The sequence below is a fragment of the Amblyraja radiata genome, chromosome 14, assembly GCF_010909765.2.
Source record: "Amblyraja radiata isolate CabotCenter1 chromosome 14, sAmbRad1.1.pri, whole genome shotgun sequence".
Taxonomy (NCBI): Eukaryota; Metazoa; Chordata; class Chondrichthyes; order Rajiformes; family Rajidae; genus Amblyraja; species Amblyraja radiata.
In genome coordinates, this window is record NC_045969.1 from 54,876,280 (window position 1) to 55,011,650 (window position 135,371).

A 135,371-nucleotide genomic window follows, 5' to 3' on the forward strand; every position below is an offset into this window, starting at 1 on the left:
CGGGGGCTGCTGCTCCGGACCCGCGAGGAGGGAGAGGAGACAGACATCCGGGGCAAGGACTAGGCCGCAGCCGCAGCCGCAGCCTCAGCCTCTTCATCCCCCTCCCGTGGCTCCATACCGATGTGTCGGCCTCTCCCTCCTCCTCCCATGGCTCCAGACCGCTCAGCCCCTCCCCCCGAAAGCCCCCGTCTCAACTAGAACTTAATCGCCGACGTGGTGGAGAAAATGGGGCCGGTGGTGGTTTACATCGAAATCCTGGGTAGGTGAGGAGGGAGTTGGAGGGTTGAGGGAGAGGAGGGTGTAGGGACGGAGATGGATGGGAAAGTGGGGGAGGTGAGGAGGGAGAGTAGGTGGGTGGGATAGGAGGGAGGTGAGGAGTGAGGAAGGATCGGGTTACCAGGAGAGGAGGGGGGTAGGGAGGGGATCGGAGGTTATGGGGGGAGGGAGTGACTGAGGGTAAGAGGAGAGGGGAAAAACGAGGGATATGGGGAAATGGAGGATAGGGGTAGGAAGAGGGATGGCGACGTATTGGAGGAGGGGAGGGGGAAGAGAAAGAAGGGGAGGGAGGGGGTGAGGGGAAGAAGCAGAGGAGGGTGGGGAGAGGGAGGATAATGGAGGAGGGGAAGAGGGGACTGAAGAGGGAGAGTGAGATGCGCTCACATTGATCTTATATTTTACAAGTTATTGCAATTTGAATCTTTGAAAACGTCAGCCGCGCCTGCGCAGTTAGGGGCAATGGGTGAGTGGTGGAATATTGCATTCGGTGACCAGCCCTCCCATGGGACAGGGACCCAATGGATCCTACTTGGTCTAGTCTAAACATAGCTAAAGCTTTGATCTTGTTATCTTCCAGTTGCGCGGTCATTCTATTAGCGCAAAAACCTTACGCGATAGCTTAAGCGAAAGTTTCATGCCAATTGGTGGTCTAATGTAAACTTTAGCGAGGTTTAAAAATCTTAAAAACCTCATGTGCACAGATCCATCTCCTCTCTTGTCGTTCAGCGCCGTGTGGATTGGTCTTTTCTCCTGTCACTTCCTGTCCTGTCCGTCCCTTCCTGCACCATCGCGTCTTTATTGGAACGGTGGATGGCCGGCGGAGGTTTCCAACCGGACACAATTTTTGGAGGGACTGGAAACGGCATGGCCCGGCATGGGAAACGTTGCCAAACGGAAAGTGGAGAATCTGATCATGGGGCAGTGGGGGGAGAAAATTGCCGTAAGGGGGGCTGGGAGAAAATGACCGTGGGCGGGTGGGAGAAAATGGCCGTAGGGGGGTGGGAGAAAACGGCGCTGTATCTCTGAACACAAATGAATTCAAGATATGTAAAAAAGTATCAATGATAAAGGAAACAGGCCATTGTTAGCTGTTTGCTAGATGAGAATGAAAAACTAGGGCATTCTTTCGGGAACAGGGGTTCCTCTCTTCCATCATAGATGAGGCCCTCACATGTGTCTACCTACCACCCCATCAGCCGTCGTCTCATACTACACATAATCCTCCGAAAATTCGGCCACCTCTAACGGGATCCAACCATTAGTCACGTCTTCCCATATATACCCCTTTCCACCTTCCGCAAAGACCGTTCCCTCCGCAACTCCCTGTTTAACTCATCCCTTCCCACCCAAACCACCGCCTCCCCAGGTACCTTGCTCTGCAACCGCAGGAGATGCAACATCTGTCCTTATACCTTCTCCCTCGACTCTGTCCAGGGACCCCAACAGTCTTTTCAGGTTAGAGGTTCTCTTACACCTCCTCCAACTACATCTGCTGTATCAATTGTTCAAGATATCATCTCATATACATCTGCCAATGGTAGACTGGGCAATCATTTCACTGAACAACTTCGCTCAGTCTGCTTGGACCTACCTGATCTGCTGGTTGCTATACACATTCCCATTCCCACACTGACCTTCTGTCCTTGGCATTCTCTATTAGAAGAGTAAATGCAAATTGGAGGAACAGCATCTCATATTTCGCTTGGGCAACTTACAACCCAGGGGTATATTGATTTCTCTAACTTCAAGTAACCCCAGCATTCCCTCTCTCTCCATCCCTCCCAGACCCAAGTCACACCTGTTTTTCTTTCATACCTAGCAAACAGCTAACAATCAGCCATGATCATATTGAATGGTGGTGCTGGTTGGAAGGGCCGGATGGCCTACTACTGCACCCGTTTTCAATTTTCTTATGACCTGTTTCCGTTATCATTGTTACTTTTTTGCATATCTTTAATTCATTTGTTCTTTTTCTCTCTACATCATCGTCTATATCTCTTGTTTACCAATCCCGTGACTTTCAGTTTGAAGAATGGTCTCGACCCGAAACATCATCCATCACCCTACTCTCCAGTCTGTCCTGCTGAGTTACTCCAGCATTTTGTGTCTATCTTTGATGTGGATAATTATTTTAAAACGGGGATTTCTAATTTACAATAGTGAATATCAGGGAATAAATTATATTGATAAGTAACCTCTCCAGCAGACAATCACACATAATTGCAGAAATGTACTCAGTGGTAGTATTATACTGGTTTAGTAAGCACATTGCATTGGCATGTCAGTGTTCGTATGCAGATTCCAGTTCTGAGCAGCATCCAGTTCTGAGCAGAAATGTTTGTTTTGCAGCCAGGCAACGTAAATAGGAACTTCTTTACTACCAAGCTTAAACTGAGCAGGAATTCTTTTGGTTTCAGATGCAGCGTATTTTCGTAATTGAACACACAATTTATGATCTTGCCTGAGATGGTTTCTCAGGTACAACAGTGCTGTTATTTGGCCCATTTGAAGCTTGAGTATTTTCCTTTTATAGAAATTGATCAGCATTGTTCTCATGGTAAAATATAACCATATATTTGACTATATGGTTAGTATAGTAACCTATATTTTGGGCCAGTGTTGCAGTGCTGATTTTTTAGCTGCCAGAGCTGTCAGAGGCGTCATTTCAGGTTTTGTTTGGGGGGGAGAGGGGGGAGGGGGCAAGCTAGTCTCCCAAACAAGATTATAGCCTATCACTACATCCCAGTGTGTAACTAGTACAATTAAACATATACTTAATTTAATAATGACAAAATATTGCATGGTTGTACTCACTAATTATCATTAAATATAATTGTCAGGCAAGTTAAGGAAAAGCCGGTAATCATGGATTTTTACAGAGGTGCTGGCCCGGCACCAACTTGCCCTGACTCTCCAGCAGCTCTGGGTCTTCACACACACACACGTCACACACCCTCACTCATACTCACTCACCCACCCCCACTTACTCATACTCACTCTCACACCCACTCACTCACTCACCCACTTCTTCTTTTTCTTCTTGCGAATGGCGTGCATAGCCTAAAGTTGTAGGTCAACTTGTTCTATTTGATCTTGTTTGTGCACGTCGGGTTGATTGCATTACTCGAAACGGGGTGGACCATGTGAAGGTTGCAATCTCCCACCCCACTCACCCACTCACTCACCCACTCACTGGCAGCTCTGGCAGCACTGCACCCCTGTTTAAGGGATTTGATGGCGGTATCCTTTCATGAGGCGAACTGGATGCTTCATTTTATGAAGGGTTTCTTCAAGTCTAGTGGAAGACAATCCCAACCCAGATTAGATAAGATGGTAGTGTTAAATTGCTTTATTCCACTATAAACTTCAACCAATGGAAAGGTAATCATGATCAGACTCCGTTAATTAAATCTGTAACATTTAATCTTTGCATAATAATCCAAAAACACCATGTTACCCCCAGATTATATTTGACATATAAAATAATTTCATAATGTCATTCAGCATTTCTATTCACTGAGTTTCAACTAAATATTTTACAGATTCCTCCTTAAAACATAATTGGCTGATTTTGATCCCTTTTATTTCTTAACTGACTACCTCTCTCCTAATCTCTGTACAAAGTGGACAAAAGATTAAGAGAATATCAGACTTGCCAGCATTATCCATGTGAAGTGTTTTACGGAACACTAAGACAAAATAATTAACTACTTATTAACTGTCCAAAGGTAAGCAACATTTGAGCCAGCTCATGAGCATTATATTTTCATGTCGCTTTGATGCTTTTATTTAAACTAGTGTAAATTCACATAAAATATAATGTTTAAGTCAGATTCTTTACTTCCCTAACGATTGTGGGATAAATGGTCATAACCTTTCCTCAGGCTATCAACTCAATCATTTAAATGTACACATTTTTAAAAGTACACCATATTTACAGTATGCCACCAGGCCTTTAATATGCAACTTAAAACAATTTTGAGGAACTTTCAGTGCAAAATTTGTTATGGATAGGGAGCATTGAGCTAAATATCCATTGTCTTACCACCGTACCATGAAAGCCAAACTGCACAAACACTACAGGACTCTCATCTTGTCCAGTTCATTATGACAATGATGGCGACCTGCCGCTTCTTCGTATGCCTGAATGGTTAGAACACCCGTTGGAGACGCCAAAAGAATGGTCTACCACCGGGCAATGTCCTTGCCCCAACGTTGTTCAATATATACACCAATGACCAACCCATCACCCGAAAAGTAGGTTGTTTCTGTATGCCGATGACTTATGCATCGCAACACAATCCTCAGACTTCAGCCAGATTGAGACTGTACTAGAGGCTGCTCGGCAGAATATCACAACATACTACCAACAGAACTCCTTGCACCCAAACCCAACCAAAACGCAAAGCGCAGCTTTCCACCTCCGGAACCTGGATGCGAAACATCAACTGCAGGTGTGACGGAATGATGGCCTGTTGGAACACTGTAAAGCCCCAAAGTACCTAGGTATAGTCCTCGATCACAGGTTATCATATCGCCAACATGTTGAGAAAACCCAGGCAAAGGTCAACACCCGGAACAATGTTATCGATAAATTGGGAAACAGCTCATTTGGATGTGAGCCAACAATCCGCACTGCAGCCCTGGCACTCTGTTTCTCATTGGCAGTATATTCAAACCCCTTCTGGAGCTGCTCTAAACATGCACACAAGGTGGACTCTGCATTGAACACTGCCACACAAAACCACAGGAGCCTGAAGCTGACAAAAATTGAACTGTACGAGCTGGCTGACATTGACAAACCATCTTGAAGACATGATAGGGTGGCTCCAGTAGAACGCTTCAATGCGAACACAGACCCCCGCCACCCCTTGCACAATCACCAACATGCCAAGAAACGCCTGAAGAGTTGGAACAGCTTCATGGAACTAGAGCCAACCATGCCTTGGATCGCTTCCGGAAGTGGCGGTGCTGTTGACAGCTGCGGCTCGCCTGCAGTCCGTCTGTTTTTACTTTTTTTGTTGTTTCCCTTTGTCCTGTTTTAGTTAAATTTTAGTTTATTAGGTTGTGTATATGTGTGGGGGGGGGTTAAATGTTTTTTGTCTCTTCCTTCGGGGGAATGTGACTCTTCTTGTTGTATCCCCCTTCTCTGCCTCCGTCTGCGCTGAGGCCTAATGGCGGAGCTGGCTGCCTCCAACTGCAACCGACCTCGAGGCTCCAGAGGCAGAGCCAGACAGGACTTACAAACGCGAGGCTGGCCGACTTCGGGCTGGGGCGGCGTTCCGGGTTCCCGGTGGCGGTGGCCCGGCTTCGGGACTTCGGGGCTGCGGCAGCGTTCCGGCGTTCCAGCGGCGGCGACCTGAATTCGGGGCTTGGCCGCGGGCCCAGTGGACGACATTGTCGGGAGCTCGCAGGTCACAGGTTGGTGACCTATTTTTCCGGAGCGCCCGCAACTACAGCTGCGTCCGTTGGACTGGAGGGCGGCAGCTTCGGCAGCTTCGACCACCCTGGGCCACGGAGCTTGAACTGACCCGTTCGCGGAGCACGATTGAGCCGCGGGACTGACTTACTTACCAACATCTGGCGGGGTCACAACAACGGAAGCCTGGATCGCCTCAGCGCAGAGGGAGAACAAGGAGGGAAGAGACAGAGAGCTTAAGTCTGTTGCCTCCATCACAGTGAGGTGGTGCCTGGTGAACTCACTGTGGTGGATATTAATTTGGTGTTTATTGTATGTTTTGTTATTTATTATTATATGTATGACTGCAGGCAACGAAATTTTGTTTAGGTCTGAATGACAATAAAGGAATCTAATCTATCTAATCTAAAAATGCCTGGCACCAAAACCAAACAACAGATGGCACCAGGACACCACCTGCCTTATACTACCTGGAATGCCCTAAACTGTCTCCGCACTGCAGTGGGGCATTGCGGACTTAACCTGAAGAAGTGGAGTGTCTCGGTCTCTGACAAGTGCAACTGTGGAGAGGTACAGACAATGGCCCACCTACTGACTTGCGGCTGATAGGCATGCACTGCGGACGATCTCCTCTGAGGCACAGATGTGGCACTGGCTGTGGCAAAACAATGGCAGAACGTCGGCTGACACACGAGCGGACTAGCATGACATTGGTGCAGGTTCAATTCAATCTCTAACATCAAAGATTTTAGAGAAATTTAATTTTAATTTATTTCAAATACAATTCTTACCCAAACTCTGTTAACTTTAATTCCCCTTGCAATCTTTAAGTGTTTTTAAATAATTCCCTCTGATTTAGCAGGGCCATCTTGACTTGCCTTGAATGTTTGAATCAATTAGCAATGTCACTTGCCTTATTTTTGGTTTTATATCTGACCCATTAACAAGCACCACTACTTATTAGATAAAATCAAATGAGAGCCTCTCAAACAACAGTGTTCCCAGATAACGTGTGCTTACCTTGTGATCAAACAGTTATATGCTGAGATGGACTGCCACCACGATAGCATTGGAGATGAATAAATGACTTTATCTGTATGTATTGGACTCCATCTAGTATTTTCTGACATCAGCATAAACTGAGGATTGATTTGTTCACCATTATTGTATCACTGTTCCGTTACTATCTGTAAGAACTCAGACATGATATATTGGAGCAATACCAATACCATTAGATGAAATTATGATATATATTTTGGGAAAATATTGTAAATGATGAAAAACAACTTTTGTTCCTTTTCACTTCAAAAGCTGTCTGATAATTACCCAGCTTATATTGCTAATACGTGACTAGGAAAGGTTCAGAGGGATATGGACCAAATGCAAGCAAATGGAACTTGTTTAGATTGGATATCCTGGTCAAGTTGGGCCCAAGGGCCTGATCCTGTGTTGTGTGACTCGATACAAACATACATAGAATATGAGTAGTTACATTTTCCAACCACATTGTGAATTGTTTAACTTTTTGATTGTTCTATATTTACCTAGACTCTTCACTTCTTTTGGTTTATATCTTATCACTGGTTTATATATGATCACTTTTACGATAATTGTTCCAAAAGAAAAGCATTCCCCATTTTAGAAATTATTGAGCACAAGATAAAATTTGAAGGGTATCCAAACTGTATTGTAAAGGTAAAAGGTTAAAAAAAAAGTTAACTGGGCATATAAGGGGAATTAGTGTAAAGTTATAATTAGTTGTATATTTGAGAATTAAGTTAGAGCATTGCTGCATAAATTCAACGATGCTCTAAAACTTAGCAGAGGGTTGCAAAGAAGTGTTAAAGAATAGTAAAGGCATGATTATGTTGGTGGGCTAAGCTACCTTTCTATCCATGTATGTATGTGTGCGAAAATGGTATATACGATTTAGTACAAGCAAGGTGACCCTGAGCAAGCAGAATATGCAATAAACGTATAAAACGAATAATACTTGAACCAGGAGATAAACAGAAAAGGGATATCATCTATATTTCTTCAAGACCAACAGCTTAACGTATGACAGAAATAATGAAAAATCTTTGAATTAATGGCCTTATCCAGTAGGATAAAATAAAGCCCGAAAGACATTAAACTCATATCAAAATTGGTGCAACCCATCTTGACACAATATTCTAAGAAACAAGGATATCTTAACATTGTGGTATATACAGAGGAAAGCAACCACCAAACTCAAGTTTTCCTTTATGCCCAATAAACTCACATCTGTTTTAAATTCTGATCATAACATTGTAATGGGCGTATAAAGCTACAGCAAGGAAACATTGTTTCATGTTGGTACATCTGACAATTAAATACTTGATTTGATTCTTAAATTCTATTTCAAATTATAGCCAATAAACTCTGTCCATTTCAAACTCTTTAGATGCTGTGCCAAAACTCAAGGAACGTAAATCCATTTTTGCTACTAACTCTAAATGGCTACAAGAATATCAGAGATTGGTGAACACAGCCAGTTCATCACAGGCTTGTCACTTCCTCCCATCTATCCATCTTCACAGCACATTGCGTCAGGAAGTATTGTCAAAGATGCCTGGCACGCTGGCTATTCCCATTTCTCTCTTTTACATTCTGGGAAAACGTACAGGAGTCTGAAAGCTCAGATATCCATATTTAAGAATAGCTTCTTCCCCACTTCTATCCAACTCCTGAACCAATCAACTCTTTCACATCCCATTCTGGGAGGTGGTGCCATGCACTCGACTCTTAACTCTACTAATTTATTAGCTTATTCCTTTATTGTAATTTATTATTTTTCATCACTCATTTTTACACTCTGGCAAAAAAAAAAGGATTTGCTGCTTCTTGCAGTCTCTATTGTGTTTATATGAACCCTTATGCATAATCCTGAACTAAACGTGCTGTTTCAAGTATGGCAGAATTAGGATAAATGCTTTTATATCTGTGAGGTTAAGAAGGAACTGCAGATGCTGGAAAATCGAAGGTACACAAAAATGCTGGAGAAACTCAGCGGATGCAGCAGCATCTATGGAGCGAAGGAAATTTATTTCCTTCGCTCCATAGATGCTGCTGCACCCGCTGAGTTTATCCAGCATTTTTGTAGAGTCTTAAGAAGGGTTTCGGCCCGAAACATTGCCTATTTCCTTCGCTCCATAGATGCTGCTGCACCCGCTGAGTTTCTCCAGCATTTTTGTCTACCTTTGTATCTGTGAGGTTGGAAGTTTAATTGCTTATATCAGGTGCGGAATAAATGGATCAGCCATTTACTAATGAGCATTCAGCGGACACTCTCCATCCCAGAGGGCTCTGTAATATCCAGTCGATAAAACTTTCAAACATTGAAAGGATCAGGTGATGGGGTTGGAAAGTGGTCAAGAGACACAGGATCAGCCAATACATTAACTGGTGAAAAAGATTAATCGGGTATTCTGGCCTCCACTTGTTACTATTTGCAAGTTTGTTCTGTTTGTTTTCCTCTGCAGTTCATCGCCAAAATCCATGTCGCCTAATAGAATGATTACTCTTTCATTATCAAGAACTGTGGAAGAACATAAGAGAAATGCAACACAATGAAACAAATTATGTGCAGTGTTTTTCAGTTTGTAGAAAGGTCTACTTTGATACTGAGTTCAAAAGAAATATTGGTGGTGTGGGTCATATAAACACAAAGGAATACTTTTGTCAAAGCTTACAAGTTTCTAATAGTTACAAATAACTATGATATTCAATGTATATTCACAAATACTGAAGAAAGGGCATGTGTCTTCAATCTCAGAAGATGAGCAAAGAGTTTGGATTTAAATACTGAACAGAGAAAACAAAAAAATGTGAAAAACAATGGTATGGCAGGAAGGACAGTTTGTGTCAGCAATTCCAAGAGGACATGAGGCAGAATTGTAGAGAAAGGAACTATTCAGAGTTGGATCCATATTGTGTCTTTTCCTTTCAGCATGTCCCAAGGCAGTTCACAGCCAATGAATTGTTTTGGAAAAGTGGGCACTATTGCTATCCAGCCATATGAAACAGCATGCTTTACAAACGGCAAGATAAAAGACCGGTTCTTTGGTTGAGTTTTTTGATCTTTAGGGCCAGTTGGATTGAGCACAATGGTCTGTCCACTAAACAGACTATTTAGTCTGTTTAGTCCACTAGGCAGAATAGTTATAGATGTATTAGTCTCTCGTTAGGTTATGCTTGCAGAGGCAAGGCCAGGGGTAGTAAAGAGGTTCAGAAGTTAAGGATATAAATCTGCCAAGACAGAGAGAAGCGCTGAGACAGGAGAAAAGAAGGGAAGGCAAAGCATGGGGAAGCAATAAGAGAAGATGGTGGGTTAAGAATAAGGACAGAGACTGTGGCGTTGGGAGAGGCAAGAAATGGAAAATAGAGGAAACAGTTGAGGGAAGAGGACGAAGCGGATGGGAAGTCGCTGTTCAGTGGCCGAGTTTCACTTGCTCCTCAATGGGGATGGGGTGGGTTAGGGAGATGGTGAGACAGGAGTGCTTAGAAAAGCTCAAAGTAGTCGCTGCAGAGAAAATTCGATAATGCTCAGCAGGATAAGAGACTGTCAAAGATGAACTGTTTTAGAGGGGTTATGTGTGTGTTGTGGAAAGAAGAATGCTTGGTATCAAAGCTGTTTCGAAGAGTGCGGAAGAAATACGGATACTGTATCACAGAAGTACAAGTTATGTTCAGTTCTGTAAATTGAATAAGTGGCAATAATGCTCAAGAACAGTTCAGTGATGAGTTCGGCGTGAAGATGGGCTGTGTCTAGTTAAAGACAAGCCAAAAAAACTGTGTGGAAGTGTGGAATGGATGGGCATCCGGCAATATCCAATCACAATGTAGTGCTGGATGAGGTAAGGGGAAGCTGGTGTTGCAGGGAGTGGGGTTTTAGTGTGTGCTCCATTCCTGTTTTCATAGGCAACTCTTTATTGATCGTCTTACACTAAAAATGCGTTTAATATTGTTTCTTTTTTCCCTGTGCTCAAATAACAGCTGCTACAGCGGGCTGTTCTATGGTGTGACTCAGTCACCAGGTTATGAAACTGAAAAGAAACGGAATCAGTGTGGTATTATTTCTTAATGTGTTTTCCCAGATGGCTCCGAAGCAAGGCGACTCTCTGTGTGCTGGCTGGACCCAGGAGCGGATCTGCATTCAATTGAACATTACGCCCCATTCTTTTAAACTTCTACTCCAACAGCTGCATTTCTGTCTCATTAAACATTATGTCTTTTATGCTGTATCTATACACTGTGGAAGGCTTGATTGTAATCATGTATAGTCTTTCTGCTGACTGGATAGCACGCAACAAAAAACAGCTTTTTATTGTACCTTGGTACACGTGACAACAAATTGAACCGAAGTAGATTTTCTTTGAATAGCTAATGTGAAATGTAACATCCAGCATCGTACACCTATAGTAAGTAGTGCTGGTAAACGTCAAAACCATTATGATTGGTTGTTGATTTGAAGAAGTATGGCTTATAACTTTAAATGCATTTTGTGGAGGAATACATCATTTTAATATCCATTCAGAATATTCGGTAGATATTTTGCTACAAGCAGTGTTAAAAGCAATTTGGACATCCTGCTGGCACAAACTAAAATATTAAATAAGGCCCAAGGTGTTGTCTTTGGCCATTTGGTACATTATTCAATACAGAATATGTAGGCAGAACTGATGTCCTTCCTAATGTGGAAATACAGAAAATCCATAATAACCTAAGTTACTGTCCCAAGCAAATATATTACATAATTCATTCATTCATTGTTTTTCTTAAAAATGACAACAATGTGATTATGGCAAGACTTTAGTTACCAACATCATAAGGTACAATAACAAGAGGTATTCATAGAGAAGTACTTATGTAAAATAGAAATCTTATTTTCTTATCAGTATACCAGTCAAAGGTTCAGAATGACTATCAATACAACATGTTCTAGCAATTACACTCTTTATCACTAGTTTTCAGAAAATGATTAAAGTGAAATACAGCAGATTGCAAAATATTTAATATTTGACTACATATTCAGTACCTGATAGAACCAGATATTCACTAATATTGAGAGATGGATAAAGTCACTGGTCATAACTGTACTTTCAGATAACCACAGGAAATCACATCCATTTAAAAATAACATCACTTATAACAGAAAACAAATTCATATCAGATGCTCTAATAGATCCATCATTGAATGTGTTAGTCTATATATATATATATATATATACATTCACTCCCAGATTACATGGCTTTTGACAAGGGTGTGCATGGATTGTGATGCACAAGGCATTAGAGTCATGTGGAATTGACTGCTTGGATGCCTGTCAGTTATTTTTTGTATGCATTACATGTAGTCTTGAGAAAAGGATTGGCAAGTATGAACATGGACAAGACATGTTTCATAGTCCATATTGCAATGTGTTCCATTTTTTTTGCTTCTCTAAGATTGTCTATAAGTTTAGCCCCTTTTATTTTTATTAGAGTGCGGTTGTCATACCTCCAACTGTCTACTTTGAATAAATATTAATGAATAGCACAGAAGAAAAGCTGCCATAGAGTGCAAGATGCCATTTAGAATGTCATTTAGAATATCAATAGTGGCCCATGTTGTGTTCTTTGCATTTTGCTCTTCACCTGGTTTGCCAACCAGATTGAAGGTACACATTAGACCAACAGAATGAGAAAAATATATCAATTGTAGCAAAACAGGCAGTTTTAGATTTTATGAAACCACGAGAGTGCATTAATAATGCTAACAATGGAATCTGAGTTTTTGATCAGTTAAAAATAATCTTGAGATGGGAGAAATATTATTTGCGCCTAGGTTAAATGACAGCTCCTTTTGTTGGCGTTTTAGTTGATTATAAAAACTCGAGACACAAGAGACTGGAATCTGGAGCAACAAACAATCTGCTGGAGGAACTCAGTAGGTCAAGCAGCATCTGGAAGCAAAAGGATGGTCACGTTTTGGGTCGAGACAGTTTATGCTCAAGTTGCATACAGCATGCATAACTTAATGTTTCAATGAGCTCCCACGTGAGCACCAATCTCACGGCATGGCGAAAACGGAATACTTCGGAGCAGTTGTCTGAATGGGGGAGGGGGCAACTACAAAAGCAAGACAAGGAATTGAGGGATGTTTAGTGACACTCCTACACATCACTAGGCAATTAAGCAGCCAATTCTGACTTCCAGGCTGCAGGATAACCTTGGAGGTCAGGGGAAATCAGTCAAACTTCTGGCACATCAGTGATGAAATAAAGTCAAATAATTAACTAGTCAATTAAGAGTATTTGAGATCACAGTTTTATTTTTATAAAGCAAAGGAATATTAGGGAGGTTTCGGAAGTGAGATTTAATGCAGTATGATTTGTAGCAAAACATTAGTGCAGTTTGGTTTTAGAACAATATTTGAGGGGACGGTTTTGAAAAGGTGTTCTAACGCAGATACTCGTTTTTACCAATACACTGCTTCTTGATTACTTCTTTAATCGAGCTAAGAAAACACACCCATGAATGAAAGATAACATGGACAAATGATCACACTTAGCTTGTAAGTCAATAAATAGGAGGGAACTAATTACATTGACAATGTGTGTATATTAACTGAATAAGGTGTCATTGGACTCAGCAGGAAAGGTCAGTCTCTAATAAACCCAAGAATAGGAATTGACAAGAAATATTACAGAGACAATGGGAAATCCAAAAATGATTTACAGGTAACAGATTCTGTGAATGATTGTAAAATAATGTTGACCTAATGAATTTATACTTCTGCAAGCTTTTATACTAACCCACAAGAGTAGAAGAAAGAAAGTAGTTTTATGAGTGAAAGTGATATAGAGGTAGGTGTGATGGATGCAGTTGGTGTTAAGGAGGTGAGATTAACATTGAAATCGCTAAATTGATTTGGGTTGAGATAATGCTGAATGGGGCTAATAAGGTCAAGGCCAGAGGTAGAAGTATGCATTGGAGAGGGTGGTGGGTATATGGAACGAGCTGTCAGAAGTCGCAGGTGAGATAGGTGCAATAACAACATTTAAAAGACATTTGGACAGGTACAATGGCAGGAAAGGTTTAGAGGGATAAGGGCCAAACGTGGGCAAATGATACAAGCTTGGATGGTGCATCATGGCCAGCATAGACACATTGGGCCAAAATTAAATTATTTAATTTTAATAATTTAAAATTATTACTATTTTTAATAAGTAATAATTTATACCATGAATAACTACAATGTTTTGAGGATATCTCAAGTCATGGCATATCAATCCCTTTGGAGCTTCCACAAAAACTGCAAAATATGTACTTTGATGTAAATTGATCACAAATGTTACAATCTGGCTATTTCACTCACTCCACTGAATGAGAGTTAAAAAAATTGATTAAAACAAAATCTAAACCGAATATGAATGTAACCATACCAAGTGGACTAAAGTTAAAAGAAAAACAAAATGTTCCAGCATAGTGCTTAGGCCAGCATTCCTCATACCTAGTAAAACAAAGTGCTGGAATAACAGCGGGCCAGGCAGCATGTTGGAGGACAGGGATAGGCGATGTTTCGGGTCGGGACCCTTCTACTGACTCTTATGTCTAGTTGTACATTTGTTAAAATATCAATCCTGGCTTATTGGGTGAAGTAGTTATGGGGATGTGGATTTTGCAATGCATTTAGAACAATGCAACCATTTCCTGAAATTGGAAAGCTGTGACAACTATATTATTTGGTGGGACAAATAACAAAAATCTATTTCTTGAAGGAATGCAATGTAAGTGTGCATGAAAAGCATAGTTAGTGCTCTAATAGCATGAAAATTCACCCAATTGTAACAGCAGTAACATATCCAACTGATAGTTCCTAAATTTGTAGCAAAACATAATCTTGGTCTGCCATGTATGAAGGGCATCTCAAAGTGGAATGTGACATAGTTTTTTCTCCACCCTGTATCTGTGAAAAGGCTCTTTACAAGGAAGCAGCTAACTAACTTAACAACGGAGGAGGTTGGAGTAAACAAAAGAGGTGATTGAGTCACGGCGTATTGTGTATGTTGTAAATGGAACTATGGCAATACTTTTAGAAGTATTTCCCTGTCAAATATGTTTCTGACGTGGTGGATTATCTCTGCAATCCCCTTAAAGATCGCACCCAATTCAAAGTGATGCTGAAAGAGAAGAAATCCAGGCTCAAGAGCCCACTGAAGTTGTGTGGGGTTATTTTATTTTCCAAGTCATCAGAGAGCACAGACACTTTGTCAATGATTGTAAATCTGGGTTGCTAATTTAGTTTCTGCCCACACAAATACTGGCTGACCTGCTGAGCCAGCATTTTCTAAAAACTCTGGCTCCAGCTGGGTTTTAGGCCCTTGTGTCATCACTTCAAAAAACAGATACGGTGCATCTGAAAAATGGCAAATCATATACAGCTGTCACATTACACCTAAAATTAGTTATGTGGAGTGATTTTTATTGAAAAAGAACTACTAAATGGAAAATATTTAAACCTTAAGAAGCTGCATATTGGATTAGCTGGTTTGGTTTTGCATGGCTCTTGTTAAAAGTTTTATAATTGACTCAATGTGTAGGAAGGAACTCCAGATGCTGGTTTCAACTGAAGATAGACACAAAAAGATGGAGTAACTCAGCGGGACAAGCAGCATCTCTGGTGAGAAGGAATGGGTGACGTTTCGGGTCGAGGCCCTTCGTCAGACTCAAATTCTGCAATGTTGAACAAGATAAATAATTTATTATCAGCAGCCAGAGGTATACATTGCTTTTAACAATGGCATTCTTTATTTGTTTACTGACTAATCTTTCATTCCCCATGTTGAACAAACCTCCAATCCTGATTTTGTATAAGAGTTCCTTAAGCATTCTCTTGGGAATGAAAGAGAGGTTTGAGATTAAATGGCCAACATTTCTTGTTTGAGGTGTAAAGAAAGAGGGTGTTGCTGAACAAGAAAAACTCTTACCATCAGAAAATGGGAATGATCAGAGACTTGAAACCTATAGCGTGACTAGCAGGTATCAGGGGAAACTTATAAACACTTCGACAATTTTCATTAAAATAATGTTAAGAGATCTACAATAAATGTTTAATTTAACATACATTGATAAAGTGAATGGAGAGAACTGACCCATGAAAGAATAGAACAAGAATTTAATTTTAATCACCAAAGGAATTGATAGAGCAGCTGGAATTTATTTTCTCTTGGCAGGGCCGGCCTTAAGCCAATTGGACCAATTGCTCCCAATTGGGCCCCGCGCCTAAGGGGGCTCCGCGCTCCGTGCTAGTGCCGCTAATCTTCGCCTGGAGAAGACTATATTGCGGTCTGCAGTTGCTTGGACTGTTGCTGAATGAGCGGGAGTGTTGAATCCCTTCTGCATTGCTTTTAGTAACGGCATCCTTTATACGATGCAACGCAGGCTCACCAATTGTTCCCAATTGGTCCCCGCACTTCCTAAGGCCGGCCCTGTCTCTTGGGTAGTATAGTGTTGGAATTGGAATTCCACGTCAAAAATGTTGTGGAAGTGGAATCTATAACGGATTTAATTATAGCCTGGGACTGGATGTCAAGTTTCCCGAAAGGCTTTGGGAGGATGCTACAAGCTAGAGACAGACAGAGCGAAATGCCGGGAGAACAAAGGAGCGCAGTGAAAATAGTCACGTCATTGACATGTGGTGAGAGCAGAGCTGAAGGTAACTTCACGGCTAAGGCAGTGCGGCCTGGAGAAGATAGGGTGCCTGGAACGGACAAATTGTAAAATAACTATAATGGGAAGGAGATATGAACAGGCGACATAATTAAGAACTCCCTCGCCTGATAAGGAATGAAGATGTGTTTTGTTTATTCAGCCCTTGGAGGAGTGACAGGTTGAAATGATTGACTGTAAAGCCATGAGAGCCTTGGGTTGGAACAAAGGCGTACTTTTGAAGATGGAAGGAAAATGAGTATAAAAGAAGGGCGGTCCGAGGCATTGGCAGCGACAAGCCGGGAACAACCATCACAAGAAGGAGGGACCTGAGATTACCCCCTACCAACAGAGTGGATCTGGCCATTCATTCATATCTGACTCCAAGTCATGAGCTTTGTGATTTAGTTTAAGAAGTGATGTTGAAATAGTAAAGTAAATGAGAAATTATTTGCATGCATGTTTAAAGTTACCCAAGTTTTAATACAGATTAAGTTGTACTGAACTAAACTAAACCTTGGTTTAGAGCCTTTTGTTCGACACGTCACTTGATACCCTATAGAGGTAATAGGGTCAACATAATAAAACAGTAAATATTAGAACTATGAAAGAAAAGCAAATATAGAAGTGACAAATTGGCTCGTCCCTTCAGAAAGCCAGCATGATCTTTAGTTGTGTCCTATCATTCTTTGATTCTCAGGCTTGTATTTGATACATGGTAAATTGTATGCTAATGGCCACACTCAGCTGAACTGAATCAGTCACTAGATACAAAGAGATGATTCCTAAATTCCAGAGTAATACCATAGAAGCTGGCATAAAGGATGTCATATTAATGTAGTGTTCTGTACATGTAAACCAATCTGACAAATCTGCCAGAGACTCACACTACTGGACATATGGAACTGGGGCAGAGCTCCCCAGGGTTGTGCAACATGTTTAAGCAAGCGTTGATGAGGCCCATGTTGAACACAAAACATGTCGTCAGCATTCTGAAGTCCATGGCATTTCCCCTTTGTCAAACAGCATAAGCTTAGAGGCAGAAACTTCCCATCCTCCTTTTTGCTTTTACACCACAAGAGCATCTCTGGCTGGGAAAAGATTCTGCAAGACAAAAACACAATCACCAATTACAAAAGGGATTTAACAATATGTTCCTTAAAAATATCTGTCACAAAGTTCTAGAGAGATACAGGTAACCCCCACATTATGGCCGATTGTGTAATGGGGATTTGCGCTTCACAATCTCTGGCCAAATATTTATGATAAGGAATAACATTTCCTTTCACTGGTATATACGTGGAGGGGTAGGGGAGGTGAAAACGAAGTAAATACGAAATGCGAGAAAACTAATAAATGGCATTTTTTATTTTGAGTTACTCAATAGTGTGGGGACAATGTGTTTTGGATATGATAACACCGAGTTGATGTTGGCAGTCACAGCCTAGCCCCACCTTTGCCATGCCCTCCCCAGTCCGAGGACTTATCAACAGACATATCGGAGTACCACTCTCTTAATCTGCAAGGCATGTTCTCTGATGCACTGTATTGTGGGGTTGCAGTTGGCATGGCCAGCTTGTTAAAGTAGCCCCTCAGCCACACATAAACCCACTACCCTCCTGAACGTCTACATCTACTTTCTCCCACAATCTCTGATCCTGGAAACCTTTCCTCTTCTCCCACATCCCCTCCCTTCCTAAACTCTTGTGTAGGAAAGAAGTGCAGATGCTGGTTTATACCGAAGATACACACAAAAAGGTGGAATAACTCAACGGGTCAGAGCATCTCTGGAGAAAAGGAATAAGTGACATTTCTGGTCGAGACCCTTCTGAGGAAAGATCTCGACCCGAAATGTCACATATTTCCTTTCTCCAGAGATGCTGTCTGACCCTCTAAGCCACCCCAGCCTTTTGCGTCTACCACAACTCTTTCCTAATCCACAAATGTTAGTGCCCCTCGTTACTGAGTGACTGAAAATTAAAATTGACAAAATTTGTTTACGTGAGCCTTGTCCATCCCCAGAGTCATATGCCTAAGCTGATAGATAATGTCAGTGGATCATTTTGTCATTTTGATCATTTTGAGAATAAAATGGCTTAATAAAGGAGGAATGTATCTCCACATAACATGGAAATTAATTGGGAAAAGGGAGTTCAAGTTACAGAAAACCACGGACATAGGGGTTATCTGTATTGGAGACAAGTCCTTAACCCACTGAGTCCACTCGGACCATCAACCATCCATTAGGATGAATGAGATCGTGGATATTTATTGTAGGAAGGAACTGCAGAAGCTGGTTTAAACTGAAGATAGACACAAAATGCTGGAGTAACTCAGCGGGACAGGCAGCATCTCTGGAGAGAAGGAAAGGGTGACGTTTCGGGTCGAGCCCCATCTTCAGACTGAGTCGAGGGAGATTGAGAGACAAGGAAGTGTAAGGTGTGAAAATGAAACAAAGGGGATACAGTTCAAGGTAAATATGGAATAGATCATTGTTAGCTAGGAGAAGTATATGTAAACGCGGACAATCAGACTAGTCATAGAGCTGGGAAGGGGAGAAGGATGGAGAGAGAGAAGGCAAGGGTTACCTGATGTTAGAGAAGTCAATATTGCTACTGCTGGGGTGTAAGCTGCCCAAGCGAAATATGAGGTGCTGTTCCTCCAATTTGCGCTGGGTCTCACTCTGACAATGGAGGAGGCCCAGGACAGAAAGGTCAGTGTGGGAATGGGAGGGGGAGTTAGAGTGTTAAGCAACCGGGAGATCAGGTAGGTTTAGGCTAACTGAGCGGAGATGTTCAGCCAAACGATCGGCGAGCCTATGCTTGGTCTCACCGATATATAGGAGTCCACGCCTGGAACAGCGGATACAGTAGATGAGGTTGGAGGAGGTGCAAGTGAACCTCTGCCTCAACTGAAAAGACTGTTTGGGTCTTTGGACGTAGTCGAGGGGGGATGTATAGGGACAGGTGCTGCATCTCCTGCGGTTGCAGGGGAAAGTACCTGGGGAGGGGGTGGTTTGGGTGGGAATGGATGTTAACCAGGGAGTTGCGGAGGGAACAGTCTCTGCGGAAAGCAGTGGAGATGGGAAGATATGGCTAGTGGTGGGATCCCGTTGGAGGTGGTGAAAATGGCGGAGGATTACGTGCGGTATGCGATGGATGATGGGGTGAAAGGTGAGGACTAGGGGGTCTCTGTCCCTGTTATGACCAGAGGGAGGGGGAGCAAGAGCGGAGCTGTGGGATATCGAGGAGACCCTAGTGAGGACCTCATCTATGATGGAAGAGGGAAATCCCCGTTCCCTAAAGAATGAGGACATCCCAGATATCCTGGTATGGAACACCTCATCTTGGGCGCAGATGCAGTGTAGACGGGGGAATTGGGAGTAGAGGATAGAGTCTCTACAGGAAGCAGGGTGGGAAGAAGTGTAGTCTAGATAGTTGTGGGAGTCAGTGGGTTCACAGTAAATGTCAGTCGATAGTCTCTCTACTGTGATGGAGACTGTGAGATCAAGAGACAGTAGGGAGATGTCGGAGATGGTCCAAGTATATTTGAGTGCAAGATGGAAATTAGTTGTAAAGTTAATGAAGTGAGTGAGTTCTGTATGGGTGCAGGAGGCAGCACCGATGCAGTCGTCTATGTAGCGGAGATAGAGATTGGGGATAGGGCCAGTGTACGTCTGGAACAGGGATTATTCGACATACCCTACTAAGATGTCGACATAGCTGGGGCCCATATGGGTGCTCATGGATACGCCTTGGATTTGTAGGAAGTGGGAGGAGTCGAAGGAGAATTTGTTAAGAGTAAGGACCAGCTCCACTAGGCGGCGGAGAGTGTTGGAAGAGGGAAATTGGCTGGTTCTGCGGTCGAGGAAGAAACGGAGGGCTTTAAAACAGAGGGGCATGGAGATGTAGAGTGACTGAACATCCACAGTAAAGATGAGGGAGTGGGGGCCTGGAAAACGGAAGTCATTGAAGAAACGAAGGGTGTGTGAGGTGTCTTGGACATGGGTATGGAGGGATTGGATCAGGGGGGATAGGATGGAGACAAGGTATGTGGAAATTAATTCAGTGGGGCAGAAGCAAGCAGAAACGTTGGGTCTGCCAGGGCAGTTCTGTTTATGAATTTCGCTGAAGAGATAAAACCGAGCCGTGCGGGGCTGGGGAACGGTAAGGATGGAGGCTTTGGAGGGCAGACAGCCGGAAGTGATAAAAATCAGACATGGTCTGTGAGATTGTGGCCTGGTGCTCATCTGTGGGATCACGACTGTCCTCGTTTACATTTTATCTCTGTTTGCTTTGTTGTTACCTTCTCCTAGCTAACAATGATCTACTCTACATTTGCCCTGATCTCCATCCCCTTTGTCTGGTTTTCACACCTTACACTTCCGTATCTCTGTGTCTCCCTCTCCCCTGACTCAGTCTGAAGAAGGGTCTTGACCCAAAGCATCACCCATTCCTTCGATCCAGAGTTGCTGCCTGTCCTGCTGAGTTACCATTGGAAACTTATATTGGCTCCTCTGTTGCCATAATGCATTGCGTGGGACATGGTTGTCTACCATCAAATATTGAACCTACGAGGCCGGATCTGTTGTGTAGGAAGGAACTGTAGATGTTGGTTTAAACCGAAGATAGACACAAAAAGCTGGAGTAACTCAGTGGGACAGGCAGCATCTATGGAGAGAAGGAATGGGTGTTGTTTCGGGTTGAGACCCTTCTTCAGACTGGTCAATCGTCTGAAGAAAGGTCTCGAGCCAAAATGTCACCCATTCCTTCTCTCCAGAGATGCTGCCTGTCCCGCTGAATTACATAGAAACATAGAAAATAGGTGCAGGAGGAGGCCATTCGGCACTTCGAGCCAGCACTGCCATTCACTGTGATCATGGCTGATCGTCCCCAATCAATAACCCGTGCCTGCCTTCTCCCCATATCCCTTGATTCCACTACCCCCTGGAGCCCCATCTAACTCTCTCTTAAATCCATCCAGTGACTTGGCCTCCACTGCCCTCTGTGGCAGGGAATTCCACAAATTCACAACTCTCTGGGTGAAAAAGTTTTTTCTCACCGCAGTCTTAAATGGCCTCCCCTTTATTCTAAGACTGTGGCCCCTGGTTCTGGACTTGCCCAACATTGGGCTCCAGCTTTTTGTGTCCATCTTCATCTTTAATTTATTCTAAAGTATATAAAAATCACAACTACAAAATTGTTATGATAACTACAAACCAAAAATAAATCAATACCTCATTTGACTATTTTGGAAACAAACAGGTCATCTTTCACGAGGTGGCTCGAGAAAAAACTCAATGAGGGATAGTCACCGTTAAACATGCTCATTTTTTTCAATCTGTTGATTTTAATTACAATTCAAGAATGAAGATTAGTCTTACCAAGCTTTGGTTTCCTCCCACATCCCAAACACGTAAGGGGTTTGTAGGTTAATTGGCCTCTGTAAATTGCCCCTAGTGTATAGGGAGCGCATGAGAATGTGGGATAACATGGAACTGGTGTGAAGCGGTAACCGATGGTCGGCATGGACTCGGTGGGCCGAAGGGCCTGTTTCCATGACGTATCGCTACACTAAACTAAACACGCATTCATTCATGTGCAAAAGTTAATCATTCCATTTGTCTTAGAGTGATGAATATCATGAATGATTTTTTACTATGCATTCATCTTCTGATCGCAAGAATAGGATTTCCTAAATTGCTACACATTTTTCTTTCAATTTCTCTCATGCTAATGATAATGATGAAAAGTTTCACAATTCACCATGGAATGATTCCCTTGCAATGATAATTTCAAACCAGCTTCACCCTGGTCCCTGTGCCATCAATTCCTGAGAATAAATGTGCAAGCAGATATCTTTTGTATCTTTCCAGAGAATGGAGCAAGGTAAAAGGCAGAAACTCTGCATCAGCTACACTGAGAGACCAGGAATCAGATATTTGGCAGACCTTAGCAAAATTTAAAAATATTGTTTTCTAGAACTGACAAACTCCATCAGCATAAAATGTATTAACACAAAATAATACTCAAATTTTAATTAAATATATTGCAAAGAAGCTGTGCAAGTTCCAAAAAGATATCGATTTTATTTTACTTTTTATTGAAAGAAACCAAAGAACTTACAGTTTTCTTCTGTCTTGTTTGCTCTTTGCGCTCATGAGCATTCTCCATTTTATGATAGTAGACCCTTGTTGGCACTTCCTCTGCCCTAATCTTCTGTAAATGCATCTCAGTATAAGGAGGCAGTGTCTCTTCTTCTTCTGTCCTGTAACTGGAGGATTTCCCATTGTAATGGTCATTGGCCCGCTTAATACTAGCTTTGGAAGGAGTTTCACTGCTGTAGCTTTCATTGTAAGATCTGCCTTTGGCCTTTTTCTCCAGTACACTGTTCATGAAAGCATCATCATAGGTTCTGCCGCCATCATTTGTACATCTTAATGGATATTCTTCCTGCTTATCTCTCTTCCTTTGACTGTTATAAATATGTCCTTGGTCAGCTTCATAGAGTTCATGCCTGCTCTGAATCCTTTTGTTGTAATAATCATCCAAGGAACTTCCTTGATTGTGGTATCGATCTCTGAGTGCCTTGTAATACTGCCCTCTGTCAGCCTCTTTCCTTTCTCGTCGTTCTGGCTCCAGGGAGTTGCCTCTCCTTCCCCGATAATGATAGGATTCTGCAAATTCTTCCAGTTCATCGAGTGACTTTGCTTGTTCGTTGTCGTGCAGTTCAATTCGTTGTCTTTCACAAGATCGAGACCGCGACCTAGTTAATAAACAATAAATATTCTTACCAGCTTTTTACACAACTTTAGAATGAACTACATTTTTATTTAAAGTGTAATTACCACCATTTAATTTTGTGAAATATATACATAGTAAAAACTTTAAAAGATTAAGGGCCTGTCCCACTTGCATGTGATTGCATGCGTTTGGCACGACCGGCCGGAAGCGGAGGCATCGTGTGGCCACGCGGGGGCCGGTCACACTGAGAAGCGCGGAGGAGTATGTAGTTGTGCACGACATTTTTTTAGTGAAAAAAATCTTCGCGCGCCAACGGCCTGTTGCGGAACTGACGGCCAAAGTGGGACAGGCCCAAGACCCTGGCGTGACGCAACGTCTCACCTCCAACAGCAGCAGAAGCAGGCAAACGATCGCCGAACTCGGCCTGGGGCTCACGGCCGTTGCGGTCCGGATCCGCCCCCACTTCTACTCCCAGAGCGGGGCCACGAAAATTGAAGATAGACACAAAATGCAGGAGTAACTCAGCGGGACCGGCAGCATATCTGGAGAGAAGCAATGGGTGACGTTTCGGGTCAAGACCCTTCTTTTCAGACTGAAGAAGGGTCTCGACACGAAACGTCACCCATTGCTTCTCTCCAGAGATGCTACCGGTCCTGCTGAGTTACTCCAGCTTTGTGTCCATCTTCAAATGATGTCACGTGTCCAGATGGTTGTGCGTACGCATGTAATCGTGCCCGACCTTCGCAGGACCATCGCGGCTCAACGCGACCTCGAGGTTGCGTAATTTGCTTGCCAAGGACACGCGAGTGTGACAGGCCCTTAAGTCTTTTTTAAGACTTCATTCAACAATATATACACCATCTCTGGTGGTTCTCATTTCATTTTAACGTTGGGTTAGGAGTGTGAAAGTTATTAATCTACTCAAATTCTAAAATTACAGAATATAAATTAAATACTGGTTGTTCTTAGAACTGAAACAACTTGAAATGTTATAGAGAAGCTTCATCTGTATTTAGAAGTGCATGCAAGGACCATTACACTTCTGACTAGAACTGCATTGGTACCACTGAAGACATTTATGCTTGGGGTCAGAGAATGTAGGTCAGGCAATAAACTAGTACTTTGGATTGGTGTTCACCAAGGGAAGGACATGGCGGATAGTAAACCAGTATGGAGTATACTAATATGCTGGAGGTGGTTTTTGGACATTTGGGAACATTAAGGTGGATAAATCCCCAGGGCCTGATGGGATTTATCCCAGGTTAATGAAAGAGGCAAGATAGATTGCTGGGGCCTTTGCAAGATATTTGTATCCTCTCTAGCCTCATACAGGTCCTGGAGGTTTGGAGAGAAATCAATATTGTTCCTTCTCTTAAGATGAGAAAGAGGGATAATTCAGGAAATGATAGCCTTTGAGCCACACGTCAATGGTAGGGAAGCTACTGCAGAGGATTCTTGGGGATCGGGAATTACTTGCTTTTGGCAGAGAATTGGGTTAATTATAATGGTGGAAACAAATATGGCGTTGTGTGTAAGAGGCGCACGTGAATATGCAGGGAACGAAGGGATAAGGATCATTTGCAGACAGAGGAAATGAGTTTAATTTGACATCATTGTCGACACTGACATCATCGACTGAAGTACCTGTTCCTGAGCTGTACTATTCAACGTTCTAATTGTGCATCTTGTTCGGCAGCAATGCTTTTCCATCAGTCACAATTCAGACATGTGTCAATTTTCATTTTTAGAGATAGAGATGACAGGAATAATATGTCCAAAAACAAAATAGCTCCAAAGGTTATTACGAAGATCAACTTTAATACTATACGTTGTTTTTCAGATTGAACATTGCTTTGGCTGTACCTGCTATTGCAGCATTCACTGTCTCTCTTTGCTTTGCTCTTGAAATGTCCCGATCCTCTCACCAGCTGAGCCCTGAATGCCAAGTCAATATCCTGGTCAGTAACTGGAGGTTGCATTTGTTTTCGAGCCTGGCAGAAGTTCTGGCAGAAATCGGTGTTCTGATCATGCAGTGAACTTAACTCTGACATGTTGCTCGCTGTATATAATACAAGTAGTTTAGATCATTCATTTATATCTTTATCTAATGTTTTCACGATGGGTTAATGTTACAAAAGAAAACAACAGAATTCTTCGAAAACCATTCAAAATGCAAAACACATTTACTGATTTGCGTATGAAAAGGGAAAGAAACGCTGAACTCAATTGAAAAGAGTCAAAGCTGGGATTTCCCACAGAAATGTTCTTTGAGTAAACATGTGTTGGCATCAGATCAGTAAATCATTCTGCTCTTTGTGGAACAGCTACTATGTGCCCGATTGTTGTTCACGTGCTAGATCTTGACATTATGAAGGACCTTAAAGAAAACAATTTTTGGTGCAAATGGATGATCACCATAAAATATTTCTGCAAGTGGACGGATTTACCCTGCACAAGAAACACATCACAATAGTCTTATGTTGGAGCACGTGGAGATTCCAACAACAAGATTGGTGAATGTGGAACCAGATCTTTAAAGACAAGATTTTTATACATTTTCCAATAAACTGGTACTAATTCCAGTCCAAAGTTTCTCTGAAAGCAATACTGAATGTGGAAAGGACTAAAGTATTCCTGATCAGATATAGTCCCCCTTAGTTTGATGAGCACAGCACAGAACCAGGCTAATCATCCCATGGTGATCTGTCAAGGACCACTCCTGCTGGTCCTAGGCAGGATTTCCTTCGCTCCATAGATGCTGCTGCACCCGCTGAGTTTCTCCACCACTTTTGTCTACCTTCGATTTTCCAGCATCTGCAGTTCCTTCTTAAACACTCCTGCTGGTCCTACTCCCTATCTCTGTCACACAGCTCTGAAAAAAATCCTTCCTCAATTAATTTTCCATTTCCCTTTTAAAAACTACTGTTCAATCTATTTCCACCAAAATATATAGCAAAGTGTTACAATCTCTAATCATTAGTTGTGTAAAGAGCAATTTCTTCTGTTGGGTTCTACTAAGTTTTCACAGCATTCCTAAAGTGTTTTGTAAAAAGTTTTGCATAATTCTCAGCTTTTGTATAGGCATGGATCCCCTTTCCTATATTAATTGCTTTATTAACCTGCCATCTTCAAGGTTTATGTGCAAATATCCCAGGTTACCCCCCCCCCCCCCAACCCCCATTTAAAATGACACCAATGAATATGAAGTATTCATTTTTCCTATCAAAATGTTTCACCTCCTACTTTCCTGAATTGAACTTATGACCTTTGTGCTGTCTGTCTTCCTGACCTCACCAATCATAATATTGCCACGTTTCATTCCATCGGAAAGCTTTGAAGTTGACCCTAGTAACTAGAAGATAGACACAAATTGCTGGGGTAACTCAGCGAGACAGGCAGCGTTTCTGGAGAAAAGGAATGGATGACGTTTCGGGTCAAGACCCTTCGTCAGCTAGAATATCGCTATTGTAATCTGCAGCTGGTTTTATAGTCCGAGAGATGGCTGAGTTTAGTACTTCCATCTTATGTGTAATCGCAGGGACATTGATGAACAATTCACATATTTGCACCCATGTTTTGGGGACCTCACACCAGTTAGTAGTTGAACTAAAGATTGCCTGGATCTCTGCACTTGAAATTAAATACTTCAAAATCTAGCGGATTCAATGGAAGATCTCAAATTCAGGGAAACCATACGGCAATCTATTTATAAATCATATGCAGAAATGAAACTAATTAATTATGACAGTGAAAACTGAAGTAAAACAAGTGGCTGAAAGGTCCTGTGAAATTGGTATTTTGCTGAAGCAGCAGACTTATTAAAGAAATCAGCACTGATTATCAGTTATCTCTTAATACCTACAAGCCATACACTGCTCATATTTTCTCCGAGTGGGATCAAACTGTGCCAGCTCCTTTTCCACATAGTAAAGGACTTTCATTGAGTCTCGCTCTTTGTTAGCTTGAATCCTGTATCCACTGCATACTGAGGAGGAAATAGAAATATTACAACCCAAGCCTCAAATCCATTGAGATACAATAGCTATGTGACCATCTCTACCCTTCTCTTCCCCAACAGACACATCTGCCATTCAACCACTCCTTACCTCGATCCACTCATCACCAGCCACCTCTTGCCTCACCCCTTCCCCCACCTCTTTCTTACCCCTTTTCCAGTCTTGAAGAAGAGTCCCAACCCAAAATGTTGTATGTCTACTTCCCTCCACAGATGTCTGCCTGAGAGGTGCATTAAATCATGAGAAGAATAGATACAGTGAATGTACAGTCTTTTACCCAGAGTGGGGGAATCCAGAACTAGAGGACATAGGTTTACGGTGAAAACCCGAGGGGCAGCTTTTTCCACATAGGATGTGGTGGATATATGGATCAAGCTGCCAGAGGAGGCAGTTGAGGCAAGTACGAATAGCAAATAATGTTCAAAAAGATACTTGGACAGGTATATGGATAGCAAAAGTTTCGAGCAAAATGGGCAAAATGCGGGAAAATGGGACTGGTTTAAATGGGGCATCTTGGTCAGCATGAATGAGTTAGGCCGAAGGGCCCCTTTCCCTGGCAATGACTTAATAGACAATAGACCATAGGTGCAGGAGTAGGCTATTCCGCCCTTCGAGCCAGCACCGCCATTCAATGTGATCATGGCTGATCATCCACAATCAGTACCCTGTTCCTGCCTTCTCCCCATATCCCCTGACTCCGCTATCTTTAAGAGCCATATCTAGCTCTCTCTTGAAATTATCCAGAGAACTGGCCTCCACCGCCCTCTGGGGCAGAGAATTCCACAGACTCGCAACTCTCTGTGTGAAAAAGTGTTTCCTCATCTCCGTTCTAAATGGCTTACCCCTTATTCTTAAACCGTGGCCCCTGATTCTGGACTCCCCCAACATCGGTAATATATTTCTTGCCTCTAGCGTGTCCAAACCCTTAACAATCTTACATGTTTCAATAAAATACCCTCTCATCCTTCTAAATTCCAGAGTATACAAGCCCAGCCGCTCCATTCTCTCAGCACATGACAGTCCCGGCATCCCGGGGATAACCTTGTGAATCTACGCTGCACTCCCTCAATAGCAAGAATGTCCTTCCTCAAATTAGGGGACCAAAAAATTAAGAGTTCCTCCGCAATTTGTTTTTTGCTCAAGATTCTATCACCTGCATTCGCTTGTATCTCCACTGTGAGCATTCGGCTAGTCATACCTATTGGGAATGCACTAGGTGGAGCGCATGATCTCATACCATGGTCTAAGGAAGCCTGGGACAGTTACACAAATTGCATGGAACCATTTGTGTTGAAATTTTAATTTTTGTTGTTCAATTCGTTTGATTTGTTTTCTTTTGGATTATAAATTGGTGAATTCTTTACGATGAACGGTGAGATTATAGTGGGATTGAATCTAGTCTGTTCCTGAGCTTCCATGATTAGCAAGGACAGTCAAATCATTTCATGCAAGCACGCAAATATACCAGGGATAATTTTAAATGAGTAAACCATTGACATTGATGTTTGGTAACAACCTGAACAGAGAGAAGGCTACTAGTTGGATTTAGAGCTCTCCTGCTCTGCCCTGATCCTTTCCTTTGTTCCTTTCCCAGTTGCTGGATGGAATCACCGGATTCACATTGAAACTACTCAGGCACGAAAATCGTTGTCAAAACATGGGGGGGGACACACAATACCTTGGCGGACGCGCATGCGCACACAAGCGAAGTTTCGGCCCTGGGCCCTATGGCCGGTAACATCCGACTCCAAACTCTGGCAACAGCAGCTACGTCCGCCCCGAATGGTGGGACTTCAATCGGCCCGTTCAGGAGGGGCTTCAACATCGGGAGCCTCCACGCAGCAATTTGACCGCGGGGCGGTGGAAGATCCCGAGGTGGGTTTTAAGCCGCGTCGGGCCGGGCGATGAAAAGCCCCGCGAACGGGCCGATTCAAGCTCCGCTCTATGATCTTTGCTCCACCAGGACGTCTCCCTCCTCCAATCACCACGCTCTATCCTCAGTCCCACCGCCCTATTTCCCGCCTCTGACCGACACCTCCCTCCTCCAATCATCGTGCTGAATCATCATGCCCCCCCCCCTACTGCCTGCTGACCGACATCTCTCTCGTCCAATCCACTCCCTCGATCATCAGTCCCACCCCCACTGTATCGCGGAAAGCAGAGATTTTTAACAGCTTTTAAAAAAAATAGAGTTTTAAAATCCGGATTACAAAAAATGGGGGGGGAGGTCCCCCACCTCTCAAAACATGGTGGGGTGGGGGCGTGTCCCCCGTCCCCCCCTGGGATTTCCGCCCCCCTGAAAGCACTGTTGCTCCAGGTCTCAGCCACATTCCCCCTCCCTCCTTTACTTAGATCCATTCCAGTGTCTGGATGGGATCATTGAGGCTTGTAGAAGGGAAGGTGATGACTCCTCTAAAACCTGAGGGAGCATTTGGCAAGTTAGACCAACAAGGCAACAGCCACATGGAAGGAATTGGAAGAATAAAAGCAAATTGCATGGACTTATACTGTTGCAGTAATTTAATATTATACACCTGTATTAGGAGCTTTGTGTGGGAAAGGTTTACAGCCTTTGCACTCTTTCACACAAATATGCCAGTAATGATGATGTCTATGTCTTTGAGTTGACATTCGTTTCAAGAGAAATTCTTCTTACCAGATTCCCCCATATCAGTGTCGACACGTACTGGTGGAGGCAGAGACTTGGTGTCCATTACACTTGATGAGATTGGTATCCTAGAGACACTGGGGATGTAGTATGGCGGATAGGCTGCTACGTTGGGATGGTGTCCCGCTTTCACTGCTTTTCCAGCTGCATATACTGAGAAACAGGCAAACATAGTATTAAAACTCAGATAAATCATTCTGCCTACATGCAGTCATACAGTGTGGAACTAGGCCCTACAGCCCAACTTGCCCACACCAACCTACATATCCCATCTACATTTGACCCACCTGCCTGCATTTGGCCCATATATCTCTAAAAATATCCTATCCATGTACCTGTCTAAATGTTTCTTAAGCATTGCGATAGTACCTGCCTCAACTACCTCTTCCGGCAGCTCGTTCCATACACTCACTGTCCTTTGTGTAAAAACATCACCCCTCTGGGTCCTATTAAATCTCTCCCCCCCCTTTCATCTTAAACCTATGTCCTTTAGTTCTCAATTCCCCCACACTGGGCAAGAGACTCCATGCATTTACCCGATCTATTCCTCTCATGATTTTGTACACCTCGATAGGGTCACCCCTCATCCTCCTGCGCTCCAAGGAATAGAGTCCTGCAGACCTCCATATTTGCCTGTTGTTTCTCAGCCTCAAGCAACTGAAGTCAATTATTTTCTGGAGTGAAGTGTAGCAACACATTTTACCATTCAAGAGATTAATCTTGTCATTTCCAGATATAAGTCACCACAAGTTATTTGTATGACTTCCACATCAGGGACACTCAGTGTGACATTGTTTCCCTTGTAATATTCCTTTTGGAATATGCGGAGCAACTTAGGCCACATTCTCCTGGGAGCTGCAATTATTGGACACTCCAAGAACATTGTGATCTTCCTAGTATGGAGCCAGACTGGAATGGAAAATTCAATACCTCACCCGCCATTGTCCTCCCAGTGCATTTGCCCATGATGTGTTTCCACCAATTATCCCCGACTCGGAGTATAAGAATCCTCTCCTCCCAATTTGAATATTCTTCACTGACTACTATCATTCGAGCCAAATATCCCAGTACTGCCATCCTCATCTCCATATAGCGTCACACAGCACGGAAACAGGCTGTTCAACCCAACATGTCCATACTGACAAAGATGCCCCATCTATGCTAATCCCTTTTTCTCACACCTGGCCCATATCCCCCTAAACCTTTCCTATCCATGTACATGTTAACATGCCTTCTAAACTGTAAGTTGTAACTGTACCTGTCGCAACTATCACCTCTGGCAGCTCGCTCCATGTATCCACCACACTCAATGAAAAACAATGCCTCTCAGATTTATTTTAAATCTTTCCCTAGTAAGTCCCACATGATTTTATAACCACAGTAAGATCACATCTCAGCCCCCGTGCTCTCCAGGGAACAAAGACTCAGCCTATCAGCTTCTGCTTATAACTCAAATCCTCCAGTTCAGGTTATATTCTCAAATATATTTTGCACCATTTTTGTCAACCTTTTTATTTCAGTAATCTTTTAGTTAAGTGATAAAGCATTTGGGAATATAAAAATGTATGTAAAAAAAGTGCTGGAGAAACTCGGTGGATCAGGCAGCATCTGTGGGTAGAAATGGAAAATGATGTTTCAGGTCAGGATCCTTCATCTTAACTTAATCTGATTTATACAGTGTTTTACAACTTGGCTTCCATTTTATAATAATAATAATAATAATATATCTTTTATTGTCATTGCACGTCAGTGCAACGAGATTTAGTGTGCAGCTCCACTGATGTACAAGAAAGGTAAATAAATACAATACATAAATAAACAAGCTGAATTGATTGACGTGACCATCTGAGGGAGACTGTCCAAAGGGGGTGGGTGGGGGGGCACTCATTTGGGCCGGTTCAGAGCCGCTATAGCTTGTTCATTGTTCCAGGAGCAGAACGGCCAGGATTTGCAGCAGCTTCTTCCCCCGAGCCATCAGACTCTTGAATTCCATATAATGTGCCCCCACTATTATCTATTGGTTCTAGTATATGGTTCTAGATGCTCCAATACGGTTTTATTTTAGCTTGTAACATAGCAAAAGATGACATTTGTAAGATGAAGGTAGACTAAAGTGCTGGAGCGAAGGAAATAGGCAACGTTTCGGGTCGAGACCCTTCTTCAGACTGGAGTTCTTCAACTCAAATTTCCAGCATTGCAGTTCCTTCTTAAACATTTGTATGATGAAATCATTTTCGGCTATATTCAGTTTTATTTCCATATTCAATCAACACAATTCCAACTCAGTGCATATTTTATGCAACTTTTGCATGGAGAATCGCTGATACTGTCGCATCCCATGGCAAGCATAGCTGTGGAAGGACGTGAGCAACTACGTGCCCCTGTTTACACTGCATCCCTGAACTACCAGCATACACGGATGCAAGGGGAAAATAAAGTAACATACAATAATCCTTCTAAAAGGTGTAAAGATGTACTTACAGGCTTGAGGGCAGCAGCAGGATTCCGGACAACAAGGGCAACGGATGTAACAACAGCAGGTGTGAGGACAGCATTGACACCAACATATAGCGAGGAGGAGGAGGAGCAGGAAGGATCCGGAGAGCACTAAACCAACAAATGCCCATTCTGCAATACAGAAATATTTCACATGCATTATGCAGCTTGAAAAATGATATTGACATGCTATGGCTAAATAACAGCTACACTATTTGACATGTGTAGATGCTGGTAAAATCGAAGGTAGACACAAAATGCTGGAGTAACTCAGCGGGTCAGGCAGCATCTCCGGAGAGAAGGAACGGATGACGTTGCGGATCGAGACCCAAAACATCACCCATTATTTGATGATCAGAAAGTTATATGAAAATTGATAAAAACAGGCATTAATAATAAATCCCCCAAATTTCCGCCACCTCCAACAGGATCCCACCACTAGCCACATTTCCCCATCTCCACCCCTTTCTGCCTTTGGCAGAGACCGCTCCCTCCGCAACTCCCTGGTTAACTCATCCCTTCCCACCCAAACCACCCCCTCCCCAGGTACATTACCCTGCAACCGCAGAAGATGCAACACCTGTCACTATACCTCCTCCCTCGACTCTGTCCAGGGATCCCGACAGTCCTTTCAGGTTAGGCAGTGGTTCACTTGCACCTCCTCCAACCTCATCTACTGCATCCATTGTTCAAGATGTGGACTCTTATACATCGGCGAGACCAAACGCAGACTGGACGATCGTTTCACGGAACACCTTCGCTCAGCCCGCCTGAACCAACCTGATCTCCCGGTTGCTGGACACTTTAATTCTCCTTCCCATTCCTACACAGACCTTTCTGTCCTCGGTCTCCTCCATTGTCAGAGTGAGGCTAAACGCAAATTGGAGGAACCGCATCTCATATTTTGCTTGGGCAGCTTACAGCCCAGTGGTATGAATATTGATTTCTCTCACTTCAGGTAGCCCCGGCATTCCCTCTCTCCATCCCTCCCCCTCCCAAGTCGCACTAACGTCTCATTTTCACCCCACAAACAGCTAACAATGGCCTGTTTCCTTTATCATTGTTATTTTTTGCATATCTTTCATTCATTGTTCTTTATCTCTCCACATCATCGTCTATATCTCTCATTTCCCTTTTCCCTAACCAGTCTGAAGAAGGGTCTCGACCCGAAACATCACCCATTCCTTCTCTCCAGAGATGCTGCCTGTCTCGCTGAGTTACTCCAGCATTTTTGTCTATCCTCGGTTTAAACCAGCATCTGCAGTTCCTTCTTACACAATAATAAAACAAATATTGATTTTGTTTTACTTCTATATTACACTGAAACCGGAGGATTCTGCAACCCAACAATGCATTTCTGTAGAGTAGTACTCTCAAAGAGTAGTTGAAAGGCTCGCTGTGTCTCTCTCAGCATGCTCCTCGAATTCAGCTGCCCGCATTCAAGCCTCAATATTAATAAATGTATCCACAACAGAAGTATTCTTAGCGAAGGCTTGTGTTAAACAAGGATGTGACAATACCCCAAAAAATGTCTCATTCTTTCTGGCCCCAATGTTGTATTTACACTCGGATAAATCTACTGCAAGAGTGAAGCTAATCTTATGAATTAATGCTGTTCAACCTAAAGGAACTACACATAAAAACCAAGGCTAGCAGACCTCGGTCAACAAGATGCAAAAGGCAGTTGACATGATGTGCATGTTTAGAGGCTTAATTCCAGGCTCAAGGCATTTTTAATGCTCAAGGTGAAGTTTGGAAGCTACCAGGTCTTGCATTCAATTTCTGCCACTGAAGGCCTCCATCGACCTGCTGCTGTTGCAATATGTTGCCCTCCATTAATAAAGGTTCACAGCAAAACCTGACAAAATATGAATTACTTCCCATATTCATGAGCCACCTCTTGAAGGCAGGTATTAAAAACATTATCGAGCACAGCCATTGACTGATAGGGGAAAAAGGATTGAAAGTTTAAAACTTCAGGCTTGACACATGACAGGTATCTCAAGGCACATTTAAAGACTAGACCAAGTGGGACCCGTTGTTTGCGGGTGAGGGGGCTGCGGCATCACACACACACACTAACCATCCCCCACACACACACAGGGGGGGGGGGGAGGGGGGGTTGAGTGGGGAGGGAGGGGGAGTGGGGAGGGGGGGGGAGGGGGGGAGGGGGGGGGGGAGAGAGGGGGGGGAAGTGGCGAGAGAGAGGAGGGGGAGGAGAGAGGGAGGAGTGGGGCAGAGTGGGGGGGAGAGGGGGAGGGGAGAGGGGTAGGGTGGAGGGAGGGGGAGAGTAGGGGGGAAGGGCGGGGGAGGGAGGTGGATGTGGAGGGGGCAGGGCTGCCAACTCTCACGCTTTGAGCGTGAGACTCACGCCCTCAAGCAAACTCTCACGCCCTCACGCTGATCAGAAATTTCTCACGCTCAGTGGTGATCAACGAAAATGTCAAAACTCGGATAAACTGCATGGTCCGCGGGTGTTGGAGAGCCGGGGCTGCGGGAGGGATGGGAGCAGAACCTGCAGCGGGAACAGATGTGGGGAGCAGGGACTGTCGAGTGTTTGCGGCGCTGACGAGTCGCTCGCTGCAGCTCTGGCCATGGAGCACTCCGGACAGTGCGAGTGTCCCGGGCCGTCGGAAGCATCGGAAGCGCCGCTGCCGCGAGAGTCTCTGGGACAGACACTCAAAGGGAGGTGGAGAGAGAGAGGGGGTAATGAGACAGGGAGAAAGGGGGGGGGAGAGAGAGGGGGGTGAGAGGAGAGCGAGGGGAGAGACAGAGGGGGCGTGAATGGTGAGAGAGAAGAGGGAGAGGGAGGGGAGAGAGAGGTAGGGGAGAGAGAGGGGGGAGGTGGGAGAGGGGGGGGGAAGGGGGGAGAGAGAGAGGGGTGAGGGAAGAAAGAGGGAAGAGAGAGGGGGTGGAGAGGAAGGGGAGGGTAGGAGAGAATGGGAGAGAGAGGGGGAAGAGAGGGTGGTAAAAGAGAGAGGGAGAGAGGGAGAAAGAGAGAGAGATGGGGGGCAAAGAGAAAGAGGAGATAGACAGAGGAGAAAGAGAGAAGGGAGAGAGAGCCATGGGGAGAGTGAGGTGGGAGGCAGAAATGGGGGAGAGAGAGAGAGGGAGAGAGAGAGAGAAATGAGAGAGAGAGAGGGGGGAAGAGAGAGAGGGGGAAGAGAGAGAGGTGAGAGGAGTGACAGAGAGGGGAGAGTGTGTAGAGAGGGAGAGAGACGGAGAGATAGAGGGAGAAAGAGAGAGTGGGGGGGGAGAGAGGGGGGAAGAGAGGGAGAGAGAGAGAAGAGGGGGAGAGAGAAGAAAGAGGGGGGGAGAGAGTTAGGGGAAAGAGAGGGGAGAGAGGGAGAGAGGGGAGAGGGAGGAGAGAGAGGAGAGAGGGGATGAGAGAGAGGGGGAGAGGTGGGATGGAGAGAGGGGGAGGAGAGAGAGGGGAGAGAGAGAGGGATGAGAGAGAGGGATGAGAGTGAGGTGGGAGAGGGAGAGGGAGATAGAGAGGCAGGGCTGCCAACTCCCATGCATTGAGCGTGAGAATCACGCATTTCACCAAATTCTCACGCTGATCACAAATTTCTCTCGCTCTGTTGTGAGAAATTCTGTGATCAACGAAAATTTCAAAACTCATATCAACTGCATGGGCCGCGGGTGTTGGAAGCATAAGCAGCGGCGGGGACAGATGCGGACGGGGAGCGGGGCTGGAGAGTGTTTGCCGGGCTGGCGAGTCGCTCACTGCAGCTCCGGCCATGGAGCAGCCTCAGTGCAAGAGTCCCGGGCCGTCGGAGGCGTCGAAGCCTTGCGCCGCTGCCGTGAGAGTCTCTGTGCCGATTCAGCCCAGGTGACCGGCATGGATCAGGCTGTGGCTCGGTGCATCCTGGAGGACAACCAGTGGCTGCTGGAAGTAAGTACCAAGCACTGGGTAGATACGGTGGAAGATAGTGGACTTCAAATGGGGGTGGTTGGTGAAAGCATCCTGCTTGCCTGCTAGATTTTCACTTACTGTAACTGCAGGAAAAATGTTCCCGATGTTGGGGGTGTTCAGAACCATGGGTCACAGTTTAAGAATAAAGAGGGGGCCAGTTAGGACTGAGATGAGAACAAACTTTCTTCACGCAGAGAGTTGTGAATCTGTGGAATTCTCTGCCACAAGGCAGTGCAGGCCAATTGACACGTGTGGACCCTTTGTGTGGATAAAGTTACCCCTTAAAAAGTTACCTCTTAAAAATACTTCATACAAAAAACATTGAAATCATACTTCTACAGTGCACTAAAACATGATTTTAATACATCAAATTTCAACGGTTCCTACCCTGGGAGGGGGGACACACCCTTCTTCCACACCCTCTCCCCACTCGGTTGCTCCACTCCCGGGTGCCCCCAAGGCCAGTGATCAGTGATTGCACAGCCTCCCCCCTTTTCAAAAACGCTCCAATCCAATTTAAAGCATATATATTGCATTCAAGTTTAAGTTAAAAGACTCGCTACAGTATGCACCATATTGCACAATTTCAAGCTGAAAAATGCAAATGTTCCATACCAATGGGAGGGTGACACCCTCCTCCTCCTCCCCCCCCCCCCCCCCCCCGGTCGCTATGCTCCGTCAGGCTTGGTCTCTCGCAATTTCTCACTCCCAACTCTCACCCAATGTTGGTAGCCCTGAGGGGGGGAGGGGAGGGGTGAGGTGGAGAGAGGGAGGGGGGCAGAGTGGGAGGGAGGGCAGAGAGGATGGGGGGGCAGAGAGGAAGGGCCCTCTCCATCCCCCCCTCCACTCCTCCCTCTCCACATCCCCTCTCCCTCCAACCCCCCCTCTCTCCCTTTCTCTGCCCCGGGGACGGGGTAGAGAGGGAGGGTGAGGTGGTAGTGGCAGCACCTACCCAAGTTGTAGAGCACAAGCCTCCCCATCAGGCGCCGGGCCCGAGTTAGGCTGTGGCCATCGTGGACCAGAACGATGCCCGGAGCGATTTGAGGACGGTGAAAAACAGTGAAGGGCTGGCCGATCGTGGCTTCCGCGAAGGTAAGCACACCTACCAGCGTGACAGACGATCGAGCGGGGGAGACGGAGAGGAGGTCGTCCCTTGTGACGGGCACAAAGGCCACTTTTCAACTGCGCTTGTCCGTGGTCGCGCTGCAATAACGACCGCCGCCGCCATGTTGTTGAACTTCAAGAAGCCCAGCGGAGTGCGCAGCACTACATGATCATGTGTTCAATGGCTTAAATCCAGAGCCGGGGGGGGGGGAGGAGGACGGCTGGGCCACGTAACTCGCAGCTCGATAATGAATCAAATTTACAGATGAGGGGATTTTTGAAATCATGAGGTAAATCTCTACTGGAATATGTAAAAATGTCTCCGTTAACACGTCGGGTTTTCGAGGAGATGTGAATCACATACAAAATGACACACACACACACACAGAGTTTTATATTATACTAGATTAAGTGGGACTCGTTGGGTCCCATGTTCACACGGGAGGGCTGGTCCCCCAACGCAATATTTCACCTCTCCACCAATTACAATATTGGTGGGAAGTGGGGCGGGAAGGGGGGCTTTCTGGAGCACTAGTATGGGTGCTGTGGGCCGAAGGGACTGGTTTGCAGAGGGCTAGTATGGACATTGTGGGCCGAATGGATTCTTGGGTTGGCAGCTCAGTCACTCAGGCCTGGTGGGCTGGCAGCTCAGTCACTCAGGCCTGGTGGGCTGGCGGCTCAGAAACCACCAGAAATTCTGCCCAAAACAGGTAGACTCTGAGAGAGAAGGGGGAGAGGGTGGAGAATCAATTTTAGACATTTTTCATCTTTTACTGCAGATCACAGTCTATCCTGGCCTGGATCTCACAGGAAGCCAATGAAGGGAGGGAGAAAAATACAAGGATGAGGTTTAATACTTGAAGGGGGAATACTTACTGATGGGCCAAAATGCTCCTCCTGGGCTATTACGGGCATTTTTGGCAAAAGGGACTGGTTTTGTCGGCTAATAGGGGCCTTGAGGGCCGAAATTTGTGGTTTCAGGCAGGCCAAACAACTCATTTCATTTCATTTCCATTTCAATTTCAAGCACAGGGCAAGCCAAACAGCTCATTGCAGTTTCAATTCATTTCCATTTCCATTGCAGTTTCAAGCATAGGACAGACCGAACAGCTCATTGCATTTTCATTTCATTTCCATTGCAGTTTCAAGCACAGGGCAGGCCAAGCCAACAGCTCATTGCATTTTCATTTCACTTTCATTGCCATTGCAGTTTCAAGCACACTGGAGGCCAAGCCAAACAGTTCTAACATTTTCATTTCATTTCCATTGCATTGCAGTTTCAAGCAACAGGGCAGGCCAAGCCAAACAGCTCATTGCATTTTCATTTCACTTTCATTGCCATTGCCGTTTCAAGCAGAGTGGAGGCCAAGCCAACAGCTCAGAGCATTTTCATTTCACTTCCATTGCCATTGCAGTTTCAAGCACAGGGCAGGCCGAACAGCTGATTGCATTTTCATTTCATTTCCATTGCCATTGCAGTTTCAAGCACAGGGCAGGCCAAACAACTCATTTCATTTTCATTAAGGGCTAACAAATCATTTATTGCAAGTACATTGCAGACTCACAGTTCAGTTGATTCACAGCTTAGAATGAGTCGTGGCCTCTCCCTCGCGATCTTGCAGAGTGACTGAGTCATGTCTAGGCATCCGTGTTTTATAGTCTCCCCCCCCCCCCCCTAGAAGGGGCGTTACCTTCATCACGGTGATTGACAGACGCGAGGATCTTAAAGTTTTTTAAACACTCATAATTTTTTTATTTTTCATCGATGGGGCCTGCTCAGTAGAGGAGGACTGTGAGTAAGATGGCCAAAAATCATAGAGATATATGGTAGCGTTTTTTCTAAAATCAATATACAGTGCAGACAGGAAGTGGTCAAGATGAGACTTTTAATTATATAGATATGATGTGCGGGCAGCTTTTTTTTTTTACACAGAGCGGTAGGTGCCTGAAACGTGCAGCCAGATGTGGTGTCGGAGGCAGATACGATTGTGGTGTTTAAGAGGTTTTAGAAAGGCACATGAAAATGGAGGGAATTGGCTCATGTGCAGGCAGAAGGGATTGATTTTAATAGGCTTCATGTCTCTATGCTGTACTATTCTATGACAAAAATCCTCTGGTGTTAAGCCCTATTCCTAATCTTGCAGGAGATATCAGAGCAAAGACTTTAGCAGGATACTGACCAGGTTAGCAGTGGAAACAACTAGGCTTGTAACTACTAATTGCTCACGAGGACTATTTAAAATTAATTTGTATTCATAAATGAGTAGATTGTTAATTATAAACAGAATGTTATTATGGAAACTGATAACATTCATGTAAAGTTCAACAATTATCTTATCCCATTTCATTTGTTAATTACAGCATCATGTAATTGCATATTTTTCGTTATTGGTGACACTGAAGGGCCACAAGCAGCAAACAGCTGTATTACACCACCCACCAGTCTTATAAAATATTAATTTTATCCGGTGTTAAAGGTGCTTCTGAAAGATCTGGTAAATGCAAAGAATATTTTCTGAAATTCAACAGTGAAATATTTAAGATAAGATAAAACTCTCCGTGGAGCGGTGTAAAAATATATGTTGTAACTGTGTGTTTGATCAGATTATTCTGATATAAATGACCACAATCTGGATGAACAGCATTTAAATCAAAACACAAAATGCTGGAAATACACAGCCGGTCAGGCCGCATCTGTGAGAAAAGAAACAATGTTAACATTTCAGGTCGATGACTCCTTTCCAGAACCTATTCAAGCTTCTTCAGTCCCAGTTCTGATGAAAGCTCTTCAACGTGGTATAAATATTGTTTATTTTTCCCACAGATGGCTTAAAAAATTATTTTTCATGTACTTGTCCCAAAAATTACACTTTTACCACTTTGAGTATCAAGGAGAACCAGAGGCCTATATTATTTTTTCCCAGTTATTATTATTGCTTTTGCTCTTTCCTGGTCATTTTCGAATGCACGATGTTTTATTTTTTCTACAATCTTCAGTTGCCCTTGGAATGATCTTAGAAGGAACTGCCAATACTCAAATGTGTGCCTCGGTGGGCGGCGCGACTCTCGTCAGCAGCGGCCTCTGCAGTCCGCCTGTGTTTTTATTATTTTTTGTCTCGTTTTTATGTAGTTTTTGGTTTTTTTTTTGTTGGGGTATGTGTGTGGGGGGGTGGGGGGGAGGGGGTAACTTTAAAATCTTTCCCCTGCACGGGAGACCCGACCTTTTCTTTGTCGGGTCTCCGTTGTCGTTGGGGCTGCAACGTGGAGCGGCCTCCAACAGGAACGACCTGGGGTTACAGCTGCGGAGCTGCCGACTACTCACCGTCACGGGGCTGGCCGAGTCCAGAGCGGGTGGAGCTGTGGTGGACGCTGCTGCGACCCGACCCCCGGAGATTCGGAGGCTGCAACTGCGGGTTTGGCGGACGGCGGCACCGGGAGCCCACGGGTCCCTGCTGGGAGACCGCTTTTCGGGGCTTCCGCAACGGCGACTTCTCCCGCCCGAGTTGCGGGGTTGAAGAGCACCTGAGCGGGGCCTTGGAATGGCCGGGGGACTTTGCGAGCGCACGCCGGGGGCTCTAACAACTAGACCCGGTGCGCGACCTTACATCACCCGGCGTGGCTTTAATGGCCGCGGGACAATCGCCATCGCCAGCCGGGGGCTTTGACTTTGACTCTGACTCTGACATCGGGGGGGAGAGTGCAGTGGAGAGATAAGTTTTTTTGCCTTCCATCACAGCGATGTGATGGATGTTAGTGTAAACTGTGTTGTGTCTCGGGTCTTTTTGTTTTGTAATGTATGGCTACAGAAACGACATTTCGTTTGGACCTCAAGGGGTCCAAATGACAAATAAATTGAATTGTATTGTATTGTATAAATCTTGAATAAAACACTAAGTGCTGGAGCAACTCAGTGGGTCAGGTAGTGTTTGTGGAGGGAATTGACAGGCGATGTTTCAGTGGGGATGCTTCCACCCCAAATGATGCCTATCTATGTTCTCCATAGATGCTGTCTGACCTGCTGATTTAAGGGGCTGTCCTACTTGAGCGACCTGATCCGCGAGTTAAGAAGAGTGTCTTCGACCTTCAAGCTCGAGGGCACTCGCCTGGAAAGTCTCGAGCTCGATCTACCATCCGCTTTGAAGCCGGCATCTGGATGGATCGACCGACCACACACACAGCAAAGGCGGGGGGCAGGGAAAGCGGGGAAGCGCTGTCTGAAATTCACACTCGCGATGAAGAGGAAGGTAAAATGGCTGCACAGTCACGGTAAGTCCTTTAGAGAGTGCGGGAGACACTTTTAAGAAGTATAATAAAGTTTAGCGGGCATTTGACCTACCGGTCGGTTTTCCTTGGTCATGAAAACTCCAATGAGCCAATCAAAATGCCCGGTCAGCGAAGGAGATTGCCTACGACTGCCTGTAACTAAATAACAACCCCACTCCACTGCACTACGAGTTAAAAAGAACCACGCCGACCAATTTTCACACGCGGAAATTTTTTCAACATGCTGAAACATTTTCCGCGACCTAGCTGAGGCCACGAGTATTCGGGAACTTCCCTCGAGCATGAAGGAGAGTTCCAGTGACCTCCTAGGACCACGTGTCGACCCTGCTGCGAGTTTGAAGGTCGAAGACACTCTTCTAAACTCGCAGATTAGGTCACCCAAGTGGGACAGCCCCTTAACTCCAGCACTTTGTGTTTTAGTTCAGGTGATAGTGTTCTTATCGTGGGATTCAAGTTATATTTGAGGGTTGGGGTTGGGGGGGCAGCAGCATCTGGTGCACTGGGATTGTCCTCAGTAGATAAGATTCTGTGAAGCAGGTTCTGCTGTCTGTTGCCACAATGCTGAGGATTCATGATACTATGTGGCCAAGAGCTTTACACCCACAAAACCAGATTTCAACTGAATCACTTCATTGTCGTCAGGGACCTTGTGTACAAATCAACTGCCCATGTTTACATGCATAATAACATTTACCACACTGCCAAGAAGCTATTTTAATGTAAAGTGTTTTGGGATGTGTCTGAAGGATATGGTAAGTAACTACATAAATGCAAATATTTAATCAGCTTTGATTTACTACTGCTGGTAGTCAGAAGTAATTATCTTTAGTGAAGGAGGCTTCTAAATAAGAACATGTAAAATAATAGTTCTCCAACCGAGGGTGGAAAATGTAATTAAGTAAAGGAAAGTTGATCCTTCCTTGGAGCACAATAAATTATCATTTCATTTTCATTATTTTCCAGCAAGTTGATCTCATTTGGGCAATCAAATAACTTTTTTTTCCAGGATAGGGGAATCAAGAAGTGGAGGGCAGAGGATTAAGGTGCGGGGGGGGAAAGATTTAATAGGAACTTCAGGGGCAATTTTTTTCCACATGGAGAGTGGTGGTGTATGGAACGAGCTGAATATGGAGCAGAGTAAGTGGATGATACAATAACAAGTGCAATAACAACATTTAAAAGACATTTGGGCAGGTACATGGATAGGAAAGGTTTTGAGGGATATGGGCCAAAGGCGGGCAGATTGAACCAGCGTAGATGTTGGCACGGCCAAGTTGGGCCAAAGGGCCTGTTTGCATGCTATATGACGATGATCCGAACTGATTGGTCCTTTGCTCGAATTATTGTGAATTCCAGATTGACTCATGGTACTTTTGACAGCAAATTGTTCTCAGAATATCACATACTCATTTAAAATGTTGCTACTCACCCAAGCAGATGAGCTTTTGATCCTATGAAACGAACAACCCACGGGCCAATACAAATCAGTGGAATTTAAAGTAACTGATAACTTGAACTGGAATCACATTTGCCACCAGTGCAGATGAACAGGGAATGCTCTGGCAGAGGAGCAACATTTCTCCAGGAATCTGACTCATTGTTTCTCAACCTATGTGGCCCACAACCATGGAGAAATGAACAGCGTGCACTATTTTCAGCAACAATTATATAAAAGGATTCCATGAAGCGTAAAGTTACAAGTGTTGGAAGGGGAAATATTTATTATTTCACAATGGACCAACGGAAGTGGAAACTAGGTGAAAGCTAAGGGCTGCTACTTTAAGTGAAGTCAGCAGTTCAGGCAGTCTGGCATCAGCTGAGATCTCTGGCACAATAAGCAAGTTCCATGTTACCATTACCAAATAAACCGGTGGAGAGGCTCCAACGGCAAAAACAGGATATTGACAAGATCGCTGGTCAGTCCCGGAAAGATTACAATTAATATGACAGTTATTAATTAAATTAAATTAAAAAAAGAGACCTTCAATTAATCTCTATACACTCGGGCAAACTCAACAAGTGAAACCTTTGTGTAGCAAGGAACTGCAGATGCTGGTTTAAACCAAAGCTGGACACAAAAAGCTGGAGTTAAGCCCCTTACCACTGTACGAGGTAACTCTCCCGAGTTTCCCCGGATTCGAACTCGGAGAATTACGGTAATGGCCGTTTGTAGGTTCTCGGGGACTCTCGTGGACACTCTGTTGAAAAAACTTCACGAGCTTACTGCTTTTACCGAGTACCTGCCGTTTGCGTTACGAGCCACTAAGAGACGTCCCGAGCTTCGACGTACCCGCTACGTACATTCTATGTACTTACCACGAGTTTGATTTTTTTTAAACTCGGGAGAGCTCTTGGGTAAACTCGTATAGTGGGACAGGGGCTTAACAGCGGGACCGACAGCATCACTGGAGAAAAACAGATCTCGAAGGGTCGAGACCCTTCTTCAGACACAGAGTCACGGAAAAGGGAAATGAGGGATAGAAACGGTGATATAGAGAGAGATATAGAATAAATGATGAAATATATGCAAAAAAGTAGGTGAAAACAAGTATAGAATGAGACTCAACAAGACAACTTTGAGGCTGGTACGACGGGTGGGGTGGAGGGGTGGAGAGAGAGGAGATGTAAGGGTTACTTGAAGTTAGAGAATCAATATTCATACCGCTGGGCTGTAAGCCGCCCAAACAGAATATGAGATGCTGTTCCTCCAATTTGCATTTGGCCTCACTCTGACAATGGAGGAGGACAGAAAGGTCAGTGTGGGAATGGCTTTGATTCAAGATTCAAGAGAGTTTATTGTCATGTGTCCCAGATAGGACAATGACATTCTTGCTTTGCTTTAGCACAACAGAACATAGTAGGCATAAATACAGATCAGTGTGTCCATATACCATTAAATAAATATATACACACATAAATAAATAAATAGATAAAATGCAATGGGCTATTAATGTTCAGATGTTTGTACGAGTTGAGTTTAATAGTCTGATGGCTGTGGGGAAGTAGCTGTTCCTGAACCTGGATGTTGCAGATTTCAGGCTCATGTACCTTTTACGTGATGATAGCGGGGAGATGAGTGTGTGGCCAGGATGGTGTGGGTCATTGATGATGCTGCCAGCCTTTTTGAGGCAGCGGCTGTGATAAATCCCCTTGATGGTAGGGAGGTCAGATCCGATGATGGACTGGGCAGTGTGTACAACTTTTTGTAGTCTTTTCCTCTCCAGGGCGCTCGTTGCCGAACCAAGCCACGATGCAACCGGTCAGCATGCTCTCTACTGTGCACCTGTAGAAGTTCGAGAGAGTCCTCCTTGACAAACCGACTCTCCGTAATCTTCTCAGGAAATAGAGGCGCTGATGTGCTTTCTTTATAATTGCATCCGTGTTCTCGGACCAGGAGAGATCTTCAGAGATATGCACGCCCAGGAATTTGAAGCTCTTGACCCTCTCCACCATCGACCCGTTGATATAAACGGGACTGTGGGTCCCCATACTACCCCTTCCAAAGTTCACAATCAGTTCCTTGGTTTTGCTGGTGTTGAGGGCCAGGTTATTGCGCTGGCACCATATGGACAGTTGCTCGATCTCACTTCTATACTCTGACTCATATCCATCAGTGATACGTCCCACAACAATGGTGTCATCAGCGAACTTGATAATGGAGTTCGCACTATGACCGGCTACGCAGTCATGAGATTGTCTTAGATTTGCTTGACTGTACTGCCTATAGCATTCTCAATATTGTTGGAGGCACCAGAATCCTGGCAACCAACAGTTTTTCCTGTGTTCTCTGGAAACTGGCCGAATTCGGAGCTGAGGCGGCGTTCCGGCATTCCGGTGGCGGTGGCCCGGCTTCGGGGCTTCGGAGCTGTGGCGGCCTTCCGGTGGCCCGGATTCGGGGCTGAGGCGGCGTTCCGATGGCGATGGCCCGGCTTCGGGGTTTCTGAGCTGTGGCGGCGTTCCGGCAGCGGCGACCTGAATTTGGGGCTCGGCCGCGGGCCCAGTGGACGGCATCGTCGGGAGCTCGCAGGTCGCAGGTTGGTGACCTGTTTTTCCGGAGCTCCCGCAACTACAGCTGCGTCCGCTGGACTGGAAGGCGGCAGTTTCGGCAGCTTCGACTACCCCGGGCCACGGAGCTTGAACCGGCCTGTTCGCGGAGCTCGGTTGAGCCGCGGGACTTATTCACCATCACCCGGTGGGGTCACAACATCTGAAGCCTGGATCGCCTCAGCGCAGAGGGAGAACAAGGAGGGAAGAGACAGAGACTAAGACTTTTGCCTCCATCACAGTGAGGAGGTGCCTGGTGAACTCACTGTGTTGGATGTTAATTTGTGTTTATTGTATGTTTTGTTATTTATCATTATATGTAGGCAACAAAATTTTGTTCAGACCGAAAGGTCTGAATGACAATAAAGGAATCCAATCCAAAGAGAACAAGGTTGAGGGCTCAGCCTATTTGATCAGGTCTAGACACAGTTTCCCAACATATAGCCTGGTTTTCACCTATTAATGGGAAGATTTCACAGTCAAAGATTTAGATCATAAATACTTATCAAGTATATTTGTTTGAAACAAATCTGCTGCTTGAGAAAACAGTATTGCAGTGTACAGTATTTGCAGGTAGACGCAAGTGTTAGCTGTGGCCTAGGTGTTTGTGGCTGTGGCGTACAGTATTTGCATTCTTGTGCTGTACCTGGTGATTTACACAACCCACTCTGCTAAGTAATAATAAGATTTTTAAAAATATTTTCTGTGTAGCTGAACCAGGTAAAACTACTCTACCAGCTTCAAAGAAACAGTTGCACTAAAAAGCTCAAAAGAGCCTCAAACCAACATCTGCCTATAGAAATCCAGTTCATTGGCTATATTTAAGAGGGAGTTAGATGTGGCCCTTGTGGCTAAGGGGATCAGAGGGTATGGAGAGAAGGCAGGTACGGGATACTGAGTTGGATGATCAGCCATGATCATATTGAATGGCGGTGCAGGCTCGAAGGGCCGAATGGCCTACTCCTGCACCTAATTTCTATGTTTCTATGAAATTCATGTTTTCTTATTTCACTCTTTGTACACTTAGTGAGAATACTTTTGAGAGCCGACTAAAGTGTGAATGCAATCTTGTTTGTGTAAATGTTATTACGTGTGCAGTTTTATATTGGAAATTGTCATAAAATGTACATTCATTTCATCACCTGGAGGAAGTTAAGTAGACGCTAGTTTGCAACATAATTTAATATATGGCATTTGTTGGTTTAAAATGATTTTTTAAAAGTAAAACAGAAGCAGTCCTCAAATCATCTAATCCAAAGCATCTGATTCTTACATTTCTAAAATGTGCAAAATAGTTTAGGCCTGAAATGCTGCAAAAACCCATCCTTTCTAAACACTTCTTTCTTGTTTGAGCTAGTGACTCATTCCACATATCACATTTTTAGTTCAAAACCAGTTCGTCCTGCACTTCCTGGTTATTTTCTTATCTTAAATTTGTCCAACCATTCCATAATTTTAAACTCTTTTTCAAGGGGGTAAAGCTGCAACCTTTATGAATCAGTCCTAACAGTTCAGGAATCAATGCTAGGATTTAATGTCCTCTCAATAACTGCACCACACAGTAGCAACAGGCAATGTGCGCCCAACATTCACTTTGTTGGCTTCAATGGAATGAATTTTGAAAGAGCACAATATCTCTGTCCCTACAATAATTGAAAATGTGTTTTGTACTAACAAGAAAATTGCACACCTAACTCCAGATATGATCTCACAACGGCTAAATACAGATTGAAAGTGATCTTTGTCAATCTATACAACCCAATATTCTGTTACCGCTTCAACAAACTGGTAACGTTGTGGTGTTTTGTCATGTCTATGAAAACTGGAAACCTCTCTTCTCGCTCAATACTTCTAGTATTATCCAGTTGGGTATCTAAACCCCAGCAGCTAGTTCTCAAACTTTCCTTTGGTAATGTATCTGCTGTTTCTCAACCAATCTATGCTGGCACATCCATTTGATATATAAATCTAGATGCAGTTACAAAAGCATTAAGATAACAATTAGCTTGAAATGTCAACCTTTGAGATACAGATAAAACAACATAATCATGAGCACAGCTTATGGGGAAGGGGTGGGGAGTGAATGGTCTTCATGAGAAATACCAGTACCTGGCATAATCTCTACATCAAAATTGGGTAACAGATCTGCAACCACTTCACTCCTACCTAGGAAACCAGAGAGAGAGAGAGAGAGAGAGAGAGGGCGAGAGAGAGAGAGAGAGAGAGAGGGAGAGATAGAAAGAGAAAGAAAAGAGATATGATTACAATGCATTAAAAGAGTACAACTTAATCTGCATCTGTGCATGCGCAGACTTTCTAATAGCCCTGTCCCACTATACGAGTTTACCCAAGAGCTCTCCCAAGTTTAAAAAAAATCAAACTCGTGGTAAGTACGTAGAATGTACGTAGCCGGTACGTCGGATCTCGGGACGTCTCTTAGCGGCTTGTAACGCTAACGGCAGGTACTCGGGAAACGCGGTAAGCTCGTGAAGTTTTTTCAACATGTTGAAAAATGTCCACGAGAGCCCCAAGTACCTACGAGCGGCTATTACCGTAATTCTCCGAGTTTGAATCAGGGGAAACTCGGGAGAACTCTTGAATTACTTTGTACAGTGGGACAGGCCCTTAACTACTGCATGCTGGATGTGAAAAACATGTACTAATGATTGCATTCATTCAAACCAATGTCATTCTTCCCATTTGCTGCTTTCTATACACCCATCATCATTCTGACAGATCAGCAGAGAGGAAAATACCCAACAGGCATTTGAAAAAATCTAGAGACCTGGAATTTTTAATAAACTGTAATTAACCTTCCATCTGCTTTAGTGCAAAGACCACCAACAATTATTCCAAATTAGTCAGAAGTTTAGATTAAATTACTTACTTTTATTATTTTGTATCTCCGCCGCATTTAATGTTTGTTTGAGAAGATGAAGAATGGTTGGGTGAAGATATGAAATACCCTCTCCTTTTTCTTTAACCTGCGCTCAGACTATTTACTCTACTTAAAATGATTTGAGACGATTAGAATGCAATAACCTATCCCTACACCAAAAGCACTGTTTGTCTAAATCTCTCCATTTAGCGCACAAATTCATTGGCCAAAATGAGACCTCAGTGTTTCTCATCAGGAACTGTAGACAAGTCTTGCAGCTACCACATCAATAATACATTACGTCAGAGCAGAGGTGGGGAACCTTGTCATTTTGGAATGCCTCATTAAGTTAGCTGTAATCTAATAAGGCCGCATCCAAGAAACTTCAATTACGTATACTTCAAAATGTACATTATTTTGTTAAAATACCCCTCATGACTTACTAATGTTTTAATTGTGGCCGTCAGTTGGGAAGGATTATTTCGTTGAATCTTCTTTTACTCTTTGGTATTTTAAATACGTTCATTTTAAGATTAAAATAAAAATAACAAAAGAAAAACAAAAACATATTAATAAAAATAAAAGGATTTGCTCTACAAAATTTGGATTCATTCAAAAGGCCGCACTTGATGGCCTAGAAGGCCGCAGGTTGCCCACCCCTGCGTTAGAGTATACCTTCCATAAGCTAGGTTGTAGTTTTGATCTTCCAACGTCCCCACTATAGACACAGAGCAGCACAAGAACAGACCCTTCAGTTCACAATGTCTGTGCCAAACATGATGCCAAGACCAACACTTATTTATCCGCACATAACCCATATCTCTCCTTTCCTTGCATATCCATATGCCATCCAAAAGTATCTTAAATGCCACTATCATTGCCTCAACTACCACCCATGGCAGCACATTCCAGGTACTCTGTATAAAATGAACTTGCCCCGCACATCTCCTTTAAACTTTGCCTCTCTCACCTAAAAATATGTCCTCGTATTTGACTTTTCCACCCTGGGAAACAAGGTTTTGACCATGTCTTTCATGCTTTTACATACTTCTATTACATCTCCCCACAATCTCTGGCGGATCCAATGAAAACAATCTAAGTCAACAATACTCTTTAAGTCAGGTAAACCTGCTCTGCACCCTTTACAGAGCCTCCGCATCCTTCCTGTAATGGGGCGATTGGAACTGCATGCAATATTCAAAACGTGGCCTGACCAAAATCCTATAGAGCTGCAAAATGACTTCCTGACTCCTGCACTCAATGCCCTGACGTCTGAAGGCAAGCACACTGTACATCTTATTTACCTCATAATGGAAATTGCACTTTTACTCTGTAACTGCAATGCTACAATGCTGTAAAACTATTCAGCATTCTGGTATTTTTCTCTTTGCACTGCCTGTTGTACATGTGTATGATTGTACTCATAGTATGATTTGATTAACCGTGATAGAATGCAAACAAAAGCTACTCACTGAATCTCGTTGCATATGACAATAATAAATCAATACTATGACTGCTTAGAAATAAGTTAGCGCCGAAAGAACTCTCATGGCAGCCACAATACTACAGGAAGAAAGGATTGCCAATCAGACAAGTGCTGGGAGAGAGACACTGCATCCTCCTTTGAGTCTGCAAGCCTTCAGTACCACAGTATGACTTGTCGTGGTGGGCTACTGTAGCCCAAGCCACTGTCAGCAATGGGTGATTAATGACCAGTATTCACTGCAGGCAGGACACAAGTGATCGCCAAAACAAAGGCAAGGATCAGGGAAGGGAATTTAGTGAATTATTCATCAATATCTACAGCATTGAAGATTAGTCTGGGAGATGTTACACACAGAATATCACTGCGATAGTGCAGAGCCTTTAATCAAAGTCAAATATTCCCAGCCCCTACACAGTGTTCCTGGATTTATTATGAGATACTAATGAAAAAGATTTCTCCAGAAGCTCCAGTTCTGCTGACAGTGGATGAAACGTGCACAGCATGGCTTATGACACAAGGAACTGCAGGTGCTGGTTTACAAAAATAGACACAAAGTTCTGAAGAAGGGTCCTCACCCGAAACGTCACGTAACCATGTTCTCCACAGATGCTGCTTGACCAGCTGAGTTACTCCAGCACCATCTTTTTTCCCCAAACATTAATGGCACTTTTCCATCGTCTAGAGGCACTAGATGGCACTGTTTCTTAAAATAAACTCACACCCTAACCTCTACTTCAGTCTTCTTCATGAGAAATAAATGTTTGAGGTTTTCTTTCGTCTATTTGCAGTTACGTTGATATCTCGTGATTCTTTAAGATAATTTCTGATGAAAATGGTCAATTCATTTTAATTGTCTACTGTTGTAAGTGTTCCTAAACTAATTTGAATGTAGTTTATTGTCATGTATACCATGGTACAGTGAAAAGCTTTTGTTGCTTGCTAACCATTCAGGGAAAGACAATACATGTTTACAATCGAGCCATCCACAGCGTACAGATACATGATAAAGGATATAATGTGAATAACGTTTAGTGCGAGATAAAGTCTAGTAAAGTCCAATCAAAGATAGTCCAAGGGTCTCCAATGAGGTAGATAGTAGTTCAGGACTGCTCTCCAGTTGTTGGTGGAATGGTTCAGTTGCCTGAAAATAGCTGGGAATTATGACTCATCCTTGATTATGCCTAGACAGGGTGAGACGTAAATTGAGTCAATCGAAGGAAAGCTAGTTTGTGTGTTGGTCGAGGCTGCATCCACAATTCTCTGCAATTTCTTGCAGTCTTGGATGGAGCTGGTCCCAAACCATGCTGTGATGCATCCTGACAAAATGCTTTCTACAGCGCATCTGCAGAAGTTGGTGAGTGTTGTGGGGGATATGCCGAATCTCCTAAAGCTTCGAAGGAAGTAGAGGCATTGGTGTGCTTTCTTGGTCGTTGCTTCAATATGGATAGTCCAGGAGAAGTTGTTGGTGATATTTACTACTAAGAATTTGAAGCTTTCAACTATCTCTACTTCAACACTGTCAATGCAAATTGGGGTGCGTGTACCACTTCGCTTCCTGAAGTCGATCACTATCTCCTTTGTCTTGCTGACATTGAGAGAAAGATTTAGGTTCCCCTCTTCCATCATAGATGATGCCCGCAGTATCCCGCAGCTCCGCTCTTGCTCCCAGTCGCAACAGGGACAAGAGTCCCCCTAGTCCTCACCTTTCATCCCCTCAGTCGTTTCGCTGAACCCCTCTGCTCAGTCTGCCTAAACCTACCCGATCTCCTGGTTGCCAAACACTTTAATACTCCTTCCCATTCCCACACAGACCTTTTGGCCTGGGCCTCCTCCATTGTCAGAGTGAGCTAAATGCAAATAGGAGGAACAACATCTCATATTTTGCTTGGGCAGCTTACACTCCAGTAGTATGAATATTGATTTCTCGAACTTCAAGTAACCCCGGCATTCCCTCTCTCTCCATCCCTCCTCCACCTGTCGTACCACCTTCAAAGACATCTTGTTGAGTCTCCCCTGCACTCATTCTCACCTCGCAGACAGCTAACAATGGCCCGTTTCCTTTATCGTCGTTACTTTTTTAATATATCGTTCATTCATTTGTTCTTTCTCTATCCACATCACCAAAATCGCTCATTTCCGTTTCCCTTGATTCTCAGCCTGACGAAGGGTGTTGGCCCGAAACTTTTATTCCAGCTCTTTGTGTCTGTCTTTGAGAGAAAGGTTGTTGTCTCGTCACCAGGACATGAGGATCTCAATCTTCTTCCTGTACTCCATCTCATCATTATTTCATATCTGGCCCACAATGGTGATGTCGTCTGCGAATTTGAACATTGAATTATATTTGTACATGGCTGTACAGTGGTGGGTGTACAAGGAGTAAAGAAGGGGCTGAGAACACATCCTTGTGGAGCACCAGTGGTGAGGATTATCGTAGAGGATGATTTGTCCCCTATCCTCACTGATTGGGGTCTGTTGGTCAGGAAGTCAAGGATCCAGTTGCAGAGATGAGTGCTGACACCAAGTCCTGTGAGTGGTGATGAGCTTGGATGGGATAATGGTGTTGAAGGCAGAGCTGTAGTCTATGAATAGGAATCTGACGTAGGTGTCTCTCTTCTCCAGGAGTTCCAGGGATGAGTGTAGGGCCAGAGTGATGGCATCGTCCCTGGACCTGTTGTGGTGGTAGGTGAACTGCAATGGGTCAAGGCCGCTTGGTAGACTGGATTTAATGTGTTCCATAACTAGCCTCTCAACGCACTCCAATGAAGCAAAAGATGATAATATATAAATGTTGGAAATGGATTTAAATGAACGACTCATTAAAGGAGGCTTTCCTCTTGTATGAATACAAAAATATGAAACCATCAATACGTAGGTGGAAAATGATGTGTAGTATATAAACATCAAACGTGAAGACTCCCAGAAGATTGACCTGCTTCTACGTTTTCTGCAAAGTGCAGGAGGAATTCAGTGGGTCAGGCAGCATCTGTAGACGGAATGGACAGATGACGATCAGGATCCTTCTTCATAGCGATCAGTCTAAAGCAGGCTCCTGTCCTGACACATCGCCTGACCATGCCCATCACAAATGCTGCCTGGCAAAGTTCCTCCAGCACTTTGCCTTTTGCTCAAGGATCTAACATTTGCAGGTTCTTACGATCTAAAGATCTTGCTGTCTTTAATGCTAATGTGGCAACAATTTAAAATAAAGTGCCATAACGCTCCAGATTTGGATGGGTTTAGTGGGATATGGGACGAGCTTAGACAGGCAGTATTGGTTGGCATGGATGGCATGAGCTGAAGGGCCTATTTCCTTGCTGTATGATTCTATGACCCACCAATATCAGAATCTTCAATTGATTTCAATTGAATTTACGACAGCTGGTACCTGGACTTGAGGACCTTAGCTACAGGGAGAGGTTGTGCAGGCTAGGACTTTATTCCTTGGAGCGCAGGAGGACGAGGGGAAATCTTCAAAAAGTGTATAAAATCATGAGGAAAATAGGTAAAGTAAATCCACAGAGTCTTTTTCCCCTGGAATCAAGAACTAGAAGACACAGATTTAAAGTGAAAGGGGAAAGATTGAATGGGAGTAGACAAATTGAATGGGAACCTGAGAGGCAACTTTTTCCACACAAAAGGTGGTGGGTGTATGGAACGAGCTGCCTGAGGAGGTAGTTGAGGCAGGTTCAATAACAACATTTAAAAGAGATTTGGACAGGTACATGTACAGGAAATGTTTAGAGGGATATGAGCCAAATAGGGACATCTTGATCAGCATGGGCAAGTTGGGCTGAAGGGCCTGTTTCCCTGTTGTCAGACAATGACTTTACGGCACACATCAGGCCCACTGATCCACCCATTCTTACTGATGAAGCATCGAGTCAATGACTCAATGGGATATAAAGGCTTCACAAACAACAACAGAGAGTGGGAGTCCTCTTGAATATGCGTCACTGAATATAATGGGGTTGCGTCATGTTTTAAATATAGTTAGCGGAAGATCAAAAACATGCCTTGCTCGTCAGAAGTGAAGTATACTAAAGCAATATACATGTACTTCAAAAAGGACACAAAGTGCTGGCGTAACTCAGTGGGTCAGGCAGCTGTCTGTGTGGTGTTTGTACTCAGATTGTTGGTGTGGACTCGTTGGGCTATATATGGTTCTGCGAGTCTTCTTGTGCTCCTACTCTTGATTGTTCTTCTACTTTAAGCCACACAATAGTCAGTTGAAATGACCCTTCTGAACCCGGCAGACAAACTGAGCTGATGTTTCTGTGCAGCAGTCTGAGCAAGCACTGGAGACATCAAGCAACAATGCAGGTTTTAGGTGAGAAGGAAAAGATCACAAAGGAAACGGAGGGGCAACCTTTCCCACACGGAGGGTGGTGGGTATATGGAATGAGCAGCCACAGGAGGTAGTTAAGGCAGGTTCTATCACGACATTTGTTCAGGTACATGGATAGGAAAGGTTTAAAAGGATATGGGGCAAACGCAGGCAGGTGGGACTAGTGCCGGTGGGGCATCTTGGTTGGCGTGGGAAGTTGGGCAGAAGGGCCTGTTTCCCTGCTGTAACCTCCAACGGGATCCTACTACTTGTCACATCTTCCCATCTCCTCCCCTTTCTGCTTTCCGCAGAGACCGTTCCGTAACTCCTTGGTCCATTCGTCCCTTCCCATCCAAACCACCCCCTCCCCGGGTACTTTCCCCTGCGACCACAGGAAATGCAAACTTGTTGCTTTACATCCCCTCTCGACTCCATCCAAGGACCCAAGCAGTCTTTCCAGGTGAGGCAGAGGTTCACCTGCATCTCCTCCAACCTCATCTACTGCATCCGCTGTTCCAGGTGTCAACTTCTCTACATCGGCGAGACCCAGCACAGGCTCGGCGACCGCTTCGCTGAACACCTCCGCTCAGTCCGCCTTGACCTACCTGATCTCCTGGTGGCTCAGCACTTCAACTTCCCCTCCCAATCTGATCTTTCTGTCCTGGGCCTCCTCCATTGCCAGAGTGATTGGAGGAACAGCACCTCATATTTTGCTTGGGTAGTTTACACCCCAGCGGTATCAACATTGACTTCTCTAATTTTAGACAGCCCTTGCTTTTTCTCCCCTTCCCCTCCCCAGTTCTCCCACTAGTCCTACTGTCTCCGCCTCTTCCTTTCCCCCCCCCCCGACATCAGTCTGAAGATGGGTCTCGACCCAAAACGTCACCTATTCCTTCTCTCCATAGATGCTGCCTCACCCGCTGAGTTTCTCCAGCAGTTTTTGTCTCCCTGCTGTAAAACTCTATGACTCCAAGTGAATGTTGGGGATAGAATGAAACAATTTGTTGAAGGTCAAGAGATGACTACCATTCTTATTCCAACCACAACCGTGAATGAATAGCACCAGTGATAAACTGACTGGTCATTAATCCCGCTGGTTTTTTATTGCGTGCTCTGAAACCAGAGCTCCATTTGTCCTCATCACAACTGTGGCACTTCAGAGTACTTTGTTATCAGTGGGTTACTTCAGAAAAAACATTCCCAATGGCTATCCAAGAGAGCAAGATAAACATACAAAATGCTCCAAGTTAGCCTAATGCAATGGAAAAATAGGAACTGCAATTAGATCCACTATACTTTGCTTTTGGTTGGGTCATTCTGTCTATATGAAACTTATGCTTTCCTCCAGATTTTAAATTATAATGAAAATTCCATTGATGCAAAGTAATTGAACTGAAATGTTGACTGGTTTTCTCTTCAGAGATGCTGCCTAACCTTCTGGGTATTTCCAGCAACTTCTGTTTATGTTTTAGATTACTACCGCATCTGTGGTATCTAGTATTTGGAACTTAAATCCTTACCTCATTAATTATTATACTTCTCACAAGTGACACTTCATCAGAAGCCGTTTTGAAATATATTTGACAAATGTATATTTATTAAAATAATTTCAGATATATTGTCCACTCCAATTCTCAGACATGAAAATCTGACAGGAGCTATTCTTAAAACTGTTGGCTCACTGATACTACTTGTAAATACATCCACAAATACATTTAATAAAAATAAAATCAATGCATTACATTTCATGCAGTGCTCTTTAGTGTGTGCCCAAGGAAAGATTCGGAGAGGTAGGAGACTGCAGTGCTGGAATCTTAACCAGAAAACAAAGTGCTGGAGGAACTCAGCATTCACCAGAATAAAAGCAGCGTTAGCATTCTTGTCAGCAACGCACTGATTGTGAAAACACAAATAATGTTGGTGGGTCAGAACAGCTGGAGTCTATCACCACAGAAAATAAACGCTCTCACTCAGGGACACCAAGGAGTGTGAAAGCAATTTGATGGACAGTTAATTAAAAAGGTCCTGTGGTAAAAGATCCACACGGGGTGGCTAAAGCTGGGAGGGGTCGCTCCATTTCCACACTCCACCTCTCCACCCTTCTCCCACACAACGTACGTGCTGCTGAAGGATCTGTGCTGCTAATTTAACAAGTAACAGAGGCTGACGTGCGCACTCTTTGGATTTTGTCACAAACGACTTCTTTGATCATTCCCCATCGCCACACATCTGCTTTTAAGATCTTATCCAATAATCTGTCAGACATGCCAGAGTGGATGTATTCTTATTCTGAGTTATCGTGTACAATGTGTGTTGAGCATTCAGGCACCTGTTACCATTCGCACTGTGTTCACGCCTCTGTAAAAATCTGTACAAAGCATCCAATTACCTGTATTCCTCCACCTCCCAATCAAAGTGTCCCATGACCTTTAAAAACCTATTTTCCCTTCAAAGTCCGTGCAGGCAAAAAATATTGTTAAAGCTAGGTTTGTGTGCACGGGTTTCATTTATCTGCATTATTTATTATTCCAAGAGGCCATAGAATTGCAATTAAAAAAAACATTCTTATCACACTAACAGCAGTAAGCTGGTGTGGGGCAGCGATGGAGCAGTGGAATCGACACAACACAGAGACTGCAGGAGAGGCTGATGGAATTCAACAGCCCATGACAGCTCCTCTGCACTTCTGAGCATATTCCGATAATGGAGACAGTGTTGATCAAGAAAAAATACTTGAATATAGTGTAGATCACTATTAGAGAATTGGTAAAGTGTTGCATGTTTTTCTTAACCTAAAAAAATGGTTTCAGCAGCAACAAGTAAAACCAATTAAGTTTCGTGAAAAGTGATATATTAACTATTGGCCGTTGTTTGACTAGCTATTGCTAAAGTGTGTACCAACACTGTAGTTAATACTGATCACCAGAAGTCACCAGAAATGTAAGATTACTGCAATTACCTCATGACGTAATGGTCTCAGTAATAAAGAGCCCTTCGATTCCATACCGACTATCGATCAATTTACAGAGGCCAATTAACCTACAAACCCACACATCTTTAGGATGTGGGAGAAAACTGGAGCACCCCGAGGAACCCCATGTGGTCACAGAGAGAACTTGTAAACGCCACATCTGCACAATTGTACACCTTCCCTTATTATAGCACCTATTTATATTAATTCATTTAAAAAAGCAATATTAATATCTTTAACACACCTCTGTACCTTCCAGAGTATATAAAACAATATGAAGTGCATATACAATGCTTACTGAATGATACTAGCAACATTATTTTAAAACCATCTGGGGAATGTGGAATGCATGTTATTCCAAAATGTATTTTCGACATAATCGGTTTTCTTATTTTACCACGGCAATCTGTACACAGGAGTAAAATTCCTATTTGACCCGTGGCTCTACCCTTCACTTAGCCCAACTGTCGTCATAGCAACAGCAGATATACTGAGAGACTCCAGCCAGTGAAAGCTCCCTGATTGCAAGTTGGTTTTCGTTCAACTCCTGGGGACAACAGGTCATCGGAGACACTAGCTTGTTTGTTTATTTAGGAAAACATTCTCCTCTGCGAGATAAATGGTGTGCACAGATTTATTGCCAGATGTATGTTCAATTAATTTGTTTATTTCTAGTTTCCCAATTTTGATTCTCTGCGAGCGGTTACAGCCTTCCACAAACCAGCAGAGGGAGGCACCCACACAAAAGAAATACTTCTGAAAAGATCAAAGGCCTAACAAGCAACAAGAGCTTTGCAAATGTGGTTGCCATGGAAACACTGGAAGCAGAGGCCTTGATCGACAAAACACTCACTCCTTACAGCTTATTATTTGTAGCCTTAAGAATAAATCTGATGCCACTGTGTGCTGGGATGACTACATTTGTTCCCATATTACACAGAGAGTGTCCAAAACACTGGCTTGAATTGCTGTGGTGGGGAAGTCTGTACAATTGGTTCATTCATGAAAATAATTTATCTCCTTTAAAACTGCCTCTATATTGGACCTTCAGTTTTAAATCACATTCGACAGTGGGTTACCTCGTTCTTATCTTGGTTGGAAAATTATTTCCAGGCACCCTTAAATGAGGCTTCGCACAGAAATAAGATTTTAAGAAATTTAGGAAAGAATGTGGAAGGGCTGAAAGGAAAATTGTACGGAGACCACCTCTCCTCAGCCCAGTCACAGTTCCAGACAGAGCCCCGGCAGCTCTGGTGAACAATGCTTCATTGCTGGGCCCTGTCGCCTCTCAGCTTGACAACAGCCTAGAGAGGTAACTGAAAGAAAATGGTGGAGAACAATAAACGGATAAGCTTACTGACCCACCAAGTCTGGTCAACGGCCAGCAGATTGTTATGAATTATCCCACTCGCACATTTTGTACCCCCAATTCTGCATTCCAAGAACTGGTAGCTTTTTATTGCCGTCACCATTCATTCTGCATATATTTTGATGGATAAATTGGTACACTGCTGTACAAAGTACACTCAGATTATATCCCTCACAAACCTGTTACAGGCCAAAATAATTGATGAACATTACATGGACTAAACATACTTTCAACCAAGAATTAGAAAATACCAATTTAAAGGCATCTCATAGAAAACAAACAAGAACATTCTCAGCATTGATCCCTGCTCTTACTCCACTTCCAGTCAGAAGCTCACCTATCCACCACTACCCTCAGCCTCCTAACACTTAGCCAATGCAGTACACACCTTCGGTCTCTTGTGCATTAACCTTGTGGATCAGCTTAATATGCTAAAGTCCATGTAAACCACATGTACTGCTCTGCCCATATCAATTTTCATCTGCAGTTCCTTCCTACACTTAATCCTTTTCTCTAGAAATGTTACCTGTGTGCTGAGTTACTCCAGCATTTTGTGACTATCTTCAATTTTCTTAGTTCCCTTCTCAGAATAAAAGCAGTTAGATTTATGAGACATGATCTCTCCTGCACAAAACTGTGCTGATTCCCATGTTTTTGTCAGGGTAGGGGAATCTAGGACATAGGACATGGGTTAAGGTGGAAATGGAAAGTTTAATAGGAACCAGAGGGGGAACTTTTTCCACACAGAGGGTGGTGGGCAGAAAGAATGAGCTGCCAGAGGAGGTAATTGAGACAGTTACAATAACAATATTTAACAGACTTTCGGACAGGTACCTCTATAGGGTTTAGGAAAGAACTGCAGATGCTGATTTAAATCGAAGGAAAGCACAAAATGCTGGAGTAACTCAGCGTGCCAGGCAGCATCTCTGGAGAGAAGGAATGGGTGACGTTTCGGGTCGAGGCCATTCTTCAGTCTGCTGGAATTGGTGTCTTCTTCAGTCTGAAGAAGGGTCTTGACCGGAAACGTCACCCATTCCTTCTCTCCGGAGATGCTGCCTGACCCGCTGAGTTACTCCAGCATTTTGTGTCTACCTAGATAGGTTTAGAGGGATATATGGGAAACACACACAGGTGGGACTAGCTTAGATGGGGCATCTTGGTGGGCACGGACGAGTTGGGCCTGTTTCCGTGCTCTATGACTACGATTCCTAATGGTTATGCTGAAGATGTGTGGGGATTTGAGGCAGTTTAAATGTGCGAAACAGTGTTATTATTTATTTCTGGGGACCCTCTCGGCAGTCTGCACACGGCAGGTTGTTAGCCATAGCTTTAGAGAAACAAGGAACTGCAGATGCTGGTTACAGAAAAAGTGCTGGAGTCACTCAATAGGCCAGGCAGTATCTCTGGAAAACACGGATAGGTGACTTTTCAGGTTGACACCCTTCTTCAGAGTTTGGTTTAAAGAAATTCCAACAGAATGCGGAGTTCCCTACCGACTAAAATCACAAAAGCACCTTCAAAGCCAGGCGTGATGTGGAAAGCTGTGCTTTTGAAGGAGTGTGAACCAAATGATTTTTATCGTGAATTCAAATCCGTATAGAACAGTGTGGGATGTTTATAAAATAAAAACCCACAACCTAAATACGTTTTTATTCATTGTAATCTCTATTCAGAACTGACTGGACATCCACAGGCACGCTTATTCTTTATTTTTAATAATATTGGATAATCAGTTTCTCATTTTGCAGTGAGTGACTGCTGTATTTTCTGGAGATTTTCTGAATGTTGTCATGACAGCATTAAACATATTTCCACTGCTTGACAGTCTCAGTTAGTAACTGCCTTTGTCAGAATCACTCTTGAGCTTCTTTTAAAGGGCATTTAAAGGAAATGTGGAAACTGCGGGGCAGTGATGAGATTAAAAGGAGCAGGGTCCCAGCGAGCAGAGAGAGTAGGCTGGGATTCGTGTCTTAATGGAAACACAGGAACTGCTTCCCTGTCTTGAGTAAAGATGAGAACCACGGCTCCAATGTATCGAAAGCAGCGCACAAACTGGGGCTGCCTCGAGTGATGATGGGAGTGTGAGAGAATGGGACCCTTATGTGCTAAATGGAGTGCAGGAACCAGGGCCCCTGTGTGTGGAAAAGTTCAGCAGCTGGTAAGCCAGATAGCAAATCTTTGGGATTTCTGAGCAATTGTTTAGCGGATTTCTGGAGTTTTACAACAGTCGGTATTAAAAGACGCAGTCAATGTCAAGCCACGAAAAAGTTGTGCTTCAATCAGGCAGCAGCATGGCAGACTTCACTGATATTTTATTTGTTGTGCCTCCTAAAGTATGATGTGCACTAAATTATTTTATATATTTTTAAAGTATTTAATATATTCGCCTGAATCATACTCGGCATTTTAATGGCATATATATCGACAATTTATAACGAGTCCAGATCACATTATTTAAAAATGAATTCTATAATAAAGAAATGATATGCCAAATTTAACATGACCACAACCTGTCTTCATTGCTTGAGATATCACAAGACTCAGCGCAATGTACATCCTGAAGATAAAGTGCGTAAGGTGTGATGATACACAAGTCAATGTTCAAACTAGAATACCGCAGAGATATCGTTTTACACTTGGGTTTAAATTGGTGGTAATAATGCACTTAGCAGCATGTAAAATATCAAATATTCAACAATAATTATCCCTACTTATTTAGCAAGATAATTCTGACCAAAGTACTGAGAAAATATATTTGTGTAGTCTTCTGAGGAAGGCATGTTTAAACATACCTGGTTTGGTTTCAGCTTGGAGGCAGCTGTAATTCTGGCACAAATTGCAACCAGAATTTGTGCTCATTTCTCAAATGTTTAAATTCACCCACATTTTTGTCCAACCCTAGTTTTGTTTTTAGTAAATAAATCTTATAATATTAGTGCAAGGTAGTTTTTTTTTAAAACTGGCTACTTAAGCAATTTCGCTTACAAATACTCTTTAATACACTTTAAAATTATTAAAGAGGTTTCATCAACATTGTTGGAATCTCATTGTTTTAAATGAGTATCAACTTAAGCAGATGAGAAGAATCCAGTCATAAAACTTTGAAATGCAAAGAAATGCAGATGCTAGAAATCTAAATGAAACATTTAGCCTCCTGAGTGCTAGACTACTGTTATCATTACTTTGAAGCTACTGAAAGAAAAAAAAGAACAGAACTATTTTTAGTTAAATAGGAGAGAAGTAAGGAGGTCCTTCATAAATTTTAAAAGTTCATCCAAATGTTTTCAAAACATATTCATTAGTATCTTTGACCCAAAACCAGCTGCTTAATTGTGAGTCTTGCCAAAGGCCTTCAAAAGAGCGCAATTAGCAAAAACTGCTGATGGTGATTCATTCAGCAAGGGTGTGGTCAGTTTTGGACCGGAGAGTTGGCAGGTTTAGCATTGTCGTTTCAAAACAAGCACAAAAAATATGCCCATTTTTGCATTTGCCAATTGCACCTGATATGCCAATTATCACTAAATGGTGAACAACAAGTAGAATCAAATGGAAACTTCCAGTGAATTTGAAAGTAGTGTTAATATTGCGAATACAAATGTCATAAATATGATTATCTGAAGATAACAGCTTTAAATTTGGTGTTCATATTTAGATCAATTATGTTTGTCAGTCTTAATGCTTTATATTACCACAGTTCACTGGGATGTTTCATTCCTACCCTACTTAATGCTAGACAACAGAAGAAAGTGCATGATAAATCCAAAGCAAATGATGTGAATATGATTGTACATGACCTTGGCTACACCCACATTCACAGCCAGCTATTTAAATGCACCAGCTGTGTCTACTCACCCAAGACAAGAAGCTCCATTCTTTCCTCACTGTTACCCACAATATCATCTGAAGTGATAACTGAACAGTAGTAAGCTCCACTATCTCCCCAGTGCAACCGTCCAATCTGGAGATCAGCATCTGCAAGAGACCAAAGCATTGCATGTAATTCAAATAGACAGCAAGAAAAACAGAGCTTCAAACAACTGCACAATACATTCTCATTAATGTTCTTTCATCATCCACATTTTTGTTGGTGGAGACTTTCTGTGTAATATTCAATGCATAGTTATATTACAGTAGGCAGAGCACGCAGCTTAGTAACATCACCGACAGTTTGGTCCAACTCATCCATGCTGACCTAGCCTCTCATGTACAGCAATTTAATGACATTGAAATATCTTATGTAAACAATAATTTTGCAAAACAAGCAACACCAAACATTTGTCTCCTATTCACCTCTAGCCTTTTTCATTTGTTCCACCCATCCATCCATCAATCAATGCCTCCCTCGCCTGTATCTACCTATCACTTGTCAGGCTTTGACCTTCCCTTTACCAGCATTCTTCCCCCTACTCCATCAGAAGGATCCCAATGCAAACGTCACCTGCCCATTCCTGCACAGATGTTGCAGGGTTCCTACCGCACGTTGTCCAAAGCATTTCTCATCGCATGAAAGACACGAGCAAGTTACTGGAACCATAAATGCTTACTGTTGATTATGGTGATCTCCCGCCCCTTGTAGTAGTCACCCAAGGTGACAGCAGAACCTTGGCGGGAAGCCACAACTCGGACCGTGCGGCTGTTGTCTGCGCAGTCCAGGTACGGGTCCCAGGTGGGAAGCTGATCTTTCTGGCTGACGGTGTACGTGGCTGTGCTGTGGATACTGAAGGCATCCCTGGTCCGGTCCTTGCAGTACGACTTAAATCGCCACTGCACAACAGGCTGCTGGACAGATGTGGTGGAGTACTGGCACTGCAGAACCACAGGCTGGAACAACATGGCTATCTTTTTATACTCAGAGATGGTCACTTGAACACCAAGGGATACACCTGTAAATATAATGAAACATTATTTAACATTAAAAAGACTAAGATTACCTAACATGTTTTATCAATGGGGCTTCCAAACTTTTCAACTCGGATCACTGTGATACAACTTCAACATGCCCGCATATTCCCATTATCAATATCAAGTCAAGTCAAGTCAACTTTATTTGTCACATACACATACAAGATGTGCAGTGAAATGAAAGTGGCAATGCTCGCGGATTGTGCAAAAACTACAGAACAAGTATTTACATATTAGAAAAAAAACAATTTTAAAAACACAACAGTAAATTAGTCCCAGGTGAGGTAAGAGTTTACAGTCCTGATGACCTGTGGGAAGAAACTCCATCTCATCCTCTCTGTTTTCACAGCATGACAGCGGAGGCGTTTGCCAGACCGTAGCAGCTGGAACAGTCCGTTGCTGGGGTGGTAGGGGTCCCCCATAATGTTGCTGGCTCTGGATCTGCACCTCCTGGTGTATAGGTCCTGCAGGAGGGCGAGTGTAGTTCCCATAGTGCATTCGGCCAAACACACTACTCTCTGCAGAGCTTTCCTGTCCTGGGCAGAGCAGTTCCCAAATCAGATTGTGATGTTGCCAGACAAGATACTTTCTACAGCCCCAGAGTAGAAACACTGAAGGATCCTCAGAGAGACTCTGAATTTCCTCAGCTGCCTGAGATGGTAAAGGCGCTGCCTTGTCTTACTTACCAGTGCGGCAGCGTGTGTTGTCCATGTCAGATTCTCTGTGATGTGGACTCCCAGGTATTTAAAGCAGCTCACCCTATCCACAGTAGTCCCATTTATCCCCAGTGGCGTGTACGTCCTCGGATGTTGTGCCCTTCTAAAGTCCACAATCAGCTCCTTAGTTTTTATGACATTCAAGAGGAGGCTGTTGTCCTGACCCCAGAGTGCCAGATCAGCCACCTCCTCCCGGTAGGCCTTCTCATCGTTGTCTGAGATCAGGCCCACCACCACAGTGTCAGCAACAAACTTGATTATGGAATTGGAGCTGAATCTGGCCACACAGTCATGTGTGTACAGGGAGCACAGTAGGGGGCTGAGGATGCAACCCTGGGGGGATCCTGTGTTCAATATTCAAACAATATTGGCTTATTGTTGTCACGTCTATCAGTAAACAGTGAGAAGCTATGTAGGAATGTTATCCAGTCAATATATAAGAGTACAATCAAGCCATACACAAGAACAACATGTAAGGCAAAGAGAAAAATACCAGAGTGTAGAGTATAGTGAACAGCAATGTAGTATAACAGCGTTAGAGTACAAGGTCTGCAATGAGGTAGGTTGGAAGATAGGGATTACACCCTAGGTAATGGGAGGACCATTCATTAGTCTGATAACAAAGGGGAAGAAACTGTTCCTGAATCTTGTGGAATTTGCTTTCAAACTTTTGTATCATCTGTCCTCCAGAAAGTGGTTAAAAAAAGTCCTTGATTTTGTCAGCTGCTTTCCGGAGGTAGAGTGAAGCGTAGATGGAGTCCACGGTGGGGAGGCTGGTCTGTGAGATGAACAGCGCAACATCCACAACTATGCATTTTCTTGCAGTCTTGGACAGAGCTATTTCCAAACCAAGTCCTGGGTCTCCTGGTGTGACAAATGCTACCGAAGAATAATTCTAAAGACAACTCCTCGCAGATTCTTCCATGAAAAGGAATTGTATGTAGGCTGCACTATGTTTATGTAAAATGGCAAAGTATCATCTATGACTCCTCTCATCCTGGCCACAAACTCTTTGAATCACTTCCCTCTGGAAGGCGACTCCGGACTGTCAAAGCTGCCACAGCTAGACATAAAAACAGCTTTTATCCACGAGTAGTTGCTCTACTCAACAGCCAAAAATCTGTAGCCTCCCTTTGATCTGGTATTTTGTTGGCTCACATTCTTGATCAATGGTGTTTTATCATTAATGTTTTATTATTATTAATGTTTAGTGTTTTGTCATTCGTAACTGTCACTGTATGTCATGTTGTTACTTGTGGGCGGAGCACCAAGACAAATTCCTTGTATGTGAATACTTGGCCAATAAACTTACTTACTTACTTATTTTTGCTGGTATAAATCTGGGTATTGCAGTTCAGTTGACCTCAGGACGCGTGTATTTTTAAAAGTGTTTTTTTAAGGAACTTGACTCACTGTGACCTGTATTTGTACAGTCGGCACAGTAACCCACTTGAAACCCTGATGATCACATTGGACTGCGAGGGAAAAACCAAACCATAGCTTCATCACTGAGAACTTCCAGCATATCCCTCCACTCCTTGCATATCCCTGAGCCTATCTACAAGCCTCCTAAAGTGGAGATCAAATGTGCCAAATTGGACTTTTTAGAAACAGCAGACATGGATAATTTTGCACAATGTCATATAAATACCAGAGAATTGCACAAGAACAGATTGGCTCAAGGCATAGCTCCTTCAATACAACTGGGATGTGGCCTTCATTGTATCCAGTCACCGACCCTGGATTAGGGACCATTGGCCATTAGGAGAGGTTGAACAAAGGTGGATTGTTTTCTCCAGTATAGTCACAGGAAATAATGAATGCCACATCCCAGTTGTATTGAAGGATCTATGCCTCGAGCCAATCTGTTCTCGCGGAGGCTTGGGGAGACCTCATCAGTATATAAAATTATGACCGGCATAGATAGGGTAGACAGTCGGAACCTTTCTCCCCAGGGTGGAAATGTCAAAGACCAGAAGGCATAGCTTTACGTTCAGTGGGAAAGTTTAATAGAGATGTGTGGGGTGCCTGGAATGCACTACAAGGGGTGGCGGTAAAGGCAGATAGGATAGGCATTTAACAGGATTTTAGATGGGCACATGGATTTGCAGGGAATGGAGAGATATGGATCACATGCAGGCAGAGGAGCTTAGTTTAACTTGGCATCATGTTTGGGTATGGACATTGTGGGATGAAGGGCCTGTTCCTGTGCTGTACTGTTCTATGATCTATGTCTATGAGATGGCGGATGTGCGGGAGTGGGCGCCGTCTGTGTATGGCAGCCTGCCCGCAGTCCGTCTCTTCACCTTTTTTTTATTTTAAATCCTGTCCAAAATGTTAGTGGAGGTCTTTTATGTGGTGGGTGGGGGGGGGGGGGGGAAACTTTAATTCTTAGTCCCCTACCTGGTCGGAGAGGCAGCATCCCTCCGAGCTGCTTCTTCACCCCGTCCTCGCGGCCTACCATCGAGACTGGAGCGGCGTTTCCTGTCGGGACTGGCCGGGACTACAGCTTCGGCGGCGGCGCAGCGCAAGGACACCATCACGGAGCGGAACCACGGAGCGGGCGATGCCTTACCGGGTCGCCGTGCGGTAAGCTCCGGAGCGCTGTGGCCGTCGATCCAAACATCGCGGAGTTGTGGCTGCGGGCATCCGGCCGCGGGCGGCGCTGGATTTGGAGCGCCGCGGAGCCAGGGATCGAGTTCGCCGGGGTCGGAGCTCCAACCGGCGCGGCCTGAAGTCTACGAGTGCCCCGGTCTCCGGGGAGGAGGCAGCCGCTCCAGACTTTCCAAGCCGCTGAGGAATTGTTTCACCCGACGCCAGTGTTCCATCTTCACGGCAAGAGGGCCCTGAAAACATCGGACTGGCTGCAAGGCCACAAATGGGCCCCGACCTCGGGTGTTTCAGAGGAAGAGGACTTAACTTTCTGCTGCCTTTCCCCACAGTGGAAAATTTTGATTCTGCTGTGGGGGGACGTTTGTGTTGAACTCTATAATGTGTTGTGTCCATTTTCTTTCTTTATTTAATTTTAACCTTTTTCTATGGTTTGTATGTAAATTTATTATTTAATTTATGTAAAGCACTTTGGTGTCAATGCAAATTGACTTAAAATGTGCTATATAAATAAAGCTATTATTATTATTATTATTATGATTAGCTCTCTGTCTTTGTGCGATATCATGCATGATTTACCATGATTTTATAACATTTCCTCCAGACGTTTTAATGCATTAAAGATCTCACTGCCAGCCATGCTGAGCACAGCTTGAAGTTCCTGTAGGCTATAGATGCCCTGACCTGCTGCCCACGGTGGCTGGGAGCCAAACAAAAGGACAGTGTGCAGTCAGTCCTCTCCACAACTTATGGGGTTCTCCATCTGCCAGTATCCCCCGATTTTGCACAAATGCCATGTAGTTCTTTGACAGTACTGACCCACTTCCCACGGTAAGTGCATGAATTATGCAGCACAGCCCACTGCATGGTCCAGGTTAATTTAACTGCCCATTTTATCTGAGATGTACTAATCTTGAAATTTCTTTTAGTGTTCTGCCATTTGGCATTTGGACAAAATCATGTTACACCCGGAAATGGGTGAAATCCAATTTCTAACAGATTGCATTCTACATATCCTCCAGCACCCAGTTACAGGAAGGATGTCATTAAGTTCGAAAGGGTGCAGAAAAGATTCACCGGGATATCGTCTGGGCTTGAGTTATAGGGAGAAGTTGAGGAGGCTGAGCCTTTTTTCTCTGGAGAGAAGGAGGCTGAGAGGTACAAGATCCTGAGGAGCTGATAAGGGAATGCTCACAATCTTTTTCCCAGGGTGGAGGATTTAAAAACTTGTGGGCATTGGCTTAAGACGCGAGGAGAGAGATTTAAGATGGACCTCAGGAGCAACATTTTCTCTCAGAAGGTGGTCTGTATCTGGAACGAGCTGCCAGAGGAAGCTGAAGAAGAGGATACAATTATGACTTTTAAGATACATGGGTAGGAAGGGATTCATAAGTGATAGGAACAGATTTAGGCCATTCGGCCCATCAAGTCTACTCCACCATTCAATCATGGTTGATCTAACTCTCCCCCTCAACCCCATTCTCCTGCCTTCTCCCCATAACCCCTGACACCTGTACTAATCATGAATCTATCTATCTCTGCCTTAAAAATATCAATTAACTTGGCCTCCACAGCCTTCTGTGGCAATGAATTTCACAGATTCAACACCCTCTGACTAAAGAAATCCCTCCTCATCTCCTTTCTAAAGGAACGTCCTTTTATTCTGAGGCTATGACCTCTTGTCCTAGACTCGCCCACTAGTGGAAACATCATCTCCAGATCCACTCTATCCAAACCTTTCACTATTCGATAAGTTTCAATGAGGTCTCCCTTCATCCTTCTAAACTCCAGTGAGTAGAGGCCCTGTGCTGTCAAACGCTCATCATATGTTAACCCACTTGTTCCTGGGATCATTCCCATAGGCCTCCTCTGGATCCTCTCCAGCGCCTGCATATCCTTCCTCAGATATGGGACCTAAAATTGCTCACAATACTCGAAATGTCATCAGACCAGGTCTTTATAAAGTCTCACAATTACATCTCTGTTTTTGTATTCTAGTACTCCCAAAATAATTGCTAGCATTGTATTTCACAATCACAATAATACTTTATTAGCCAAGTATGTTTTGCAACATACGAGGAATTTCATTTGCTAAGCCAGTCATACCAATAAAATGCAACGGAACACACAAAACACGTTTGAACATGAACATCCACCACAGTGACTCCTCCACATTCCTCACTGTGATGGAAGACGATAAAAATCACTTCCCTTTGCTCTCCCGCGGTCAGGAGCCTTGAGTCCTCCGTTTACGGGATGATCTTGACTCCCGTGGCCAATGGCGGGCCCTCCGCATCGAGGCGATCTGCTCCTGCATCGGGGGGGATGTCAGCTCCCCCGTGCCGGACGATCGAACCTTGCGTCGGGGCTTGTCGAACCTTCCGTGACGTTGGAGCTCCCGACATCCACGGCCTCTCCCGAGGCTGCGAGCTCCCGATGTAAAGTCCACAGGCCGCGGATAGAGCGATCCCAGGTAAGGGATCGACTCCGATGTTAAGTCCACGCCCCGCGGTGGGGCCCCAAGGTCAGACTGAGGAGGCCTCCAGCTCCATCGATGGTAGGCTGCAGAGCGACCGGAGAATGCGATCCGAAAATTAATCACATCTCCGGCAAGGTAAGGAACCTGAAAAAAAGTTTCCCCGACCCTTCCCCCTCCCCCCAAATAAAACAAACCGGAGAACATTCACACAGACTTTCACCATACACTAAAAATTTAAAAAAGACAAAAAAACAAATGTTGGCGAGGCTGCCAATCATACGGCGCCCCTGGTGAGACCTCCTTACTACCAATTCAATTTGAAAAGTTACTTTTGGGAATCCTGCACCAGCACTCCTGTCCCTTTGCACCTCCGATTTTTAAATTCTCTCCACATTTAGAAAATAGTCTACGCCTTTATTCCTATTAGAAAATAGTCTACGCCTTTATTCCTATTATCAAGATGCATGACTCTACACTTTGCTACGCTGTATTCCATCTTCCAAATGAGTGAATAGGGGCCAAATGGGACTAGCTCAGAATGCCAACATGATATGCACAAGGTTGGCTATACGGCCTGTTTCTGTACAGCTCTATTTCTCAATTCTTCTTTCCCAGAACTTAGGTGTTGTTGAAGCAGACGTCTTTTTAAAGCCTGCTGATCCCGTCTCTTTTCTTCTTCCCTGCCTCAAAACAAGGTCACGTTGCAAATATTTTTGCAGTGATTTTTAATCTATGTTATGCCCATTTAGTTTCTGAGCAGTTAAATGAGAACATCTATTGAAATCTTTCATTTGTCTCCAACTGCTCAATAGCCTTGAAGAGTCATAGTGTCAGCATTTTAAAAGCTACTAGTTTGGTAACAAAACAATGTGTCAGAAGCAGAGATATTTTAGGATGAGTTTGTTGCAACAGGGTTATACTGAGCATTCAGTCCCCTGTAACAAAGTCTTATGGGCCTGTCCCACTTACGTGACTTTTTCAGCGAGTGCCAGCACACGTCATAGTCGCAACAGGTCGCCGAAAATTTGAAAATTTGAAAATCCAGCGGCGACCAGAAAAAGGTACGACTCTTTGGGCGACTACTCACGACCATACAGGCGTCACCCCACGACATGTTGTGTAAGTGGGACAGGCCCTTAAGGTGTTCTTCAAAGGGTGGGGATAATATTGGTTGTCAAAACAAAATCGCTAGCCCTGTAAACTGCTATTTTATCTAGCCCTGTAAACTGCTATTTTATCTAGCCCTGTAAACTGCAACCAAGGAAGATTGACCAACCAAGGTGGAGTCGGTTTTGCTAAAAAAAATATACAAAGGGATGTTTTAGAAATACAGCGTGAAAACAGAACCTTCAGCCCACCGAGTCCACGGCAAGTAACAATCACCCCGTACACTAGTTATATCTTACACACTAGGGACAAATCACAAAAGCCAATTAACCTATAAATAAGCATGTGGGAGGAATGTGGGAGGAAACCAGAGCACCTGGATCAAACCCAAGAAAATGTGCAAACTCCACACATACAGCACCCGAGGTCAGGATTGAACCCAGGTCTCTGGCACCGTAAGGCAGCAACTCTGCCACTGCGCCACCCTGTCTAGTATTTATTTGTTATATGAATTGGCAACGGAACAGTGAAATTCTTACTTGCTGCAACTAAACAGGCACGTTTACACAACAGCACATAGATAAATATATATCAATACTATAATAAATTAATAATCAGTAATAATAGATAACCATCATAGTGCAAAACCAAAGTCTGTAGTGCAACCAAAGTTCACAGAAGATCATAGTTGCTGAGGTTCATGTTGTGCAGTGTTCAAGAACCTGATGGCTGCTTGGAAGAAGCTATTCTTGAACCTGGTGGCCAGTTTTCAGGCTCCTGTACCTTCAGCCCGATGGTTGGAGTGAGATGAGAGTGTGGCCAGGGTGGTACAAGGCAAATGATAATAAAGAGAATCTTTGTATACAAATAGTACGCTCCCAGTCTCAAAAAACATTTTTTTTTTTAAACTAATGATATAATAATTAATCATTAAAAATATTTAATTTAAGAATCTGAAACAAATATATTTCCTATTCATTCTGCTAAATTAATTTCTGCTAATAATGCACATTAAAAATAAATGTTTTTGAGCAAAGATTAATAGTTGATACAATTAGTGGCCAAATTTACTAAACTGCTGGGAATTTGATTTTTAACATGGCTCATTGAAATGAACCCACTGTGCCTGACTATAAATAGATCTCCAGTTACAAGTTGATTCATTGAGGATTATTACACAAAGTAGTGCAAGTGACATGTTGTTGCTCTGCTGGGAGCATCTTGGCGCTAGTTTAGATTGGCTAACACAATTTCATTTGAATGAATGTTTGCTAAATTGCCTTAATGGTTTTCTCAGATTTATGTTAAATTAAGTCATGCATTAGTAAGGAACATCACCAGATATTTAACTGAATCACTTTCTAACACAAGAAACTGTGGGAATATTACAGATGAACTATGTCAGTACCAAGCCACTCACTACTAAAACAGAACTAAAGGGGTGATCAAAATCAACATGTTTCACCATTGCATTGTATATAAAGTCAGCTTTAATTTAACATAAAAAAAGTACAGCACAAGAGCAGGCCCTTTGTGCCAAACAGATGCCACAATAAACTAATCTCCTCTGACCCCACACTCTCCATTGGCTGCAGATCTATCTGCCCATCCACAAGCCTCGAACCACTACTGTATCTTCCCCCAGCACCACCCCTACAATGCTCCAATCACAGATCACCCTCTGTGGGAAAAAAACGATCCACACATCTTCTGTAAACATTTCACTTCTCAGTTTACTATTTCTTCAACTTGTCTTTTTTTGTAAAGTTTAAAATGAATGGTAGAGTTATTGAAAAATCGAATTTAGGCTATAGTTCCATTTTAACATATGTCTTGCTCCGTTATGGTTACCTAGTATTAGTGTTTTTATTAATTAATTATTATATATGTATCTGTGCATTATTGCGTTAATGAGCATGTTAAGCTACAGCAAATAAGAATTTTGTTGTTTCATTGCTGGTACATATGACAATGAAACACTTTTGACTCTTGGTCATAGTATTTGAAAAAATGCAGTTGCCTTTAAAACTCCACAATCATTACATCCTCTACATATTATTTTCACGTGCAGCATCAATATATATGAATGGGTGTAAAAATGCAATAAAAAAAATGTTGGGGAATCCAATATCTTTCAGCTTCATTCATGACAAGAGAATTTTGACAATGTAAAAAAAAAAGTTCACCTGTTCTCTTAGAATTGAGTGGATTATTTGGTACAGGTCACAGTGGAATTCTCTCTCCACTTGAAGTAGAGTTTTCTTTAAACATAATATGTCAACCAACCCAGAGGAAAGATACTCAGACAAATTTTGGATTTTGAAAACCTTTCGTCCCAAGCACAATACGATATGATAGAACTTTATTTATCCCATGAGGAAAATCGATCTGACAAAACTTCTGCAATGATAAAGTGCTTTTTCATTAATAAGCCAGCAACTCAAAAATCAGACTCTTTTATTAACAACCCAAATCATTGGCATTTTATGCAAAATGGCCAGTGTTCACACTACTGTTGAACCTATGTTTAAGAAGGAACTGCATGTGCTGGAAAATCTAAGGTAGACAAAAATGCTGGAGAAACTCAGCTGGTGAGGCAGCACCTATGGAGCGAAGAAAATAGGCAATGTTTCGGGCTGAAACGTTGCCTATTTCCTTCGCTCCATAGATGCTGCCTCACCCGCTGAGTTTCTCCAGCATTTTTGTCCACCTACTGTTGAACCTAAACCTCATTGCCACATGTCAAAGGCTTTTCACTCTGATTGACGGACTCCGAAGGCTGACTCTACCCCTTCACACACACTCCAGATAGGTGGTAGAAATCTCGTACTCCTTCCCTCTCAGGCTCAAAACGGCAAGGAGAGCATTGTAGTCTAGCGGTGCATTAACAGAAGTACCAGTGGAGAGTGGACGGGTGCTGAAAGAGGTAGGATATATGCTCTGAGTGGGAAAATATCATCTGTGGCTTGCAGTTCAGTTTGAGAATGCAAAATGTCTGTGCATTGTTCCTGAACAGTTGAGAAGAAAATAGCAGTGAGAGTCAAGGCAAGTTGAGTTAGAACCAAATAAGATTCTGGTTTTGTTCAGTTCATTGTTGTCACGTACCGAGATACAGTGAAAAACTATGTGTTATTCAATCAAATCATGATATATATATATACACACACGTATGATCAAGCCATGCACAAGTACAACAAATAGCGCAAAGAGAAAATTATTAGTTTGCAGAATGTAGTGTTCCAGCATTGTAACGTTACAGCTACAGAGAAAACGACCAGTGACTGCAATGGGGTAAATTGGAAAATCAGTTCTTCACCCGAGCTTATAGAACATAGCTCAGGAATGGGGTCTTCACCCCACAGTGTCTTTGCTGAACACAATGCCAAGACCAACTCTTAACGGCCTGCACATATTCCATCTGCCGACCCAAAAGCCTCTTAAACACCACTAGGGTATCTGCCTCTGCCTCCACCCTTGCGGCACATTCCAGCCGCCCACTGCCCTCTGTGCAAATAAAAAATTTGCTCCACACATCTCCTTTTAAACTTTGCCCCTCTCACCTTTACAGTGTGCCCTCTAGTATTTCCCTCCATCCTGGGAAAAAGATTCTGACTGTCTACCCTAACTATTGCTCTCATAGGACCGTTCATTAGTCTGGTAACAGCGGGGATGAAGCAGTTTCCGAGTCTGGATGGAGGCATTCAAGCAGAAATTTATAGTCGCCAGTGACTTAATTTTAGGAAATAACTAGACCAGGTGCGAACCCGTTGGCCCCGTCCCCCAAGGCAATATTCCACCACTCACCCATAGCCCACAACTGCACAGGCGCAGCCGAGGGGTTCCCGATGTGACACCAGAGATCCTCGTTGTGACGCGATTCACGGCAACCCTCCCCCAACTGCACCTCGCCATCTCTACTTCTTACCCCTATCCTCCTCCATTCCCCCTCATCCCCAGCACTCCCAGAACATAGTAGGCATTGACTACAAAACAGATCAGTGTGTCCATATACCATTATATAAATATATACACACATGAATAAATAAACTGATGGTGCAATTAACAGATAATGGGTTATTAATGTTCAGAGTTTTGTCCGAGACAGGTTTAATAGCCTGATGGCTGTGGGGAAGTAGCTATTCCTGAACCTGGTCGTTGCAGTCTTCAGGCTCCCGTACCTTCTACCTGAAGTTAGCAGGGAGATGAGTGTGATGTCATTGTGGGGTGGTACAGTGCTGGCGGGCAGTTTATATAAATGAGATCCCATTGTGACGTCATACTCTGCTAACTGCCAGTGCAAGTTCAAGTGATTTTTGTCAAACTGGATTTGTAAAGTTTAAAATATGAATAACTTGTAAAATATACCATCAATCTGAACAAAACCGGATACACTACACCCCAGGACAATGGTGAGTAAGTTGGGCCAAAAATTGTAGCACTATCGTGTACCATTTCGGCGTAATTTGACAGACAGACAGACAGACAGACAGACAGAATGAGAGTTCTTAGTAATAGATAGATAGATGGATGGAATTATCTATCAATGGAATGGCAGGGTTTAGCACCAACATCGTAAAGGTGTATTCTGGTGTCACTTGAAGTTCTTTACATTTGAAAATTGTACTAAATGTGAATAAGAACCCAAATTTAATAATAATCTACCAGACATCAATTAAAACAACCCCAAATGGAGAATTTAACTCAAATTTTAATTACCTCCCACACAATCAGCTATTCTAAGGTTAAACTAAAACAGCATTTGATTATTTGAAGTAATTATACTGTCCCAATATGCATTATAAACAAAGACTACTGCTTTTTCTGAATCATTGAATTATGTAGATAAACAATGGTTTCCATTTGAGAGTCCATTCCGTTTGTTTCATGTGCGTTTACAAGACCCTAAACCACACAGCAGGATTGCCAAGCACTCCTCCCCCACGCATACTTCGTAAAGGGCTACAATGGTATCCTTGGAAACAAAGCTTCCCAACTTTCCTTTTGTGATGCAGATTGAGAGTCATTTTAATCTCAAGTGGCAAACCGCAGTTGCGAAATTTTAACTTTGTGAAGACTGCTCTGAACTCTTCCTTAAGGAAATATGAACACCACGTTAATTTTAAATAATGGAAGTGATCAAGTGCAGTGCTGCCCCTTGCTCTTACTCTGAAATAGAAATCAAGTTTGTCCTCATTGCTGAGAATATTTTAAAACTTTTCACAAGGAAGTCAGTATAAAAATGATTGTTTTAGTTGCCACAAACTAACAATGGGCCATTGTTAAACAAAAATGACAAAAATGACGTAATTGTGCATTGTAAATTCCCGGCAGAGAAAGACATAAACATCATTATGTTGAATTGTTTGGTCAACAACTTCACTTTAGACCAAATATAACTACCAATTCATTCGTACATAGTCACTGTAAATTGCATATCATTAAAACACAACTTTATATTAAAGGAGCTTAACACATTTATCAATGATTTAAAGTTTACAATGAGGATAGAAAAGTTCACCAAGGAACTGCAGATGCTGGAATCTTGAGCCAAACACAAGGAACTCAGTGGGCCAGGCAGAACCTGTGGAAGGAGAGACAAAACTTTGCCTGTGGAGTCCATCCACTAACGCTGCCTAACACACTGTGTACTTCCACCACTTATGTTTTACCAAATTAATTTCTGAAATGGAAGGACGGGCAATGAGAGAAGGTCAAGGAGACCATGCCGTAGAATTATGGTCTAGTTGAAACACACAAGACTCTCATGGGACTTGACAAGGTGGTTACCCCATCGTAAGTGAAGTGACGCAGCAAGGTTCTGATTCTCAAAATATGGGGGTGGCCATTCAAGACTGAAGATGAGAAGAAATTTCATCAGAGGACGGTGAACCTTTGGAATTCTCTTTCCCATTTGCAGAGTATCTGTCCTTGGCTACATTCAAGGCAGGGAATGCCAGGTTTAAAGCAATAAGGAAATGTAAAAAATGAGATTAGTCCAGGAGTGAAAGATCATCTATTTCCTAGCAGAGTGCAAGGGACCAAATGACTCACTCCTGTTTCTGTATCTTCCACAAATCTTTAATGATGCTTTAAATGTTTAATTTGGGAGATGCCTCATCACACTGCTTCACTTCATGAGAAAGCCAATGTCTAAAATAGGGCACAGAATGACAAACATGCACAATAAAAAATAATTCAATAAAATAAAAACGGTAGTTAATGGCCACAGACTTCAGGAGGATTGTCAGTGGAATTGTCAGTAGAGTGAGGAAGTATTGGAGGGCCAGGCATCATTTCTATTACATAGTGAACAACAAGACATATTTGGGTAACGGAAGTCTTGGAGTTGGCAGTTCTATCCCTGGCATTGGGAAGCTACTCATGAGACAGTGAGAGGAATTAGTAGTAAGTTATAATTATTTTGCACAGCTACAAGAAACATACAAGTTGCTCCTTGGTCTACCAAAATACTCCAAAAGTAAAACTTATCTGGCCAGATCATGCTGACATAAGCCCATTTGTGGTTACTCTGCAATGTCGCCCTCACCCCGATGGCCACTTTGTGTGTGGCGGCATCAGGTGGAGTGTAGAGCCAAGGCAGGTGGGCACCAAGCGTCACTACCTGCTGAGATTCTACCTGTCCCCGGTGTTGCGAAGCAAGGGCCTGGCGCAGATGCCACGCAATGTGCCAGTCAGTGGGACATTGCCGCCCCATCTGTCGTTTGTGGATAGGTTCTTCCGGACCAACACCTTTGATCACGTCCATCGGGCAGTACGGAACGTCCTGCAGGCTCTGCAGGGAAAGGACTCCATGGATCTGGTGGTGTGGTTCCCTGAGCAGACTGCCCAGCTTGTCTGGCAAAATGCCTCATCGCCAGAACTCACCAACAAGCACCAACACCTTTGCTCAGTTCGCAATAACCAACCTGGCCAGCACCTCAACTCCCACTCCCATTCCGAATCCGACCTTTCTGTCCTGGGCCTCCTCCATGGCCAGAGTGAGTTCCACCGTATTGGAGGAGCAGCACCTCATATTTTGCTTGGATAGTTTACACCCCAGCGGTATGAACATTGACTTCTCTAATTTCAGGCAGTCCTTGCTTTCTCCTTCTTTCCCCTCCCCTTCCCAGCTCTCCCACAGCCCACTGTCTCTGCCTCGTCCTTTCTTCTTCCCACCCCCACATCAGTCTGAAGACGGGTCTCGACCCAAAATGTCACCTATTCCTTCACTCCATAGATGCTGCCTCACCCGCTGAGTTTCTCCAGCATTTTTATCTACCTTCAGAATTAAAGGATGTTCTTTTAGGAAAGAGATGAGGAGAAATGTCTTTAGTCAGAGGGTCGTGAGTCTGTGGAATTCTTTGCTGTGGAGGCCGTCTGTGAATATTTTTAATCATAGATAGATTCTTGATTAGTACAGGGGTCAGAGGTTATGGGAGAAGGCAGGAGAATGGGGTTAGGAGGGAGAGATAGATCAGCCATGATTGTGTGGCGGAGTAGACTTGATGGGCCGAATGGCCTCCTTCTTCTCCTATTCCTTATGACCTAAAGTAACACCACAAATGAAACACCCCAATATCATTGGGAAATGACGAAGTACAGCATACAGAAGATAGACATAAAAAGCGGGTCAGGCAGCATCTCTGGAGAAAAGGAATAGGTGATATTTCAGGTTGAGACCCTTCTTCGGACTGAGAATCAGGGGCAAGGGTAACAAGAGACATAGACGGTGATGTACAGTAGAACAAATAAATGAAAGATATGCAAAAGAGTAACGGTGAACAAGTCCATTGTTGGCTGTGGGTTAGGTGTTAGCGAGTTAAACCAGGACAACAGTGAAACTAGTACAACAACTCGGGTGGGGGTTGGGGGGGAGAGAGAGGGGATGCAAGGGTTACTTGAAGTTAGAGAAATCAATATTCATACCGCTGGATTATAAGCTGCCCAAGAAAATATGAGGTGCTGCTCCTCCAATTTGCGATGAGCCTCATTCTGACAGCGAAGGAGGTCTAGGACAAAAAGGTCAGTGTGGCAATGAGAAGGGGCTAATGTGTTTAGCAACCGGAGGCCCACGTGGACTGAATGCCTCCACTGACTGTCAAACGTGTCAGATTCAAAATGTTTCTGAATGAAGTAAAGAATTTTAAAGCGTAGTAAAAGAAAAATGTCCTTAATCAATACAAGCTAGCGTACCCAATTAACTTAACAACACAAACAACTCAAAGAATTAGCGACATATTTGGTTGTCAATCTGTGATGTCACAAATATAGTTTAGTTTAGAGATACAGCGCAGAAACTTGTCCTTTGGCCCACTTGGTCCGTGCCGACCAGCGATCTCCGCACATTAACACTATCCTCCACCCACAGGGGACAATTTTTACATTTACCAAGCCAATTAACCTACAGACCTGTACGTCTTTGGAGTGTGGGAGGAAACCGAAGATCTTGGAGAAAACCTACGGGGAGAACATACAAACTCCGTACAGACAGCACCTGTAGTCAGGATCGAACCCGTGTCTCTGGCGCTGCATTAGTTGTAAGGCAGCAACTTTACCGCTGTGCCACTGTGACCGCCGTAAATGGCGAATATAATGGCAGCTGTTATAAATCATTGACAAAGCTCATTTACCTGTCGAATCAAACTGCAATTGAAACCAAAACATTCAATCATCCAGAAAATACTATTTGACATTTGGAAACTAGTCTTGTGTAGATTTTTTTAATTTTTTTTAAATTTCTATATTGCACTACTACGGACTGACGCAAAACTGCATTTCGTTGTACCCATACTCAGTATTTGTGCAATGACATTAAAGTTGAATTGAATTGAATTGAATTGAATTGAATTCATCTGGTTGTGAGAACTCAGAAATGATAAGCAAATGTACCAACACAAAAATGTGTCCTTTGCAAAGTGTGTACTTAGATTAGGTTTATTATATTCACGCATGCAGAGGTACAGTGAAAAGCTTTGTTTTGCATGCTATCCAATCAGATCAGATATACCATATAAATACAATCAAGTCAAACTCAAGTACAATAGGGAGAGTGAAGGTGTAGATACAGAGTGCAGTGACACTGAAACATCCTGAACAGCCTGCGTTCATTGGCGATTCATTCCAACATAGGCAGTTCCTGGTTCATGCAAGGTTCTGCTCCCAAGAACCAAGCCTAATCCGATTACTCCACAAATCTTTTATTGCTGGACGTACACTTCCTACGAAACTCACCATAACACCAAAATTAAACTAATGGAACATATTATTAATGAACACCACAGAATATCTTATTATTGCCATCTTAAAAACGTATGTGAGAATGTGTGTGGTCAGATTTCTGCAAGTCTGGTCATCCATCAGCCTGGGAGCACCAGCACATTAAAGCAACAAGATTCAAGAGTCAAGAGAGTTTATTGTCATGTGTCCCAGATAGGACAATGACATTCATGCTTTGCTTCAGCCCAACAGAATATAGTAGGCATAAATACAGATCAGTGTGTCCATATACCGTTGAATAAATATATACACACACACACAAGTAAACAGATAAAGTGCAATGCGCTATTAGTGTTCAGCGTTTTGTATGAATTGAGTTTAGTAGCCTGATGGCTGTGGGGAAGTAGCTATTCCTGAACCTGGACGTTGCAGATTTTAGGCTCCTGTACCTTCCACCAGAGGGTAGCGGGGAGATGAGTGTGTGGCCAGGACAGTGTGGGTACTTGATGATGCTGGCAGTCTTTTTGAGGCAGCGACTGCGATAGATCCCCTCGATGGTAGGGAGGTTGGAGCCGAAGATGGACTGGGCAGTGTGTACAACTTTTTGTAATCTTTTTTGCTCCTGGGCGCTCAAGTTGCCGAACCAAGCCACGATGCAACCGGTCAGCATGCTCTCTACTGTGCACCTGTAGAAGTTAGAGAGAGTCCTCCTTGACATACCGACTCTCCGTAATCAGGAAGTAGAGGCGCTGATGTGCTTTCTTTATAATTGCATCCGTTTTCTCGGACTAGGAGAGATCTTCAGAGATATGCACGCCCAGGAATTTGAAGGTCTTGATCCTCTCCACCATCGACCCGTTGATATAAACGGGACTATGGGTCCCCATACTACCCCTTCCAAAGTCCACAATCAGTTCCTTGGTTTTGCTGGTGTTGAGAGCCAGGTTATTGTGCTGGCACCATTTGGTCAGTCGGTCGATCTTTCTTCTATGCTCCGACTCATCTCCATCAGTGATACGTCCCACAACAGTGGTGTCGTCAGTGAACTTGATGATGGAGTTCGCACTATGACCGGCCACGCAGTCATGAGTATAGAGTGAGTACAGCAGGCGGCTGAGCACGCAGCCTTGAGGTGCTCCCGTGCTGATTGTTATCAAGGCTGACACATTTCCACCAATACGGACAGACTTCTGCTCAGCAACAAGTCACTGAGCAGAAGTTGCCCATGAAAAGTCAGCTCCATCAGCAGGAGGGCAGTGAATGACTGCAGGCTAAACTGTGCCGTGCTCCAGAAGGGAATATCATTCCCAAAATGTTGTCCTCAAAGATGTATTAGCATCAAATTGCTCGCAAGTGGAATCAACTGACTTTTCTAAGCCAGCACTATCCACTGGATTCAGAACCCTTGGGAGACCCAAAAGATCTTAAGTTATTTCTTGCCATTTACTTTCCAATCCAACTGTTGTTCTTTCACTTTCCCCACCTATACAACAGCTGTTCATAAATAGTTGAATAGAGGTCAACTGGCGAGCCTGTTTAACAGCGGCTGGTGGCATCATCACTCAATCTTGTGAACCCAAGCTTCACTAGAGGGACACGGTGTCCCAGTTAGTAAAGCTGCTGCCTCAGAGCTCCAGCAAGTTGGCTTCAGTCCTAACCTCCAGTGCTGTCTGTGTGTAGTTTACACATTCTCCTTGTCAATCCCTGGGCTTTCCCCAGGTTTTAATTTCCTCCCATTTCCCAAGGACATGCAGGTTGGCAGGTTAATTAGTCATACTGATGCAGCATAGAAACAGTCCCTTCGGCCCAACCTGTCCATGCCGACCAAGGTGCCCCAACTAAGCTAGTCCCATATTCCCACGCCTGGCCCATATCCCTCAAAATCTATTATGTCCATGTACCTGTCCAAATGCCTTTAAAATGTTATGTTATGTTATAGTACCTGCCTCAACTATCCCTTGCATCTCATTCCATATATCCACCATGTTCAGTGTGAAAATCTTGTTCCTCAGGTTCCTATTGAATCTTTCCTCTCCTGCCTTAAATCTGTGCCCTCTATTTATTGATTCCTCTGGGTAAGAGACTGCATGCACCTGATCTATTCCCCTCAAGATTATATACACCTCTACTAGATCACCCTTCAGCCTCCTGCACTCCAACATTGTCTGTTTCATTTCATATATTTGACACTTTTGTCAATGGCAGCAATGTCATTGATTTTGAGATCAGACAGATTTCCACACAAACACGAAACAGAAGCAAGAGTAGACCGTCCAATACACTCATGGCTGATCCCTTACCTCTGCACCACTTTCATCCACTCAAAACTCTTAACATCCAAAAATCTATTGATCTCAGTTTTATATATTTGGAGACTGAAGAAATGAAAAGGTATACCAAACATAGATAAGGATAGAAGAATTGTATTATCTCCTTATCTCACACCTTCTGTCACTTCATCTCTGTCCTTTGTCCAACCATCTGCCAACCAAACCCTCCCATCACCTGCATCCACCCATTGATTGCCAGGATCCTTCCTTAGAAGTGACCCACTGAGTTTCTCCAGCAATATTTTGTAAACCAGCATCTGTAGTTGCTTGTGTCCCCTATAAAATGTCAGTCAGCACTCTCTACTCTCATTGTAATAAAACGGTAACATCAAGTTTACCTGCCTAACTGCTGCCGCAACTGCACGTAAACTTTCAGTGGCTCATTTACAAGGACATCCACATCCCACTGAACACCAACAACTTACAATTACTATCCAAAACATTTCTACATTATTTTAACCAATGTGGATGGCCTCACACTTCTCCACATGATAGACCACATGCCATGTCTTCAGGCAGGCCCTCAGCCTGGCTACATCCCCCTGTATCCTCTCCATCCTCCTCAGGTTTCTGGGGGTCAACATCTCCGATGACCTCTCTTGGACCCACAATACCTCAACTCTGGTCAAGAAGGCTCACCAGCGTCTCTTCTTCCTGAGGAGACTGAAGAAGGTCCATCTGTCTCCTCAGATTCTGGTGAACTTCTACCGCTGCACCATCGAGAGCATCCTTACCAACTGTATCACAGTATGGTATGGCAACTGCTCTGTCTCCGACCGGAAAGCACTGCAGAGGGTGGTGAAAATTGCCCAACGCATCACCGGTTCCTCGCTCCCCTCCATTGGGTCTGTCCAAAGCAAGCGTTGTCTGCGAAGGGCGCTCAGCATCACCAAGGACTGCTCACACCCCAACCATGGACTGTTTACCCTCCTACCATCCGGGAGGCGCTACAGGTCTCTCCGTTGCCGGACCAGCAGGTCCAGGAACAGCTTCTTCCCTGCGGCTGTCACACTACTCAACAAAGTACCTCGGTGACTGCCAATCACCCCCCCCCCCCCCCCGACACTCCTCCCACAGGAAAAACACTATGACTGTATGCATGTAAATAGATTTATTTATTGAAATCATATTCTATGTCGCTCTTCCAGGGAGATGCTAACTGCATTTCGTTGTCTCTGTACTGTACACTGACAATGACAATTAAAGTTGAATCTGAATCTGAATCTGAACTCACACCAATACCGAGCTTGCATCATCAGCAGGGCCTCACAGACGGCCCCCGAACCAACTTTGCAATTGTCGGTGAGTTATTTCGCACGGCAGGGTAATGTCAGTAAAAACTGTGGGAGAAGTTGCAGTTCACACAGATTGTCCACCCCGCCCAAGGCACGTGCTGTTGTTCAAATCCCTTTGAGAAACCAAAATAAGATTTTTTTTTTAACCTTCGTTTGAGCTGAAGATACGGGGTGGGGCAGATTTCAAATGTGAACCGCTCCCAGTTGAAATGTGTTATGTCAGCAAACAATCAAGATCAGCCTTAGCACGAGAGTGTTTGTAGAAATAAATTCAATCCACTTTGCTTCAGTAATAACCTCACTCACTGCTCATGTTTGAAGAACGAGTGTTGTGCTGCTTTTTACCAAACTCATTCAAAATCAATCCCATTTCCGCTGGCCTTGCAGATGCTAATCCATTTTCTTCTTCGATGGAGGCAATGGATCTCACTTTAATTATTGCCCAAGACCAATAATAACCCTTGCTGATTCTTTAAAAAAAAAAGTAATTCTCTCTAGCTCTCAACCACCATTGCACATTGATTATAACACAAAGTACTGGAGGAACTCAGCGGGTCAGGCAATATCTGAGGAGGGAATGGACGGATGACGTTTTAGGTCGGGTCCCTTCATTGGGCAGATGTAGTGGGGGGGGGGGGGGGAGGAGAGAGAGAGAGAAAGGTGGAAACCAGAGATGGGGATAGAACAAAGCCTGGCAAGTGATAAGTGGATGTAGGTTGGGTGCGGGAAGAAGGAGTGAATGGCAGATGTGGAGATAGTGACAAAGGCTGGAGATGAAAAGGCATTCAAAAAGTCGTCTGTCCATTCCCTCCACAGTGCTGCCTAACCCTGTCGAATTCCTCCAGCACTTTGTTTGCTCAAGATTTCAGCATCTGCAGAGGCTTGTATCTCCATTTCATCGCGCTCTCCACACACCAAATACATATTATTTTTCTTCTCCATTCTTTCAAACTTTTGGATCAGTGCCACTTGTTTTTTGTTTGCCCAAACGGGTATCTTCAATGCACATGCACATCCAAGGAGTAAATAGCAGCTGGCAATATTTTAGTTATTGTTAACACAAAGAAAAAAAACTAGACAACAGGATCTCCCGATCGCAAAAGTCTCAGTGTGCAAGAAAAATCAGATGCAAACACTGCCATCACAGATGCTGCCTGACCCACTTTGTCTTTTGTATTTCATTGTCAACTGAGCTCTCAGTACTTTGTAATCCTGTAGACAAGAATAATTCAGTTGCAATGTCTCTTTAGACTCTGGTGTTTAAATGGAATTTGCAACCAGGCAGAGAAAAAAGGACGCATATTTGAGCATATTTGTTGCCATGTGTTGCTGAGATAAGAGTGCAGAGGTTCCGAGTCAGTAACTTGGATAACAGCCAATCCTATCCTTTGAAAATGAAAAATTACCAATGAAACAATATAGATATTGAACATGATTAAAAATTCACAGAGATTCAGAGTGCAGTAAATACAACCAAATGGAACAATGAAATTCTTACTTGCTACAGCTTAACAGGCCCGTTAAACACAATAACACACAGATAAGTATATATAATAATCAATAATACAATAAATTAATAACCATCATACTATATTATCATAACAGTGCAAAGCCGATGTCTGTAGTGCAACCAAAGACACAATCCACTGAAGGTCCTAGTTGTCGTCAGTGTTGTGCAGTGTTTAAGAGCCTCACAGTTGTTGGGAAGAAGCTGTTCTTGAACCTGGAGATCACAATATGATTGGCTCCATTTTTAAGTATTTATTCCACTCAATGTGAATCCCAGTGATTTTTTAAATTGTGTTATTTATCTACATTATTTCTTTGGTTGACTTAATTTTTTTAAATTTCCGAAGCGTACAAGCAGTTATAATCGGAGTTTATTTACAAGTTACTAATCGGACTCAGAACCTATGCATTCTTATCTCAGAGACTCACGACAACTTCAGATGGGACCCGAGTCAGCCAGCCAGAGGGATGAGGCAGGAGCAGCTGCAGAGCATAGATAGGGGAGAAGCAACGGATGCTAAATTGTTATTTAAATCTGTCAAAAATAAATAAGGAAATACAGTGACGTAAACCTTAATTTAACAGGTTTTTTAAACTTCTAATATTCCTGCAGGAAATCCTAATTGAAGTATAGATCAGAATCAAGTGAAGCTTCTCCCTCTCTCAGCAGTCCTTCACTTCCAATTTCTTCATCATATTTTACCCTTCACCCAAAAGTAGTCTAATCTTATCCCAGAGGCAGGGAATTATTCTTCCTTTCAAATGCAGGTGATTTTACAGAAGAGTGCACCAGTGGGCTGGCAGTGAATCCATTTAGTGATTCTAGAAGATCTGCTGAAATTTACATCCTTTCTCAAGGCCTGGTTGCAAATTCCATTTAAAGCACACAGGTCTGAAGAGACATTGCCATTAAACTATTTTTGTCTGCGCTGGAAGTTCAGTTGATATCTTTTCAGACATCACAGAATTTCCATTAATATTTAGTACTACTAGACTAAGTGGGACGCGTTGGGTCCCATGTTCACACGGGAGGGCTGGTCCCCCAACGCAATATTCCACCTCTCCACCAATTCCAATATTGGTGGCCAGTTGGGGGGGGGGGGGGGGGGGTTTCTGGAGCGCTAGTATGGATGTTGTGGGCCAAAGGGACTGGTTTCCAGAGGGCTAGTATGGACATTGTGGGCCGAATGGATTCTTGGGCTGGCAGCTCAGTCACTCAGGCCTGGTGGGCTGGCAGCTCAGTCACTCAGGCCTGGTGGGCTGGCAGCTCAGTCACTCAGGCCTGGCGGGCTGGCAGCTCAGTCACTCAGGCCTGGCGGGCTGGCAGCTCAGTCACTCAGGCCTGGCGGGCTGGCAGTTCAGTCACTCACGCCTGGTGGGCTGGCAGCTCAGGCCTGATGGGCTGGCAGCTCAGTTACTCAGGCCTGGTGGGCTGGCAGCTCAGAATGCCAGAAATTCTGCCCAAAACAGGTGAGAGAGGATGGAGAATCAATTTTAGACATTTTTCATCTCTTTCTGCAGATCACAGCAGTGAAGGAGGAAAGTCTATCCTGGCCTGGATCTCACAGGGAGCCAATGAAGGGAGGGAAAAAATACTGGGGTGAGGTTTAATACTTGCAGGTGGAATACTTACTGATGGGCCGTAGGGACTCCTCCTGGGCTAGTACAGGCCTGATGGGCAGAAGAAACTCTTTAAAATGAGTGAAATCTCCTATCTTTTTCTGGAATTTTCCTTGCCTGGCACGGGCCTTTTGGGCCAAAATGCTCCTCCTGGGCTAACACGGGCATTTTGGGCAAAAGGTACTGGTTTCTCGGCTAAATGTGGGCCGAAATTAGTGGTTTCAGGCAGGCCAAGCAACTAATTTCATTTCATTTCCATTTCCATTTTGCATTTCCGTTTCAAGCACAGGGCAGGCCAAACAACACATTTCATTTCCATTTTGCATTGCAGTTTCAAGCACAGGGCAGGTCAAACAACTCATTTCACTTTATTTCCATTTCCATTTTGCATTGCAGTGTCAAGTACATGGCAGGCCAAACAACTCGTGGCATTGTCATTTCATTTCCATTTTGCATTACAGTCTCAGGCACAGGGCAGGCCAAACAACTCGTGGCATTGTCATTTCATTTCCATTTTGCATTGAAGTCTCAAGCGCAAGGCAGGCCAAACAACTCATGGCATTGTCATTTCATTTCCATTTTGCATTGCAGTCTCAAGCACAGGGCAGGCCAAACAACTCATGGCATTGTCATTTCATTTCCATTTTGCATTGCAGTCTCAAGCACAGGGCAGGCCAAACAACTCATGGCATTGTCATTAAGGGCTAACAAATCATTTATTGCAAGTACATTGCAGACTCGCAGCTCAGTTGATTCACAGCTTAGAATCACAGTTGTGGCCTCTCCCTCGCGATCTTCCAGAGTGACTGACTCACGTCCAGGCATCCAGGGTTTTATAGTCCTGTCCCCCCCAGAAGGGGCTTTACCTTCATCATGGTGATTGACAGGCGAGAGGACCAATCAGCTGATCAAGATGTTTTAAACACTCATATCTTTTTTATTTTTCATTGATTGGAAAAATCCTCGTGGCTGCCTCAGCGGAGGAGGACTGTGAGTAAGGTGGCCAAAAATCATAGCAATATAGGGTCAAGTTTTTTCTAAAATCAATATACAGCGCAGACAGGAAGTGGTCAAGATGAGACATTTAGTTATATAGATTTGTTTAATGCCCAATTTTTAAAGTCTAGATACTGGTATTAGTTTTCTCCTGATAAAAAGTTTTCAAATTTGAAATATACCGCATTAATATTAGCATGATGCTTGCTAGGAAGAACAACTTCTCAGCAACCATCAGGCTCTTGAACAATGCACCACACAAACCTCAGCAACTACGATCTTCAATGGAGATCCATACGCAGACATCGTCCATGTCTTTGGCTGCACTACAGACTTTGATTTTTGCACTGCTATGGTTAAGCGGCCTTTTCACGGGGCGACTTGACGCAAGAGTTAACCGGAGTTTAACATCGTGGGAACCTCGTGCGATAACAGTGCGGCATTCGTGGACCACCGTGGACCACCGTAGCGCTAACGGCAGGTCATCGTGTAACTTGGTCACTCGGGAGAAAATTCAAGAAAGTTTGAATTTCTCCAAGAGTGACTTGTACACTTGTGGTTGAGTATTGCAACATTATATGAACGTAGTGGCCAGTGCGATATCCGTAATAACTCTTGCGGGTACCGTGGGAACTCCTGCGAACGGTGAACCCGGAAGCTGGACAGAGGGAACAGTAGGTGAGTAAAAATTATCTTATGTGGGATTGAATTTAAAAAATAAATAAAAATAAAGATTTGCATCCGCATATGGACATCAACTTATTCATGAGTTATGTTAATGAGATTCAAGAAAATAACTATAATCTTTAAAAGGGACTTTAAAAGGGACTTTACTGAAAGGTTACGCATTTTTATGGTCCGTGAGAAATTTTTCACATGTACTTCTTTGAGAGATACAGGTCGGAGTCCTCGGGTCCAGGGGTCCGGAACGCTACCAATCAATGTTGTACAGAGACCCGTGTAAGGAGTGAACTGCACATGCTGGTTTAAACCGAAGACAGACACAAAAAGCTGGAGTAACTCAGCGAGTCAAGCAGCATCTCTGGAGAAAAAAAGCTGATGTTTCGGGACGAGACACATCTTCAGACTCAATTCCGATTAGGCTGTCTGAAGAAGGGTTCCGGTGTTGGGGGAGTCCAGAACCAGGGTCCCAGTTTTACAGTCTACCGTGGGAACTCTTTAACTCAGTAAAGTAAAGTAGCCTTTATTGTCATATCAGCGCACAGGCAGCAGTTGACTGTTGCTCTATTCAGTTTCCCAGGGGGTCGGGACGGGACTGGAGTTGGGAGAGAAAGGTGGGAGAGTCGAGGGAGAGGAGGGGGAGACAGATGGGGGTGTCTTCATTTACTGACGGCGGGTGTCTGTCACTGAAACAGGCAGGTGAGATTTCACATCCACCTTGTGTGTGCCTCTCTCTCTCTCTCCCTCCCTCTTACACAGGCTGAGAGACTCTGCCTCTGTGAGTGTACGTCTCTTTCTCACTGTGCTCAGTCCATCTGTGTCTCCCACATACACAGTAAAATATGTCTCCAAATGAGCCAATTCAACCAAGGGAGGATATATATAGTGTGTGAAAAAACAAGTCACATCATTTGTGTCACGTGTAGTTCACGATGTTCATTCAAGATTTAACGGGAAAGCTCGGGAAACGGACAAGTTCACTCGCACAAATAGCAGAAATGCCGAGTACCGTGGGAACTCTTTATCTACTGCCGTTATATCGTGCGAGACTCGTGCTGGACCACGACCTCTTCACTCTGGTGACATCTTGCGTCAACTCGCCCCGTGAAAAGGCCGCTTTACATAGTATTAAGTAAATAAATGTATTGTATTAATGATTATTATATATATCTGTGTGTTATTGCGTTCAGTCGTGTTAAGCTGCAGTAAATAAGAATCTCATTGTTCTGTTGTTGGTACATATGACAATGAAACACTCTTAACTCACTCCTGAACAGGCTATATGCATTGTAGATGTACATTGAGAAGCTACAGGTGATGTACATTTTAAAAGGTAAGCTGTCATCAACCTGTAAGGTTGACCCATTCTCTCTCCTCCCCTGATGCTGCTCAGCCCGCTTGGTATTTCCATCATTTTATTTCAGATTTTCACCTTCTGCTGCTTTTTGCTTTTCAATCAGGTTGGACCTTGTGTGTTTGATTTCTAATGACCTCATATTGGCAGCATCAGGGGATGGTTCCATCAACACTTCACTTCATCCATTACACAATTATTCATAATTTGTCATTCAGAGTAGAACATAGAACAATACAGCACAAGAACAGGCCCTTCGGCCCACAATGTCCGTGATGAACATAATGCCAAGAGCAACCCTTATCTGCCTGCACATAATCCATATCACTCTATCCCCTGCATATCCATGTGCTTACCCAAAAGTCTCTTAAACACCATTATCGTATCTGCCCCCAACACAACTCCTGGCAGCTGGTTCCAGGCACTCACTACCCTCTCCTTTAAACTTTGGCCATCTCACTTTTAAGCAATATAGAGTATCTTTGGTTTCCTCCCACAGAGTCACAGAACGATAGTGTGGAAACAGGCTCAACTTGCCCACACAGGCACCAAACTGCCCGTATTTGGTCCATATCCCTCCAAACCTGTCCTATCTATGTACCTGTTTAACTGTTTCTTAAATGTTGGGATAGTCCCTGCCTCAAGTACCTCCACTGGCATGTTGTTGTGTGAAAAAGTTACCACTCAGATTCCTATTAAATCATTTCCCCTTCACCTTAAACCTATGGTCCTCGATTCATATACTCTGGGCAAGAGACTCAGTGCATCTACCCGATCTATTCCTCTAATGATCATGAACTAAAGATCACCCCTCATCCTCCTGCGCTCCAAGGAATAGAGACCCAGCCTACTCAACCTCTCCCTATAGCTCACACCCTCTAGTCCAGGCAACATCCTCGTAAATCTCCTCTGTACCCTTCCCAGCTTGACAACTTGACAATTTCCAAAATATTGCAGGAAGAAATAATGTAAATTGCACAAGTAAGCCCCTGTCCCACGATGCAAGTTTACCCAAGAGCTCTCCTTAGTTAAAAGAAAAAATCAAACTCATGGTTCTTCATCACGAGTATTTTTTTACTCTTGGAAATATTTCAGTGTTGAAAAAAATTCGAGTTTCACGAGCTTACCGCGTTTCCCGAGTACCTGCCGTTAGCGTTATGAGCCGCTACGAGACGTCCACGAGGTTCGAAGTACCTGCTACGTACATTCTACGTACTTACGAGTTTGATTTTTTTTTAGCTCGGGAGAGCTCTTGGGTAAACTCGCATCGTGGGACAGGCCCTTTATGTTTAAATCTTAGTTGAGGTCTTATTCCATAGGTCAGATCGCTCATTGTGTCATTAACCTAGATTGTCCTTTTTTCTGGCCCAGACCCCAATGTGTAGGAAGAAACTGCAGATGCTGGTTTACACCGAAGATAGACAAAAAATGCTGGAGTAACTAAGCAGGACAGGCAGCATCACTGGAGAGAAGGAATGGGTCAATGGTTAGCCAAATGCAATTAGCTGTCAGGAAGTGGAACCAGAGGTCTGAAGGCCCGGATGGGTCGCCAAAAAAGGCACAAAGGATTTTGCACTGAGACGCAGTGTTAAAGACTTACAGCAATAATAAATTTGTTCACACATTAAACCTCTTTTTTCTAATAATTTCCAATAAGATTTTTGCAATGGGGATAAAAGGAACAGCAGACACTGGAATCTTGAGCAAAACACTAGGTGCTGCTGAAACTCGGTGGGTCAGGCGAAATGGACAGGTGGCATTTCAGGTCAGGATCTTTTTTCAGACAGATGGACTTGCGGGAAGAAAGCTGGAATAGAGGGGGGGGGGGGGGGTGGGAAATCACTTGTCAGATTTGTGCAATAATTGGTTTTAAAATGTAATGTCAACCGCCACTAACTCAGAGGAACATTTTCCAACCAACTTGCGTGTAAAATGTCTCAGCTGAGACCGCTTCCTTGATCTTTGCGCTGTGTGCACCTTTAATTTAATGGTTTCTCTGATGGTTAAATTAATTTAGTTCCAATTATGGAATAAATAAATTAGGTGGGCCATTATTTCAATAACAATGTCTAATGGAAATAGAATTTGATGTAGAGCAACATGTTCAATTTGATGTAAAACATCAGTGTTCACATTTATTCTGCGCTGGATTTAATTGGCACACACGCAACATAAATTTGCATTTCTGACCGGCTTTGTAATGAAATGTACTCAAGCAATAAACAAGGGATTGAGGAGTTGATTATTAGTGATTAGTGCTAATCTGCAAGCTGGAGCCCACATACACTGTTTAATACCGAGGATGCACTGACCAAGTGACACTCAAAATACACATGTAAATAGAAAAACATGGAAGAATTTTACTTTGGAATCCTTCAAGTCATGTTATACATTAGATCCAGGATAAAATAGTGTGAAGATGCATGTGTAGGTTACCCTAAATCATGAAATGTAGACAGAACAAGATAGGCAAATGCAACTAGCTTAGGTAGTTAGGAATGGGTGACATTTCAGCTCGAGACCCTTCTTCAGACTGAAGAAGGGTCTCGACCCGAAACGTCACCCATTCCTTCTCTCCAGAGATGCTGCCTGTCCCGCTGAGTTACTTCAGCATTTTGTGTCTACCAGCATCTGCAGTTCTTTCCTATACAACTTGCTTAGATTGGGCATCTTGGTTGGCATAAATGAGTTGGACGGAAGGACCACTTTCTATGTTGTACAACTACGTGAATCAAATCTTAAAAGTATGTGCATAGCAATCTGTGGTGTGAATTTGTGGAATGGTCTGGAACAGGAGATAAAGCATAATTCAGTTTAAAAAGATGTACAAAAACACTTGTTTAAAAGGATATTGGGATGAGGATAGGTGATTGTGATATTTGTTATACTGATTGTATTGGGAAGGGTGATTATAGAGTGATGGGTTGTAAATATGACTAAGATACTGTATAGTATTTGCGGGTTTTTTCTTTTCTTTTTCTTTTTTTCTTTTTTGTATGACTTTGTAAATATTTGATTAGTGTTCAAATGTAAATAATTTGGTGTACATATAGTGGCTGGTGTACATATGGTGTACATACAGCTGCTAAATTTGTATGAGATAATTACAAGCAGTTGAATAAGGGGTGGGAATTAATAAGCTTTGGCTTCTTCCTGCTCCTTTTCGGACACATATGATTTCATTTATTTACAGATATTGTTTATGACACTTTATAAATATTTTTGTTTTGGTTTTTTTGTATGCTGTTTCACATTTGCTTTTTTATTCTTTTATTCTGTCCAAAATAAATAACTAATAAATAAAATAAAAAAAATTAAAATTTATAACACCACGCCCGTCAGCACATCCGAATCAAAAAGTAAGACTCCCCTTTGACCTTGCAATTAACCTAATATCTTTGCAGCAATTTTGTGGTAATTAAATTGAAATGTTTAATCCAAGTTTTCAGGTGCTGAGAGTTTGTCTGCAAACAGGATGTCCCTAATCCCAATCAGTCCCCAGTCCTCAGTCTCAAAAACGATTGTTAATCCTCTAACAATTAGATAGCAAAGCCTTCTCCCACCCCCATACATATCGATAGTAAGACAAGGAAGGACTTCATGCTGTAGCATTTCCCCAAGTCTTGTCATACATTAGACCCATTATTAAATGGTATGGAGACATATCTGTAGGCTGACCTCAATAATAAAATGTAGATGAATAAGTATAAATATCAAACTAAATAAAAAGTTGTTTTATTGAAGCCATTTTATTTAGCCTTGTCAAACTACTTAAAGTATTGTTGCTTACTGTTATACAAAGTAAAACTAGAAAAGAAAAACAGTTCACAAACCACAGGGAAAAAATGTCAAACAAAATGAGTCACAAATAAATTCACAAGGCAAGCTGACTAACTAGAAGCCAGACAATGGGAGATGCACTTGTGACAGTGTTTGCTTCATACTAAAGATAAACTTGTATTGCAACATATGGTGAAAAAACATTCTGTATTTCTCTGGTGAATTGGTGAACATGCCGTTTCAACTGCTGGGATAAAGTAAGTGGTCACATTATTGCCTTTTATTGTCTTACATTTCCAAAACGTCAACCAAGGTCTGACTAATACTGCATCTATGCAGTGTGACTACTCATTTTTGTCACTGTCTGCCTGTTATTCCTTCCTCTGCTGATGCCCTAGTCTTTGGTAATTATGCTTTGAGTGTGAAAAAATGTCAGTACTGGCAGGCTAATAATGCCAATTTAACACAGAAAATGCCCCAAAGCAATTTTACCTGATGTCCACAAAGAAGCACTTCTCGTTACTGGATTGCAACAAGGATCTGCAATCCTAACCATATGTGATCCTGTAATCTGTAATGTCGGGTAATCCAATGAGAGTGTTAGTGGACCCATGTGGTCGTGTTCATAACCAACTCAAAGTATTTCCATTAGGTTACATCTTGTGAACTGGGTTTTGATATGAAAAAGCAAATGAATAGGGTAGAAAAGATTTAGCAGGATATGGGCCAAATGCAGACAAATGGGACTCGTTGAGATGGGGAATCTTGGTAGGCACGGATAATTTGGGCCAAAAGGCCTGTTTCTGTGCTTTATGATTCTATGAATATATGAATAAATCTGACAGACAAAAAAAATAAATTGGGAAAAGACATGAAAATCCAATTTTTTTGATCTGTGTGATAGCTCTGCTTAATGAACATGGTCCTTGTTAAAACCAAAATGCCCATTTCAGGTCCCAAAAGCCATTTAAGGATTCGAGCGTTTCAAATCTTCAGTACCCCTCAGGGCACATCCCACAATCTGCAAAAGGCAATTAAAGAAAAACAATGCAATTTATTGTCTCAAAGCATTCCCCATAATGCTGCTTCGTCTTTGTTCCTGACAAGAAATTCCGTAAATATAATTTCAATCTTGGCAACACTCCCTTAGGGCTTGTCCCACATGCCGATTTTTTCAGCGACTGCCGGCATCATTGATTGATGTATCAGGTCACCGAAAAATTTGCGGTGTGACGCGGCAGTGACGTACGACGCGCGGCGTTTTTTCAAGTGTTGCAACATTTTTTATTTCTCGCCGCTGGATTTTGAAATGTTCAAAATCTTTTGGCGACACTGATATGACACCGGCAGTCGCGAAGTGGGACAGGCCCTTTACTGTTCAAAATACCTTAAAACATTCTCCCAAATATTGAGAAGGATATAGCTATGCTATTTATAATCACGTTTAACATTTGTTATTTGTATTGGTCCTAAATTTTGGCATATATTGCATTTATAAAGACAAAAGGATTTTCACACCCAATTATTTGTTCCACATTTCTGCACCACGATTTGAAGGAATACAGTTCTTGAATTCTTTTTTTCTTTCTCTCCAAGCCGCGGAGTGTGTTCGACCGTCCCGATGTCGGAGTTTCGATCATCCCGACGCGAGGGCCTGTACATCCGGCCCTCCGTAACGGCGACTGAGAAGGGTTCATGGCCCTGACCATGGATGGACGGGGAAGGAAGACTTACTGAACTTTGTTGCCTTCCACCACAGTGAAGAATGTTGTGGTGGATGTTTGTTGAATTCTGTTGTGTCTTGTGTGTTCTTTTTTCAATTGTATCGCTGCATGGCAAATTAATTTCACTGGGCCTTATTTGGTGCATGTGACGAATAAATTTGAACTTTGACCAGTGATCATAAAGATACGAATGAATAAAATTGAGACCATTGACTGAATAGAGATAATATTAAGCAGTACAGTAAAGAACAGGCCTTTGGGCCCACAGCGTCTGTGCCGAACATGATGCCAAGACCAACTCTCATTTGCCTCTGTTCTATGCTGTATAGATTTTGTTGTCCATAACTGTTACTTACCTAATTCCCAAACTCTGCATGAAAACCCTTAAGACCAGCACAAAAGGCCTTGTGCTTTATTAGGCTGGATGCATTGAAGTGGAATGGAATGTAGAACTGAAACTAAAGTCTGGGCTCCCTGATAGCTGAATTAATGAAACCTCATACAACTTGGGGAAGGGCCATAGTGTTATTAAATAATCCAAAAATGTAAATGAGATATTAATGACTTCACTATTCCTCATCAGTGAGCACATCATTTGTTGGAGTGAAGAGCACTATTCCCGAAATAGCAAACCTCCAAATAGCAAAGTTCAGATGTTCTTCTGATGTTTTTCATACATGCACCAAGAGGCAATGACTTTTGTCCAGCCCAGCCACACCTACGTTAGAAGCAGGGGGAACGGCATGGGACAATTAATGCTGTCGATTATCCTCCCTTTGTCTTGAAAGAGGTAACATACAAGATTATTTTACCATTGTCCCACAGAGTTCCTTGACAAACAGGTCAGAATTTAAAACAAGATGAACAGGAAAGTTTCATGGGGGACTTGGTCATACAGAATCCTATATTTAGTATTGTTAACAGTCTGTTCCTATCTCACAGTTGTCAATCAATGTGAAAGGAACATTGTTCAACTGTTCTCCATGGAACACATCTGCTGAACTAGGAATTATCCCTTACATTATAATCTCTGCTTCACAACAGAAAATATGAATAAATCATGCTTTACAAATACAGAAGAGGAATATTCTGTTTAAAGTCCAGAAGACGGCACAAGAAAAATGCAAACCTTATATAGAGTGGGAAATAATACAATATGATTACATCAAACTGGCGTGGTTAATAGCATTGATATTGAGGCACAGTGATGTCAAGACCAGACTACAAATTGTTCAGAAGCATCAGTGCTCGAGACTATGCATACCAATTTTACCCAAGTATTTCATACTTGCTTTGTGTTGTTCATTTAAAAATCCAGTTAGTTTATATCCTATATATTTTTCAGGATGGAAGCATTGGTGGCAGGCCAGTATTTCTTTCCTAGTTCCATCCCTAGTTCCCCGTGGGAGGGTTACGGTGAGCTGCCTCCTTCACCTACTGCAGTCCTTCTGGTAAGAATAGTCCACAGTGCAATTGGAGGAGTTCCAGGATTTAGACCCGGCAACAAGAAAGGACCGGTGGTGCATTTCCAAATTGGGACGGTGCAAGAAATGGATGGGCATAAGCTTATTATTGAACGTGTACTGAGATACAGTGAAAAGTCTTTGTTCCTGGACTATCTTGTCAAATCAAAGTATAAATGAGTACAATTAAGCCATACACAAGTACAACAGGTAATGCAGAATATAATATTACAGCAGTGTGGCATTGTAGTTATGAGGAAAAAGTTCAATGTCTGCACAAAACAGGTTTTAAGATGGAAATTACACCCTACGTTGTAGACCTAGTATGCTTAGTGGTCTTTTTAAACACCAATTAAGAATACAAATACAACATTGGCTAGGTTTCATCTGTCGAATAGTCCACAAGGAGGATTTAAATTTGATCACCAGTCTGGGCTGAATTAGTGGATATTAACCAGGGCACAGGTAGATTAATGCTGAAGTAATTGGATTTAACAACACCAGATTAGCAAGGGAGAGAGAATTGCAGCAGAATTATTTGCTCACTGTCTGTGGAGAAATTAATGGAAAATAAAGTTGAGATCTTCTCTTGTGAATTTTCAACCTTTTAAAAATATATATCTATATATGTGATGTATTTATCAAAGGGAGCTGTTACCTGCCAGCTTCTTTTCTTGGATTGCTTGTACATACATGTATAGATGATAATGTTGATCGTTAGAAACATTACAAATTTCAGACTTGAATTGTTTTCTCTGGAACACTGGAGGTTGCAGGGAGACCTGACAGAGATATATACAATTATAAGAGGACATAGATAGGGTAGACCAGGATGGAAAAATCTAATACAAGAGGACATAGCTTTAAGGTGAGAGGGACAAAATTTAAAGGAGATGTGCGAGGGAAGTTTTTTTAAATTACACAGAGGGTAGTGAGTGCCTGGAACTTGCATGAGTGCCGCATATAAGTGACTTTTGGATAGGCACATGGATATACAGGGAATGGAGGGTTATGGATTATGTGCAGGCAGATAAGAGGTGGTCTTAGCATCAAATTCGGCACACATTGGGCAGCGCAGCGGTAGAGTTGCTGTCTTACAGTGCTTGCACCACTGGAGACCCGTGTTCGATCCTCACTACGGGTGCGGTCTGTACGGAGTTTGTTTGTTGTACGTTCTCCCCGTGACCGCGTGGGTTTTCTCAGAGACCTTCAGTTTCCTCCCACACTCCAAAGACATACAGGTTTGTAGATTAAGTAGGAAGGAACTGCAGATCCTGGTTTAAACCGAAGATAGACATAAAATGCTGGAGTAACTCAGTGGGACAGGAAACATCTCTGGAGAGAAGGAATGCGTAATGTTTCGGGTCGAGACACTTCTTCAGACTGAAGAACCATTTCTCGACCCGAAACGAGATTAATTATATCTATTTTTAAATGTTCACAGAACTAATACTAAACTCCTACACAAAGAGAGGGAGTGTTGTTTCTGATAATCATCTATGGGATGAGTATTTAGTAATAAAACTAGACTAATTGGTCCCCCGACGCAATATTCCACCTCTCCACCAAATCCAATATTGGTGGCCAGTTGCGGGGGGGGGGGGGGGGGGGGGATTTCTGGAGCGCTGGTATGGGTGTTGTTGGCTGCAGTGACTACTGGTCTCCAGAAGGCTAGTGTGAACATTGTGGGCCAAATGGATTCTTGGGGTGGCAGCTCAGTCCCTCAAGCCTGATGTGCTGGCAGCTCACTCACTCACGGCTGGTGGGCTGGCAGTTGACTCACGGCTATTCCTTGAAATTCTATTTCAAGCAGAGTGCTAGGCCACCAAATTCAAATCCATTTTCCTACCATTTCAAGCAGGGTGCAAGGCCACCAAATTCAAGTGCAGTTTCTTACCTCTTCGAACAGGGTGCAAGGCCACAAAATTCAAGTGCAGTTTCATACCACTTCAAGCAGGGTGCAAGGCCACCAAATTCAGGTTCAGTTTCCTACCACTTCAAGCAGGGTGCAAGGCCACCAAATTCAAGTGCAATTTCATACCATTTCAAGGATGGTGCAAGGCAACCAAATTCAAATGCAGTTTAATACCATTTCATGCAGGGTGCAACGACACCACATTCAAATGCAGTTTCATACCATTTCGTGCAAGGCCACCACATTCAAATGCATTTTCATACTATTTCAAACAGGGTGAAACCACCATAAAAACCACCATAAAATCACACAGTAGACATTCAGTGTGTTCAATTGATTCACAGCTCAGACAGAGTCGTGACCTCTCCCTCCCCCATCATGCAGAGACTGAGCCACGCCCACACTCCTGGGTTTTATAACCCCTCCCCCTCCCACCGGAAAAGGTGTGGCCTTCATGGAGTGATTGACAGGAGAGAGTTACTCAACATTTTCTAAACACTAATAACACTTTTGTTTTTAATTGATGGGAAGAATCCTCTGCACCCGATGAGAGGAGGGGAACTGAGTAAGATGGCCAAAAGTCACAGCCGTAAGTGGTAGCGTTTTATCTAAAATCAATATAGTGCAAAGTTCAAGTTCAAGTGTTCAAGTGAGTTTATTGTCATGTGTCCCTGTATAGGACAATGAAATTCTTGCTTTGCATAAGCACACAGAAAATAGTAGGCATTTACTACAAAACAGATAAATGTGTCCATATACCATGATATAAATATATACACACATGAATAAATAAACTGATAAAGTGCAAATAACAGAAAGTGGTTATTAATAATCAGAGTTTTGTCCGAGCCAGGTTTAATAGCCTGATGGCTGTGGGGAAGTAGCTATTCCTGAACCTGGTTGTTGCAGTCTTCAGGCTCCTGTACCTTCTACCTGAAGGTAGCAGGGAGATGAGTGTGTGGCCAGGATGGTGTGGGTCTTTGATGATACTGCCAGCCTTTTTGAGGCAGCGACTGTGATAAATCCCCTTGATGGAAGGAAGGTCAGAGCCGATGATGGACTGGGCAGTGTTTACTACTTTTTGTAGTCTTTTCCTCTCCAGGGCGCTCAAATTGCCGAACCAAGCCATGATGCAACCGGTCAGCATGCTCTCGACTGTGCACCTGTAGAAGTTAGAGAGAGTCTTCCTTGACAATCCGACTCTCCGTAATCTTCTCAGGAAGTCAGGAAATAGGAAGTTGTCAAGTTTAGACAAACAACCATTTGCAGGCAGTGCCTTTTCACTTCAACCCAAACAACCATTTGCAGGCAGTGCCTTTTTACTTCAACCCAAAGCCCCCAAACACCATTTGCAGGTAGTGCCTTTTTACTTCAACCCAAAGCCCCCAAACAACCATTTGCAAGCAGTGCCTTTTTATTTCAAACTAACCATATTTTCATTTTCAAACCACACTAAGGGCACTCACAGTTGCATAGACATGTGTTCAGTGTTATTCAGAGCTCAGAGAGATGGCTTCCTCCATCTTGCAGAGACTGAGTGAGGCACACCACTTCCTGGTTTTATAGTCCCTCCCCCTCCCTCCAGCAGGGGCAGCAGAGAGAATGGCAATTTTTAAAAAACATTACTATCTCTCTGATTTTTCATCGGGAAAAATCCTCTAGTCCCGGAAGGCGGAGCGGGGCTCAGAGCGAAGTGGCCAAAAATGACGGCCGTAGGTGGCGGCGTTCTCTCGGAAATCGCAGCACAGTGGGCCAAAAGCGGTCAAGATCAGACTTTTAGTAATATACACACAATACACAATACAATTTATTTGTCACTTGAACCTCATAGAGGCTCAAATGAAATGTTGTTTCTGCAGTCATACACACAAGAAAAAAAGACCCAAGACACAACACAATTTACACAGACATCCATCACAGCGCATCTCCTCCTCGCTGTGATGGAAGGCAAAAAAACATATCTCTCCCCTGCACTCCCCATTCCCCTCCCGATGTCAGAGTCAAAGCCCCCGACGGGCGATGGCAATTGTCCCGCGGCCATTAACGCCACGCCGGGTGATGCAAGGCCCTGCTCCGGGTCTTGTTGTTGGAGCCCCCGGCGGGCGCTAGCAAAGTCCCGCAGCCGTTGAAGCCGCGCCGGGCGGTGATGTAAGGCCCCGCTCCAGGCACTCCTCGACCCAGCGACTCGGGCGGGTGAAGTCGCCGTTGCGGAAGCCCCGAAAAGCGGTCTCCCAGCAGGGACCCGCGGGCTCCCAGTGTCACTGTCCACCGGACCTGCGGTAAGCCTCCGAATCCCCGGGGTCGGGTCGCAGCAGCGCGCCACCACCGCTCCACCCGCTCCGAACTCGGCCAGCTCTACGATGGTGAGTAGGTCCGCAGCTCCGCGACTGGAGCCCTAGGTCGTTCCTGCTGGAGGCCGCTCCACGTTGCAGCCCCAATGACAACGGAGACCCGACAGGGAAAAGGTCGGGTTCTCCGTGCAGGGCAAAGGTTTTAAAAGTTTCCCCCCCCCCCCCCACACACACACACACACACACACATACCCCATCAAAAATAAATAAAAACTACATTAAAACGGGACAAAAAATAACAAAAAGACAGACGGACTGCAGAGGCCGCTGCGACGTGAGTCGCGCCGCCCACCGGAAGTGGGCGTATCTATAGATAGATAGCTCATGGATCTATTGGCATTTGAAAATATATAAATAAATGTAGAAGTTTTTTTTAATGCAAGGATTAAGTATCATCAATATTACGAGTGAGCTCCTTGGATGGGAAATTGCCTACAGTATTTTGATGTGAATATGATGAGGGCAAAGCAATTGTTAATTACTTTACAGCTTAAGAATAATGATATTGCAAGGAAATTAACAGGTGTTAAGAATTGGCATATGGATTGATGTAAATGTGTTTCAGTAATTTAACTCATGAATTTTATTTTCCTCTTCTGCATAAAGTTGCTTAATTTTAATATGTGGGGACTGTTTGTGGGGAAGGTTTCCAAATGGAACATTTTGGTGCTCAAATGAAACTTGGTGTCCAAATCATTAAAAAGCCGACATCCAAATTCATCAGCAACGAGGAAGGCAAAGTCAATAATCCAAGAAATGGTTCTGTTGAGGAGTAAATAAATCTTACAATTATATCGGACTTTGGCAAAGCCACACCAGGAGTGTTGCATACACCTTTGACCTAGTTTACCAGTCTGGTTCCTGGGTCAGCAGATTTGTCATATATGGGCCAGTTGGTTGGGTGGACAAAGATATTGTTTGTTCTGTACTGAACAGTTGAATGAATGAATGAATGAATGAATGAATGAATAAGTTTATGAATGAATTAATACATTTATTGGCCAAGTATGTTCACATACAAGGAATTTGCCTTGGTGCTCCGCTCGCAAGTAACAACACGACATACAGTAAACCATTAAGAATAAAATTTAAAACATAAAAACATTAAATAAAACATTATAGTTTAAACATGCAAATGAAATAAAATACCAGAGCAAACATAAGCTACAGATTTTTGATTATTGAGTAGAGCTACTGCTCGTGGAAAAAAAGCTGCTTTTATGTCTGTTTGTGGGACAGTCCGGAGTTGCCTTTCAGAGGGAAGTGCTCCAAAGAGTTTGTGGCCAGGGTGAGAAGGGTCAGAGATGATCTTACCCGCTCGCTTCCTGGCCCTTGCAGTGTACAGTTCGTCAATGGAGGGAAGGTTGCAGCCAACAACCTTCTTAGCTGATCGGACGATTCGCTGCAGCCTGCGGATGTCGCGCTTGGTGGCTGAGCCAAGCCAGACCATGATGGAGAAGTTGAGAACAGACTCTGCGATGGCAGTATAGAATTGGACCATCATTGCCTGAGGCAGATTGTGTTTCCCCAGCTGCCGCAGGAAGTACATCCTCTGTTGAGCCTTTTTTACTGTGCAGTAGATGGTGGCCCCCCCATTTAAGGTCCTTGGAGATGATGGTTCCAAGGAACTTAAAGGACTCCACAGATGTGACTGTGGTGTTGTTGATGGTGAGTGGGAGGAGGGGAGGGGGAGCTCTCCTAAAGTCTACTATCAATTCCACCGTCTTAAGAACATTGAGCTCAAGGTTGTTGCGACGACACCAGGACGCCAGCTGTGACATTTCCTGTCTGTAGGCAGATTCCTCCCCATCCTGGATCAGTCTAATCAGGGTTGTGTCGTCCGCAAACTTGAGAAGCTTGACAGAGGTGTCTGTGGAGGTGCAGTCATTGATGTAGAGAGAGTAGAGGAGAGGGGAGAGTACGCAGCCTTGCGGTGCTCCTATGTTGAGGGGCTACGGGTCTGAGATATGCTTTCCCCGTCTCACATGTTGCTTCCTGTCTGTCAGGAAGTTGGTGATCCACTGACAGTGGGATTCAGGCACAGTCAACTGGGAGAGCTTGGAGTGTAGTAGTTCTGGCACAATGGTGTTGAATGCAGAGCTAAAATCCATAAACAAAATCCTCGCATAGGATTTTGGCGGTCTAGGTGCTGAAGGATGAAGTGGAATGTCCATGGTTTTTACCCTTGTTTTTACAGATCCCTTTATAATGGATTTTGGTTATAGCGGACTGACAAACTGACCTTCACCACCAGGCCGATGCCACTCCCAGTTGGCCACTCCCAGGCTGTGCCTGCCATCACCGCCACCACAGCCATGCCCGCCACCATTGCCACCGTTTGCCCGGTCACGCCTGCTGTCACCTCCACCCCAACCATGCCTGCCACCATTGCCACCGCCTCCCCAGCCACTCTCAGGCCATTCCTGCTGCCGCCGTCACCCCTTACCTACACGCTGGAGGGCCGCGATCAACGACTCCAGCAATCCTCACCTCTTCCCCACTGTCAGCACGCTGGGGCCGTCAACTCAACTAGATTCAAGATCCAGTTCCAGACCGAGTCTCAAGAAGGGTCCCGACCTGAAACATCACCTATCCATGTTGTTCAGAGATGCTGTCTGGCCCGTTAAGTTATTTCAGCATTTTGTGTGTAAACCTGCATCTGCAGTTGTTTGGTTGTACCCTGATAATCCCAAACACGGTTATAGAGGACAGCCGTCAATAACGGTACACCACCCCATGGTACATTATAATGAGGGTTTACTGTCATTCCTTGATCCAGTCAGTCAATCAATCGGATTGAACAATTGTTACTGAATTGTGTAAAGTTTGATCTACCAAATACAAGTTTGATTATTTTCTTCAATAAACAATGGAGAGAAACTAATGAGGAATTAAAAAAAAAGATAATTAAGAAATGATACAGAAAGCAGTTGGTTATCACAGAAATGGGTCTTCGATGGTGTAACTAGTGGAGTGACACAAGGATCCATCTTGACCTTCAGTTATCTACTATTTATATTAATGATCTTGAGGAGGGGGCAGAATATAATGTATCCAAGTTTGCCAATTTCCCAAAGTAGTAGGAGGATATGTTGTAATGAGAATATTTAGACTGAAACAGGCTACAGATTGAAAACTTGGCAAATGGAGCATAATGTGGAAAGTGTGAGGTCATGCATGTTGAGTAGAGGAATCTAAGAGCAAACTATTACAGGTATGTAAAGGAAGAACTGTTGCAGTTAAGTGAAATACAGAGGGATTGAGTTGTTCTTGTGCATGAATCACAATGCGTGAGCTGGAAGCCACATTACATATTGACTTTATTGCAAGAGCTTAGTCATAGAAAAGATAGACACAAAAAGTTGAACTAACTCAGGTAGCATCTCTGGAGAGAAGGAATGGGTGACGTTTCAGTCGCGACCCTTCTTCAGACTGGTTAGGGATAAGGGAAACGAGAGATATAGATGATGACATGGAGAGATAAAGAACAATGAACAAAAGATATGCAGAAAAGTAACAATGATAAAGGATATAAGCCATTGTTAGCAGTTTGTAGGGTGAAAATGAGAAGATAGTGCGACTTGGGTGGGAGAGGGATAGAGAGGGGGAATGCCGGGGCTACCTGATGTGAGGGAAATCAATATTCATACCACTGGGCTGTAAGCTGCCCAAGCGAAATATGAGATGCTGTTCCCCCAATTTGCGGTTAGCCTCACTCTGACAATGGAGGAGACGCAGGACAGAAAGGTCTGTGTAGGAATGGGAAGGAGAATTAAAGTGTCTGGCAACTGGGAGATCAGGTTGGTTCAGGCGGGCTGAGCGAAGGTGTTCAGCGAAACGATCACCCAGTCTGCGTTTGGTCTCGCCGATGTATAAGAGTCCACATCTTGAACAATGGATATAGTAGATGAGGTTGGAGGAGGTGCAAGTGAACCTCTGCCTAACCTGAAAGAACTGCTGGGATCCCTGGACACAGTCGAGGGAGGAGGTATAGCGACAGGTGTTGCATCTTCTGCAGTTGCAGAGGAAGGTACCTGGGAAGGTTCACTAGACTAATCCTAGGGATGAGATGGTTGTCCCATCTTGAAATTACACCTGTATTCTTTGGAATTTAGAAGAATGCAGCACAAGAACCGCACAGTGCATAATAAAGTAGTTGAAATGTTTCCTCTAACGAGATAATATCCAACAAGTCAACATGGTTACAAAGGGACACTTGCTTAAAACCGAAGGGCAAAGAACTTCCATTCACAGAGGATGTCAAACATCCAGAATTCTCTGACATGGAAGGCTCAATCATGGGAAGTATTTAAAGAGAATTTAGATACATTTTTGAAAGAAAGATTAGTGACTTAAGAGCATGGAAGATTAGCCATAATCATATTGAATGGCAGGGCAGGCTTGAAGACATGGGACTCCTCCTATTTTCTCATGTTTTTAAGATAAATTATTTAAATCTCCAATAATAATTAAGTCTGAAGCAATTGGACTCAACATGTCAGTTCTGGGTGGTTGTTAGCAATAATTAAGACTTGTCAGAATGTTAAAAATTGCACATTTCTTAGTCTGCTTCATAAAAATATATATTTGTACAGGAGTTTTGTGTGATTGCACGAGTTTTAATATCACGGTGAGATATTGGTATAACATGGCTTCTGGAGAGTGGATGAGCAACTAAAACAGCATCTTCCTGATTTCCTCATTTAATTTCACTGATATGGTTACTGGGAACTCATTCAACTTGTACTTAAATAATATGTGGTGATTAAAAATATTATTTTTAACGAGAGAGTCTGGGTGGTTGTTACTGACTGTAGTGAGGCCATTTTGTATGAAAGAAACGTGACTGGTTGAAAACACTTGGTGCTGTGATGTCCACGTTAATAGAATGGTTTGTTGAGTGTCCCTGCCAATGATCATACAGAAAGACTGGAAACTTGGATGAAATACCAGAGAGTCATTGTGTGTGGTGCAGACTTACGGAAAGTCAGCCTCTTCAAGAAATAACAAAATAAACAATGCAACAACTTCATCAAAACATGTGAAAGCTTGAACTAATTAGCTTTATTTTCTTTCACTCTTCCAATCTTCCCATTCTGCTACTGTGCAAAAAAATACATGGCACATGGAGATGATACAACACTTGGCAGTATTTCCTATTCATCACTTCAAAAACAACTTTGCATTAATGATACTAAATAGGGTCAATAATCTATTTAACTATGGTTTGCGCGCCACAGGAAGCTCCTTTTGCACCCAAAATTAAAATGTTACGGCAACACCAAAATCGACATGAAGTGATTTGTCAGAAATTGAATCTACAGAACCATTGCTTTGACTGAGACAACAGGCAAGGAAGCTACTACTACTAGAAAGAACCATACAAAGGTTCTGCTGAAAATATTACAGATAAAAAACAGGGACTAACAATGCACACATGTGTAATAAGTTCATAGGTTCTGGGAGCAGAATAAGGCCATTCAGTCCATCGCGTCAACTCCACCATTCAATCATAGTTGATCTATCTTTCCCTATCAACCCCATTCTCCTACCTTCTCCCCATAACTCCTGACATCCTTACTAATCAATATCAATTGTCTTGGCCTCCACAGCCGTCTGTGGCAATAAATTCCACAGATTCACCACCCTTTGACTAAATAAATTCCTTCTCATTGACTTTCTAAAGGCATGTCCTTTTATTCTGAGGCAATGGCCTCTGGTCCTACACTCTCCCACTAGTGGAAACATCTTCTTCACATTCACTCTATCCAGGCATTTCACTATTCGGTAAGTTTCAATGAGGGGTCCCCTCATCCTACTAAGCTCAAGTGAGTATGGGCCCAGTGCCTTCAAATGCTCATCGTATGTTAACCCAATCATTCCTGGGATCATTCTCGTAAACATCTTCTGGACCCTCTCCAATGCCAGCACATCCTTCCTCAGATGTTTGTATTATAGCCCTCTCGACATATATGCTAGCATTGCATTGCCTTCCTTACTACCGATTCAACTTGCAATATAACTTTTAGGGAATCCTGCACCAGCACTCCCAAGTCCCTTTTGCAACTCTGATTTCTGAATTAATATTGGGGTTTGACATAAAAGGTTTAATCAAAGTAAAAACAAAGACTAATCAAAGAAAAGGCACAAAACAACAAAGAAAACAATCAAAGAAAATGCATAAAATGGGTGTAAAACTGAAGCATAAATATGCCACAGAATATTCAAAATAACAATTTATAGGGGATGCAAATGTCCTAATTATTCACAAACTGAAAACAATATACAAAATCTATCCGAGCCAAATCAGTTTTGTTTTAGTCTCCTCACAAAATAAGCTAAAGTCTTGCACAGTACACAAACCATTGGGCTAAATAAAATCTGTCTTTATTATCTGGACAGTCACCAGTGAAATTGCTTGGTCAAAGCAATAGTTGATCATAAGAGCAGTATAAAGGCTAGATATTCTGCAACAAGTGTTTTACCAGCAAACTATCAATTGCAAGGCACTCTTCACAATAGTTACTTCTGAATGGCATGCTTTGATTCTGGGCTATACATGGTCACTTTCAATTATATCCTAAAAATAGGCAACTCTAAGTGACACAAGAAACTGAAGATGCTTAAATCCTGAGCAAAACACAAAGTGCTGGAGGAACCCTGCGGGTCATTCAGTCACATCAAATAATATTACGAGTACAATCAAGCCATACACCAGCGCAACAGGTTGGACAACGTAAAATACCACTGTGCAAAGTATGGTGTTACATTGTAGGATTATAGTTTAGTGTAGAGATACAGCGTGGAAACAGGCCCTTCGGCCCACCGAACCACACCTACCAGTGACCCCCACACATTAACATTGCCTTACACACTGGGGAAAATTCACATTCATACCAAGCCAATTTACCTACATACTTGTACGTCTTTGGAGTGTGGGAGGAAACCGAAGATCTCAGAGAAAACCCACACAGGTCATGTGGAGAACGTACAAACTCCGTACAGACAGCACCCATAGTCGGGATCGAACCCGGGTCTCTGGCGCTGTAAGGCAGCAACTCTACCGCTGCCCACTTACAGAGAAAATGTTCAAGGCCCACAACGAGGTAGGTTGGAAGATTGGGACTACACCCTAGTTTATGGGAGGACTGCTCATTAGTAGTCTGGTTACAGCTGGCAAGTTGCTGTTCTGAGAATTAAGATAAGTACACAGCGGGTCGACAGAGACTCGCAGCCGGCAGAGCCTAGGTTGATGGAGCCCGCAGCCAGCCCCTGCATCGACGGAGCACCGAGGCCGGGTCGGCGCCGCTGAGGCTTCAGGAGGGGACCCGGCTGCAGTTGTGGGGGAAGTCGGTGATGGTGTTGGGGTCGGCGGTTGTTGAGGGCATGGTGGAGGATGTGCCGCCGGAAACAAAGGAGGACCCGGCCTGGGGGGGCCGCTGTGAGAGGGGGAGAACAAAGGAGGACCTGCCACGGGATACTCAGTGCCCTTTATGTGGCGACTATTTGCATACCTTAGGTATGCAACAAAGAATTTCACTGTGACTTGTCACATGTCAATAAAGTATTTATTCATTCGTTCGTAGTTCATTTTATATACGAGGGGTATTCTCTGCTTCAACTTTCTTTTGCTCAGAATTCCAGTCAACTTGTGAAAAAAAAACTTTCCTTTGTTATACCTAAGTGAATTACTTTAAATCCATGCTCTGCGGTATTTGACCCCTCTGCACTAGGATATGGGAAGACCCTCAGATTTTATGTACCTCTGCTTCCCATTCCTTGGACTGCCCTTCTTGCTCTATGTTTTCATCACATACTTTCCACAATATTCAATCTCATCTGAACAGTGTAGATAATTAGAAATTAAACATAAGCTTTCAATCAACTTGCAAAAATAAAACTTGTTAATCTTTTGTTTGAAAAGTAATATCTAAAGCAGAATTTGAACGTGTACCGCAGACAGCAAAGCTCCGTTGATCTTGGAGCACGTGTAATGTAATATTATCACAGAGGAAAGGCAATATTAACGTTACCTATTACGAGTGATGGCATTTGAAGTTTTGACACTGATTCATATGAAAACAGAATGATCCTCTAAATTTTACTTCAACCACCTTCCTAAAATGTCGGTTTAACTAATTTCGCACCACGTTTTTCTGCAGAAATAAACTGAATATGAGACAGCGCCATAAAATATACCTTGTTTTTTGTTTAAAGCAGTGTTCAAATGGAGAGCCATATTTTAATTTTCCGTTAGCTGTGCTATGGTGGAGGTGGGTCGATAGTTTGGAAGAAATAACACCTCCATTAACTGTTCAAGAAGGAACTGCAGATGCTGGAAGATCGAAGGTACACAAAAATGCTGGAGAAACTCAGCGGGTGCAGCACCCGCTGAGTTTCTCCAGCATTTTTGTGTACCTCCATTAACTGTTCTGCACAACCTACCCGGGAAGATGTATGCGGAGGTACCACCATTTTAACAACTAGTTGCACTTGCATCCAGAACTGCGGTGAAATAACGGTGGCCTTTCTGAAGCCGTGCTCCAGTCAGTTCAAAAGAAAAACAATCTATATTTCAGAGAATTTGAACCAATCGTTGTTTCGCTGCAAACCCCTAGCACGAATTGAACCGTACAGTTCAACCAAAAACAAACTACAAAGCTTCGGGTTTCCCGAGGGTTTTCCACACAACAAAATAAAGAGAACTTGCACAAAAATCAGGTTTCAGCTCAGATACGCACACACAATTCCGAAATAAAATTCATATTAGACGTGCTGAGTTAAATTATGCAGCATTCTCGAATTTATTTGGAGAAAGAGGTTCGTCTGATGCAACTAACGGACCAAGTCTTCGCATGTGTGAGTCAGTGCATCATGCGAGACAGCGAATGAAATGATTCATGGATGGTCTAGTCGAGGGTTTCACTGACACGGATTTTAATGAACCGATGTCACTGAAATACGGGATTTTAAATTAAAAATGGATTAATGATCCGCCTTTAAAATGTGAAGATTGTAACGAGCTTATAATTGAGGCATCTCGTGACTAAAACATAACCTCGTATCCTTTCATACGTTCCTGGGTGCTATAACGGTTTTTACTAACATTAGCACATGAAAAACTTTGCTGTGAACAGCGCATACAGACGTTTCAAAGGGCAATTAATAATATGGGGGCGAAGTAATTAGTCGGGTGTTTATTATTCGATGTAAGGAGAGGGTAAAATGGAAAATTGCAAACAATCTCGTCTTTGGACAGCCATGTGCATTCATCGATTTTTTTTTTGCGGGAGCTAGCGGTACCAATATATTTACTACAAAGTTAAACGTAGTTTAACTCTTACCTGCCAGGCAGAGTACAGGCATCCACCACGAGAACCCAGATAAACACATTTTGAACGTCCTTTACATCCCAAATATTTTGTTACGACTCGAAATTGGCCATTGTAATTCCTCCCTGTCTCTCTCAACACTGGCAAGGCACTGAAGTATCGGCCAAGCTTTATCTGGCACCTGTTACTCGTCCAGCACTAAAGGGCTGTACGCTGTTCCAACCTTTGACAGAAACAAACCAGCAGAAAGGAACGTGGCTTCGCAAATTCATATATGCCTTTTATTCCGCATATAACGTCTTGTTGCTCCGTGTGTTGGCATGAAACAAAATCTAACGCGGGGGGTAATTCGCCGTATAAGTATCCCAGCCCCCCTCTCTCCTGATGAGCTTTTCCAATCACATGGCTTCATTGATGCTGATTTGGTCTCGACTGTGGCTGAAACTATCAGCGTTCCTGGCTCAAAGTACAGATCATTTTATCCACTTGGCTTATTTTTGCGGGACTTCTTCCTCCACCTTTTGGTATTCCATATAACGTGGCGGACAACAGTAGAATTCTAATTAGAATTTAGCCAACGCATGAACTCTCGACTGCATGAATGGTGCCCGTTAATTTCCACCTCACTGTCTGCATTAACAAAACGCCTTCAAGCTGAGGTTAATGCATTTCGTTCAGAATTCCCCCAAAATTGCACAATGCGTTGGACATTGGGAGAATAAATGATGCTTGTTTGGTTGTGTGGAACATTCAGTATGGCACGATTTTAACTGCAACAATGTAATTAGCTTGCAGTATTCAGACATTTATTGGAAGCAGAGCCCCACTGAGACATGACCGGAATTGATAAGCTTGTCAGGAAAATGAAGCAGTAGTCCTGATTCCAAACATTACGTTTCAACGAGATGGATTCCAGAACAGCTTGAGCGAAATAAAAACAAATAATTGTGAAAACATTCACCAGGTCAAGGCAGTATCTGGAGAGAGAAAATTAACATTCCATGCTGACCACCCTTCATGAGAACGGAGTTGAAATCAAACTGAGAAAGCTGTTCTGTCTTATGCGTTCAGCCAGTCAGCCTACAAGACATACAATCACACACCCCACCTCCATGTGGTATGCAACTCCATCTTGAATGGAATTAAGATTTTTCCCTCCACATCCCTAATGCAGGTGACTTTTTTTTTGAGTAAAGGTGTTATTTCTTCCCAACAATTGTCATTTGACCTTTCACCACTTCAGGCATGTGTACTTTTCCTTTGAGTCAGCCTCCCACTTAGATTCCCCGACATTCAGTTATGATTTTGAAAAAGACGCTGCACTCCTGACAGTGTTCCAGCCTCGTTTCAGACATGAGCATACGTTGAAATCCAGAGTATCTAACGCACAAAACTGCCCAAGCAAAATAGCGATCAGAGGAAAAGCACTTTACAGAATTCCTTACTTGATGTTAGGGAAGATCATTTGTTTGAGTTATTCATACAGCAATGGAAACAGGCCTTCTTACCCACCGATGTCCATGCCGCCCATCGATCATCCATTCACACTAGTTCTATGATATCCCACTTTCTCATCCACTCTCTACACACTAGGGGCAATTTACAGAGGCCAATCACCCAACAAACCCGCACGTCTTTGGGACGTAGTTGGAAACCTGAGCATCCAGTGGAAACCCACGCGGTCACAGGGAGAACGTGCAAAGTCCACACAGACAGTGCCCCAAGGTCAGGATCAAACTCGGGACTCTGGAACTGTGAAGCTGCGGCACTATCAGCTGTACAATCATAAACAAAACACAGAGTGCTGGGGGAACTCAATAGGTTAGGCAGCTTCTTTGGAAAGAAAGAACAGATGATGTTTTGGGACACTTCCAAAATAACTTTTGTTTATTCATGTTCAGGATTTGGGCATTGCAGGTAAAAAGTAAAAAAGTAAAGTAAAGTATCCAACTGATTGGCTCTAGCCCAAGTGGGAGGAGAGAAGTGAGTCAGTGCCGGGAAAACAGTTGAAAACTGAGAAATTGGTAAATCAGGCAATTTATCAGTCAATTTAAGCAAGACTGCTCTTAGGGAGCAGCAGTGAGTGAGCGGCCTTGTGAGGGAAGTGTGAGTCTTTGGCTCGAGAGTCTTCGGCTGAGGAGAGGAGACCACGCAATACCACGCTTAAGAGGTAGAGACGAAAGAAGGAGATGTCAGGCAAGCTGATTCAGTGCGATGCTTGCAGTATGTGGGAGGTCAAGGACACCGCTGGTGCCTCTGGCTGCTACAAATGCGAGAAGTGCATCCAGGTAGAGCTCCTGAAGGGCCGTGTTGGGGAACTGAAGAAGCAAGTGGATGACCTCCGGTTCGTCCGAGAAACGGAGTCGTTCCTCGACAAGTCCTACAGTACGATTGTTACACCTAAGGTACTGGAAGAGAGAAGGTGGGAGACAGTGAGAACGGGAGGGAAGCATGGAATGCCAACGTCCCCGGGTGTTGTACCTCTTGTGAACAGGTTCACCCACTTAGAAGTTGTCGGGACAGAAGAGGTGTTTGCACTGGGCGGCGGACTGGCTTGTGATGCGAATAGGGCTGTTGAGCCAAAACCAAAAAGGCCTAAGGCAGGCAACGCCATTGTAGTGGGAGACTCCATAGTGAGAGGTACGGACAGGGGTTTCTGCGGCAACAGACGGGATGCGAGGATGGTGTGCTGCCTTCCTGGTGCCAGGATCCAGGATGTCACGGACAGAGTGCAGAAAATCCTCAAGGGCGAAGGTGAACAGCCGGAAGTGGTAGTGCATGTCAGCACAAACGATGTCGGAAAGAAGGGGATGAATATTCTGCAGCGTGACTAGAGAGCTCGGACAACTGCTGAAAAGCAGGAACTCCAGGGTTGTTATCTCCGGTTTGCTTCCAATTCCTCGTGCTGGCGAGAGCAGGAACAGGGAGATACGGGACCTGAACGTGTGGCTGAGGAACTGGTGCACGGGGCAGGGATTTAGATTCTTAGATCACTGGGATCTGTTTTGGGGTAAGGGGGAACTGTACAAAAGGGACGGATTGCATCTTAACAGGTGTGGGACCAGCATTCTGGCAGGCAGGTTTGCCACTGCTACACGGGTGGTTTTAAACTGAATAAGGGGGGTGGGGTGTCGAATGTGATAGTGGAGGATGGAGTTAAAGGGAAAGGGTTTCTTAAATGTGTGAGCGTAGAGACAGAGGGGTGTAAAATGAGGGTAGAAGCAATAGGTAGCAAGGTGAAAAGTAAAAGTGGCAGGCGGACAAAACCAGGGCAAAAATCAAAAAGGGCCACTTTTCAACATAATTGTATAAGGGGTAAGAGTGTTGTAAAAACAAACCTGAAGGCTTTGTGTCTCAATGCAAGGCGCATTCGTAATAAGGTGGATGAGTTGAATGTGCAGATAGCTATTAATGACTATGATATAGTTGGGATCACGGAGACATGGCTCCAGGGTGACCAAGGCTGGGAGCTGAACATCCAGGGATATTCAATATTCAGGAGGGATAGAGAGAAAGGAAAAGGAGGTGGGGTAGTGTTGCTGATTAGAGAGGAGATTAACGCAATGGAAAGGAAGGACATTAGTTTGGAGGATGTGGAATCGGTATGGGTAGAGCTGCGAAACACTAAGTGGCAGAAAACGCTGGTGGGTGTTGTGTACAGGCCACCTAACAGTAGTAGTGAAGTTGGAGATGGTATCAAACAGGAAATTAGAAATGCGTGCGACAAAGGCAAAAGCGTTATAATGGGTGACTTCAATCTACATATAGATTGGGTGAATCAAATTGGCAGGGGTGCTGAGGAAGAGGATTTCTTGGAATGTATGCGGGATAGTTATCTAAATCAACATGTAGAGGAACCAACGAGAGAGCAGGCTATTTTAGACTGGGTATTGAGTAATGAGGAAGGGTTAGTTAGCAGTCTTGTTGTACGTGTCCCCTTGGGCAAGAGTGACCATAATATGGTTGAGTTCTTCATTAGGATGGAGAGTGACATTGTTAATTCAGAAACAATGGTTCTGAACTTAAAGAAAGGTAACTTTGAGGGTATGAGACGTGAATTGGCCAAGATTGACTGGCAATTAATTCTAAAAGGGTTGACGGTGGATATGCAATGGAAGACATTTAAAGACTGCATGGATGAACTACAAAAATTGTTCATCCCAGTTTGGCAAAAGAATAAATCAGGGAAGGTAGTACATCCGTGGATAACAAGGGAAATCAGGGATAGTATCAAAGCGAAGGATGATGCGTACAAATTAGCCAGAAAAAGCAGCATACCGGAGGACTGGGAGAAATTCAGAGACCAGCAGAGGAGGACAAAGGGCTTAATTAGGAAAGGAAAAATAGATTATGAAAGAAAACTGGCAGGGAACATAAAAACTGACTGCAAAAGTTTTTATAGATATGTGAAAAGAAAGAGATTAGTTAAAACAAATGTAGGTCCCTTGCAGTCAGAAACAGGTGAGTTGATCATGGGGAACAAGGATATGGCGGACCAATTGAATAACTACTTTGGTTCCGTCTTCACTAAGGAAGACATAAATAATCTGCCGGAAATGGCAGGGGACCGCGGGTCAAAGGAGTTGGAGGAATTGAGTGAAATCCAGGTTAGCCGGGAAGTGGTGTTGGGTAAATTGAATGGATTAAAGGCCGATAAATCCCCAGGGCCAGATAGGCTGCATCCCAGAGTACTTAAGGAAGTAGCTCCAGAAATAGTGGATGCATTAGTAATAATCTTTCAAAACTCTTTAGATTCTGGAGTAGTTCCTGAGGATTGGCGGGTAGCAAACGTAACCCCACTTTTAAGAAGGGAGGGAGAGAGAAAACGGGGAATTACAGACCAGTTAGTCTAACATCGGTAGTGGGGAAACTGCTAGAGTCAGTTATTAAAGATGGGATAGCAGCACATTTGGAAAGTGGTGAAATCATTGGACAAAGTCAGCATGGATTTACAAAAGGTAAATCATGTCTGACGAATCTTATAGAATTTTTCGAGGATGTAACTAGTAGCGTGGATAGGGGAGAACCAGTGGATGTGGTGTATCTGGACTTCCAGAAGGCTTTCGACAAGGTCCCACATAAGAGATTAGTATACAAGCTTAAAGCACACGGCATTGGGGGTTCAGTATTGATGTGGATAGAGAACTGGCTGACAAACAGGAAGCAAAGAGTAGGAGTAAACGGGTCCTTTTCACAATGGCAGGCAGTGACTAGTGGGGTACCGCAAGGCTCAGTGCTGGGACCCCAGCTATTCACAATATATATTAATGATCTGGATGAGGGAATTGAAGGCAATATCTCCAAGTTTGCAGATGACACTAAGCTGGGGGGCAGTGTTAGCTGTGAGGAGGATGCTAGGAGACTGCAAGGTGACTTGGATAGGCTGTGTGAGTGGGCAAATGTTTGGCAGATGCAGTATAGTGTGGATAAATGTGAGGTTATCCATTTTGGTGGCAAAAACAGGAAAGCAGACTATTATCTAAATTGTGGCCGACTAGGAAAAGGGGAGATGCAGCGAGACCTGGGTGTCATGGTACACCAGTCATTGAAAGTAGGCATGCAGGTGCAGCAGGCAGTGAAGAAAGCGAATGGTATGTTAGCTTTCATAGCAAAAGGATTTGAGTAGGGAGGTTCTACTGCAGTTGTACAGGGTCTTGGTGAGACCACACCTGGAGTATTGCGTACAGTTTTGGTCTCCAAATCTGAGGAAGGACATTATTGCCATAGAGGGAGTGCAGAGAAGGTTCACCAGACTGATTCCTGGGATGTCAGGACTGTCTTATGAAGAAAGACTGGATAGACTTGGTTTATACTCTCTAGAATTTAGGAGATTGAGAGGGGATCTTATAGAAACTTATAAAATTCTTAAGGGGTTGGACAGGCTAGATGCAGGAAGATTGCTCCCGATGTTGGGGAAGTCCAGGACAAGGGGTCACAGCTTAAGGATAAAGGGGAAATCCTTTAAAACCGTGATGAGAAGAACTTTTTTCACACAGAGAGTGGTGAATCTCTGGAACTCTCTGCCACAGAGGGTAGTCGAGGCCAGTTCATTGGCTATATTTAAGAGGGAGTTAGATGTGGCCCTTGTGGCTAAGGGGATCAGAGGGTATGGAGAGAAGGCAGGTACGGGATACTGAGTTGGATGATCAGCCATGATCATATTGAATGGCGGTGCAGGCTCGAAGGGCCGAATGGCCTACTCCTGCACCTAATTTCTATGTTTCTATCCTTTATTGTCATTCAGACCTTCCGGTCTGAACGAAATGTCGTGCCTTGCAGTCATACATATAATAAAATAACAAAAACACACAATAAACACAAATTTAACATCCACCACAGTGAGTTCACCAGGCACCTCCACACTGTGATGGAAGGCAAAAGTCTTAAAGTCTTTGTCTCTTCCCTCCTTGTTCTCCCTCTGCGCTGAGGCAATCCAGGCTGCTGATGTTGTGACCCCGCTGGGTGATGGTAAGTAAGTCAGTCCCGCGGCTGAATCCGAGCTCCGCGAACGGGCCTGTTCAAACTCCGCAGCCCGGGGTGGTCGAAGCTGCCGCCCTCCAGTCCAGCGGAGGAAGCTGGTGTTGCGGGAGCTCCAGAAAAACAGGTCACCGACCTGCGAGCTCCCGATGATGTCGTCCACTGGGCCCGCGGCCGAGCCTCCGAAGTCAGGCCGCCGCCGCCGGAACAGTGCCACAGCGAAGGCGGGCCGCCGGAACACCGGTACGCCGCCACAGCCCAGAAGTCGGCCAGCCTCGCGCTGGTAAGTCCTGGCTGGCTCTGCTCCAGAGCCTCGAGGTCAGCCCCAGTTGGAGGCCGCCAACTCTGCCATTAGCCCTCAGCGCAGACGGAGACGGGGAATACGACATGAAAAAGTCGCATTCCCCCGAAGGAAGAGACCAAAAACATGTTTCTCCCCCCCCACCACACATACACAACCTAATAAACTAAAATTAACTAAAACAGGACAGAAGAAACCAACAAAAAAAGAAAAAAAACAGACAGACTACAGGCGAGCCGTAGCTGTTAAGGCAGCGCCGCCACTTCCACTTCAGGTCAGGCCAGCATTTATTGCCCAACCCCAATTTCCACAGTACATAGAACCGTACAGGAGCAAGTTCTTCAGCCCACAATGTCTGTGTAAAACACAATGCCAAGTTAAACAAATCTCTTTTGGCTGCATGTGATCATTTCCATCTATCCCCTGTATATCCATGTGCTCATCCAAACGTGTCTTAAATATCACTATCGTGTCTGCCCTCACCACTACCCCTAGCAGTACTTTCCAGGCACTCGCCGCGCTCTCTTTTTAAAACTTGTCCCACACATCTTCTTTAAACTTTGCCCCCATCATCTTAAAGCTTTGCCTCGAGTATTTGATATTTCCATTCTGAGAAAAGGTTCTGTCTACCATCCACTTGTCTACCCCAGTCAGGATGTTTATGTGCTGGTTTGGCATAATCAATGGTGATGCCCATGTAATTGTTGGTGGGGGATGTGGCAGTGCTAATTCTGAGATGATCATGGTTCAGTCTTCTCCAAGATCTATTTAAGAAAGAACTGCCGATGCTGGAAACATCAGAGGTAGACAAAAAATGCTGAAGAAACTCAGCGGGTGAGGCAGCATCTGCGGAGAGAAGGAATAGGCGACGTTTCAGGTCAAGACCTTTCATCAGACTGATGTGGGGGTGGGGGCGGGAAAAAGAAAGAGGCGGAGACAGTAGGACTAGAAGGTGAGCTGGGAAGGGAGAGGGGAAGGAGGGAGAAGTCAAGGGCTATCTAAAATTAGAGAAGTCAATGTTTATACTGCTGGGGTGTAGACTACACAAGCGAAATACCCAAGCTTGTCTCCTCACTACATTTACTGCTGGCTCGTCGCAAATCTGAGTTTTTGAGTGATCTGTGCAAGGCATTCATTGATGCTGGAATTCCACTGTGGAAATTGGAATGCAAATCTCTCAGAGGTATTTTAGAGAAATACACAAAGGAACATATACTGAGCGAGTCATCATTACGGAAAAATATGTTGACGGCAACTTGAACATTGTTGTGCAGAAAATTAGAGTTTAAGTTGCATGCAACAAAATATGGATCTCAATAGACGAGACAACCGATGCTGTGGGGAGATATGTTGCCAATGTGGTCATCGGTACACTGGAGGCAGGTCAACCATTAAAGGAGTATTTGTTGACATTGGAAGTATTGGAGAAGTCAAACAGCTCAACGATTGCTCAGTTGTTTACATCATCACTTGCTGTACTTTGGCCAGAAGGTATAAAACATGAGAATGTTCTTCTGTTTTTGACTGATGCAGCTCCGTATATGAAAAAAGCTGCTCATGCTCTCAGTTTTATTCCCCAAAATGTTGCATTTGACATGCTTAGCTCAAGGACCATAGAATTGCCAAGCGCATACGTAGCTTGCTTCCAAATGTCGATCACCTAGTTTCCAATGTCAAGAAAATCATCCTAAAAGCATCGTCACGTGTGCAGTTGTTCAAGGAAATGGCACCCGAGATTCTGCTACCTCCTCAGCCCGTTTTGACTAGGTGGGGCACATGGCTCTCTGCTGTACTCTATGCTGCAAATTTTGAAAAGATAAAATAAATCGTCAACTGTTTTGAAGAAGAAGAATCTGCTGCAGTCAGGATCGTCAGTGAAATCATGCAGAAAAAGCCCCTCCACCGCGATCTTGTTTATTTGCTTCCAATTTTGCAAACTTCCCAAAGCTATCACTTCCCTGGTGAAACATTAGTGAATAACTTGCAGGTTTTCAACAAAGTAACTGACGATATTCGTAAAATTCCTGGCGATGTAAGTAAAGACATCACAAGGAAAATGTGAGAGTGATATTAGCTAACAAAGATCTTGAAGAAATACAAAACATAACTAAAGTTCTCAAAGGTAATTGTAATGCACAAGGTATCGACATGAATATAGAGTGTGTAGCTTGTTTCGGGTATGCACCAGTGACCTCAGCTGAGGTAGAAATACGTTTTTCACAACTGAAGCATATTCTGTCTGTCAGACGGCATAGTTTAACACCAGATAATTTGAGAAAACTGCTAGTAATTATGTGCAACCAGGCAACATTGGTCATTTAATGTAGTATACCTTTATATTATCATTTTTAACCATATTTTTGTGGTGGAAATACATGCTTCTTTGCCTTTTTTCTCTCAATAGATGCCTTTTTCGTGCCTTTTTTGTAACTTTATTATGCTTTTTTGCCTGCCTATTTCAGAGTTTTTTAGCACCTAAACATCCTGGCTCTAGTTATGATTGTCATGGCTGGTGTCGATCCTTGCAACCCCTAGATGTTGCTGAAGTTCCACAGGAATAAATTACTCATCACTAATCCTCCTTTCTTGAACCACTGTTTTGCTTCTGGTGACATTCTCAAAGAGTAGATGGCTAGGATGCTCCTGGAATCGGTGATAGCTCCAAGTGAACAACTTGAGAGATGGTTGTATTCCCCTGTCTGCCCCCTTTGTCCTTGTCAGCAGTGGAAGCCCGTGATGTCACGTTAGCAATGTACGAGCCGAGAGTAAATAATAAAACACTTAATCTGCTATTGCTAGGTTCATCACGAAGAGACACAAAAGAGACTGCAGATGCAGAAATCTAGAGTAACAAACAATCTGCTGGAGGAACTCCCAGCTCTCCCATCAATCAATTGTCATTCGCCTTTCGCTACTTTTTTCTGACATAATTGACAAAAGCAGTAAAATCTCTTGGTTGCAATTCTTCTGATAATCAATACTGACTTTGTCCTTAAATAGCTGCGCATCATCTGTAAATGTGATTCACTTAATTTCCAATGTGTTGCCCATATTGCTTCATCTGCCGCAATTTAATGCAGTGCTTTTCAGAAAATGCAGCGAGTTCATCATAATTATCCAGAACATATATAATGGGTTAATTTATAAAAAATGCATTCATTATTTGAACTAGTTAATTGCTATAAACTGTAGCAGTAGGTCACTCCACTGATCTATCCACCATCCTGAGGTAGACACAAAATGCTGGAGTAACACAGCGTGACCGGCAGCATCTCTGGGGAGAAAGCAGATGTTTCGGGTCGAGACCCTTCTTCAGACTGATGTCAGGGGAGTGGGCGGGATAGAGATAGAGCATAGTTGGAGACAGTAAGACTGGTGGGAGAACTGGGAAGGGGGAGCAGATGGAGAGAGAGGGAAAGCAAAGGCTATTTGAAGTTGGAGAAGTCAATGTTCATACCTCTGGGGTGCAAACTACCCATGCGAAATATGAGGTGCTGTTCCCCCAATTTGCGCTGGGCCTCACTCTGACAATGGAGGAGGCCCAGGACAAAAAGGTCAGATTGGGAAAGGGACAGGGTGTTAAAATGCTGAGCAACCAGGAGATCAGGTAAGTTAAGGCGGACTGAGCGGAGGTGTTCGACGAAACGATCGCCGAGCCTGCGCTTGGTCTTGCCGATGTACAGGAGTTGACACCTGAAACAGCGGATACAGTAGATGAAATTGGAGGAGGTGCAAGTGAACCTCTGCCTCACCTGGAAAGACTGTCGGGGTCCTTGGATGGTGTCAAGGGGGAAGGTAAAGGGACAGGTGTTGCATCTCCTGAGGTTGATGGGGAAAGTACCTTGTGGTTTGGGTGGGAAGAGACGAGTTGACCAGGGAGTTGCGGAGGGAACTATCTCTGCGGAAAGCAGAATGGGGTGGAGATGTGGCTAGTAGTGGGATCCAGTTGGAGGTGGCGAAAATATTGGAAGATTATATGCTGTGTGTGATGGCTGATGGGGTGGAAGGTTAGGACAAGGGTTACTCTGTCCTTGTTACGAATGGGGAAGGGGGAGCAAGAGTGGAGCTGCGGGATATCGAGGAGACCCTAGTGAGAGCCTCATCTATAATGGAAGAGGGGAATCCCCGTTTCCTAAAGAACGCGGACATCTCCAATGACCTGGAATACCATCCTGATCTCTTTCCCAATTTGTTTTTTTTTTCTTTGAAACAAGTTCTGATCCACATATACTTTGAACTCTGACTTTTCAACTGTAAATAAACGTTTTTTTAAAGCTTTGGGGGCTAGCCATGTACTTTTGTAATTTCCTCATAAAATAGAGGAAGTTGATCAGGAATGAATTTTTGCGATGTATTTTGATTCAACTAAATGTACATTTTTAAGTGTTCTCAATTAATTAATTTCAAGGAAAGAGCGTTCAAGGAGGGGTCAAGGAAAGAGCGTTCACGTCGCGGCCCTGTTTCAACCAATCTTTCCACCACCACGCACAAGACGCACAAGAAGCGCAAGACAGACACCATTGTGCAGATGCTGAGAAGTGTGTTCAGCTCTGGCTGAACAACTTCTAATCTTGTGTGTGGACTCGATAAGAAGAAGCAGAAATAATTAATTTCAAGATATCCATACTGTACGACTGGAGACTGCAGGTGCTGAAATCTGGAGCAAAAATAAACTACTGGAGGAATTCAACGGAGCAAGCAGCATCAGTGCAGGCAACAGAATGGTTTCAGGTTATGATTCCGCATCAGGATTGATAGTGGAGAGGGAAGATAGCCGGGATAAAGAAATGGGATGAAGGGGCCAGACTGGAGCCGGTAAGTGATAAGTATAATTAGAAGAGGTGGGCTTAAATGATAAGCAGATGGAGTCAGCTGGGAAAGGGAAGGTAGTGACACAGGATGGAAGGTGACAGTCAGTTCTTTCAACTTTTTTTTTTAGTATGTCCTAATGTGGGTTTTTAATGTTTCTTTGTGTGTCTTGTGTGGGGGGTGGTGTGGGGGGGTAAGGGGGAAACCGCTTCGGTCGCCTCCTCCACGGAGAGGCGACTTTTTCCATGTCGCCTCCCCCGTGGCCTAACAGCAAGGATTGGTGCGGCCTTTCCCGGAGACGCGCCCGGGGCTTCAGCGGCGGGCGCAGCGCGGATTTTCGGTGGGGAGCACTCCGTTCGCTGGCCCGCGGCAGCCTGAGCCAGGGTCTGCAGAGCTCCAGCTGGCGCGGCGTCCTTGGCCAGGGATCCTTCGTTGGGGACCCGGGGGGGGGAAGAAGCTCCGAATGCTGGCCCGCGGCCTACTTCTACCGCAGGCGCGGCGTGGACTTACCATCAGGAGCGGGGTCCCTCGCCGGGGATCCCTGGAGGGGAGCTTCGACTGCCGGCCCTGCAGTCTGCGGTGCTTCTGGCTGCGGCGCGGCGGGAACTTTAAATCTCCGACCACCGGCCTACACCAACCTGAAGCCGCGGTCTCCGGTGAAGAGGCACCGATTCAGGACTTACCTGGACTTTACCTTGTCTGCACATCTGGACGCCCGCAGCGATGGCTGCGGAGGGTTGAGGTCCCGACCACGGGGGAAAATGGAGCAGGACTGGCCAAATTTTGTGCCTTCCACCACAGAGATGAATGCTGTGGTGGATGTTTGTGTTAAATTTTTAGTGTGTTTTTGTGTGTTCTTTTTCATTGTACCGCTGCTGGCAAATTCATTTCACTTGCACTTTATGTGCAAGTGACAAATAAAACTGATTGTTGTTGATTGTTGTAGAGGAATGATGGGCAGATGGAACAGACAGGCAGGGGACAGGAAAGGCTAGGAGAGAGAAGAAATCCAGGTGGAAAGGTGTGTGGCTGATGGGTGAATTAAAATAGGAAAGATGAACAAAAGGAGAGAGAACCTAAGTGGATCGGGGGTGTTGGTTCCCAGAAACTGTAAGCATTAATGTTCATGCCATTGGATTGTACGCTACCAAAGTGGAATCTGTGACGTTGTTCTTCTGAAATAAGACTAATAAACATAGAACAGTGCAGCACAGGGACAGGCACTTCAGACCACAATGTCCGTGCAGAACATAACGCCAAGTTAAATGAATCTCCTTCACCTCTTCTAATTCCCACATATCCCCTTTAAACTTTGCCCCTCTATATCTTAAAGCTGTGCCTTCCAGTCTTTAACATTTCCACCCTGTGAAAAAGTTTATATTTATCCTTCTCAATGTTATATATTTCTCACAGGATGTATTCTTCTATAGGTTTCTATTTGCCAGGATTAGATTTATTATTGCTCTTGGCGATGATTTTACCCGAGGGCTAATTCACTATAACTGTTCAGTGTTAGAGCTTACTCACAACTGTCACCAGATCATGAATCTCAGCGGTTTTGTTTAGCATCCAGCAATAAATTTTGCATATAATCAATAGGTTTTGCTTTGTCTTTTAACCTATCTGCCACATCCACTTTGTTAATAATGAAGTTCGTAAACATGACTGTGTTATCCCTGTGTATTGTTGGAATATTGCAGAGGGAAAGTTCCTCAAGTTTCTTCACTGCAAATCATGTTTTCACAAAGCTGAAGAAACTCTGAGGCAATTTATCCCATTGTATTCGCAAATAAATAATTTATATTTATTCAATTACTGCTGACCTATCATAGCCTTTCACTTCTTGAGCAGCTTCTGCAATCCATCTAGCAAAAATACTCGGCACATTGCTCTAAGAAAGGGGCTTTCCACGATTTAGCTCAGTCATGATGAATTGAGGTATTTTTCCTGATCAATAATTATCACACCACTTATCACATTCTATCCTGTCTCTAACCCAAACCTTATCTTCGCAACTTCGCTTTCTCCACCTGACTCTATCGACTCTTCATCCCCTATCTCACCTGATTATACCTTACCCACTGGCCTCCGTCTCACCCTTCCCACTCACGATGCAAGATGCCACCAGAACATGGCAACTATTTGTGTAGAAAGGAACTGCAGATGCTGCTATACACCAAATATAGACACAGAATGCTGGAGTAACTCACTGGGACAGCCAGCATCTCTGGAGAGAAGGAATGGGTGATGTTTCAGCTTAAAACCCTTCTTCAAAGTGAGTCAGGGGAGAGCGAAACATAGAGATATGGAAGGGTAAGGTTGGAAAACACAGATCAAAGGGGATAGAGATTAAGGAAAATGTAGAATAGTTCATCGTTAGCTACAGGGAAGGTGACAAGGCATACAATCAGTAAAATTGAATCAGGAGGACAGTGAAACTAGTCGGAGAACTAGGAAGGGGGAGGAACAGAGAGAGAGGAAAAGCAAGGGTTACTTGAAGTTAGAGAAAGCAATATTCATACCGCTGGGTTGTAAGCTGCCCAAGCAAAATATGAGGTGTTGTTCCTCCAATTTTCATTGAACATCACCTATCCCTTCTCTTTGCGCTGGGCCACACTCTGACAGTGGAGGAGGCCCAGGACAGAAATGTCAGTATGGGAATGGGAGGGGGAGTTAAAGTGTTTAGCAACTGGAAGATCACGTAGGCCTAATTGGACTGAGCGGATATGTTCAGTAAAGCGATCGCCAAGCCTGTGCTAGGTCTCGCCGATATATAGGAATCCACACCTAGAACAGCAAATGATGTGCAAGTGAATCTGCCTCACCCGAAAGGACTGTCAGGTCCTTGGACAAAGTTGAAGGAGGAGATACAGGGACAGCTGTTGCATCTCCTGTGGTTGCTGGGGAGTGTACCTGGGGATGGTTTGGGTGTGAAGTGATGAGTTAACCAGGGAGCTGCGGAGGAAACATTCTCTGCGGAAAGGGGTGTTGATGGGATGTGGCTAGTGGTGTGATCCCATTGAAGGTGGAAAAATTGTCAGAGGATTATGTACTGTATGCAAAGGCTGATGGGGTGAAAAGTGAGGACGAAGGGGATTGTTGCGACAAGGGGGAGGGGGAGCAAGAGCGGAGCTGTGGGATACTCCAGCATTTTGTGTCTATCTTTGGTGGCAACTCTTTGCATGCTCTTCCCAGAGAAGGATCTACTATTATGTGATACAATCACCCCTCTCTTTTCCCCTTTGCTCTACTTATTGCACTCGAGTTTGACTTGATTGTATTTATGTATAGTATATCAGATCTGAGTGTATAGAATGCAATACAAAGCATTCCACTGTACTTCGTTTCATGTGACAATAATAAGCCTAAACCAACTCTTCATATTGACTATCTTCCCTCACCTCTCTCAGTCCTGGTTGCAGGGTCGCGACCTGAAACACCGATCAGATCTGTTGTCCTCAACAGAGGCCTCAACTTCATTCCCCTCCGTCCCCACCTCAACGAGTTCCGGGTCCGCCATGAGGTAGAGTTTTTCTTCTGTCGCCTGCACCTTCGTGCCTTTTTCTATGGGAAGGAGTCCTCACCACTGAGTCTTCTTCTTCTTCTTCTTCTTCTTCTTCTTCTTCTTCTTCTTCTTCTTCTTCTTCTTCTTCTTCTTGTGTATGGCGTTCTGAACATCTCCTCTTATGTACTTCATCAGAAATCGTAAGCGCTCCTTTTCATCCATAACTTTTGTTTCTAATACGTCTTCTAATGCCCTTAGGAAAGCTACATACTGCAAAGGATCTCCATCATATGTAGGAATTTCTGCTGATGGTAGAATGAGAGAGGTATTTTGTCGAGCTATGAATTCAGCTTGACTTTTCACCAATGCCAATAATCTATCCAGATAACCTTAGCTTGGCTCCACCTGTTGATAAACAGGCCTCTGTGACTCAAATTGGCCTGTTCGAGCCTGTGCATCAGGCCTTGGAAAAGCGTGGTCCACTATTGGTTTGTCTCGAGCATCCACAGACGCTCCATTAGTAGTTTGTTTCGATTTAGCACTCATTTGCTGATATGAAGTTTTACCCATCTTACTCTGTTCCAATGGGTTTTTAAAGCCATGAAATCCAGTGAACCCTGATTGTGGAATTGATCCAAATGCTGACTCAATTGGAGCAGTTTTTCCTCTTGGTCCAGAGCTCATCATCTTTGATAATCTACAGCTGCATCTCGAACCCTTTCTTTCCAGTATCTCCTTCTTTGTTTTGGCCACCGCCATCTTTGTGTCTAGTCCCAGTTGTTCCTTTCGTCGCCTCAGCTGCTCCTGCTGTTGCGTCATCTCTTCCTTTTGTCGTCACATCTGTTCCTTTTGTTGCCTCATCTCCTCGCCTCATCTCTTCTTCTTGCTCAATCAATGTTTCATCTTCAAGGGCATCCGCTTCTATTGAGAGAGCGGCTAGATCAGCTTCAACTCCCAATCGAGCAGAAACCCTCGATACCGAACTGGCTGTAGAACCAGATTTATGTCCTGATGTTCGTGTAGATACTTTCAAGATATTATCTTGTGGTGTACTTTCATCTTCTATTCGGGCATCTTGTTGTCTTGCACCTCCAGCTGTTAAACACGTCCTCTTCTTAATTTCCTTCAGGCAGGCAGGTTGTCCTTGTCTAAGCGTGACTTCGCCACCTTGTGGTTCCTCAGGCATGAAACCTTCTTCATCTTCAGGTTCCACGATTTTAAAGAGGTCTTGGCAGATTGCCAAGTCTTTAAATTGAACGAACAAAGTCTTCTGTTGGTTGCTCTAATTCTAGTTTGTCAACATTTTCATCTGAACCATAACAAACTGAGATTGTTGCCAACATCTCTCAAACATCCATGGGCTTAAAGATGATGTAAATTCAGAAGGAATGTGTGTTATCAAGACTTCAAAACAAATTCAAGGTCGGTCGTCTTTCTCCAGATAGATTGGAAAAACACTTTTATGCTATCTTCCAAGCTAGTCACTAGCTTTCTGGCTCTTCTTACAGAAGCCGTTTAAAATTAAAGCTTTGCAGCTTCAAAATTCAAAAATAATAGTTGATTTTACTCACAATTTCTGATAATGTCTTCAGATAAGTCTCTTCGCTGTCGATAGACCTCGAGGCCATCTCCGGCCGAGATCTATTGTCTTTAACTCCTCGGCTGCAACCGGTCTTCTGGCCAAAACCTCTTTCGAGATCTCAGCCAAATCTTCTGTCCCACTCTCTGGGACTGGCATTCACCCCGCCGTCGGAGATATCCTTTGACTTACAATACAATACAATACAATACCAATACCAATATCAGTGAGGCTCAAATGAAATTCCGTTTCCACAGCCATACAAACAAAGACAATTTCCTACAGACATACACACAATTTAATTCACACAAACATCCATCACAGTGAACCCACTGTGATGGAAGGCAAAGTCTTTTCTCTCCCCTGTTCTCCATTTCTCTCCCGATGTCCAAGCCCCAGGCGGGCGATGCTAAGTCCCACGGCCATTTTAGGCCGTGCCGGGCGATTTACGGCCCCGCTCCCAGTCTAAAAGTCACAATGTTGGAGCCCCCGGCGGGCGCTGGAATGTCCCACGGCCATGAAGCCGTGCCGGGCAATGTACGCGTTCCAACCCCGCGACACGGGCAGAGAAGTCGCATTGCGGGAGCTCCGGGAAGCGGTCTCTCCCCCCGGACCCACGAGCTCCCGATGTCCCAGTCCACCGGAACTGCGGCTGCGTTGCTGGAGCCTCAGAGCCCCAGGAGTCAAGTTGCAGCAGCGAGTCACCACCGCTCCCCACGCTCCGAGGCCGGCCAGCCCCACGATGGTGAGTAGTCCGCAGCTCCGCAGTCTCCCGAGCCCCCGGGTCGTTCAGGTCGGAGGCCGCTCCACGGTGCTAGGCCCCAACGACAACGGAGACCCGACAGGGAAAAGGTCGGGTCTCCCGGACAGGGAAGAGATTTTAAACAGTTTACCCCTCCCCCCCCCCGCCCCCCACATATACACATTTAAAACCAGTATTAAAAAAACACCAACACAACATTTAACTAGACAAAAAATAAAAAAATAACAGACAGGCTGTAGGGGCCGCTGCAACGGGTGAGTCGCGCCGCCAACACGACTTAATGTAGCAGCAGATTTTTATATCGTTCAAAAGATTACTCAATCTAGCCGTTAAGTGGACTACATGGTTAAGGGGAATGTCGTTATATGCATGCGAGCTCTCCGTCAGAGACCTTCAGAGCTTCTTCACAGATAAATCTCCATAACACAGCCTTTTGATTAATAAATTCTTTATTGTTGATGAAAAACAATAAGGTATACATCCAACCTTCTTCCGACTCGTACACTATAATCTTCATCGAACACCAGCATATCGCTTTAAACGTTAGAAAACTCCTTGAGTCACCGTTACACTATGCATGGTCAAAGGGTATGCCTTCTCCATGCTGGTCCAAAACTAAACTAAAAACTAAGCTTCTGCGCAAGAAACTTAAGTGCAAACACACCCCAATATACGTCATAAATCCCACCCAAAATATAACGGGCAGTCTAAAATTTAAAGACACATGCCATAATTAATGACACACAAAACAAGCCAAATGGCCACTATACTCACGACCATTAAGGCGACTCCTCAGCAACCACCCGTGAACATGTGGCGACTGCGTAGTCTCCTGCAGTCGCCTAAAAAGTCGCCTAAGTGGGACAGGTCCATTAAGCGTCCCTGTGATGACCCGCATTGCAGAGTTAAGGACAGTGTCAACTCGTTTGGTGTGGCAGCTATTAGCCCAAGCTGTTGAACAAGCTTGGTGACTTGGAGAGGTTGGGTGAGTTGGCAGATGCATGGGAAATGCAGTTTAACGTGGATAAATGTGAGGTTATCCACTTGGGTAGCAAAAACAGGAAGATTATCATCTAAATGGTGTCAAGTTGGGAAAAGGGGAAGTACAACGGGATCTGGGGGTCCTTGTTCATCAGTCAATGAAAATAAGCATGCAGGTACAGCAGGCAGTGAAGAAAGCGAATGGAATGTTGGCCTTCATAACACGAGGAGTTGAGTATAGGAGCAAAGAGGTCCTTCTGCAGTTGTACTGGGCCCTAGTGAGATCTCACCTGGAGTATTGTGTGCAGTCTTGGTCTCCAAATTTGAGGAAGTGCTATTGAGGGAGTGCAGCATAGGTTCACAAGATTAATTCCCGGGATGGCGGGACTGTCATATGCTGAGAGAATGGAGCGGCTGGGCTTGTATACTCTGGAATTTAGAAGGATGAGAGGGTATCTTTTTGATTATAAGATGATTAAGGGTTTGGACATGCTGGAGGCAGGAAACAAGTTCCTGATGTTGGGGGAGTCCAGAACCAGGGGCCACAGTCTAAGAATAAGGGGTAAGGCATTTAGAACAGAGATGAGAAAACACTTTTTCACACAGAGATTTGTGAGTCTGTGGAATTTTCTGCCTCAAAGAGGGTGGTGGAGGCCGATTCTTTGGATACTTTCAAGAGAGCTAGATAGGGCTCTTTAAGGTAGCGGAATCAGGAGATATGGGGAGAATGCAGGGACGGGGTACTGATCGTGGATGATCAGCCATGATCACATTGAATGGCGGTGCTGGCTTGAAGGGTCGTATGGCCTACTCCTGAACCTATTGTCTATTTAAACGGCTATTGAGTAGACTAGGGCTAAGCTTGCGGTACGGAGGGTGTGTGCATTGGATCCCCAGCTGTTGCTTGTATGTTTACTAATGATGTTGACCCTTAGAAACATAGAAAATAGGTGCAGGAGGAGGCCATTTGGCCCTTCAAGCCAGCACCGCCATTCATTGTCATCATGGCTGATCGTCCCCAATCAATAACCCCTGCCTGCCTTCTCCCCATATCCCTTGATTTCACTAGCCCCTAGAGCTTCATCTAACTCTCTCTTAAATCCATCCAGTGACTTTGCCTCCACTGCCCTCTGTGGCAGGGAATTCCACAATTTCACAACTCTGAGTGAAGACTTTTTTTCTCACCTCCGTCTTAAATGGCCTCCCCTTTATTCTAAGACTGTGCCCCCTGGTTCTGTACTCGCCCAACATTGGGAACATTTTTCCTGCATCTAGTTTGTCCAGTCCTTTTATAATTTTATATAATCCTATAAGATAACCCCTCATCCTTCTAAACTCCAGTGAATACAAGCCTAGTCTTTTCAATCTTTCCTCATATGACAGACCCGCCATCCCAGGGATCAATCTTGTGAACCTACTCTGCACTGCCTCAATCACAAGGATGTCCTTCCTCAAATTAGGAGACCAAAATTGTGCACAATACTCCAGATACTCCAAGGACCCTAGAGCCCTTGCTTTCAGTTTATCAGCCACCCTCTTCAGGTGTTCATGATAGGTAAGGGTGCGAACGAGGGTGACTCCGAGGTACTTGGGGAATTCTTCATTCTTCACCGGCTTACCAGAAAAGAACACTAGGAGCTTTGCATTGGGTAACAGTTGGCTTTGATGGGTTAGGGTGAAATCGCCAGAAGGTGCCGTACTCCTCCATCCCCTTCAAGTCTTGGGTTAGCACTCTGCTGATAATCTCAGGGGCAGCTCCCTGGTAGGCAAGGGCAAGGTCATCTGCATGTGCAAACTTCCTGGACGAGGTAGTTGGCATGTCACTCACAGAAATGTTGAAGAGTGGGGGAGTTAGGACAGAGCCCTGGGGGAGAACATCATTCAGGGTCCTGACAGAGCTGGTCTGGTTCCCAAGCGAGACCCTAAATCTACGGTTGCTGAGGATGGATGCATGGTGGTTTCGCATTTCAAGATGGGAGATTGTAACCTCCACGTGGTCCACCCTGTTTCCACAAATGCAATCAACCCGACGTGCACAAACAAATAGATGTAGTGTGTTTTTGTCACTTTTGACCATGCCACTAGTGACTCGTAACCCAAACGGGCCCTTCCCAGGCCCTAAACTCCTGCAGCATCGGGAAATCTCTACCAACCAGTGATGACCCCTTCTCCCGTCTCCACTGCCCCCCCCCCCCCCCCTGCACTTGGACACCCCAGAACGGTCTTCAACCCTCTGTAGACCTCTTTATTTCTAACTGCCGGCGTGGCATCAACCGTCTCAACTTTTCCTCTCTCCTTACCTACTATAACCTCACCCCTTTTCAACGTACAGCCCTTCGTTTACTCTGCAGCAACCCCGACAATATAATCAAACCCACCGACAAGGGAGGTGCCGCGGTAGTCTGGCGCGCTGACCTCTACCAGGCTGAGGCCAGGCGACAACTCTGACACCTCCTCTGACTTATCCTTGGATCCATGATCCCACATATGAGCACCAGGTCTCACTCACAAACACCATTACTGATTTCATCACTTTTGGCTGTCCGACTTTCACAGCCTCCAACATTATCGTTTCCCAAACCATTTTTACCTGCTCCCCAAATCCGCAAACACAACTACCCTGGCAGACCCATTATTTTTGCCTGTTCCTGTCCCACGGAAATGATTTCCACGTACCTCAACTCCATCCTATTCTCCCGGTCCAATCTATCCTGACCTATGTCCACGATACCTCATATGCCCTGCTTTCAGAGCCCCCACTCCCTCATCTTTACTATGGACGTTGTCACTCTATATCCCTCACCAGGAGGGCTTTAAAACCCTCTGTTTCTTCCTCGACTGCAGAACCATCCAATCTCCCACTACTAACACTCTAATCCGCTTAGTGGAGCTGGCCCTCACCCTCAACAACTTCTCCTTTGACTCCTCCCACTTCCTCCAAGCCCAAGGTGTAGCTATGGGCGCCCACATGAGCCCCAGCTATGCCTGCCTCTTTGTAGGGTACGTTGAACAATCCCTGTTCCAGGTGTACACTGACCCTATCCCCGAACTCTATCTCCGTTACATTGATGACTGCATCGGTGGTACCTCCTGCACCCAGGCAGAACTCATGGACTTCATCAAGTTCACCACCAATTTTCATCCTGCACTCAAATTTACTTGGACCATCTCCGACACCTCCCTCCCCTTTCTTGATCTCAGTCTCCATCACAAGAAATAGACTATTGACTGACGTCTATTACAAGCCCACTTCCCACCCTGCTTCCTGCAGACTATTCCCTACTTCCAATTCCTCCATCTACGCTGCAACTGCGCCCAAGATAAGATGTTCCATACTAGAACATCTGAGATGTCCTCAATCTTTAGGGAATGGGGGTTCCCCTCTCCCATCATAGATGAGGCCCTCACTCGTGTCTCCTCGGTACCCCGCAGTTCCGCCCTTGCTCCCCTTCCCCCCAGTCGCAACAGAGTCAGAGTCCCCCTTGTCCTTACCTTCCACCCTATCAGCGTCTCATACAACACATAATACTCCGAAAATTCCGCCACCTCCAACAGAATCCCACCACGAGCTGCATTTTGCCATCTCCACTCCTTTCCGCCTTCCGCAGAGACTGTTTCCTCCTCAACTCCCTGGTTAACTCATCCCTTCCCACTCAAACCATTCCTTCCCCAGGTACCTTCCACTGCAACCGCAGAAGATGCAAAATCCTGTGGATATACTTCCTCCCTCGACAGTCCAGGGACCCCGACAGTCCTTTCATGTTAGGCAGAGGTTCACTTGCACCTCCTCCAACCTCATCTACTGTTATCCGTTGTTTAAGATGTGGACTCTTATACATCGGCGAGACCAAACGCAGACTGGGCGATCATTTCACAGAACACCTTCGCTCAGCCCGCCTGAACCTACCTGATCTCCTGATTGCTAAACATTTCAATTCTCCTTCCCATTCCTACACAGACCTTTCACTCCTCGGTCTCCTCCATTGTCAGAGTGAGGCTAAATGCAAATTGGAGGAACAGCATCTCATATTTTGCTTGGGCAGCTTGCAGCCCAGTGGTAAGAATATTGACCTCTCACTTCAGGTAGCCCCGGCATTCCCCCTCTCTCCATCCCTCCCCCACCCATATCGCACTAACTTCTCATTTTCACCCTACAAACAGCTTACCTGTTTCCTCTATCATTGTTACATTTTTGCATATCTTTCATTCATTGTTCTTTCTCTCTACATCACCATCTATATCTCTCGTTTCCCTTAACTCTAGCCAGGCTGAAGGGTCTCGACCTGAAACGTCATCCATTCCTTCTCTCCAGAGATGCTGCTTGTGCCGCTGAGTTAATCCAGCTTTATGTGTCTATCTTCTGTACTGCTGCAAATCTGAAGCTCATTGTTCCATTTCAGTACATGACAATAAAATACATCTGACTTGATCATTCCATTGCCTCCGCAAAAGCTGAGTACCCCCAGCTGTATGTTTTTGTTCCAGATTCCAGCACCTGCAGTATCTTGCTCCTCCAGGCTTACACAATTGATCTAGTCTTGTACTATTGTTCTTTTGAAATTAATTGAGAAAACTTGAAAATTACCATTTAGTAGAATCAAAGTAAATATTGGCAACTGACCCAGGGTTTGGTCATGGAAAATTATATTGGCTGTTGGTTAAGGGCCTGTCCCACTTGGCCGTCATTTACGCGACAGGCTGGTAGTGACTGTCGAGCGCGTCATCATGCGTCCGCACAGCCGCTGGAGTGCGTGACGTCATTTCAATACCCAGTTTATATTTACCCAGTTTATGATATTTATGGTGATTTTCTAAAATGTTCCAGTTTCTTGAGTGGTGCTAGCAATTGGAAAAACTGCATATGTAATGCCCCTATTCAAAAAAAGAGGTGAATGAAAAGTAGCAAGTTGCAGACCAAGTTAATCTGTGGGAAGGAACTGCAGATGCTGGTTTAAATTGAAGATAGACACAAAATGCAAGAGTAACTCAGCGGGACCGGCAGCATCTCTGGAGAGAAAGAATGGATGATGTTTCAGTCTGAAGAAGGCTCTCGACCCGAAACGTCACCCATTCGACTCGAAACATCACCCTGTCCCACTTGGCCATCATTTACTCGGTGGTGCGCAGATTTCGTACAGCACGAAATCCTGGCGCGCTGCGCGATACCGCGCACAACTCCACACTCCTCCACGCGCCCGTACCGTGCTACCCACATGCCACCAGGTTGCGTAAATGGCATGCAAATGACGGCCAAGTGGGACAGGCCCTTAATGCATCTGCCATTGACAGCTTAGCAAACTTCTGCAGCATTCTTGCAGATTATACACGGTGGCCACATTTGAGGATGGTAAGAATGAGCGTTTTAAGATGGCAGATGCAGTGCCAATGAAATGGATTGCATGTTCCCGAATAACGGAACGGTGGCGCAGCGGTAGAGTAGCTGCCTTGCAATGGTTGCAATGCTGGTTACACGTGTTCGATCCCGATTACAGGTGCTTTCTTTATGGAGTTTGTACGTTCTCCTCGTGACCGTGTGGCTTTTCTCCGAGATCTTCGGTTTCCTCCAACACTCCAAAGACATACAGGTTTGTAGACCATTTGACTTAGATTTGTATACTTGGTAGAAGTGTGAAATTGTCTCCCAAGGTCTTAGGCTTGTGTACAGGCTAGTGTTAATGGGATCACTGGTCGGTGCAGATTCGTTGGGCCAAAGGGCCTGTATGTCTAAACCAAACCAAAATGAGTGATGTTGGAGCTGCGTTTACTGTGATAAATTGCAAATATTCCACACAGCTCCTAATTTGTGCTCAGTAGATGACTTTTGAAGACATTCTCTGCAGAATACCCAACCTCTGGTATCCAAGTGGAGGTGTGGGTTCGGATCCCACTTGTGACACCATGTTTTGTAATCACTCCATTACAAAGTGTTAGGTGAACCACAAGGCTTTTTATTAAAACGTATGCAAAGAGAATAATATAGTACTGCATTGGTATCAATTTACAGACTGACGAGCTAGGGACAAGCAGGGTTGATATCAGTAACTGCATTCCTTACTCAAGTCCCAGACTGGATCACATAGCATGGTGGAATGTGTATCATGCATAGTATATGTGATGAAGATTATATTGGCAGAGATTAATATGGTTAATCTACACAACCTGGACCCTTTAGAGTATCTCCTGCTGGAGGTAGTTATCACCTGGCATTTGAGACAATGCAAATGCTGCTTAACACTTATCAGTCCAAGACTTAATGTTGTTCAGGAGATGTTATTTATGAATGCTGTTAGTCTCCTAACCCAGGTGCTTGCATTGTAGGCTCATAACAGACAAGTCTATTGAGATGGTGAATCATTAGATTTTGGTGAAGACCCAGAGAACTGGTAAGCTGGCATTTTAACACCCATTCGAAAAAGGAGACCGAAAATCAGGTATCAATGAGCTGAATAGTTCAACGTCACGTGACGGAAGATATTAGAAATAATTTATAATGGAAATAATAACATTTGGAGAATTATAAGCTAATGAAGCAGTCAGGGGGTGGGAGATTGCAACCTTCACGTGGTCCGCCCTGTTTCGACGAATGCAATCAACCTGGCATGCACAATCAAGTAAGATCAAATAGAACAAGTTGTCCTACAACTTTAGGCTGTGCACGCCATACGCAAGAAGAAGAAGCAGAGTCAGCATGGTTTCATAAAGAGGAATCTACAGCTGACAAGTTTACCTTTTGAGAGAAAGTTCCAACCAGAGATAAAGGGGAACAGTAGATGTTATTGTTTTTGTCTTTCAACAGGTGTACACAAAGGTGCTTCTAAAAAGATTAAATGACAAGAGCTCATGGTTTTGGAGCTAATATATAAGCA

General features: G+C 43.9%; 1 protein-coding gene and 1 long non-coding RNA gene across 3 annotated transcripts; one reads left to right on the forward strand and one right to left on the reverse strand.

Moving 5' to 3' along the window:
• Positions 1-16,139: 16,139 nt before the first annotated feature.
• On the reverse strand, positions 16,140-110,198 carry ildr2 (immunoglobulin like domain containing receptor 2). 2 transcript variants are annotated; one of them, XM_033033390.1, is made up of 10 exons: positions 110,103-110,198; positions 63,255-63,593; positions 62,563-62,682; positions 47,792-47,848; positions 32,317-32,463; positions 29,824-29,988; positions 27,014-27,136; positions 25,015-25,210; positions 22,534-23,173; positions 16,140-17,512 (listed from the first exon to the last, which is right to left on the reverse strand). In XM_033033390.1, exons 1-10 carry the CDS (start codon positions 110,149-110,151, stop codon positions 17,477-17,479), a joined length of 1,872 nt encoding a protein of 623 aa, XP_032889281.1. In that variant the 5' UTR covers positions 110,152-110,198; the 3' UTR covers positions 16,140-17,476. The 2 variants fall into 2 exon arrangements, with proteins under 2 accessions (XP_032889281.1, XP_032889282.1); XM_033033391.1 differs by lacking the exon at positions 47,792-47,848 and having other exon boundaries at positions 16,141-17,512.
• Positions 110,199-113,772: 3,574 nt separating this feature from the next.
• Positions 113,773-121,025, forward strand: LOC116980929. Its single transcript, XR_004414108.1, has 3 exons — positions 113,773-113,783; positions 114,276-114,280; positions 120,792-121,025. It is a non-coding gene; the product is annotated as an uncharacterized LOC116980929 (long non-coding RNA).
• The last annotated feature ends 14,346 nt before the right edge of the window (positions 121,026-135,371 follow it).

Excerpts from the sequence above, each read along its gene's own strand:
- ildr2 (XM_033033390.1), bottom strand. The coding sequence starts at position 110,151 with ATGTGTTTATCTGGGTTCTCGTGGTGGATGCCTGTACTCTGCCTGGCA. Across the intron at positions 27,137-29,823 it reads CACTGATATGGGGGAATCTG|TATGCAGTGGATACAGGATT; the intron begins GTAAGAAGAATT and ends TTTCCTCCTCAG. Across the intron at positions 17,513-22,533 it reads AAACAAGACAGAAGAAAACT|AATCTTTTCCCAGCCAGAGA; the intron begins GTAAGTTCTTTG and ends TTTGTCTTGCAG.